The sequence below is a fragment of the Centropristis striata genome, chromosome 1 (genome assembly GCF_030273125.1).
Source record: "Centropristis striata isolate RG_2023a ecotype Rhode Island chromosome 1, C.striata_1.0, whole genome shotgun sequence".
NCBI lineage: Eukaryota > Metazoa > Chordata > Actinopteri > Perciformes > Serranidae > Centropristis > Centropristis striata.
In genome coordinates this window covers 37064858-37169304 of record NC_081517.1, presented here as the reverse complement: position 1 = coordinate 37169304, position 104447 = coordinate 37064858, and the positions used below count along the sequence as shown (strand labels likewise).

Sequence of the window (104447 nt, the reverse complement as noted above, 5' to 3'; positions counted from 1 at the left end):
AAGGTAGAGGGAATGAGGGAGAAAAACAAGAGGCAGGAGAGGCTGGAGTTAAGAGGGGAAAAACAAAACAACAGGGAAAAAAAGATGAGATCGAGAAAGAAAGGAAGACTTTTTTTGCTATGATTTTATGTTATAATGCATTGTGCAGGTATAGGCTGATTGCATGGCGTGCATACATGTTTAATGACAGAGTATGTCAGAGAGCCAGAGCGCTTTGCGTGCCTGCAAATGTTTCCACAGCTCCAAAGTGCAGCTGTGCACACCTAAAAAAGAAAAAAAGGGGAAAAAAGAACTCATAAAAACCGCCTGACCGTCAATTTTCTGGTCCTCTGGATGGACTTGTTACGCATGGAAAATCCTCATTTTTCAAAATTGCTTTTCTTTGTCAACACCCTGCTGTCTATCAAACTTTCATAAAGTTCTGCTGTCTGCATCTGAATGAGTGCCCCCTTTCATTAAGGCTGGAGTGCATCTAGCTAGCATTCCTTGCATGCAGAGGAGGGGTACAGCCGAGTGCCAGGGGTCCCCTGGTAATGACTCATGGCAAAGATCCCTATCCACTCCCACTTGCAAACAGGACGCTTCCCTGGGTCATGCAGAGAGAGCGAGGGAGTGGGGGTGGGTGTGTTGTATGGGAGAAAGAGCAAAAGAGTGGAGGGAGGGGGACTTGGAGAAAAATGCTGCAAAAACAAAAACCTTTAACATTTACGCACACTCTGCATCGAAGAGAGGAAGGAACTGGAAGTGGGTCACTGTGTCTCAGGACTCCAGAAAAAAAAAGAGAAAGAAAATAGAGAGTGGGGGAGAAGGGAAAACTGAGAGAGAGAGAGAAAGAGAGAGAGTCAGTGGTGGACGCAGGCCAGCGAGCAATTCACTGGATTGAAATGTGCAGCAGCAAATCTGCAAGGAGGGGAGAAGAAGGAGGGTTAACTTAGACACCAGATTACTTGAGAAATGTTGTACTGTGAGTCAGAAAGACAGAAAATAACAAATTAGTGGTGTTTGCAAAAGCGTTGCTCCTCACAGGCACGCTTTCATCTTGTGTCACCAAAAGCAGGTGTGACACAGAAAAGTGAAAGCCTCAAAAGCTGTTTTGAAATTTAGCACAAAGGGGGCATGTTTCAATTTCAGTCAGTCCCTTTTTATAGATACCATATTGTCAGTTTCTCACTAGTCTTTTTTCTCAACAGATACCATAGAGACATAACAGGCTGCAAAACAAAACAAAAAAGTGCATGTTTTTCTCTTTGTGCAGTGTGTGTGTTATCCATCGAAATATGGCTGTGGCAGTAAGACTTGAATCAGTCTTTGAAACAGTGTCATTGAACTCAAACAAGACATGCAGATGGGGAAACAGACACATTGCAGACGTGCACTGGGACCAAGCTTTCCTGCTTGTGCTGGAGTTGATATTGCTGACTGGCCTGCAGCACTCAGTGGTGGAACTGCAGCTCGGTGCACTTGTTGTCCTGCTCAGGCTTCTCTGTTCCTCTCTGGGCTCTGATGGTCCTCTGGGTTCCTCTTGTTTTGCAGCCAAAGCCTTGTGTCAGCACCAAACATTAAAGAAAGACATCAAGGTGCTGTAGAGGGACTGGAATCAACAATAGAGTAAAGGGACTGACTGTACTGATACGGAGGCCCTTTAAAAAAACAGGATTTTCCCTCTCTGTTTTTCATGTGCTTCTTTCAATTCCCTTCCCTCCATTCTTTACTCCTCTTCAAACCAATGCTGTCCAAACCTTTAGTTGTTCTAACCACAGTTTTGTCTCTGTCTCTTTGTTTAACTATGGATAATTCATTCAGAAGGGGTAGAAGCTTTGAATGTGATCCCAATTGTGGGTTTCATCTTCTTTCTCTTTGATATATTCTGTTTTTCCAGCGCTCATCATTGTAAAACCACTGTTGTTTGTGTCACTGCTGTGTGCATATTTAAGCAAGCGCATCAGAAATAGACTGAAGGGGTGGCTTACAGAAGCAGCACATGTCCTACGCATCGACTTTACCTCCCATTTATTTCATCAGGGAGTCACAAACGTTACCGCTCTCTGTTTTTGCATGTGCATATGTTGCTTCCAAACAACCACATGCACATTTTTATCTCTTATTGTTCGTTGTGGTTATTATTTTCTCCTAACTTATTTTTGTTTTTACGTGTTTGGAAAATTACACAAGCTTACTTAAAGATGTACATGGCTCAGTAGTTAATCCTTTCTAACCTGCAAGTAAACAAAAATATCAGAACTTAAATCCCTGGATCATAATGTACACCATTTTGTTTGTGTTCTTCGGTCATGAAGCTTTGAGTTTCAGGCAGGAGCGTGAGGTAACCTGATGCAAGTCTTCTCATATGATGTTTTGGTCGTTTCACTCAACAGCATGATAATCATGTTTGATAGCATGCGCATGTGTGTGTGTCTGTGTGTGAGTGCATATGTGCGTGCGTGTGTCAAGGTCTCCAGTACCCTCATTAAGTTAACTACGGATGACTTGCCAGGACTTGTCATGAACCTCTGTTTGGCCTGTGGTCCCAGACTGTGTGTGTGTGTGTGTGTGTGTGTGTGTATGTGTGTGTGTGTGCAGAGGGGGGCGGGATCTGTCAGTTTAATCCGCTGTCAAAGAGGAAAGTAGGGGTGCAAAACAGCCTGTCAGTCATGTGTGCTTTCACTCTGAGTGGAAACCAGTGTTTGTCTCAATACATTATATTTGCATGAAATGTTTTTAATCGGACACAAAAGTTTCATACAAAAGAAAAAAAGAAAAATAGACAGGGGAAAAATAAATAAATAAAATAAAATGTTGAACATGAGGCAGTATCTGTGCCCAAACAGCAGATCTTCACTACAAACTCATTATTTAGCAGATTCAGGGTGTGCTGTCTCTCCAAAAGATAGTGACTCATATGAATACAACCGCTGCATCTCTGTGGAACCAAATACCGCACACTGATTGGCCACACATCAGCAAAAATACGTTTCCTTTTAAATATCGCATGATGTCTGCTCACATGAGGTGGGATGACGATGATGCATCAAAAAGTAGAAGGGCGTGTAAGCACCGAACCCTGCTGTGTCTGTGTATTTACATATACTGTATATATGGCATTGTATTGTGTTTTTTCCTTTTGTTTGGTTTGAATGTGGCTGGCGTAGGGCTGTACCACAGCACATAATGACAAATGTTTGCAGGCGGATTAGGCATGTGATCCTTCGACAAACATCAGAGAAATAGTTTTGTGTATCTGTCTCCTTGTAGTTCTGTTTGACAGCTGTAGTATATTAGCACTGGGGACAGCTGATTTACAATGCTGATGATAACACACTGCAGTCGTACTTCAAACAAAGAGGCCAGAGACACTGATCCAGTGACTCGGCCTGACTTAACCAGTGACAGCTGGTGGAGGATCTTCCAGGGGGCATATGAAGGCCTTGTGCTGAATGTCAGGTATCATTAGCAGGTACTTGATTGATGGGACAAGTGATGACGAGGTGTCTAAGTATGCTTGTAGGGGCAGATGACAAGTTTCAAAGCACCTGAACACTTGGTTTCAAATGTTGAGTGTTTCTTCATAACATTGAATATTAAAGCAATGATCAAATATAAAGTTAAACGGAAATAAAGGCTAAGTATTCAAAAATGCTGCTAACCAGCTTTATCAGGACTGTGTGGGTGTAGTTAAATCAGAGTTGATTGACAGTGACAACACCCTGGCAACACAGGCAACAAACCCAAACACTCCCTATTTGTATATGATGCCCTGAAATTGATTGTTAATATATCTTGTAACCAGTGGTGGAATGTAACTAAGTACATTTACTCAAGTACTTAAAAAGACGTTAAAAAGACAATCATGCAACGTTTACTGATACTGCTCATTACTATTTCTTGTATTAAAAAGTGGATCAGAAAAATAGGTTTTTAGGGCCTTTAAAGGGGAAATGTCAATTTTCCACATGATGTTATTTTTTTGCGGTAAAAATAATAGAGGGCAGTAGTTCACAAATTAAAAATGATACCACTGACTTTTGGTTTTACATGGAACACAAATATTAATCTCCTTGCTACAGTATTGCTACTTTAGGCACAAGTGGTATTACAAGTTTAGACGGGCCGGTGCTAGCGTGCTCATTTCGGTAGATATTTCTGCAATACAATAGATGTCTTTGGCATAATGTCAGAATTGTTAATAATGTAATTGAATGCCATTTTTTAAATGTTTTACACTATAAAATGCTGGTCATATCGTACATATTGTACCTTTTAAACAATGTATTCAGTATGGAAAAACAAGAATAGGAGATGTTGAAATCGATTTTGTTGACATGTAGATTCTTGGTTTGTTGAGCTTATCGAGTTTTTATCTTAAGATCTCTGGTTAGGCATTTGGTTAAGGAGCCTGTGGCTTTGCATATTTTTGAGTATCAAGTCAATACATTTCAAATCAGGGCCTTGTAAAGGACCTAGGGGGAAGCAACATTAAGAGAATAGGAGATAACTTGCTTGCATAAAGACTCAGATATTAGGTTTCTGACACAAACATGCTATCAAAGGCTCTCCCAGGGAAAGAGACAAACATAAATGGCTATAATTTAACATGCAGGTAAGCAAAAAGCTCCTCACTGCTTTGGAAAATGGCTGGTAATAATGCAAAGTATATGGAATTTTTCGCACCCCTTCAGGGACCCATCGTGCACTGTGCTGTCATTTACAGTGGCATTTTTAAATGTCACATGTCCACGAGGCACAGGATGTGACTTGACAATGTGGTAAGTGCAGGCAGATGCATGTTGTTTTTTGCAGCACCAGACCACTTTGCATTTCCTGGCATTAGCAAATTATTAAGCTTTGGTGGTTGGTTGATTTGTGGACTTTCTGTTGGGCATTTAGAGAGAAAGGGAAGTTTAAAGTTGCATGACTTGTGCTTTTTCCCTATCAGCTCTCCAGAGTGACATCATTCTGAAGACGTATGACTGTCATTTGAGTTTCAAAAAAACACAGAAACAATGTAGCCACAGGACACATTCCTTTCAGTCTTAAAGGGGCTTTATTTTTGACAACTGTGTCAGAGTCCGTAGTATGACCTCTTGAGTTTGGGCCCAGGCTGCACCTAATCTCTCACAAAACAACCTGTGTTTTGTCATTCCCCCATGCTGTCATACAGCATCCATTGTGTGTGCTGTGGAAGATGTGACTGGCAGCTGTATATATGACAGTGGCGCATCAACAGTGGTTTTAAGCGCATACAGTCTGTTGGTTGTGCAAGAGAGATTTTATCAGAAGAGGGAACAAAGAGGGAACACATTAGGATCTGTTGTGTTGTGGACATACATTTTTTATTATCTACAAACTGATAAAGAATATTAATTGTGCATCAGTGATACAGCGGTTAGCACTGTTGTCTCACAGATAGAGGGTCGCTGTTTGCATGTTCCATCACGGTGTTCTCCCACAGCCCAAAGACATGCAGGTTAGGTTATTTGGTGACTCTAAATCCCCAGAAATATTGAAGAACTCTTTATTTTTGATTTGACTTTATTTGTGAGCGGAGAATCCAAAAATGGGGTAAATTCTTGAGAAACTGAATTCATTTGGGGCTGGATTTAACAACAGAACATCAAAATATCTGTTTACAAACTCTCACACAACTCATGCAGTATAGTCCAATCCAGTCATATTTACTCAGTTGCTGTTGTATGTTTCTGTAAACCGCAAACACGTTGAATCCTGGGGTTTCTGATCCACAGAAACTTTGAATCTCAAGATTTCTGCAGCTCTGCACATCCTAACGCACTGGGTTGCAATTTTATAACACATGCTTAATGTTATCAATTAAAACGAAAACTCTCCTAACTTTGCTTATGTTTAGACAACAAAGATTAAAAGGAAAAAAAATCAAGGCTAGGGTTAAAAAACGTCTTTGCATATTAAGATACAAAAAAAACGACATTATGGAGATTACATACAGCGTGACTATTTGACACATCCAACCTAACCTCCTCCTTCTGTGGACTTTTACGATCATTATACTACATTACCAGTCCGCTGCTTCAGCTAAAGGGTGTAGAAAACGTTTCATATCAGCGTATCTGTAGTTTGCAGACATGGATAATACCAACATGGTGCCAAACACATGCATTTTTGCCTAAATCTTACTATTAAAAACCCTCTGCTGCTCCAGGACAAGCAATAATGGAGAAAAGTTAATAAAAAAAAGTCTCTTCAAGGTTGCCAGGTAACATGGGGTAAGTAACTCATATACAAATGGGCTATATTTAATTTATAATATTTGTATTTCTCTATTTTTGTACGAGACCAAGCACACCAGAGTCAAATTCCTAGTATATGCACACGTACCTGGCCAATAAAGATTATTCTGATTCTGATTAGGTGTGAAGTATTCCTTTAAACAGTTCTCCAAATAGTTACTTGTTTTTAATTTAACTTGTGAATTTTAATATAGGTAGAGGCCCTGTATCAGACCTTTTGGGTTTCTTGCAGCTACCTTGCACCTTTCTTTTGTTGTTATTTTTTAAATCTTTTGTCTTATTATTGTGCAAAATAAAAAACTTCAAATAATTTGTTTGAATAAAAACAATGTATTTGTGAAACTGTGGGAAAAATAAACTTGCTCAAAGAAACATGCTTTATGTATCATCTTATGTCTTTTATGTATTGTGGCTGTGTAGCTGTTGCTGTGTTACTTCCCTGCTGTGGATAGACATGAGTGATGACTCTGATGTAAGATAAGAGAGGGAGAGAGAGAAAGAGCGACACGGAGACGTGCTGCAGGGCCACGTCTCACACAGATGCCAGTTTGCAAATTGTGTAACCTCCTGTACATATTCCCTGGGCTGCAGAGAAGGCATAAAGTAATTAGCAGGAGTAATTACTGAATAAATCTCATGTCTAAGCTCACCATGGAAAGGAAAACAAAACACAAATCCAGTTTCATTTTAAGTTTCCTCTTATTGATTGCTGAGAATTTGTGTGCTCTTCTCTTGTACTGACAAGTGTTCCTGTTTTTCAAACTGTTTGTCATGTCTCATTTTTCCATGTTAGCTTCTGACAGGCCTTGTGTGATAAAAAAAAGTCTCATATGTCTGTAGCTGTTCTGAACAAAATAGTTCTTGATTTAAAGATTGCTTGCAAAACACTGTTTTTCTTTTTATACCACAGCATGGGGAATGTGTATTTATTTTTACTAAAATTAAAACATAACTTCCCTCACCCATTAGCAGTTATTATGGGTTTGTTGTTAGAGTGTGTGTGTGTGTGTGTGTGTGTGTGTGTGTGTGTGTGTGTGTGTGTGTGTGTCTAAATGCATGTAGAGTTGCTGTGACAGGTTAGAGGAAGTGTGTTTAGTCACATTGCGTCATTATGTGGGTGAGCAAACAAGTTGACCAATCATCTTCTCTTTAATGTGTCGGAAAGTTACAGTAAATCAGGGTACAGTTGGGTTTGTTTTAAGCTTAGGGATCCAAGGTTTTCAGCGTTAATCTCTTATTTCTAACAAGACAAGATACAGATATATTTTATTACGGTATTGTTATACAACTGTAATCAAAATTTAATTTTAAAAGATGTTTAGATCTTGTTCCAGTGTCAGCTTTTTAGGTATCTTGCTCCAGTTTGAGTCCTTCACTTAAAGTTTCAGTTTTCAATAATGACTCTTTATAAATTCCTGTCTAAATGTGGCTTAATTACGTGGGAAGGAACATGTTGTGGTTTCCAACCAATTAACACCGGTTGCTGGTTTAACACAATACCTCTAAGGGGCTAACACACCCTGTTAATTAGTGCTCCTTTTAATCTAGATATTACAGTAAGTTTACACTTAAATGCACAACCAATACTGATGAACAAGAGCTTAAACTTTCAACCACAGGTATTAAATGTGGGGGAAACAATAGGTGGGGCAGTGGAAATATACTTTAGAGTTTCCTTGTTCCCTGTTTGTGCCAGTAGAGAGAGACAGAGGTAGACAGGCAATGATGGATGAATGAGTAGATCAAGATAAAGATAAATAAGTCTCAAATAAAGTGCAGTTTAATTCTTATGTATTTACCTGTAACATTACAACTGTCAGTGCTTGCTCAGGAGCTGCAGTCTTATTTTTCAACTTCAGATCATGTATTTGACCTCAGAGCCTGAATGCAGAAAAAAAAGACTCAAAAAGAAAAAGCCTGTAGTCTGCTGCCCTCTAGTGACTAACAGGCACACACTGTCATTGATGAGCCTGGATTTGGTAGATTTTTATTGTGATGTGGCTCACAACATGACAGGCAACATTGTGATATGGGACAACCGATCATAATATGGGACAACTGATCATCTTTTTCCACTACATGCCACTAAAAGAAAACAAATAGATTTACTGTTTTTACTTTTATTCGGTATAATGGAATCTAAAACTATAACAATGTATGTACACATGAAGCCCCTTTAGAATGGACAAAGCAGGACCAAAAAAAGTAGCGTAAGATCAGCAACAGGGCATCTGTATTATTTGGTCAGGATTTAATTTGTATTTTTTTAATGGTTCTGTAACTGATAGAAACAATAAAAGCATCACACAAAACAGAAGGCACATGTTCCACATTTTTGTGAAAATATCTGTGATACATGCTCTCCTGTAGTGTTGACTTTTTGGGAACATACTGTTGGCGTACTGCAGGCCAATAAAAAGGCAAAAAAGACAGACAGAGGCGCTTTTTAAGTTAACTGTTTGAGGCAACCAAGAAGTGACCTTAAAAAACTGTGGAGTCCCAAGGACTGACCTGAACAAAGTAAACCTTGATACATTTGCTAAGCAACTACAGCACCCTGAATAGTTTGTGCACATTTGGGTCCTGGTGGTAGGGAGTCCATGTTAAAATGATAAGTCAACAAGAAAATATAAAAGACTTGTTAAGTGGTGCAGGATCACCCTTTTGGGACTTTTAGTTTAGTTTAGTTTTTTTTTTAGTTTAGCTTTTTTATTTCGAACATGTGCGAGTAACACAACAAAGTGAACTGAAAAACAAACAAATCCAATGAGAATAATCAAAACAACAATAGCAATAGTCAAAACAAAAGCTATATTGTGAACAGAACATGTCCGAAAAGGAGTAGGATGAAGCATATGCTTATTTAAACCTACCCCTTCTCCACTATTCAATTAACATTTTCCCCCTAAACATACGTAAATAAATAGATTAAATAAACAAATACAAAATAATTTATGAAAACACCCGATTGTTAAAGCACTTCTTCCTCCCTGTAAGGTAAAGAATCACAGCTACATAAACATTAGCTTAGTTAAGTAGCACGTATGTTAATTGTTAGCCAAATTGGTTGCTAGTTAGCTAGCTAGTCAGTACCGAGAAGGACCAAGGTTAAAGTCTTTCTGACAAGCTAGCACTATTATGCTAACGTTAGGCAGAATGATTTGCTTAACGAGATGGAAAGAATGTTTTGAGGCAGTCACATCACCAAGTTCAAATCCTTCATTGCTTTTGTCAAAAGTATTTTAGCGCAATCCTTCAGCCAGGTGTCTCTATTAGCATGACTGTTAGCTTTCAATTTGTATTATTTTTTTTAACGTTAAAGTTGTTTTGCTAAGTTACAGAACTCAATACTAGCTAGCAGCTAGTATAATCTTAAAGTATTTTTTATACTGTAAAATTTATTGCACAAGCAATATGTAATTAATAATTCATACCGTTTTTGGAAATAACAAAAATAAGTCCGAAGAGCTAACGCTAGGAAGTATCTTAACTAGCTAACGCTAAGTTACGTCTATGTAAGTTAGTTACATCTATTTTAAAAAAAATTATGTTGAGGTGGCCAGTGGTATCTAGGCTACTACTTGTGTATTTCAGAGGAAATTGTACTTTATGCTAAAAATAAATGAAAAGAGCTTAATTGAGGCTGGGTCAAGCTATTTATTTTAATGGGCATATTATGCAGTGATATAATGGTTGGTATATAGGCGTAATTAGTCCAATGGTAATTCAAATGCACCATTTCCTAAATATAATAAGTTATTCTAACTTTGATAATTATGCAACTTGTTCACTAATTCCTTATGCAGGTTTTCCTTGCAATGAAGCAACATTAGTTACTGCGCCATTTTCGTTAATTAACAGATCTAACCTAAGTAACATTATTTTTTTCCAACCATGAACATACAGTTCCATTTTAAATACCTAATATTAACATTTCAAGAGTATATTGCAGGCAAGGTCAAACAAGAGCAAAACTGTTTATTAAGTTAGCCTTTGTGTGCATGTATTGTTAAATATGATTTTCCTGGTTCACTTTAATTACAACAGACACACAGGTGTTGTGGTTTAATGCTCAGCAGCAGTTAATAAAGCAACAGTGTGTGAATAAAGCCCTGTTGAGGCAGCCTCTGTGCGGCTGTTGCTGGGAGCTCCGGCCAATCAAAGCCGCAGCGCTTCCATACAAGTACTTTGGGGGCTGGAGAAGCATGACATCATGCACAGCTCCGACCCTCTCTGCGAGCACAAAGAGTAAAACATCTTAATTTTACTACTGCATACAACAGTCGACGACAGAGCCGCCTGCGCTGTGCTACTCCGCGGTCCCATCCTTAAAATACACCGGGAATCCGGCACTGGTACTCCGGCGTGCGCAGCGGAGTCTGGGAGGGGCATCCGTCCGTCCGTCCGTCCGGGCAATGGCGGATGGGGAGGCCACCGTGTCTGTGGAGTGGGACAGCGGTGATGGGGGCTTAGCAGAATAACATCCCACTTCTGCATTTACATTTTCTCTGTTTAGCTTGGTATACAGCTCTCGCCATGGATCCAGAGAAAACGTTGACATTCTGCCTCGGGCTGAAGGCTGAGGAGGTAACGCACTGCACAGTTTTCCTTTGATACAAACACTGCTGCCAACAGCTGGGCTTCAGTTATTCTGCAGAGCAACATGCTTCCCTAGGTCTGTGTTGTTGTTGACAAACAGTGGCCTCAACTTGTTCTGTGCACATCTGTCTATTGTATTTCTTCTTCTTGAGTTGTGTCGTCTTTTGACATATTTCTCGAGGACTAAAGGTGCATTTATTGCACCACTGCAGCAAATGTTTTGTGTCCAGTAAAGTCAGTCAGGTATGGTTTCTATTTAATTTTGATGGTAATTGGAAATGTGTTCGTCTGTGATGCTGTAGTCGATGCAAAACATTTGATAACAAGTTTCAGAACCATAGGCCCTCTAATGCATGACAATATGTCCACAATATTATAAGAATATTTGACAAATATATGAAAAACTACTGTAAGGCCACTTAACTCAAATTTTAAATTGTGAGGGCTACGACAGACATACAGTTAACTTTCTGTAAAATACAAAAGGATCTCATAACATATGAGATATCGTGGATTTAAGTAATAGTTTGTAACTTGTTGACTTGTGTTGCTGCTGAAACTGCAGTTACATTTACACAAGTTGATTTCTTGTTTCAAGCAAGTAGCTGACAAATCTGCCATAATGCACCAAGAATTTAACACTAATTTATGCAGGCATGATTAAAGGAGCTTTAACTGCCAAACCCTTATAGCCAAATAAATCTAATGTATAGCTGCTTGTCCAGCAGAAGAACACCATACTGCTGATTCAGGACACTGCCGCCTCAACACTGACAATGTGTGTCCTTGTTTCAAGGCTGTTGCTGTTGTTTGAAAGCTTGTATAGCTTTATTTATAATATCCCAATGAACACGGCATTGACCTGCATGTATATGAAAGTACTCAAAGAGACATCTATGTTCAGCATGAAATTGTGACATAACATCGACCACAACCCCCTGGTATTGAAAGGTTAAACTCTTATATGGTTTCAGATCAAATGGCCAAGATCAAAATAAGTACAGTATTGGCAATGAAAGTCAGAGAATGAGATTTTTTTCCCCCACAAGTAAAATTAATTTTGTTCTGAGAGTGTGTCAAGGTTTTGGCAGCAGAATTTTATTCTGGTGAAGAACTTGGTTGTTATGTCTTCAGATAAGGATGAGCTTTCTGTCTCTTTATGTCCTCGACTTTTTACAGGCTTCAGTGGACCAAAAGGTGTTTGTCTTTGTTGAGTACCGTCTTACAACAATTTGCCTAAATTGTTCTAACCTCACCTGAACCACATCTTTTGTATTTTTGTAACAGTTGTTTTGATTTAGTGTCCTCGGTTAAAATCTTGACTATATTAAATGGTGGCATGTTGTTGTTGTTTTTTTGCAAGCTCTCACTTTACTGTTGCTAAGAGAAATACCAGCTGAGAGTTTATGGTTTTTTGTCGTTTTACAGAATTTGTAATATTATCTAAAATCATGCAGCCTTTAACAGTCTGCCTCGACTCTATGCTCCCTTCACTCGTGGTTTTGGGGATGTCAGCAGGATGTCAGGGTGCAGAGAACGGCTCAGTCAGACACACACAAACTGTCATGTTGTTCATAGGTTTCATGTTATATAGGATCGAGTTAGTGTGTGTGCGTGTGGATGCTTTGGAGTAGGGGTGTGCCATATTGTATCGTTCACAATAATATCGGTATATTCTTTTAATGGTTAAAAAAATGCATATCATGAAATTGGCAACGTTCCTACTTCTTGATGTAGTGGTTAAAGTTGTTTTAATCACAAAAAGCTACTTACTCCCTGTCGCTAAACACATGCAGCTTTCAAAATAAGAGCACAGTGTGTTAAGAGAATCCACCAAAGAATTTACAAGAAGACTGTCAAAATAAGACATTAACTAAATTAAATAAAACATACAAGAACCTTTATTCTCCTTTACAAAATTTCATTAAAATATGCCCCCGGAACCCCGAAATGGTTATTTTTATTATTTGCTCATATTCAAGAGTAAAGAGTACATTTTTTGCTATTTGGCAACTGTTGAGATTTGCACTTCAAACTACATTTTATTTTTTATTATTTATACAGACTAAAAAACAAATAATCATATTTTCTATATCTTTTTAAGTATTTCCCAATATCGTCAAGAATATTGTTATCGCAAAAATAGCCTGAAATATCGTGATATTCTTTTAGGGCCATATCGCCGAGCCCTACTTTGGAGAAACCAAGGACCCTTGGGTGGAAATTATTTGTGGCTAATCTGTGGTCTCTGGGTGGGGTGAATGATCACTTTACACACATGTGTGCCGTGTGGTGGGCTCACCACAGGAACTCTGCTCCCTCTTGAAACCCTCTTGACTCTGACTTTCACAACACTATATTAGCCTATTTATGAACTAGCTGAGGTCATATTTGGCAGTATGACTTTTCATTGGGGTTTGTTGTGGCACAACATTTAGTGGTATACACATATCAGATATGAACACACAGTTTGCAGGATATCTAATTTAACTATATTAGTTGGCGCAAAGTAGATGAAAAACAGCAAACATTAAATCATCTTGAAACCTTAAACAAACAGTTTATTGTCAGAAGAGAAGTCACTAATGAACCAGGACTTCTGAAGAACTTTTTTGGTATCCACCAAAAAGTGTCTCAGTGTATTAAAAATGAACAAGTACCAAACCTGGTATGATTGCTCAGATAATTACTCTACTTATTCTGTGATGAAATAGTTTCTGATTTATATCATCATTTTGCCAGTTTAAGAATATTTGATGAAGGCAAAGTTCTTGTCTGTCCTGTGCAATGGTGTTTGAGCATTTATTCCTCTTTTATTAAATTAATTAATGAATTCAATCATTTTGTTAGGGGAAAAAAACATGTTTATAGCCTTGAAGTAAGATAGAAGAAGTTTCAGTGTTGGTACTTAAACCCCAAAAAGTGTTGTTTCAACACTAGTATTGAAAAATGTACCCAGCTATAATAGAACTGCCTATGAAGATCATGTTCATGGCCACATATCACCGCCAGAAACCAGATAACTTTTTGGCAGAAAACTCTTAATTAGTTTTTCTCACACTCCTTCTGTGTGCCCTGGGTTAGACCCCAAAAGTGTCATGTTATGTTGTGTTAATAAATCTGTGGATGTATCAGATAAAAAGCCAATGCTATGCAACGTTGTATCTGACATATTAGAGTGAATATGACTGCCCGTCGGCTTACTAACTCCTACAGCCTGAGGGCAGCCTGTGGAATTGGCTGGTTGTCGAATTTTGGCTAATTGTAATTTCATACTTTGTAAATAGACACTAGTTGTAATTCTGAACCTGTAAATAGCTGCGTGTGCTCTGGCACGTATACAGGTACACACACATGCACACCGCAGCCAGCATTGTTCCCTGTGCTGACTACATAACCAGCAGCCAGTTGTTAACAAAAGAGGTCTCATTTACATGGCTGCAGCCCCCAGTGTCTCCACATTGTTTTTGACAGTGGCCTCACATCCAGCAGCTCGCACACAGGCATATTTTCCTTTTACTCACAGTGGGCCTGAATGACATTTACAGAGGCGTGAGTGACACATAGAATTTTTTATATCTGCACCCTAACAGAATTGCATTTGGACAGCGTAAATGCACATGTGGTATTTATTTCCACTGCAGATAATATTTGGACTCAAACCCTTGTGTGATCACTTACTCATGGTGATTATCCGCTTACACCCATCCTCATATAGGTAGGTCAGCCTGTGTGAAAACTAATATTCTTTTAAAATAACCAGAACAGTAACATGTGGTACTGATTTAGTGTTAAATGCTTTGTCGATCAAAACTAATAATTTCTGAAATTAAACCATCAACAAATTAATCAAGCAAAATGCCAACCATTTGCTGGTTCCAGCTTCTCAAATGTTGTGATTTTCTGTTTTTCTTGCATAATATATCTGGGTTTTAACAAAGCAAGCAATCTGCACAGGTCACCTTGGACTTGCTTTTTCTCGATTTTCTGACAAAAAAAATCATTTTAACTTAATCCAGAACAGTTTTAGAGGTGCCCCTTTTGCAAAAAAACAAACAAAGGGAGAGTGTCTGGGAATCGGTGCCTTCTGCCTGCTATCTCGACCCACAGAGGAGAAATAGGTTTTGTCAAAAAGCCATTGACCTTCTCAGGTCCTTGAAGAGCCAGGAGTGTAGGGTAACCAACGTCGTCAGACTGGAAACTACCTTTAGTGGCCTTTTAGTCGTGCTAGATAGCGAGAAAGACAGCATGCAGCATCATTTATTTTAAAGCATGTGCCTTTGCCATTTATAACATGCAGTGCTGATCCTTTGTTTGTTCTTCTCATTTACATCGTATCATTTCTGCTCCTTCTTACCCATTGTCCCTCTCTGTGTCTTTCACCAGATGACCATGTCCCTGCAGGGGCTGGATGAGACTGAAGCTGCTACGGTAAGGTGCTTGACCTTCAACCATAACTAAACATTTCACACCACTGATGATGACAATAAATAACATTGTCCACATGAGTAAAAAAAAAAAAAAAAAACTCCAAGCGTAACCAAGCACGGTTGCTATGGCAATGCATAATTATTTGTTAGCACTTCTCAGTCTCATGTGTGGTAACTATGTACATAACAGATTTAGCAACCTCTTCTTGCTGCATTATTATTGTGGTTTATGGTGTCTGAGCTCATCGAGACTGTTCTACCGGAGCATTGAAATTTGCCGCTTTTTAACGATGTGTCATTTAATATTTAATGTCTAGGTTTAGTTCTTCATTTGCTTCTGTCCTTTGCACTGACTTGCTAATGATTAAGATGTGACTGTCAAATTCACAGACGTCCTTCCATTTCTCATTTTAGGTGGCTGTTTCTCAGAAGGAGGCTGACATGCGCACAGTTAATAAGGTGTGAGATTTTTTAAATTTGGCATTTAGCTTCCAACTAACATACTGTCATCTCAGGAAATAGAACTATTTTCGTGTGATGTAATGTCATTTTAAAGGGGTCACTTGTAGCGAAGAATCCATAAAGGATTACGACACACCAGGTAGCCCACAACTTTACTGTTTTGGTACAGTGTTGAAAGCCACTGCAGGCAGCTTTATGCAGCAAATGTGCCACTGCACCCTAACTGCACATCTGCAAACCAGACAGACAATGTTAGTGTCTAGCTGGTGAACCTATTGGAGCATTTCATGTGTCTACATGAAACTGCTCACAACAAGGTCTGTGGATTATCTTGATTAACCCAGGCGTCAATCTCCGTGTCTAAGCATGGAGGCCAACCAGGAAGTGCCTAAAGCTGCATTCTATGAAAAATTCCAGTAGGGTGTGCTAAGTTTGGCTGGAAAAAAATTCTGTCCATTCATTTCAGTGCAAAATTAGAAAACTTTACACTTGGTTAATTACCTCAGACATTTTTTTAGGACAACATTATGGTCTCAATCGCTAGTAAAAAATCTTCAAGACGATTTGATGTAAATAGTTCTAATAAGGGCCCCATTTAGAAGAAAATAGAAGATAAAGAATTGTATGATTTGGGGCGTGGCTACCTTTGATTGACAGGTCCCTAACAAGGCGAGCCGTCATCAGGAGAGAAGCAATGCGTATCCACGGCAACGTGTCAATAAAGTTATATATAACGTTATATAGATTTTAAAAAGGACGTTTACCAGTTTGGTCTCATAACTTTGACACTTTCACTGTATTTTCACTTAATGACAGTTTATTTGAACGTTTTGATCATTAAAAATGGCTTGTTCAGTGTTTGGTTGGACTAACAGACACTCCAAGGAGTCGCTATTCATTTTTCTGAGGTCAGTAACATACATTATGTTTTTGTTTTTTGCTAGCCAAAAGTAATATCCCAGTTAATGCTCCAATTAATGCTAACATGAATTAGCAGCGGCTTCTCTCAGTCGGGTTGCCGGTGTAGAGAGGCGTAGTCAGTGTCGTCAGATCCCTCGCGCTCCTCCACAGTCCAAATATGGTCTGCTCCCCCTATCGGAAACAAGCTGGCGACGCAAGATGGCGATGAGTGTAACGCTGAACTCGAGGCTTCCAACGGGCAGTCCACAAACCAATGGGTGACGTCACGGTGACTACGTCCATTATTTATATACAGTCTATGGATTAACCGGGTCAGGATTTCTGGAAAGAGGCATCGCTGTTGAGTTTTTCAAATGTATTTTTTTGGGCGCTTTGAGCACCACAAGCCAAGTGCCATCTGGTCCCATTATATTCGAGAGAAGGTAGACACATGGCAACTGTAATTCTTACACACATGCAGTACAGTTTGCCGTCTGTCAAAGGGATTACAATAAGAGATAAGAAGAGAGAGTATACAAAACAAGACAAGACAATCATAAACATATAGTGCGATAACAAACATGAAGTGCAGTAATAATAAATGTAAGAAAATATGTAAATACAAGTAGTGTTAACATAAATCCAGGCAGTGTTGATAAATGTAAGCAAACGTAATCTGATGCAATTAACAGTAAACAACAGTAGCACACAACTGTAGCTCTGCAGCAACATTATTTTCACTGTGGTGATATGCAATGCCATGTTTTGTCCACTAGGTGGTGAAGCATCACGGTGGTTCTGGTAGCCAGCCTGTTGTCAGTCCCAAGTACTGTCCTGGGGTCAACAACAATCCAGGTTATCTGTGTGAGACAGGCCACTGCTGCGGGGAGACAGGCTGCTGTACCTACTATTATGAACTCTGGTGTGAGTCAACTGACTGACTTCTTCTCCATTGTGTTTCTGGAGACAAAGACACATTTTCAGTTTTAGCTTGTGTTTATCTTTGGCATTGACAGTAGTGCATGTTGCAACATTTATATATTGATCGTTTTTTGGGATTTACTTTCTCCCTGCACACTACCTTTCATTGTTGTTATTATATCATTTATTTAATTGAAATGCAAACTAAAATACTGCCATGGTCAAAGATTTTAAAGAGACACGAGGAGGCACCAAACAACAGTTTTAGGCTGCATGTTATAATGCTAGTTAAATCTGATCGTTACATGTTACATAATTTATGTTTTTCTTGGTCAGATAACAAGAATTTATAAGATTGGACAAGTTAGGTACTTGGTTACTTTGACATTAAATGTGCTGTCCTTTACTCCTTCAACTGTAGAAATCACTGCATTTATGAGCTATCATTGATTGTGCCAGCCAGAAGACTTTTCACTTTTCAAAATAAGATAAAATAAGACAGGATAAGAAAGAACTTTATTAATCCCGAAGGAAATTCAGGTTCCAGATTACTCCAAAGTTACAAAAACAATCACAATATAGGATAATTTATGAAAAACAATTAACTAAATAGGTAACAATATATAATAAAATTATATAGAAATAAAAATGTGTCTAAGGAGTAAAGTGAGTAGAGTGCAGATCACATGGCAGAATGTAATATACAGATATATTGCACATGATAATGAACATAATATAGTCCGTGGTGTTGAAAATTGTATTGCACATGATGTTGATATTAGTCAGTCCAATATGCTTTCCTCCCTGCAGAAAAATATACATACCTATAGTATATTATTTACTAAACTGAACTACCTACCTTAAAATTGTTGTCTGACATGACTACATGTATCCTGAGTAGATCTGAGATGTAATTTTATACAACAGAAGAAACTTTCATGAAGATGAAAATTAGGTTCCTGTAGGATTCATTTCCTGTCCTCTGCAGGGTTCTGGCTGCTGTGGACGATGCTGATCCTCTTCAGCTGTTTCTGTGCTTACCGCCACCGCCGGGCCAAGCTGAGGATCCAGCAGCAGCAGAGACAGAGAGAGATCAATCTGATCGCCTATAACGGAGCCTGCAACTACCCTTCCTCAATGCTGGACCTCAGTAGGTTTATTTATGTTGTTTAATTTAACACATATTTTTGATTGTGTACATCTGCCGTCATGGGAACAGCGGTGTCAACATTTTTAAAATCATGCTTGTGTCTTGAAGACAATTTTAAAACAGTGTGTTTTATCTTGAAATTGATTTTTCAGGATTTTCTGTGTACTGATTTCCTGAGTGTGCTACTTTATGAGGAAACTGAGAATGTAAACACAGCTACATTTAAATTGTTGTTGTTTTATTTGAATCCTCTTCAGTTGTTTTCTCAGCAACAACTAGTCCTTTTATGGTTCATTTGAAGAAAAAAAAGAAGAAAAGTATAAGCCACAATACACATATTATTAATAATATGCTCAGTGTAATTATCCTCACTCATTAAGTCAGTACTACACCATGAACAATAAAATAACTGCAACAGAAACTAGAAGGGCACTGCTAGAGTTCAGACCTCTGCTAAGATAACATGTCTTATCTCGCAGTGTTAACGAAAAGTCAAAAATAATTTGGATATTCTCCCCATGACAAAATTGAACAGGTTCTTTCCATGCTTGCCCAATTTTTATGAAAATTGTCCCCGAAGGTTTTCAATAATCCTTCTTAAAACAACATCCAATTATGCAAAGAAAAGTTAGTTAGAGGCTGTTCATACCTAGCCTGGCTAACACCAGACTAATCTCAAATGAGATCTAGTCAGGAAACCAGCCATTCATTTCTCCGTAGAGTATCAGTTATACCAGATGACGTATGTAGAGCAACAGAAATGGATGTTTGTTGTGTGTGTGTCTGTGAGAGTGTTGCTTGCTGCTTTGCTTCTCCAATTCTCGCTTTCTGCAAGATTATTTATTTTCACGCTTTATTCCCTCTCATGTCATTCAGCCACACACATCCACTGATTTTATGGGCAATGAACAAGCTGCTGCGGGTCTCTCGGCGGCTCCGCTGTCCCCCGGCTCGTAGCGAGATCACCGGCGTTACGGTAGTGGGGCTATTAGCCGCTAGCGGCCGGGGGACAGCGGAGCCGCTGAGAGACCTTTCGCCTTTCAACTTTCGCTCTAAACTATTTAAAACACCATCTACAGCTAAAGAGAGTTTCGCGTCTGCAGCAGCCATGTTGGATCCGTAAGAAAACTACAAGCTTCCAAGTGCCGAGTAGTACGCGTCATCGTCTTGCCGTCCCTCCCTGCTTTGTGATTGGATCCCTAAAACAGGGCTAAGAAACCTCCCTGGTTGCCAGACTGGATGGAGGTTCGAAATGAAATTCGAGCGTGCAAGGCAGTATGGGTATCCCCAGGCTAGTTCATACCTGGTGTTAATATGCGTCCTGGGTGATCTGGTCACAAGTGGACAGTTCTAAGTACGTTTGCTCACAGCTAGCATTTGAAAGCACCTTCACATGCACCCTGGGTGACCATTTGTGATCAGATCTCACTCCCCCGCTGTATATGCAAATAAACACGGTGTAAAGCGTGTTTGATTCAATGGAATTGTACATAATATATTTCTTTTGTCCTAGGTTTTCTGGCTTCCTTCAAGTTGCCCTCCTATGAGGAAGTGGCGGCTCAGCCCAGCACCCCTCCTCCGCCTTACAGCTCCGTCTTTGCCCTGCAGGGAGGCGCCATGGGAGGCCCTAGCTCCTCTTACCCCCATCATCACCACCACCGTCACCCCTGCCCTCCCTATCTGGGCCCAGGTCCCAGTGGCCTCACATCCTCCCAAAGCTCTGACAACTACACCAGCTGCTCCTGCGAGTCGTGCTCCCTCACCTCTCCCTCCAGCACCTCCTTCTCTGTCCAGGTGACAGATGAGACGTACGACAGTAGCCACATGTCCACACCCAGTGAAGCAGGGGGCGACTGTTCCGTCATGTCAAGGATCGGAGCCAACTTCACGCCAACTTCTTCGCCGACACCTCCATCACAAGTTCCACCTGATGTTATACCCGCGGCCACTCCAGATGTCATTCCCGTACAGAGACGCTCCTCTAATGTCAGTGAAAGAGTCTCGCCTTCAGCTCCCCCACTCTCTCTTCCTTTACATTCTCGTCCCCCACACCCTTCTCGCCTACCACTTTCGCCTCTCATTCTGTTATCTTCCCTCCCTTCTGGTCAAGTTCATCCTCTTGTCTTCTCGGACCCACTCGGAGCTGTGACCATTCAGAGAGAGAAAAAAGAAGAAGCTCCGCCCTGTGGTCCAACCTCCAGGCCCGCTCTGTCTCCCCCTAAACAGGCTCTCTTCTCATCAAATGTGGCTGTTTTCACACATTGCAACAACAAAGAGGAGCAAAAACGAGAGAAAGAAGAGGAGGAAGAGGAAGAAGAAGATGACGAGGAGGATCATTTCCGGCATCGGCGGCTAACGGGGGATTCGGGCATCGAGGTGTGTCGCTGCCATGTGAAGAGAGAGGAACAGGAGGACGAAGAACTGCAGAAGGGGCATTTTGGGAAAGGAGGAAAAGAGGATGTGAAAGAAGAGGAGAGGTCAGACGTGCTGCATGACAGCGTGGACTGCTCCCTCCGTGCGAAGGACGCTGTTCACTCACCACTCCTGGATGACTGCTCCGAACAGCGCGGCCTCGTCTCTTCCTCCTCCAGCATCATCCAGAAGAACGGCGAGCCCATCATCACTATGGAGTCCTCGTAAGCTGACGGCCTGTGAGATCAAACAAGGTGAAAAAGCGAGATGTTTATGTTTGATAGCATCTTCATAGATAAAGACTAGTAGGTGAAAAGTTGAATCACTGAAGAAAAGTCTTGCAGGTCTTAATTTAATGGGTGGGGACAGGATGAGTAATGGATCCTCTTTGTTTTCTCTGTATTCAAATAAGAAGCGAAGAAGAGAAGCCGACACCTGAAAGTCCTATTTTGTAGTTAATTTATTTATGGCTTGAAAGAAGGCTTGTCTTTTCCTCTAAAGTGATGAAAATGCTAATTAATCGCTCTTTCTCTGGCTCCACTTTCCTACATGCTAACCAAATCCATTTTTACCAGTGGCTCTGTGTCAACATCTCTACATCTCTCCACCGTTTAGTCTTCATCTCTCTCTTCTCTGCATGATGCAGCATTTCTAAAATAGCATTTTAGCACCTCGAAAGGAAAGCCCTTACAGTCAGTGGTTCCCAACCTGAGGGTCAGGACCCACCCCCCAAAATGGGTCACAGATGATGATGATGATGATGATGATGATGATGATGATGATGAACAATTTTAAGAAAGAAAAAATGCATAGTTCTGCTATAGAAATGTATAAGAAAACGCCTGTTTTAATCTTTTTGTTATATATTTGAAAATGTGGATAGTTTCAACTTCTCAAATTTAGTTAAATAAAAAAATCTAATATGCGAAAATCAATCCTTAGTAGACCTGCTCACAACGTCTTTTAATGGGTCACACAACAAAATGGTTGGGAACCGCTGCCTGATAAACCCCATTACTCAAAATCCTCCCAGCAGCAATTAATAAGACTGTTTATTATTAACTCATATCTTTTTTAGTATATATATATATGTATACTGTATGTGTGTGTATACACACACACACACACACACACACACACACACACACATATACATATATATATATATATATATATATATATATATGTATATACACACACACACATATACATATATACATATATATATATATATATATATATATACACATACACACACACACACACACACACACACACATATGTACACACATAAATATATGTATATGTGTGAGTATATGAAGTAAAATCTCTGAACAGTTTATTTTCAAAAGAGCAGCTCTAACTGTGTGGATCATATTATATAATCTTAATTTACTGGATTCTATCTTTTGAAGAGGTTCACACCCATTGAACATATGGTTCCTGTGACCTTTTTGTTGTAGGGTGAGTTTTTACTTTCACCAGCCTACTTCTCTCTGTTTTAAAGGAAATAATGAGAGAAGGCAACTTTTATGACTGGTTCAAGAAGTGTGTGTTTTTATACATTGTGTCTTATGTCGCTCCCCAAAGGAAAAGGGATGCGAAAGTTAATTATAATGTGTGGGTGGCAAAGCTTTACAATGGTGTTATGATTCTACATTGTTGTTTCAGACTGTTACATGATTATACTGTATAATGAACTGACTGTTTGACTTGGATTTAATGTGTTTGAACATGTTCCTGGTGGGTCGTTGCCATTTTTTTGCAAGACAATGTAAATCTGATTCCTCCATGGACAGACTGTTGAGTTTTAACAAGGCAGAAACTTTAAGCCTACTCTCATCACTGATAATGAATGTAAAAGGTTATGCATCGCAACAAAAGGATACACTTAAAATTGTTTACGTAAGAACTTTTATATCGAATGAAGCTTGACTGAAAACCTCTGGAATAGTGTCTGAAACTACACAGAGGGTTTTGAGAAGACACTTTGAAATGAAGTGCCCATTGTGATGTCTGTAATCAGTCAAGTATTGCTTGTGAGATATCAAAGGTTACAGTGTATAACTTGAGGGTTTAAAGTCAGAGTAAGCCTCTTTTATTGTTGCTGTGGCTAAACATGTGGCCACTTCCGAGGGTTGGACTGCTTTCCTCTAACTGTGTCCCGGTCGATCCTGCTTTTGTACGTAAAATCATTCGTCCAGTTGTACAGTGTCTGTCAGAAGAGACTAGATTGATAGTTTTGATTGATTGACTGTGCAGGATTAAGTCAAGTAAGTCAATCCTTGTCTCAGCAGTGGGAATAGCACAGGTTTCATTTTTGTCATTCATCCTCAGTACAAAATGAACTGAAACATAGAACAAGATTTAGGAAGTGAGAATGGGTCTCATTCACAAACAGTGCACACAAAAAAATCTGTGCTTAAATCAAAGTTTTATGCACTAATTACAGGATACATCAATATTTTATTACCTGAATTTGTTTGTACTAAATTTAGAACTAGGCACAAATGAGGTTACCCTGACGGTTTTTAAAAATGTAAACACATGTGAACTGAATGCATAGCTTATCAAAACTGCATTAATTCAAAAACTTTAATTGACAACAATATTCAAAAACGTTAATTCACTAATGCCTTGGCCAAATGTGTCAAATGAATGTGAAATTGGTGTCCTTTCAACCTCGTCAGTTATTGTCATAATTAAAATATTCAGCTATTTAAAACGGCTTACAATGAATTATATGAAAATATCCATATTTAGATGCACCAGGAAATTGTGCTTATGTAGCCATTGTTAACCAACTGGTTAATTGGTAGCCTATAAACAGGCATGCAGGCTGAATAAATTATTCCAATTTACCTCCAAGCAGGTCTTAAGATGGCATATCTAGCCCTTGCTGGAAGATATTGCAGCCCAAGCTAACTTTTTTACTTTTAGGGTCACACTTTTCTCTTACAACAACTTCTCTTTTCCTACATACATATTTCTTTATATAGAGAAATGGAAGCGTGGCAGGATGCTGATTGCAAATAGCTGTCCTGTTAATTTAGATTTTGATCCACTAACATAAGCACAGACGTATGAACAAAATTGTCCAGTGCGCATGCGTCATGAACATGATGGAAGTTTTTGTGCGCAAAGTAAGAACACCTCTACACACATATTAGTGAAAGAGGCCCAGTGTCTCCAATCACATATTTGTATGTTTGTCTTGCTGTAGTTATTATGAGACAATTGTCTCTGTTGTTTATTGAGAGGCCACTTTGTTGTGTCCTTGGCTCAGTGCAAAGCCAATTTCATTGTCTAACGCCTGAAGGCAAAGCTTTCAACTCATTTATAGTTCTGTGGACGGAAAATGTTGCCTCAGTTCAGCTCAACAATACTGTAATTTGTCACGGACAAATTGTTTGTGAAAAGGGGCTTCAAGCAGTTGCTGCTTTGTTATCAGATCATCTCTGTTCTTAGGTCTTTAGCAGTGACTCACAGGTGTGTCTCTAAGGTGGCCGATGGAGACTGTTCACCCTCTGAAACATAGCAACATAACAGCATTCTGGCTGCTGTACATTTTTTGGGTAAAGACTAGACAATTGTTGTTTTCTCATTAGTTCTAGCTAATGTATGTTTATCAAAGTATATATGGTGCCTCGATGGAAACAGACGTTCTGTTTGGCATTCTATAGTTTACTGCTGCTATGCGAGTGTGTGTGTGTTTTCTGTAAATTGTGTATAGACATACATCAAGTGGGCAGACATTTTCTAGCAGTGCTTAGCAGTCTCTTTATAAAATATACACAGTACGCGGTACATGTGAGACTTGCAAAAATAGTATTTAGCAATAGAATTCACACTTTTTTCCTTATCTAGTTAATGCTGGTTGAAGGAAATGAACAGTTGTGAAAAAGACATTTACCTCTTTATAACTGATCCGTGAGCTGTGCTGGGCAGAAGCCCATGATTGTACACAACACTGCATTTTAAATGCCTTTGGCTTAAGGTTTCTCCCAAGTGCAAACTCAGATTATCTGGTTTACCTTCACCCCAGTTTGTGCCTCTCATGTGTTGTCATAACATTTGGGTGACAGAGCTAAGCATCCATGTTTCTGAAAAATATCTCTTCTGAATGTTTCTTGCAAGGTGAATTGGAAAGAAAGCCCCTGAAATATTCTGGTATGCAAAGATTAGAATGGATGTTTTATTGATGAGTTTAATTTTACTAACCCTGTCTCACAAAAGGGGAGGCAGTGTTGCTTATTTAACAATTTATTTACATTATTCCTGTATTATACAGTACATGTTTTGTCAGTGATGTATGCATTTTAATGTAGACATTAAGGTCTACGAAATCTACTTGTGAAAATGTATTTATAGAATTTTTGTAGTGTTGTATGAAAATGTGTATACAGCATTCTGGATCTGGTCTTTATGATTTTTATAGGCTATTTTAAGTTGAGGGTGGGGTTCAAGAAGAAGTTCAACTAACCCCTTGACTTCACAAACAAAGCTGCAAATTGATTCAACTTAAAAAGATGGCCACACAAACACAAACTCAAACAAAAAGGACATTTGTGAAGGCAAAGTATCCCGGCATCTTTGAGCCAGACGGACAAATATTCTGCAAAGCCTGAACAACGTACACCTCAAAAAGTGACACATCAAGTTCACTAGTTCAAGTAGCACATCACAACCACAGGGCTGGACAAGGACCGGAGCTCGAACTGTGTTGGGTTACTCTAATAATGTTTTCCTTCTTTTATATCCCTTTTTTTTTTTTATCATTGAGCTGTCGTACAGTATAACCAGATATAATCTTAATTACTCAAAATACAAAATGATGTTAACATGGCAATCATATTTTCAGTTACAACAACGAAAAGCTAATGAAAAGCTTTCTGAATATTTGCCCTTTGTGATTCTAAATGTGTTGTATTAAGGTATTTATTTTCCATACAGATGTTTATCTCTGTGACTCGAATATAATCGGAACACCCGAGAGGCACAAACGGGGGGCTATTTTGACCCCAGCTCTGATTTTACGTGAAAGCCAAACTGAGCTGAGTTGAGTTTGTGTAGAACTAGTTGGATTTATTTTGCCTTGTCAGCAGCTAGTATGTACAGACAAAATGCCCAAACTCTACCCTCATTACCACTGAAGGCCAAGGCCTGATATAAGACTGTTACCTCGCTGAGTTTTGACTGCAAAGGACTGTTTACTTCTCCTTATCAAGATAGTATTTACTCTATATTTGTACTGACTTTATTTTGTAATGCCGAGAATTGAAGAATCGAAATAAAATACAGAGCCCACATTGGTACGACTAAACTGGTTTGCCAGAAAAAACAAAAGCAAAATATCAAACCCTGTTGATTCAGGATAACTCCAGACTGTTCCTCTCCCGGGAAACAAAGCATTCTCCTTTTACTCCTGCGACTATGAGACAGCGGGATTTCTAGAAGTATCTATATGTGATTGTGTGTGGAATAGTTCAGATTAATATTGCTACACATTGTGGTGTTCTTTAAGGGTATCCTTGTGCAATTCTACCTGCAGCTCTTCAGTGTGTTGTACGCATGTGTGAGAGAGTTATCGTCGGCCGTGTTGTTGTGCTGTTAAATCATTGTTGCTTATTATGAGGCCAAAGTTGATTGTCGTTGGTATTTGTTAACATGATATTTGTCGATATAAATATCCAAACATGTTTATGTCATCATGAATATCAAGTTGATTTTTTGTATCTTGGTGTATAGCATAGCAGAGATTTCTGATGCGTACTCTGATGTAAAATCCAAACAATGAGATGCTCTTACATTTTTAGATATATTTGTTTGGTTACACATATCCTGGTGCTTTTTTTTCTCCAGAAGGTGGGATTGTATTTACTTTTCTTCCATTTGAAGTTTTTTTTCATTGATGCTCATTGGGAATTCTACGTTGTTGGACACGGACATCTGCGCTACTTTAGTCAACAGAAACTGTGGATTTTGTGTCAAAATAAATGCTAACAAGTGCTACCAAATACATGTCTGTACTTTTTTTTAATGCTGTATTGATGGAATGATTTAATAGCGCATAAAAAAAGAACATTAACAAAATAATATAAATGATAACAGAATATGCAAGCAAGGCGAGAAGCTGAAAAGGCTTAACATGGGTCTCCTCCAGGTTTGATTTAAGTATTCTAATAAAATAAACAAATCTATCTAGATATGTATAAAATAAAGATTTTTATACAAATAATTCAAATAATCAGATCAGTAATACTGCAGTCTGAAAATACTGTTACAAGTAAAAGTCCTGTATTTAAAATGTTACTTGATATTACAAAAGTATAGAAATATCATTAACAAAGACTATCAAGTAGTATCACGTACAGTAAAAGTAGGCTACTCATTGTGCAGAATGGTTCCGTTAAGTGTGTTACGATTATAAACTAGAAAATTTCCTCTGGGGAAATTCTGAAAGGGCCACGGGGGCTACTGCCGGTGTGTGTACACTATGATGAGATTCTTCAAAGATTTCAAACAATTAATACTAGTAATGTTATGATGGTCAGATGGTCATTCAGAAACACACTGGTGTCATCAGCAAATAAAATAGCAGTTTGGGAGCCAAGGCTATGCTTATCTTAATTAGGGCCCGAGCAGCCAACAACCTGTGAGGTCCCTATTGTATTTCGAATGATTTTTTTTTTTTTCTTCCCAAATGATTGCATTTTTCACTGCCTGAACATACCCCAAAACTCATGAAACTTTAAATATAAGTCACACCTGGCGAAAAATGTTATAATCTATTGTCATCCTGAATTTCCACCACTAGGTGGCGCTATAATAAAGGAAAGTGCGTTTTGGCTAATAACTCCCACATACTTTATCGCACATTCAAAAACCTTATATCCACGCGTTCACTGAGTTGTGGTGAATCTCGTGATATAGGCCAGGCAATTTCATCGTTTTGCACCAAACTTTGCACACATCATCTATGGAACCTCATAACAAAAAGTTATTTAAATAATTTTGATAACCCAAAGAATACTCAAGTTATTAAATAACAACTTCCTGCAGGTGGTGCTATTTTAAACACAAAACACGAAGTGTTGCATATCTCCACATTGGTGTGTCTGAATGACATGAAACTCAAGATCCTACTTCCCCATGAGCCCCTGAGGCTCTGTGCAAAATTTTGGCCGATGACCACTAGGTGGCGCTCTTTAAATTGAAGTATTTTATATCTCCAAATCGGTTGGTCGGATTAACACCAAACTTGGTATACTTATTGTCAATGCCCTCCTGAGGATAACCCTTGAAGATTTTATTGATCGGCCCCTAGGTGGCGCTCTGGTGGCAGTCTAATTTAATATTTGGCACTGTGCCCAGACCATAAGACTTAAGGCAATGAAATTCATTATCATTATCATGTTTTTTATCTTTTTATCTATGTTATTTACTTCATGCTGCAAACAAAATCTACCTCTGGGTACAAATAGAGTCCTCATACACACACACAAAAGAGGCACATATCACACATCATTCAACTTAAGACAGTGGGAGTTAAGAAATGGCAAGTTAAATAAAAAATTAAAAAATTAAATTAAAAATTATTAAAAGTTCTTAGAGGTCCAGACTATACTTAATATTGCTGTGGCTGTAAAAAAACGTAGATAAAGGTTAAAATGTATATATAGAAATAGCAAAAACATACATAAAAGCAACAATAAATAAACACCTGTGCAAAGCATAGCAGGGACAAAACTGTTTTTGTGTCTTTTTCTTCTACACCTAGGGGTTGTAAACCTACGCCCAGAGGGGAGGAGCTGAAACTCTGTGTGCAATGGATGGGAACTGTCATTTAAAATTGAACCAGTAATGCGCTGTAATTGTTTTGTGTACAAGGTCTCCACGTTGAGCTGTGGCTCACCAATCAGTCTGCTAGACCACTTTACTATTTGGTTGACTGAGTTTTTATTTTTCAATGAGAGGTTGCCGTCGGGGTGTGTGCGTTACAGGGGCCAGTCTATACCACCCCTATGAATTTCATTGCCTTAAGTGTTATAGTGTGGCCACGGTACCAAAATTGAAATTAGACTGCCACCACAGTGCCACCTAGGGGCCAATCAATAAAAATTTAAAGGGTCATCCTCAGGAGGGCATTGACAATAGTTGTACCAAGTTTTGTATAATAATGCACAAACTATCCCTTTAATCCTCATACAGTTTCTGAAGGAGGACTCTTAACTGATATGTATAAGTTAGAAGAGGCAGGTAGCAATGGTGGAAAGTAACTATGTAATTTACTCAAGTACTGGACTTAAAGTAAAATTTTGAGGTACTTTTATGTACATTTTATGTAACTTTATACTTCTACTCCACTACATTTTGAGACATATATTGTACTTAAAAGTTTATTAGGTAGTTAAAATGAGCGGAGTGGAGTCATTTCACAGTGTGGTATTAGTACTTTTACTGAAGTAAAGGATCTGAACACTTCTTCCACCAGTCTTTTTTACTTCTTTACTTTTTTTTAAACTTTTTTTTTCTTTATTTAATTTTTCAATTTTTTAATTTTTTATAATTTTTTCTGTGGGTTTCTACGCATGCGCATTGTCCAGAAAAGCCGCGCATGCGCAGAAGCGAAAACAGCCGCGCATGCGCAAAAGCGAAAACGCAGAAAAAAATATTATAAATAAAAAAATAAAAATAAAAAAATAAAACAAACAATAATAATACCACACTGTGAAATGACTCCACTCCGCTCATTTTAACTACCTAATAAACTTTTAAGTGGTTTAATTTATAAAAATGGGTAATCATTTTAAATGTATCATGTTTTAAATTTTAAATCTTGACCTGAAAAGTAACTAAAGCTGTCAGCTAAATGTAGAGGAATAAAAAGTACAATATATGTCTCAAAATGTAGTGGAGTAGAAGTATAAAATTACATAAAATGTACATAAAAGTACCTCGAAATTGTACTTTAAGTCCAGTACTTGAGTAAATGTACATAGTTACTTTCCACCATTGCTACCTGCCTCTTCTAACTTATACATATCAGTTAAGAGTCCTCCTTCAGAAACTGTATGAGGATTAAAGGGATAGTTTGTGCATTATTATACAAAACTTGGTAAAATTATTGTCAATGCCCTCCTGAGGATAACCCTTTAAGGTTTTATTGATCGGCCCCTAGGTGGCACTGTGGTGGCAGTCTAATTTCATATTTGGTACCGTGGCCACACTATAACACTTAAGGCAATGAAATTCATAGGGGTGGTATAGACTGGCCCCTGTAACGCACACACCCCGACGGCAGCATGCCCCGACACGCGTGTACTGCGAGGGCCCGTTCAGTACTGCTTGCAGTCCTAGTCATGTATGTAATTAAGGAAAGTAAGAGGGCCAAGGATTGACTCTTGTGGGACAACAGACAAGATGTTTGCTTAATGTAGTGGCCCATAGTGGCACTACAGTGAGAACCGCTAAAAAGTATTTTACATGCCCAAATTCAATTTTGACAGTTTCCAAAGGTTAATACAAATTATTATTCCATCTCAAACAAAAATATACTTTCCTCAAACACATACTAAAGCTCTTACAAATTACATAACATTTGTTCGATTGAAAAACTATATACTTCTTCTGGGCATTTCACAAACCAATGAAACATACACAGGTGCCCTGTTTCACTCATTACCTCTAAACCTACATGTATAATGAGCGCTCTTCACCATGTGGTGGGAGGTTAAAGCACATGAAATACAAACAAACAAACAAATGGCTCTTACAATTAATAAGAAGAGCACTTCTGATTTGAAACATATTATGTTATCGATAAGTTATTTAGCCATATGTGATGAGTAGGATTTCTGTGAGATCCATAATGTTGCTCACACATCTTTTGTAGTTGCCCTGGGTACAAGCAATATTCTGCTTTGAAATACAGCAAATGCACCAACTTATTTCAGCAGGGAATGAGCTAAAAACACCCACTCATGAGTAGCTGTCACGGTGACTCAGGATGAATCATCAGGCTGCACTCACACTGAAAGCTTCATCTATTCAGGAGTAAACCACACACACACACACACACACACACACATAAAAGAGTTTGAAATGTGTGATGGTGTGTTGCCCGACAGCTCTGTATCAGCGATGACAAACACAACATGCAGTACGAGAACATCTGCAGTCTTTTGTTGTCATACATGCTTGTAATATATCAACCACTACCATATGCCATGACAAGACCCGTCTGTTCGCATTGTTCCTTTCACTCTGATGAGATAAGCAGACGAGTCCCAGACTTTAATATTATAAACAAGGCTGGATTAACAACCAGGCAAAGCTGTCCACTGCCCTGGTCCCCCAAACTACTGAGGGGACACAAAAGCTCCAGAATTAAATTGATGTCATTACATAATTTTGCGGCATGCCTTGCAGGTCCCTGTGTAAAATGTATTTTTATTATTTCAGTCCTAAGTTTACATGTGGCATATTCCTAAATTAATAAATGTTTAAACAAAACAATCTGGAAAAAAGTGTAAAAACATGAATAGTGCCCCGACCTCTACTTGAGTGTCATAAGTAAGTTTAAGTCGGAAAATAGTTGGTTACTGAATGCAACGGGTCATCACCAAACTTACCTGCACGTTTTCAGCGCCATCTGGTGGTGTGAATTTGTATAACAAAAATACTTCAATATGGATCATATGGTTTTTGTACAGTAGAGTACACTTTTTTGTACAGTAAATTACACTTTAATACTTTATTTAAAAAAAAAAAAAAAATTGTTTTTATTTTAAAAATGTTCAAAGCATTAACTTTTATTTATTTAAGGTGACTTTTATTTAAAAAGGGGAAGTAATACAAACGTAAGTAAATAAAGAAGCAAATTAAAACAGAAATAAAAATGAGGTCATATTTGATCAATTCATTCATGGTTGAATTTATTTATTTATTTTAATTTTTGGGAAATTTTGTTGGTATATTTGTTTATTTATCGAGTCATATACCGGTATTTATTTATTTATTTAGTTTTGAGTTGGCAGTTCTCATCCACCCAATTAATATTATTATTAATAATAATAATAATAATAATAATTATTATTATTATGTATTTTAATTTTAAAAAATATAGTGATAAGAATGTACAATCAGTCATTCCAGTTTATTTAACAACAAAAATGAAAAAATGAATAGCTACAATAGAAATTGCTAGATAACAATTATATTTAAAAACATTAAATAAATAATTAATTTTTATTAATTTAAATAACATTTAGTATTAATTTAAAGCAATTTAAAAAATGGGTTTGAATTAAGAAATTAAATTTTTTTGAACAAGGAAAGGCCCCTCCTTTTTTCAGTCACCAACGGTCACCAACAATACATAAACTGTCATCATGGGGGATCTTTTTATATAGTGCATTTGTGCATTCTATACATTACGGCCGAGGTGTTTTTCCTGCTATGTGATTGGTCAGACCAGACCAGCACCCACCCCCTCAACTGACCACTCCTCATCCGCGTTTTGTTCACGTGACGCCTCTCGGCTCGCTCTTGCAAAGTTAAAAACAGACTTTGTTTATCTTGCAGCTTGTTTGCTGAAATGCTCTCCGACTAGTTAACCTACTTTCCCCCCCTCTGCGTTGTTATTTTACTCTTCTCAGCCGTAGACGCCGAGAAGAGTGCGAACCCCCTTTTTATTTCTCTCCTTGATTCTGTAGCATTTCCTCTCTTTTTTTGTAATTTCATTTCATTATTTTTTTTGTGTATTTTTGCAGCAGATACCGTGCAGCAAGATAAAAAAAAGACTCAGGACTCCAGTTTTTTCCCCTCCAGCACGTGCCATTTGTCAAAAGACACTACATTTGTCCTGCAGACGTTTGGATTGCTGCTTTTTTGGGGGGGATTTCGTGCAGCTGAAGCTCGACAGGAGGAGCTCACCGTGAGGATTTTTTAATCGAGCATTTGGAGAGCGCCATGGCGACCGAAGTGGATACGTGGTCCTCCGCTCCGAAAGCCGAAGGTGAGTGAATCAATTCGGCGTCGCTTTGTGCAGCGTGTGTCGGTGCAAAGTGTCAGGGAGCAGCGGCGGGGCCTGGTGGCGTGCTGCCCCTGATCCATTGTCCCTGCATGGGATGGGCTGCAGCGCCAGCCATACTTCACCATGTGCTCCGTTGAAACCAGCCGCACGCACACTCTTATACACACACACACACACACACACACACACACACACACACACATACACAGAGAGCGAGCACTGGTGCAACAATCATTACACTCTGGCGCAGCTTTGCACTTCACACGCTGTAACAAGAACTGAAGTCCATTAGCATTTTGGGCTGTTTTAGTTGCTTTGTTACAGTGCTTGTTGTTGGAGTGCGTTTACATTTAACCCTTTAGCGTTTCTGATTGGACGAGGCCACAATTCTCACTTCCGCTTTGACAAGTCGTTGTTTGCACACACTGGTGCAGCTTCTGAGCGCATTTAGGCTTTTCTTTGCTGCCCACTTATTGTCGGGGGGTACATGCATGAGTCAGTTTGAGCTGTTTTGGTTCCTGATTTTTTTCTCCCCTGTGTTGATCGTGCAAGATGCTATGCTTCCTCAATCACCTACTAGTGTTGTGTGTCAAGTCAACACTTCTTTGTGCAGCCTCTCGGTTCTAACCTTTATTTACACCCACACGCTCTACATGTAACGTTACATGGTAATTTCCTGCGTCAAATGATGTATTTTAATAAGCAAATGCTTGCGGAACACGACGGCGATCAGTTTCGTCGTCAAGAAAAACAAAAACAGGAAGCATATTTTGATTAACATCGTATAATTCGGGCAGCACTGGTGTTGAACTTATCATTTCTCTATCAAACACGCGTCCTTTATTCGCAAAGTAATGGTCGCAATCACTGCACAGTGGCTTTTTTTTCTTTGAATGATATTTGAGCTAATGGTACACTGGGTTCCCTGCTTTCCTCGCTCAGCTTGGCGATGACGTCGACATGTATAGCCTACTATAAGAGCCAATAGGAGAGCCTTACATAATCTTTCCGTTGCTGTGTATTTAAAGGTTGCATAAGTGGTAGGGATGTCTTGTTAGCACTGTTGTAATCTATCAAAACAGATTTCACACGTGTGAGTGGCATCTCACCTCAAGCATTGATACCTTGATTTGTGTAGTACCCCCCCAAAACACACACACACACACACACACACACACACACACACACACACACACACACACAACTGATTCCCCTTATCTTACACCAAAATCAGTGCATGTGAGACACAACATGCTTTGTTATGGCAGTCAGTGTGTGTAAAAGCAGCCGGTGCTTCAGTGCACAGATGGGCTTTTCTGCATGGACTTCACAGCCCCTTTTCTCAAGGAAGGTCAGCCACGCTTCATTGAACAGACTCTGTTGATGAGGTGGTCACACACACACACACACACACACACACACACACACACACACACACACTGTCAAAGAATCTATTGTCTGTGCTGGGAGGAAAAAAACTGAAAACAACTCCTTGATACATTGTGGGTCAAGCTGGAGACGTACAATGTATGGGAAATATGTAAAACTCACGTGGTAGAGAATGCAGGGTTCATGTGGGAGCTTGAAATCCTTGGAACCATTTGAATGTTACTATGGTGTTTTCAAGGTTTGAGCTTCTTGGATTGGAAGTCTACTTAGAAACAGGTGACACATTTTGAAATATGAATGCAATTTGTTCTGCAGATGCTGTCAGAATTTAAAAAACATTTAAAAGATAAATGTCTGTAAAAAATCAAACTAGTTTCTCTAGTCACTAGAAGCAAATCTCGGGGAAAAAGCACCCTTATTTTAACTGAATAAATGACAAAAATCAGAAATTAGGGCTGAAAATTGGACAATATTCATTTTTTATCGCCAGACTAAGCGACTTGTCAGTCGATGCTTCTCCACATACAGTCTGTTTGCAGGTCAGCACTGTGAGAACGGCCCTATAGCTGCAGATGTAATGCCTGAGTAGAGCCTCACCTGTGAGAGCATTTACATAACTCCTTGTGTAAATATGTGCATTTAAAGCCTCATGGAAGATGTCAAGCCAGATCTCTGCTGCTGAGTGCACAGTATGTGTTGCTCTGGTCCTGTGTTCTTTTGGAAACCTCCTCCTCCCCCCACATACATTCATAACAGCATGTTTGCACACACCAACTGTTGCTGCATAAGGAACTCCAGTTTGAAAACTGGGCAAAGCACTGGTGCGAAGTAGTGCTTTGCTGTCATTGGAAGCGATTGGCTGATAATGGAAATGAAAACGTTATCATATTATACCTCTTAACCGTTTATCTTGGCAGCTCTAATCTTTTGTATGCACCTCCCTGTTGCCTTAATCTGTGTTGTTGCTCTGCAGCTGTTGCAGAGGGTGACTCGAGAAGCACAGTCAGCAAAACAACTAATGAATTCATTTGTTCACTTTTCTCTAACTGCGTTAATTTAACAAGAGACATAACCGTTTCAGAAGTGGCAAGTTTTATTTGTGCAGTGTGTGTGGCCGGCTCCAGAGCTTCCGTTGTTACTGTTGTATATTTAACCATGAATCACACACACAAGTTTAGGTGCGTTCAAAACATGTTTTTAAGTGAAATTCGGCCCGAGTCTCCTTTCATTAAATGAAATGACGGTTAAATCCCCCAGACGTCCACACCCTTCTTTTCTCCAATAGATAATCACCACAGGACCACATGCAGGCCGGCTGTTTGCCACTGTCCACCATATCATTGTGCAGATGCTTGTTTGAGATCACACGTTTTTTTCTGCAAAGGCTTTTCTGTGTGTGTGGGTTGACAGAGAAATCTTTTGTACTACATGTTTTAAAGCTGACCTTTTATTTAACCAGGATGTTAAATTGGGATTCAGAATTGTTTCCATTTTGAGAGTCTGGACAACAGTGACGATACTGTTGTATTTAACAGACTTAAACATAGACTTAAACCCAGAAAGGAGGAGGAGAGGAGTCATGAATAGAAGGAAATGTATAAAGATGTTGCAAACTAATTATGAATCTGTTTGCATGTGGATATTAAATCACCCACTGCTGCCTTCTAATTATAAACGATTTACACAGAAGTGTCATAAAAAGTTAATACAGTGCATGGGTGTCTTTGATTTGTTATTTATTTCTTAAGATGTACAGGCATTTCTAAAGCTTGGCTCATCTCACAGAATTATAACTGGAGTTAAATCAAAGAACTTTGTTATTGAGTCAGTAGACGTTCATAAAACAAATCTGTGTCATCTGCATGAGAAGGCGATGCTGTCTTTAAAGATTCCCTCCAGAGATGTTAGAAGACATGTTAACATCATCTGCTTTGAATAATACTTTGTGTCTGATATGGTTCTTCCACAAAAAAAAGTTTGACTAAATATTTAAAACTATAGACCTTAATAAAAGAAGTGAATGTAGCCACCCTGATGTCACCCGTTTGTTTATGGACGACTGTTTCGAAGCCTTGAGTTTGGCATTCTGGCCGTGGCCATATTGGTGTTTCGGAGCCAGAAGTGACCATAATTTGTACAAGAGGATGGAGCTGGGGATGTTGCACCGGTCACCAGCCCAGTAGGAACCGGTGCCAGCATAGCAAACACTAAGTTACTAGCTAGCAGTAGCTAGCATGTTTGGTAAGTGAAGTGCATCCTTACTTCAACTGTGATATTTATTGGGATTTCAGCAAGCGAAAAACGGGAAAGATGAGCGTCTGACTCCATAGTCTTTGATTCAACCAAAGCTGAAGAAAACTTTTTTAGGCTAACTTTTATGTACTGAAAACACACTGTAAAAAGTCAAAGTTCTGAGACATTAACACTGACAACAAGCAAAAACAAAATGGCACCAATTTAAATTACTTTGCTGGGGTTATAACTTGTCAATCATAAGGATGAGATTGAGACCATAAACTCTTTATGAAAAAAAAATAACCTTCTTCTTACCGAAACAAACATTTTCCTAAACTTCTATACAATCTGATTTATTTTTGCACCCAGTGGAGTCGCCTCCTGCTGGCCATTAGAAAGAACGCAGGTTTAATTCACTTCCACAGAGGTCTCTGTTTGGTGAACTTGCAAACATAATTTTAAAACCCAGAGTGTTTGAAAAGAAATCTTCCTCATTTGGAAAGTGTGCCTGCTGGACACAGTTGATGTCACAATTCCTGCTTGTATCCACACGTCTCATACTTCCTTTAAATATGGGCACCCCCTTCAGCATATAAATGTAGAAACAGAACTTTAGTGTCAAACTGCACATGAATCATCCTGCACATTCAAGTACAGCAGGTTTTTGAGTGAACTGTCCCAATTCTTGAAGAAACTGTAATTTGATGCTTTTCACCATTATTCTTGAAACCTGCATGCAAATAAAGCCTAAAAATAACTATAAAATCCTGTTGCATTTGACAGATTCTCTTAAAAAATTACAGTAGTGCATATTTAGAGTTACATTTACAGTTGTGAAATCAAGGATTGCCCCGCAGAAGGAATGCACTTCACTGACCCTCTCATTCATAAACCCTGCTACTGTATGGAGACCTGAAACTAAACACCTAAACGCTGCTGTTAGGGCTTGCTGGCTGTGGAAAGCTTCCACGCAGCATGTAGGTCAGAGGTCCTCTGCTGGCCTGCATCTGGCTGTGTGCTTAAGAAATGGTTAAAATATGGGGGCGGTTTTGGAAACCATCATGACAGCGTTGTGTGGTTCTGTATTCATTTTGTTGTGTTCTGGTAGGCGTGTGGGGTTCAAGACAGCAGAGCGAGTTTGTTGCTGCAGCTGTATGAGACGATGACACACAGACGCTGAAGATTAAACCTGAAGACAAAACTCCTTCAGCAGTTGAAGTTTGCGTTACAGAGGCCCATGACCTCTGCAGAGTTTAAAATCTTAGTTAGCTCGGCTGCTTTTTGATCTGCTTGTTTTGCAACTCTCTTCTTGGCAAACTGCTCTGACTTTTTCCTGCCTTCTCATTTTTCTGCTCTTTTCCAATTGGCCAGTCGTGCGTTTGGCTTGCCGCCATTGGTTAGTTTCTAATTTACTGAGCTGGCAGGCTCTGTGGCCTACATGAGGGAAGGAGAGGGAACAGGAGGAGGAGATGACACATGGTCGGCTGTTTACGGATTTTGAAGGCCAAGGGCGTGGTGCTGCTCTTACTGCAACAGGTTCAATCAGGGAGGTGTCCTGCTTTAAGCAAAGGTGTTTCCTTTTATATTTGTTATTCGCTGAAACATCTGAGATGTTTTGAATACCTTTTTTATAAAGTGCGTTGCAAGTTGATTGTTTTTCCCCCGCACAAGAAGGATGATAATTACCCCAGTTGTAACTGTTTGGCACTTTCTGCAGTGCACACTCTGTAGCTTCTTTTCAGATTGTTAGTTTTGTCTGTGGCTTGGACATTTCCCCCTCTCCCCCTCCCTCTGTGCCTTTTCTAAATGTCCTGTAATCTATAGGGCCGTAACTCCACAAAATGCCATTTGGGCCCTGGCTTATGGTCTGTAAGTATTCATTACACCCTCAGACATTCCTCCTCCTGCTTTCCTTCTCTCCTACGGCCTTGTCATGTGACCAGACATGGATCCAACCATGCCATATGTAGTCAGGTCCATTCTAGCTGCTGTGGACAGATCGCGAGAAGACGGGGGGGAAAAAAGTGGTGTCAGCATTTCTGCAGCATGTGTTCCCCTTGCTCCTCCCATTCCTGCAGGAACACTTGTCCCACTTGTTGTTGTTGTCTTCACACCTGCAAGAAGCAACCTAGGCACATGCGTTGTTGCTATATACAGTAGTTTCCTTACACCCACTGTAGAGTAGTAAAGTAGTTGCTTGACACTAAATGTCAGACATAAATGTTACGCCTGCTGATAGGACTGGTAAGTGACGCAAGACTGTGTGTGTGAATTTGTGCTAATCTTGTGTCATGTTTTATGTTTTGTGACCTTTGGTTTGATGTGCAAACATGGTCCTGACATACGGAGAGAGCATTGTTTTCATGCCCTGAGCTGGTGTGTCTGTGGTGTTAAGGTGTTCTTGCAGTTTTTTGAATGCACCCACTATAGTGCTTTGCAGTGCAGATAAATCTAACAAACAGTTCATGTTAATGTGTCACTGTTTTTATTGCTCATATTTCTTCATGTGCAGCAACAATATGCAGAGCATTAACTTGCGTCACCAGAATGGCATTAATGTGTTGGCAGACTATTTACCTTGTTTGGTTTGCTGCCAGCCTCAGTTTTTGTCTCAGAGCTGCACCACAAGATTATGGCACATGTCTGAAATCAATGCCCCCAATGTAGATACAATTGAAATGTTATCAAGATTTTTTGTAATCCATGGTTTGGACACAAGAACAAACTATGTCCAACAGAGATTCACATGTTCTGGCTAAATATTTCATTGGTATTCTATTTTTTTTGTGGTTTACATTCTTAATTATGTTTTTCTTTCTTGAAAATCATGTTACCCAAGTAAAGATACAGACTTCTTGGACACCTGAACAGTATTTTGTTACGTTGTACTGACTGAACATCTTCCACTTTTGGTCAGAAAGCTTTTCCATAAGAGTTTGGAAATTGGCTGCAGGGATTTGCTTTTTATTTTGAATTATAGATGCACTTTGGCCCCCAAGTAATCTAACTAGCGCTACCATTCAATGGTAATTTGGCATAATCCTCCACAGCTGCACCCTCTTATTCAAATATGGTCCAAAAAAATGGTCACTTCTGGCTCCAATAAACCAAGGTGTCAATGGCCAAAGCGCCAAACTTAAGACTTCAAATCTGTCCTCTATAAGACAAAGGGTGACGTCATGGTGGCGATCCACTTTGTATACTCAATGGTGCCCACATACCTTTTCCCATATAGTAAACTAAATGGCTGTCTATTGACTGTCCACTTGTTTACAGGGACTTGCACAAGTTTTTGTGGCAGTATAATGACAAACCATGTAATTAATATCCACCAACTGTTCTTTTTCTCTCTCCGCAGGGGTGTTCTCTTTCGACGAGAACCTGGCAGAGGCTAACCATCCCTACAGCGTCGACGATGACTTGCTCAATGAGGCGGAGGTGAACGGTAACTGGACGCCCCAAGAGAAAGCGCTCCACGAGGCGCGACTCAAAGCCAAAGCCAAGCGACGCCTGCGCAAGTCCTCGTCCCGCAACTCCACCAGCGAGTCTTTCTCCGAGTCAGGAGAACTGTCAGGAAGCGACCCAAACAGTCCAAAGGGCAAAGTCAACACCAATGACCGCAAATCCAGGACGGGAAAAGGCAGAGGCCTTCCAAAGAAAGGTACATTTGAGCTTATGCTGGTGAATGCAGCTTTCTTTTTTGGAAACCGCTGCAGCCTTTTTACAGTAACACAGAGGAGGGTACAGCCACAGGCGCTGTTTCTGGAAAAGAAAATTTTCTATAACCCAAGAAAGCATTTTTCAGGATCACTTAACACATGGGCTTTCTTTATTTTTTTGATGACCAGCTAACAACAATGAACAAACAGAGTTTTGGTCAAAAAAGCTGACTGGTTATAACTTCAACCACCATAATGACAATGGGGAAAAAGCACTGGTAGAAACACTGATTGGCTTATTTCTAAACTTTATACATGAAGATGTAACTATTATCTCTTATGAACTGATTTTTAACAGTTGCATTCTGCACCAGTTGTTTGTGTTTTTTTCACATAATCACAACCAACAACAAAGGCGACCATGCCTTAATGGTTTGTCTGCTGGTTTCTCCAGGTGGGGCTGGTGGTAAAGGAGTCTGGGGTGCTGCTGGGATGGTTTATGAAGTTGAGGAGCCCGATCTGAGGGACCCTAACTACGATGAGGCAGCTCAGGTGAGCAAGCACAGCAGACATTCTGTATAATGTACATTCTCTGAGAGAGTTGGGACTCAAATAAAATCCTTGGTTTACTCGTGGTCTGTACCGAAAACACGATTTATTCAGGCCCTGTCTCCCGACGAGAGGTCGGTGTCTAATGTCAGTCTGCATACATGTGTAGAACAACACGTGTTTCTGCTATAGATTGGGCTGTGACAAGAGATGGAAAATGACAAAGATCAGGACAGGAAGTGGACCACAATGACATCTTCAAACTAGTGGTCTAACCCTTATGATTTATTCAGTTGCCAGTGCATATATTTTCATAGAATAAGACCGCAGAACAGCCAGTTACGTACAGGTGCATCTAAATAAGAATTAATTAGAATATCATAGAAAAGTTTATTTATGTCAATAATTCAATTCAAAAAGTGGAAATAACACATTATATAAATTAGGGATGCACCGATTGCGAAATTCTGGGCAGATACGATACCGATGTTTAAAATGCCAATTTGGCCGATGCCGATGTTTGTTGTTTTTCTTTATTTTGTTTTGTTGTTATCTATTCCCCCTTTTGTGCCAGGGAAACAACTAAATATTGTATTATAAAAATATAACTGAACTGCCTTTCAGCCCTTCATCACACTATCTTTGAATGAGCACACATTCTATAATCCAAATTTATGAAACAACCTTTAATATTCTTTGACATGACAAATATTTGTGAAAATAACTGTTAAAAATGCCTCTTTAGCCTGCTATACAACTACCTACTCCATAATAAGAAAGTACTTACAGTACTAAGTTACATAGTTACACAAAAAAATATTTTTTGTGTAACAAAAATTAAATAAAGCCAAATGTAAAGGCGATTGGAAAATATATAAAAATAAATTCTGAATAAATACAAACGTAACATAACACGTGTTTTCATTATGCACAAATGTAGAGTAGGCTGGACATGTACACTTGGTTTTGTCTGTTTTTCAAATGGGCAATCATATTTGATGTGTTCCTGGTTGTATTACCTCTCGAAATGTCACAGGAACAGGTCTTACGAATTGCATATCACTGATCTTTCCCGAGATCCTGAGATGTTGATCCTTTTTTTTCTAATATTTTAATTGTCTGAGCGTCAGCAGTCTGCAGACACTGACACACACTGAGCTGTTTCTGCGGTTGATGAAAGAGCATCACCAGCAGAGGTTGTTTTATCACAGTTGTTGTTGCTGTGACCTGGTGTGTGGGGCAGGTTTTTGTTCTAAAGAGGCCCACTGATCAAAGCTGAAACCTTTTATTTCCTGTGTCAAACAAACATGCTGATGTTGAAGGGCTGCTGCTGCTGCTGCTGTTGAAACACAGTGAATATAAAAGAGGCTTCGCTCTGTGAACAAGATAATGAGTGTCCACACTCCAACAACAAGCACATCCACTCTGCATCTTTAACCCTTTATCAGGCAAAGAACTATATTTGGTAACTTCAGGTAATATTTTGAGAAAAAAGTTGCAAATTTACTAGATTTAAGTGGCAAATCTACAAGAAAAAAAGTTGCAGATTTAAGAGATTTAAAGTGGCAAATCTGCGTGAAAAAAGTCTCAGATTTACGAGAAAAAAGAGGGGGGGGAAAGCAACTTTTTTTCTCCCGTATTCACCACTTTAACCCTTAATAGGGCACTCATTGAAATACTTGCAAATTCCAAATTTCAACCCTAGAGAATATTGGAGGATATTACATACTGCCAGAATGTGTAAAAAAAAAAAAACATACGGAAATAATATTTTGAGAAAAAAGCAAGAACAAATGCACAGATTTATGAGATTTAAAGTGGTGAATCTGCGAGAAAAAAGTTGCTTTTTTTCCCACTTTTTTCTCATAAATCTGCGACTTTTGTGGCGCAGATTTGCCACTTTAAATCTCTTAAATCTGCAACTTTTTTTCTTGTAGATTTGCCACTTTAATCTAGTAAATTTGCAACTTTTTTTTTTCGAAATATTACCTGAAGTTACCAAATATAGTTCTTCGCCTGAAAAAGGGTTAATGAATCATGCATAGATCTGTTGTGATAAGTTGTATTATGTTGGATGCCATACGATTAAACATTTATCATAAATTATACTGGGTTGTTAATCCACATGATTTGGCTGAAGCCCATTTAAAACACACCTGCTCAAATGATTGCTTCATCCAGGTGGCTCCGTCCCATCATAATCAAGATTATTTTAATCTTTAACCCTGTTATCAAGCAAATGCTCCATGTGATGCCGGACGTGTTTGTTTGTCTCCGGTTATGGTCACGCTGACTGAATGCAGAGTGGGAAGGGAGCTTATGTCAGTTAAAAAAAAAAAGAAAAGTTGATAACAGTTTTGGGAACGGCTCAGGGGGGAAAAAAACTCCACTGGGATTTGGCCTTGGATGTTGTAGTGTGGTTGAAAGATGTCAGTGTGTTAAAAGGGAACTGGGACTGAGTGGTGCAAAGAAATCGATGGGACATGTGCAGACGGTGACCTTTGAACCAGACTGAGGGGATCACCTGATAAAGGATTTCTGCATGGAACAGGTCATGCTGTACGTGGGAAAATGTAACAATAATGTCTGCAGCCATGTAATGGGAACTAAAATGTGCTGGAGAAGGCTCCCTTTCTCCCGCTGTACTACCCATAACTTTGCTTAAATCATATCATCCGTCTCCATGTTGACACAAGAAATGTTGAGTACAGGTTAGGTCTTTTGTCTGCACTTCGCCATAAATTATTGTTTTGGTTCTCACATCACCTTCTGCAGTCGACAGTCACTTAATGCAACAAGAGCAGAAAACAGGAAAGTGAATCAGCGTTTTGGACTTTTGGCTACAATCCTTCATACTGATATTTGTTTTCCTGTTATATAAACTCAGGCTTATGAGAACAGGTCAAGACAGATGAGTAATTATATTTGTGCTCTAGGATAATAAAATTGGAGCCAGCTTTTCTCTTAAAAGCCCAAATCATTGTTTTCCTATTGTTATAGTTTGGGTGGGTTTTTTAAATGGCAATTTTTGCTGAGATTATTGTTGTACAATGCTTTCTTTTTTCCAGGTTAAGAAAAAAACTCAAGTTGGTTTTTGACACTTATTAGTGCATGTGTTGAGACAAAAGAGAGAAGTTTATGTTATATTATCAGAGATTAATAGAACCGTGACAGAAAATGGCCATTTTCAAAGAAATCTCAGTAATAATCTCAAATCATCAGGCCACGTTTTAAGTTTTCTAACTTGGTTTACAAATTATTTAAAAACCTTAACAGTGTAAATTTTAGGTTTCTGTTCTTTTGGTAACTGACACAGGGTTCCTATGGATGCTGGAAATCCTTGAAAACACTAGAATTTTATTGTAGGGTTTGAAATTAGGTCATATATGATGCCAAGTCCACTTACAAACAAGTGACATATTTCGATACTTGAGACTGTCTTTTTCTTTTCTGTTTTCTTTTAATTTTTTATTTATTTCACCCTTTTATAAAAGGCTGTCATGAAATATAACTTTGGTCGTTTATAGCACAATAACAGCTGTAAGGTGCTGGAAAAGCTTAGAAATAATGTTGGAAACCTGTAGCTTCTCTCCTATAATTATAGTTTGTACGACCTTATTATTATTATTTCCAGCCCATTTAATCTTTAGAAGGATTATTATTTTATGAATGCTTCGTATTGTTCTCCAGGTTAAGAAAAACACCACTTGAAAAGTCAGTTGGACTGGTTTCTTGGCATTCACTGGAACAAGCGTTGAGGCCAAAGACCTTTTTCTCAACAAAGACGGGGAAGCATAACACCGACATTTTCAGAGAAATCAGTGATATTCATCTAATATTATGCATTTCAAGTTTTCAGATTGCACATAAATTGAAAACTATAATAGGGTTCATTTATAGTTTTTTTTTTTTTTTTTTTTTTTTTTTTTTTTTTTAAATACCTGACCGCTCGTAATAATAAAATGTGCGTCCACTTTGTTGTGCATATTTGTTTTTGACCGCTAATGCGTTTGCTCTTGCACAGGGGGACACAGTTTATGCAACAGTCGTGCCAGAGGTAGATGAGAAGGAACTGGAGAAAATGGTCAACCCAATTGTACAGGAGTACTTTGAACATGGAGACACAAAAGAGGTCCAGGTAAAGTGTTTCAAACGAATGAATTCCTCTTCCTTTCATACTGTGCTTGCTGACCAGGAATGAGTGCGTTTAGAGAGTAAATTGATGGACGGATGAACTAAGTATTGGAGAGCTTGTATGCACAGATCCTTAGATCACTAACAGTTTGCAATTGTTTAATGTGCACCGACTTGGAATTGATCAGTTTAATCCACAACCATCTTCTGTCCTCTTTCCTGTCAGATGTTGCTGAAGGGGCTCAACCTGGGTCCACATAAGTACGAGTTCTCCTCCCTGGCCGTGTCCCTGTCCCTGGAAGGCAAGGCCAGCCACAGAGAGCTCACCTCCCGCCTGCTGTCTGATCTGTCGGGCAAGATGCTGTCACAAAGCGAGATGGCCCGCGCCTTCGACAAGATCCTCAAAGAACTGCCGGACCTCATACTGGACACACCGGAGGCTCCACAGGTAGACTTCTACAATTTCTCATATTGCTGTACTCATTGGACTACAGAGAATATGTCATGTGGAGATGCATTCTGATATATTTGTTTCTCTCTAATGTACCTCAGATGTTGGGCCAGTTTGTAGCCAGAGCCATAGCGGACCATGTCCTTCCCATGTCTTTCCTGGACTGTTACAAGGGAAAAGTGGACTGTGACCATGCCAGGTGAGCAACGACTGAAACTCTGATATAGTGGCTTCTTTAAAAAACAACCTTATATAATGGAAGGTGGTCATGAGGTTCTTCCGGACACCTGAAATTTCATTTTTCATTTTATTAATTCTTCTTTTCGAACCCAAAAAAACCCAAACAACATAGACTACAACAGCGTAGGCTAGATGCATATACATATGCATACACATACTCACATAGACACCATTAAACAGATGTACATAAACATATAAACATTTACACACATACAGTATATAAAGCCCTATACATAAACATGCATCTTCCCCGTTTAAGTAATAAGATAGAAATAAGAACCAGTTAACTTAATATTCACTAAGCATCTCCTTATATCATTTTGGTTAGAAAAAAAAGGGAGTAGGCTGAAGTATAAAATACTTATCTAGGCCTATCCCCTGATACTCAACACTTCAAAAATAAGAAATTGTATCTCTATATATAGCCACTTAATGTCAAATAAATATGTATTATTATTATTATTATTATTATTACAGCTAAATTTAGCACTACGCACTCAAATAAGTGTTGGAGAAACTGTGGCCCACACATTGGCAATCAGACCCACATACTATGGCTATGCCCAAAACTGAAAGCATTCTCGAAGGAAGTGTTTGAAACAGTTTATAAAGTATTTGGTGGAAATATTACTATGGATCCAATGGTGGCCCTACTAGGTCTATTACCTAAAGGCATTGAAGGAAGAGCCAAAACATTTCTCTTGCAGATATTACTAGCAACAGCAATTAAATGCATTACAGTAAGGTGGTTGAAGCCTGACCCCCCAACATATAGTATGTGGTCTGAAAAAATAAAGGAAATATATCAAATGGAACAAATAACATACTCCTTAAGACTTCAAAAACATATATTCACTTAAAGGTGGAGCCCTGCTATGGGCATACTTATATAATTTCATTTCTTTTATTCCATTTTAATTTATATTTTTCTTTGTCATTATAGTCTCTGTATTTTTTGATGTACCATAAGTGTTACCATGTGTATGAAACAGCAGATATGTTGAATATGATTCTGTACACGATTGTGAATGAAACTTAAATAAAAACTTTAAAGTTTAAAAACAAAACAAAAACAACCTTATATGTAACAGATTTTCTGGGTTAATTTTACAGCAAGATAAGCAAAAAGTTGATTAAAGACAAAACCCAAACGTTCCTCCTTCCTGTAGTGAGAAAATCTTCTACCTTTCACTTTTTTTTATCAGATTATGTTAAAATAAAATAAACCATCTATGTTGTGGTGTTATCTCTGTAATTTTTGACCTTCATACTAAATTCCATAAATCACTCTTACCTGCTACACTTGATGCACATTTTATATGGTCCATTTCTGTGCCAAAATATAATCTTGTGGTGGTGTTTTTTCTTCTCCAGAGTGGCTTTAGACCGTGCCGAAGTGCTGCTGACCATGAAGAGAGAGATGGTTCGTCTAGATAATGTGTGGGGCGTGGGTGGAGGCCTGAGACCTGTCAAACATCTCGTCAAAGAGGTAAACATTTTTTAAAAATGACTAGAATGGCACTCGAAGAATGCAGACCTCCAGTGAGGTGAACGAGCATTCATGTGCTCCTTGGATGGTCCAGTTTCCCCTGAATTGGGAAGTCATTGGTGTGATGATGAGCTTTAAGTCGTTATGTGATAACAACATGGACGCTATAAAGAAGAAGTGTTTTATTTAATTGCCTCGAGCTTCAATAGCTGTTTCCAGTATTTGTTTGATAACTAAGAGCAACGGATCAGGTGAGCCACTGAATATGTAACGAAACCTTTTGCAGTCTGGGTCTCATTTTCCTTATTATTCTAACTAGGGATGGGCGTTTGGAAGGAACCCGCCAACTCTATTATCTATAGCGTTAACGATCAATTCATTGATTAATCGTTATGTTTTTATACATAATCCAGCATGTATAAAAAGATGCATACATGGGCAAAGTAAAATATATATATACAGTACTATGCAAGCCTGTTTTGATAACGGACGATTTTATTTTGAAAGGTCGAAAAGAGACTTCCTGTCGATGGTTAAACTAACTCACGTGAGGTGATACTGTAAAGATAATGTCAAGGAGTTCAATGTTTTATGTTTTAGCCCCCAAAGAGGCATGAGGTTAGTTTTCACAGTAATCTAGCATATTTAAGTAGGTTTTGTGTTAAAATAAGTTTTGGATAAAATGATACTCAGTAATTCATGCTGGCAAGGTCTGATATAGTAAGCTAGTTTTGCGCAAATGAATACTCTTGTATTTCTGTGTGTTTTATAATTGTTATTGCAACTTTCAATTTGCAAACTGTAACTTTATCCAACTTAATTCTCAGCTCATTGGCTTATTCACATACTACCGCAGAACAGAACGCTCGGCCGTGTTTCAGCTCAGTGCGTACTGATACACAGTCATAGATAAAATTAAAAAATTACACAGATCGATTAAAAATTCTTAATGCCCATTAATCGATCATCGATTAATTATTCCCTCCTTAATTTGTTTCCAAACTGTGATACCGGCTCCAACATGTACCTGGTGCTTCCTTGGCTCATGCTACATTCTTCCACCAAGTTTCATGAAAATGGGGCCAATAGTTTTTCCCCTAACGCTGACAAACAAACCGAGCTGATAACACGACCTCTTTGGTGGACGTCTGTTTCTCGTTTTCATAATAAATTCAAAATGAATGAATAAATGTCGCCTAATGTCCGAGTGTTTATATTGACAAGCTCTGCTTCTTTACTGCCATAGGTAAACAGAAGGCAGAAATGCATGCTGGGTAGACAGCCACAGGCCAACCCTCTGCTATGTTGCTGTGTCAGCAGAATACTTTTCTCCCCTGGGAAGTAGGAATTGCAAAAACAAGGGCACAGGAGGGGCTGAAACACACCCGAGCCTTTTAACTGAACAGACTCGACACACGCACACACGCATCGTTCATGCACACAGCAGCTGTAACCCCATGGGCCGTCAGCTTTTGTCTTTGTTTACAATTATTGTCCCATGATCTGGAATTTCTGGAATTATTCATGCTAATGTGGGTGTGGAAGGTGTGGGAGTGCACTTCTTGTTAATTGTAAGTTATGCAACACTTTTTTTGATCCGCCGCATGTTTAGAAATGAGAGAGCGGTCTGACAGTGTGTTCTCATTCATTCAGCACTGTATGAGCCTCAGAGCTGCAGGCTGTCCAGTCTTGATTTCCTGGCTGGTTGTGTGCAGCCTCAGGGGGGGAGCACAGTGGGCTGCAGGAGGCACAAGGCCTCTTTCACTCGCTGCTCTCACTTTCTTTCCGGTTCACTCTATTGTTTTGCTCTCGGAGTACTCGCAGCCTCTTCCATTACTACGTCCTCTCCTCCGTCTCTGCCCTGCCTGTCTAAATGACGTCCCCTCATGTTGTTTTTCTCTCCAGATGCTCAGATGACCACACATTCCCCCAGCTCAGTGAATTAGACCCAGTGTTGACTCACAACTGCCGGTGTAGCTTCGAGGATTTTTGAACTTGTTGCATCAATTGCACTCCGCTCAAATCTAAAGTGGTATGACTAATTGTTCCATAAATAGTTTTGATGCAAACGGGTTGATGTGTTCGCAGCTCAGCAGCGGAGTGACATAACCGAGCGGCACGAACAAATGAAGCGGTGTCTAAAAGATTCAGCCCCAAACAGGAAGAAATGTTGTTTTATTTTATTTCAGATGAGTTTACATTGTCAGGTGCACCAGACGTGTGTGCCAAATTTTATTTCCCAAGGAATTCAGGTTATTGCTGAAGTAAAGCCTCCTCTTTACAGTGGCTTGATGAAATACTTTGAAGAAGCCGGTACTTTTAGGTGTTATTGAGTTGTCTTTTCCACTCCGTCTGTATTCAGCCTGGGAATACAAACACATTGTTAAGGTTTTAATTATTATTATTTTTTACAGATGTTCAGGATTTGTACAATGTCTTGAAAGTGTGCAAACCATTAACAACATGCCTGAATTTGAATATACTCCATGAAAAATACTTGATTTTCAGAAAGTACTATAACAGTTGTGTAAACTTTATTTTTTCCAAATGCATTTATATCAACAATTAAGATTAGATGATGAAGCCTTTGAGATTCTTGAAATATCTTAAAAAGCTCTACAAACCCTGATTTTTGTAAATTTAAACTATCCAGAGGGTGTTGGACTAAATAAAGGGTTGTCCTACATAAAGGCTGGCAAATAAAAATTTCCACAGTCATCAATAGTCATGCCTCAATTACCATCCCGTCTCTCTTTCCATTAAAGGGAAAATCAGCAACAAAGATTTGTCTGTTTGTCCCTACAAAAAACAAACGAATCAGAAGAACATTTATCGTTGGACACAACAGCCCCCTCCAGTCACAATTGTTACGAGTCATGCTTCATTCCAGCTGTGTTTGATGCAGTTTGCACACAGAAAATGGCAACAACAACAACAGAGGCCAAAAAATGTGTTTCTGTGTGTTCCAGATGAACCTCCTGCTGAAGGAGTACCTAACATCAGGAGATGTGTCGGAGGCGGAGCACTGTCTGCGAGACCTGGAGGTCCCGCACTTCCACCATGAGCTCGTCTATGAGGTAGAATGAAAACCTTATTTTCTTACACGTAACACACCTTTCCACACATTCACCAAGAAAACAAACAAAAGCACACAGATTCAAAACAGTTAGGCCGCGTTCAGACTGCAGGCGAATCTGATTCAAATCAGATTCCTACTCAAATCCGATTTTTAGGGCTGACTGTCCACACTGTTTTTAGCAATTGTCCAAATCGGATATGGCTCTGTTCAGACTAGGCCACATTATTGACTGATCTGACAGGTTGCTATAGTAACGGCGTCAGAGCGTCTGACGTCGTAACGGCGTCGTGTGCCGCGTAGAGTGACGTCACGGACAGTCAAAACCCATCTGAGTGTTTGGAGGTTCAGACTGAGACGCATCTGTCCAAATGCGATCTGAAAGTACCTCCCGAAGGTGGTTTCGATCCGTTTGCAAAAATCGGATTTCATGTGATTTGTGACTGTTCAGACTTCAAAAGAGCCATCCAGTTCCAATCTGGATGGGCTAAAAATCTGATTTTGGCTGGCAGTCTGAACGCGGCCTTAAAACCGTGACATGCAGAGGCACAAATCAAACATAACAGTGTAAACAACATATGAAACAAACATGTTGTGCTTAAAATTAAGGCATGACTCACTTTACTTGAGTACTTCCATCCATTTTCTGGAACTTTATACTTCCAATTTCTACATTTACTGTATCTGACAGCTTTACAGATTATAGTATTTTTATTCACTTCCTGTCCAGGGAAACCATGCATCTCCACATGTAGTAATTTTTTATTATTTGTGATGGATGAAGCGTTCCTTTTATGTGTTAAAAATATCCTACTTATTAACTAAATAAACAATTTAATAACTTTTGTATCAGCTGGAACATTTCTCGTCACAAAGCTAAAAGTAGATCTTTTTCCTGACAGTGTTTACAGTGATACGACAAACACTTGTAGAATATGATTCACTGCTGTAAATAAAACTACCCAACAGTGTATAGAGTTCAAATGAGCAAAACCATAAACATCTTTAGCAGCAAAATGCATCACACACATTAATGTAGCAGTAAAAATGAGTCCAAAACAATGACAAGAAGCATGTTACTGCACTATGAATGTGTTTATTGATACTCTAGGTACATGTTAAATTCATTCACTTTGAATGCAGGGCTTTTGCTTGTCGTGGAGTATGTTCACAGTGTGATATTAATACTTTTACTTCAGTAAAGAGTCTGAATTCTTCTGACATTACTGGATAAACATAAAAGTCAAGTATAAGTCCTTTTTGCAGTGATAATGTCAAACATGTCAGATGTCATTTTTGATGTCAGATTTCTCCGTGTTCTCTTATGACAATAAAATGAAATCCAATCAGCACCGTATTGCAGCAGAAAACTGCTTAGTGACAGTCGTTTCCGTTCTCTGCCAAGGACAGCGTGTGTCTGGCAGAGGCGTTCTCTCGTTTGCACTACATGTATTAACAGAGCGCAGTACAAATCAATCAATCCAAAATGGGGAGGTGTTGTATAACATGAAACCGTCTATCCTCCTTATTAATGCACTCTGTGATTGTTGTGTTCAGGGTGTAGCTAAATTAACGTATCTGCAGTAGTTGTTATTTAAATATAGACAGTGAACTTTCCTCTGAGTGACATCTCCTTTTGTAAATATCAATAGGTGATAATGTGACTAAATGTCCGGATGTGGTTTTTATTTGTTTGGCCTCAGTTGTGTTCACAGTGTGCTGTTGTGAAGCCTTGTGTTATTTGTTCTACACAGGCAGCACATTGAGAAAGAATTTAATTTGTCTAATCAGATTTTTATCATCAAATAGCCACAAATTAAAATGCATTTATTTTATATAATATGCACAGTTGCGAGAAAAAGTATGTGAACCCTTTGAAAAGACATAGTTTTCTGCATTAATTTGTCATCAAATGTGATCTGATCTGCATCTAAGTCCCAAGTATAGACAAACACAACGTGCTTAACCTAATACCACAAACAGTTATATTTAAATAATATTTCATGTCTTTATTGAAAATATCGATGAGACATTCATAATGCTGGTAGAAAAAGTAAGTAATGCAGAAAACTAGGTCAGTTAATCTACAGAGTCTGGTGTAGGCTCAGAAATTCACATGCAGTATTAAATATGACTGCAAAAAATATATGAAAATAAATACAAATTAATCTTAGTATTATTGACTTATAATGATCCATTAAGATTGGCAACATCAATAAACAATATATGTTGAGGTTGTAGTTTGCAGGGATATTAGAAACAGCTCTCAATATAATGCAGTTCAGTGTAGCACCACCACAAACTATCACCTCAATGCTAAACATGTAATTGAAGTAACGCTTCCAATACAGTGTGAAAAAAACAACTTGAAAAGTGCTGGAATTTGACTTGACAAATGTTGTCAAGTGGCAAACACTGCCCCTGTGTGGTAAAAGTTGTGTATTGCACATCATTTGATTTAACATTATTAGGTGATGGACATTGTCACACTCACACATTCTGTTAAATTTTTATAGGGCACTCCTGGAAATTTAAAATGTCAACCATGAAGTGTTATTGGAGGATATTACAAGACTTTTTGCAAAATGTTTCATTTTTATATTGCAAATCAAGGTAAATTGAGTCATTATTTTTATATCTATTATAGTCTCATTCCCACAGCAACCCTAAATAGACAATAACACATCATTTGCATCCATCACCACTTTATCTTTTACCTTTAAACTATTTATTATCTTTTATAGACTACTTATTACATATGCGTAATGTCTGAATGTCTTTTTTAAAGCACCTTATATATGAGATGCACACGTAAATTTAGTTATATACTTTTTTAATACAATGACAATAAAGGAAGGCTCGAATCTTGTATGATTTACTGATTGGTCAGATGCCACAATGTCACTATCTGTGATGTAGAAATCCATGTGTCTCAAGACTGAAGTTACCAAATATGGTTCTTTGCCTGATAAAGAGTTAAATCTTCTTGTTCTCAGGTTGTAGTGATGGTGCTGGAGTCCAAAGGAGACACTGCCAGTCATATGATGATAAAGCTGCTGCAGTCCTTCTGGAAAACAGGCCTCATCACTGTGGATCAGATGAACAGGGTCAGCGCCGCTTCATGCTCTAGCTTTTAGCCTAATTTAAGTTAGTTTTATTTGTCTCCCAATTGATTTTTGCTTTTAACAAATTGTGTCTTCTCCGTGATATTTTTAACACAGGGTTTCCAGCGCGTCTATGACGAGCTCCCAGAAATCAGCCTTGATGTGCCGCATGCCCACTCTATCATGGAGAGCTTTGTGGACCTGTGTTTCCAGGAGGGAGTCATCACCAAACAGCTGAGGGATGCCTGTCCTTTCAGGTGACTTTTGCTTTTATTCAGCACTTGACAATGTTTTCCTTTGTTTATGTCTCATAATTAAATCAGTCTTAATGGCTGATGTTATTTTATATTTTTTCTTATTGCCAACAAATCCCATGAAAAGATCAAAACGAACAATGTGTCTGTGTGTACTTCAGTTAATCCTGACTCATCTACCCTGTCTGTGGTGCTCAGTCACCAAGGCACCTTGTTCCTGCTTGATATGTAAAGCAAATCTGTATATTTAAATCTCCTCTATAAATGAGTCACACATATTTGGATGAATTTTCCAGAAAGGCTTCGTTAAAAACAAACGTGCAGTGTGCAATTCAGTTATTTGACGACCTGGGAATGAGAATAATATACCGCAACTTTTAAAATAAACTACTGTGCTCATGTTAATAGTATTGAACAATATGTAATCTAGTTAAATGATGCGGCTCACTGATGTTAGTGATAATGACCGGTGAGGTGTCCATTATCAGAAATGAATGGACAATGAGGAGGCCAGAAGGGTCGTCTCCGCAGAAGCCATTCATTCCTAATTATGGACACCTGACAGATGGTGATATGCTATGTGTACGGTGGCTTCTGGGGCTCACGCCCCAACTATTTTGTCTAAAGCCCTGAATCTTATTTTTTTTATCCTTGAACTTGTTTTTTTTTTTTTGAAGAAGAAGAAGAAGAATTGACAAAAATACACCATCTATCACAGACAGAAAGTATAAAAACAGGCATTACTGTCTGATTTTCAGCTTTCTAAAGGTCTGTATTTTTTGGTGAAAGCTGTAAAGTGATTTTGATGAAATATTACAATCTGAAACTTCAGAGCACTACAGGATGATTTTTCCCCCCAAACAATATACAGATTTTATCACCAAAAATAAAGCACTACAGGCTGATTATTTCCCCTAAACAATATATACAGCTTTTCACCAAAAATAAAGCACTACAGGTTTATTTTCCTCCCTTTTCCCCAAACAATATACAGATTTTTAGGCATTCTATTATCTCAAATAGCTTGAAAAATAGTGAATGTAGTTGTCGTAAATAGGAGAAAATCTCCCATTATAGCATGCTCCCAGACACCCCCTGCTCTGGGATAAGCCCTGTGCGTTTTCAGCGTCTGGCTGTCTGAAGCAGTGAGGTGCGTAGCTAATAGGATGTGAGACAAAGTAGCAGCCAGCTCCGAGGGCCAGGGTATTCTTACAGCTTGTGTGTAACGGTCTCCATCCTGTGGTGTTCAGAGGATGAGACGCCGAAGGATGACACACACTCAGTGTTGTAAATAACTGCAATAAATAGTAAATGGTGGTTTTGACTGTGTCCTTGTTGCTATGGTTACTACTGGCCAGAGGATTAATTTAGCACGGTGACCAGACGGTGCACACCTACTAAGTAGTTCCAGTTAAACTGTCATGGTGCAGGGTGTTAATTAGACACCCTGCAGCCAATCACAACTGAGTATTTTTGGTCAACAATAGAGCTCTATGGCACAGAGGAATAATATCAGGCAAAACAGACGATGCTTGGTATTGGGATCAAAACACTTTTTGTTTTATTATTTTTCAGTGGATTTGTTGACTGTAAGAAAAATATTAAATATAACCAGCCTTAAGCGTTCTATTATTGTAAACCATATTAGAGCCTGACCATTATGGGATTTATTTTTTTAGACCATTGCAGATGCTGATTTTAGAGGGGGGGAAATGAATCTATAACCGATATGGTCGTATATATAGTATATAGTATATAGTATAGTATAGTAGATATAGTAATTTTTTTGAGTTGGAATTAATATAGACCTTTTTTATGTGGATTGGGCACTGATTTTTCACCACTCTGCAAATGTGCCCAGAGAGCTACTTTGTCAAACATAAAACTTTATTAGATAATATTTAACATTATTGTACATCATACAAACTATGTTTTCTAACTGAGAAAAAAAAGAAAAAAAAGAGGAGTAGCTGAAACTGAACAGCAATGATGTTAATTTAGTCAATGCTGCAGCAAACACATTTTTTGAATAACGCAAAGAAATGTTTTGCAGCATCATAAATTGTGTAAAAAGAAAAAGGTTTTCATAACGGCACAAATCAGACAGCATAAACTGATACTCATAGGCCAATATCGACCGATAATATCTGTGAACTGATTTATCTGTCACACACTAACATGTCTCTAACTCTTTCCTCCACCAGAGGACGGAAGCGTTTTGTCAGCGAAGGAGATGGAGGAGCGATCAAGAACTAATCCACAAGACGAAGAACAGCAGGAAGAGGAGGAAGAGGAGGAGGAGGAGGAGGGGTGTCTACAGGTTCTTGCACCCTGTTCCCGCTGCAGTATGTTTTCCCCTGAAACCGGGCATGCTGGCAGTCTAAAGTTTCCTTGTTCCTCTCCTGATAGTGTTGTCATTACACAAACAAGCATTGACGTTCGGTGAAAGTAGACTGAAGAGTCGTCCAGGCGTTCAGTTCCATTCATCTTGTTAATCACTGTTTTTGACATTTTTTGTAAGAAAATTCTTTAATTTTGGGGTTGATGCTTCCCTTTCGCCTCAGTCTTTGTACCTGTTTCTCAAGAATAATTTGAGTCAGAGCTGCGGACAGAAAGGTGGACAGGCTCAGGATTGTGGGAGATGAATTTGGGTGTTTTGTCTCTTGCTTTGCTTAAACCTGTTGCCATGTCTCCAGTTTTTTTTTTTTTTTTTCATGTAAAGCGCTTTAAATGAAAAGCACTTAAAAGACAGAGCATACTGTACAGTCAGTGAGCACTTAGTGATTTTGCTCTACAACAAGAATCTAAACCTTATATTTTCTGCCGCAAATTATTTGAAAATATTCCAAGGACAACATGCTTTGTACCTTCTAGTTCAAGTGGTTCTATTGATCCTTTATGAGCAGCGTTTATTTTTTTTTATTTGCATCTTTGGTCTCGGAAGCCAAATGTTCACTTTCTAAAGCAGAGCAGTCAAGGCAAGAAGTGTTTGGGCACTGGTTGGGTGGTTGTTTCAACTTTGCATTGGGGCAAATATACTTTGGAAGCCCTTATCTTAAAAAAGAAAAAAAAAAAAAGAAGTAAAATAAAAAATAAACCAGAAATATTTTGAGCACTCTGGCTGCTTGCAATTAATGAATCTATAGCTCAGATGGTCAGAAATTGATTGTGGACAGGCCACATTACATTACGAAGCCAAACCTTCTGCAGAGAGCAGAAATAATCTGGAAGTTGTCTTCAAATGTATTTACCTGTCTCATATGTCTGTAAAATGGCAACACCAGCTTTTCTTCAAAGACTATGTTAAGCATATTCACATATGCATATTTTTTTTCTGCCACAGTTTGTAACAGTTTCATGTTGACGAAAGAGAAATATGTCCCTAAGAAATATATTTCAGTCATTAAAAAAAATAACATAATAAAGTTTCTGTATTTCTTTTTTCTTGGTCATGCCAGCAGTATTGATTAAAGAGTGAGCAGGATTGAGAGGTTGGGCAGGTGTAGTGGAGATGTACATCAATCACATTTGTTGTTCAGTCATCAGTTGTGATCCTTAATGTATATTTCAACCTTGTCTTTCACTTGTACCTGTATCTCCTGTCAGTGTGTCTCATCTCCCATCTTTCTCTGTCACTAATGGTCAGAACAGGTGTGAAAATGTTAATTTAAGCCTGAAGCAGTTTGAGGCCAAAGCTCTCTTGACTCTTGACCCCATTTATGGTACATCTAAGATACCTGGCTATGTGTCATAGCACAGCTTTATAATGCTTACAGTGTAAATAAGTGGTTGAGGGAAATTATGTTAAATGGTTGATATTCACAGGATGCGCTCATTCATGCATGCAGCTGTCCACTGTCAAATAGAGGCTATAATGTTTGTTTTGTATTCCTACAATCATCTTTGTACTATTGATTTATTTTTGGATCAGCAAACTGTTTAAAACACACTCCCTGACACAAGTACATCATTTTATATATTTCAATAAAATTACATATTTCCCTCTACAATGTCATATTTGTATGTTTTTATGTCTTCTTGCACAATTGGGCAGTATTTTTTTTATTTAATTTAATTACATATATACTTCTGACAAGTTTATGTAGCAAACAAAATGTACAGGTACAAACAGTATACAACAATACAGCAGAGATGAGAGTATAAATATAAAAAAATAATGGTGGAAAATAAAACTATGGAATCAAGACAAATATTCAAAATAAATAGAAGTTGTCATTAATAATGATGCAAAACTGTTTCAATAAATAAGGTAGGACAAAAGAATAATATAAAATATATGGTGTAGTATAGTGTAGGGTAAATGTTTGTTTTGTATTCCTAAAATCATCTTTGTTCGATTGGTTTATTTTTAGATCAGCAAACTGTTCAAAACACACTCCCCTACACAAGTACATACTACAATGTCATTTTTTTGCACAAGTCAGTAGTATTTTTCTATTTATTTGTATTGTAATTATAGTATTTATATATGCATATTTATATTATATTTAGTCATAATGTATATTATATATATGCATAAAATATTTATGAAAAATGTTTTCATTTACTTTTTACGCAACTTTATTTAAAATGTTATTTAATAAAGAAAATTTTACATCACGTCAGGCACAAACAAGTACAGGAGGGAACTATATAATAACAACATGAGAATAATTATATAAAACTAATGAAAATCGTACACATCATTGTACTCTATATGCCACGGCTGAAATGCCATCTTTGTATGTTCGCAGGCAGCCTCACTGGTTACTTTTTATCTATAAATGTATTCTTGGGCTGCTTCTCTATTACCTGTGTGCAATGTGCATACATGTGTCGAAACCAAACTCAACATGGTCTACGCTCACAAAATATTGTACAGATGCTGGTGCCAAGAGTGAGAACTGAATTAGGTAAGAAAGCTTTTAGTTACGCCGCCACTTTATCATGGAACAATCTGCAAAAAGATTTGAAATTGTCTGAGTTGATCACAATTGGTGAATTTAAATCGATTCTAAAGGATAAAGAAATAATTTCCCTTAGTCAGTGTGACTGCTCCTTACAAGTCTCTACTTGAGGCTCTTTCATTGATGTTGTGATGGCTGTATTTGTATTTAATTGTTTATGTTAATTGTGTTTTAAATGTTTAACTTGTCACTTTTTATGCTGCCTTCTTGACCAGGTCTCTCTTGTAAAAGAGATTTTTTTAATATCATCAAGACTTCTTTTTACCTGGTTAAATAAAGGATATATATATTACTGTAATGTATTCTATATTTTGCCAGATTATGGTGATTCTGGGGTCGTGATGATGGGGCCCTTGAATATTGTTGCCCGGGGTACAGCAAAGTGTAAATCTGGCCCTGTAAGTGATGACATCACACTCGGAGCGGAGTACACGTCAGTGGGAAGTGGTAACCAGGAAGTGGCTAGTAAGCTAGCAACGGATAATGAGCAGCTGAGACACTGGTATTTTGACAGGTTGGTAACCTTTTCCTCAATGAACATTAAGCTAGAACTGCTAACTGGCTCCATCTTTTATCAGCTGCTGACTAATTAAAGCCGCGTTATAGTGCAGCAGTCGGTCGGTTTCGCTATAACTAACGTTAGCACTACTAGCGAGCGGCGTGCAGCCTGAAGGCAACGTTGCATTGCCGGGGCGTAGTGGCGAGAGCTGGATGTGTGCGGAGTAAAACAGGTGTCGGTGAATGCTGCTTCAACTGGGGACGCTTTAAATAGTAGCTAGGTTTAATTATAAAATCATGGGCGCCGCAGTAACACATTATCCGCCGTTGTATACTATGCAAGCTTAACGGTAACCTAACAGTTAGCTAAACCGCTTATTTCAGCCTGAAATGACGTGAATTTAACGTACGATACTAGGTTCTTCCGCAAGACTCACATTATGAATGATTAGGGCGATTTTTATCTCACATTTTATCATAATAACAGCCATATTCTGTACTGAATATACTCTAGTGGTGATAGTGTTTTCGGCTGCTTTGGTTGATGAAAAACTGCACTTCTTTAAGGCGATACAACCAAAAGTATTTGACTCAATTTACATTTTAACCAAGGGTTAATGTCCTAAAACTGCCCCTGTTCTCTCCAAAAACACACTCCCAAAAGTACAAATCGTCACACTGTTAAAATAATCGCCTTAGTCATTTTTTGTCAAAATTGTTGTTTTTTTGCCTAAATCTCCTCATGACGCCGGCCACCTATGGTAAAATCGCCTACATCCTCAGTTGATCAGATCATGTGATTTTACCCCTTTAAGATAATGGCCTATGTCAAGTGTGTGACTTAAGCGGATTTATTATGCCTAAGTCAAAATAAAATGCGACTTAGGCAATTTATCGAACATGCCTTTGTGACTTAAGCAAGATATGGTAACACTTTATAAGAGTGACATGAGCGTGTCATAAACATGACATGGGATGTGTCATGAACATTAATGACACTTTGAAGTAACATTAATGCTCATGATACTTGTCATGTCATGTTTCTGACAGGCTTGTGTGACTCTTATGTAGACACCTTCAAAATAAAGTGTTACCATATCTTGCTTAAGTCACAAAGGCATGTTCAAAAATTGCCTAAGTCATTTATTTCTCTTAAGTTACATAATTTACACACAGTGTTATTACTTTGCCAATAGCCATCCTTTGTTACATCCTTTTTGAGTGAAATGATCAATAAATGTCATATGTTACACTTTTGGTGAAGTTTTTTGTGTTTCCTGCAAAACTTGAAAAAATGAGTTAGGCGATTATTTTAACAGGGTGACGATATGTTTCATGTTGGAATTCATTTGTGGTGTGGAAGAAGATAAAATGGAGCTTTTTTAATTTTTAAGGAAAGTATTGTGTTGGGTTGCTCCAAAAATACAATAAATACAGTAGAATAAGAATAACACAACACCAGATAAGTGAATAAAAATAGGTTTACAAATATACAGTGTCCTAGTAGTAACTAAAGATGTCACATAAGAAGTAATATTGCACATGGTAGTGAACACCCTATAGCACATAATGTTATACATGACATCAAACATAATAGTGCACATGATGGTGAATGTGGCATTGTCCAAATATTACAAAATTGATCAAATGTAAAATAAAAATGATCCTGATACATCAGTCTTCCTTCCTGCAGGAGGGAGAGGAGTTATACAGTTTGAACAAGGCCTGGCTTCTACCTAATTTATACTTAATCACCAATAAAGCTAAGGACATTTCTTTCAAAACCATAAATTCTATCCTCCTAAACACAAAAAACACATTGTCAAATGTAGTTTCTGTTATGGATGTCCAGAAACTGAGAGTTGTCTTACTTTGGGTGAATGTGTTGTTTGATCTCCTGGAAAATAATAATCAGAAAAACACTCAGTAATAAAACATAGACATTCACAGGTAAGAAACTCAAGTTAAGACAATACATTCTGCAATTCAGGCAGAGCTTTACCCTTTCAACAGCCTTGAAAATGTGAGATGTCTTTATTGGAAGACATAAAGGACAAAAATAGGCTACATAATGTTAGCTCAACTCCAATGCAACAGTACTGACACAAATTCTACCTATGTTTGATTGTATTATTTTGGGAGGTGTTTCTTCTATTTTGGCCACCCTATTTATCGGAGATGGGAAAATGATATATTAAGATATACTCTCAGTATATTTTATTACAACATAACAGCACCACACAAACTGCAGGCTCTCTAAACCAGTTAAATCAAAAATATTTTCTTCCCTCCTCTTGTCTCCAGCTTCAGAAGGGCAGGATGGGCAGGCAGAGGAAGAGGGTGGTGACTGGTGAAGCTGCTCCCCCTCCAAGGAAAGATGAGAAGCCCCCTGCATTTCACCGTAAAGAGAAGAAAAAGAAAGTTGATATCGGCAAAGTCTTCATCAACATCTCCATTGGCCTTTGCATATTCAGCCTGATCTGGTTCTTTTACGCCCTCTACATGCGATCCAGCCTGGCAAAACGGGTGGTGACCCCGCACCCATCACCTTCTGTCCTGGATGCCAACAGCAGCAGTGCCAAGGTCTCTGCAGAGAGGTTCTGGGGCTCATACAGGCCTCAGGTCTACTTTGGCATGAAGACCAGGAGTCCTAGGTCAATTGTGACAGGTAGGCAGACAGACTTTCAGAGTAGGGATTCAACAATACCCATACTCCAATTAGAAATTGGGCCAATACAAACATTGTGGCATATCTATTCATTTCAGTTCTATGTTACTGTACCATATGCATTATACACTGGGATTTTAACTCCTGTTTAAGGTTTGACTATTTTTGGGTCAAACCTTGACCCAAATATGAGGCATTTGAATTTTGAGCTTACACTTCTTAGTAATTTTTTATTTTTAGGAAAGTAATGTTTAGGTTGAACCAAGTGTTGCCTTACACATGAAATATTAATCCCAGTCACTTCCATACAGTAAGGCAAACTGCTTAGTATTAAATGTATTGGTTTGATCCTCAGTATATAAACATTACAAAAAAATGTACAGTTTTCGGACAGTTTTCTGTTTTGCAGATGCTATCTGTATTATAGCATATACTGCAGTCTGTTTTGAGTTGGATTTTCTCCTTTAATATTTAATTGTTTGCTTTCAAAAAATAATTGCTTCGTTGCATTAATCAAATCTCCAATGTTTAATTGCACTAGATCAGGGAAACAAGCCCAGGCACTTGTCAAATTCAAGTAAATTTTGGCCACAGTTCCTAAGACTGTTTACCCTGTCAGCCAATTTGGACGACCAATATTGTTTATTAGTTGATAGCACAAAGTGCACTACATTTTCCAATATTGAGTAACAGTTAATTAAGCACTGCTGTTCTCAAAATCCAGTTGGCCAGTAACCGGGTGCATGTAGCCAGCAAGTTTTGGGACTTACCTTTTTTGTGAAACAGTTTACGAGTTACTTTCATTTATATAAAAATATAAATGTACATTTATATATGTGTGCATATTTGTGATGTACAATACAATGAAATAACTTTCATTGTATCTTTCCAGGTTTGATGTGGATGCGACAGTTTTCTGACATGGATGTTAACCTGAGGCACACTTGTGAGCAAGGGGATCGCTTACAAGGCTACAGCTGGATGATGCACGATGGGCTCACCTTTGGCGTCCAGGAAATCCGAGACAACGATTTCACTCTAACCACAGAGTTTGTCAAGAGGATGGGAGGGGGTCACGGAGGAGACTGGACCTGGAGGATTACTGCCAAACAGCACGTGAGTACTGGCAGTTTATTCACCCTTATAAGTAGATTTCCCCTCATGTGACCTGCTCTGACTTTTCTATTTTCACTTTTGATAATTGTTGGCTTTTTTGTCTCAACTCTGCAGAGCTCGGCCCCTCAAGCACCAGTCATCTCCTTGATGATTTATGCAGCAGCAGACACCCAGGGCTCACTGGAGGCTCACGTTGAAGACCGAAACCGCCTTGCATCCATCACTGGTTTCTCAGAGGAGCTTGGAAACTTTAAGATCACCTTCCGGAAGCCAGTAACCGGGGAGTTATCAAGTGCTAAATATGCAAGGTAAGTGCATGAATGTAGGAGTGAATGGTAAAGTCAGTGGCAGTCCCAAATAGAGTGATCATGGACAAGGTAGCTGGAGGGAACGTACTGTAGAATGATTGCTCATTTAATCAGGGTTAAAGCAATGCAGGAAATTGACAATAAGGAATTGCCTGCAACAGTTCAGTTATCAATCTGTGAGGGTAGGAAAAGCCATTTGTAAAAATATCTCCACAGGAAGGTGGTAAGGCATCAGACAAAGCTCTGAAAAAAACATTTAAAGTGTGATGATCCAACAAATCTTGCATACAAGAAAAAACACTACTTGAATGACACTGAAATCTGCTGGATCCCTCTAGACTCTCAGCATCAGTTGTGTGGTCTTTTGATTATACTCAATACTAATGTCATGTTGTACTATCGTGTGACCCCCTATAGGGGTAAAAAGAAAGTCCAACCACTAGATGGCAGCAAAAGCAGGATTTTCAGTCTGTGTTTCCACAAGTTGTTAATTCAGAAACACACTGGAGGAATTAGATTTCCTTAATTCTGAAAGTTTTCTACACGTCCTGCTATACATTATAGCAGGATATATATATTATATAACGTTTTGAAAAGCCAAAGACAGGCAGACCCTTTCCATAAGGGCTCTTGTCTTCTTCTCAAACGGCACAGCTGTTGTTTAATTACTGAAGGTGTTTATCCACCTTCAGAAAGGACTGCCGTTTCAGTATTTTTTGTACTGAGTGGATCAGGACTCTCTGCTAGCAACGCCCACAGGGAGCACCAATATTTCACACTTTCATCAGGGCCAGAGAAGACCAGCATAGCAAAATAAAAAGGTACAGTATGCACTGATAGAAATGATGAGAATTGTTTGAAGTATAATTTATTGTAGGAAGACGGATGATGACGTGCAAGTGGGAGCTTCAAGTTTGATTTTTGCTGCAACTGCTTGGTCACTTAAGCCTCTGAGTCAGTAGTACAATATGAGACCCTGAGGACTCTCAGGTTATGACACAGTGAGCTAAGTCTTCACAAACATAGCTAGTGCAGTTTAGATCACTTGTATGTCATGACTGACCAGGGCTCTAACTTTTCTTTATGTCTGACATTGAAAATACAATACAATTTAAACCATTCTGAAATAAATGCTGGCCTTCCCAGCTATAAAATGAATACAATTTCCAGACTGTGTGGCATAAATAAACAAACCATCATGGAGTTCATTAATCAGCAGTTTTTTATTATAATATCTGTAAACTTTGTGTTACAATTTTTGGCTTGTATGCGCTTGTGTGTGCATGTGTGTGTCTGCTAAATGACATGTAATGTAATGTAATGTAATGTAATGTGTGTGCACGTGGGAAAGCCACGCTCCAAAGAGACAAATACAGAGAGTGAGACAGAGAGCATTGTTGCAGTTTGTCCATCTTTGTCTTTGTTTTTCTGCAAATAATAGAGTGTAAAATTCCACCATCACTTGGGGACCTATTGTAACTGCATGACAGCTGTAATATGTCCACTGCTTTCATGTCACTGTTGTGATTCATCTTGCTGGGGCTTGCACACTCTTGAATTGTGTACTCTCAGGCAATTCTATAGTTTATCAGAGTTTAATTTTCTGTGTTAATTGTGGTTGTATTTTTTTTAGATTTGTTCTACCTTCCGTTCAGCAAACAATCTCAAATTTATTTTTTGTTATCTCTGATCTTTTCTTTGTCTCTGGAATAGCAGGATAATCTTAAATTAAAGCCCTGGTCTGACTATAATCTATTTTAAAGTTTCTGTGACTGCTTTAATTTAATAGACTTTGAAACATACGGCAGATAACAAAAGTCTCTTGTCTTTTCAGCTACAACTATCTTCAGACTGTCTCTCCTGGCTTGGAGAAGCTGAATGACATTGTGAAGCAAAGTCTGAACCGCAGGTTTGTCTACAGCCCTCCTTCTGGTGAGAAGAGGCATTACATAGCTGTAGACACCTACAAGCCCCCCCACCACCAGAGCCAACAGAAACCTGCTGAGACAAGGAAAGAGAGTGACTTTGTGGTTCATCAGGTGACCGTCCAGATGCCGTTCCAGATTGAAGTTCTGTTTGAGTCTGGCAGCTTCCACAGCCGTCCCAACCAACTTGTGGGCTCAACCATGACTCAGGAGCTGGAAAGGAGGAAAGCTGAGTTTGACTCAAAGTTTGAGAAGACTTTTGGGCTTGAGAGCAAAGGTTTTAGCCAGGCACATATTAAGTTTGGCAAAGCAGCGCTCAGCAACATGTTGGGTGGAATGGGCTACTTTTATGGTCAGTCAGTGGTACAGTCGGTGTACAATGAATACCCGCTCCTGTATCCTGAAGGCGCTTTATTCACTGCCGTACCATCACGCTCTTTCTTTCCCAGAGGATTCCTCTGGGATGAGGGCTTCCACCAGCTGCTGCTGAGCAAGTGGGATCCCCAGGTGACCAGGGAGGCTATTGCCCACTGGATAGACCTGATGAATATGGAGGGCTGGATCCCCCGCGAGCAAATCCTGGGAGACGAGGCTCGCAGTAAAGTCCCAGCTGAGTTTGTAGTTCAGCGTAACGAGAACGCAAACCCACCTACTCTTTTCTTAGCTCTTCAGGAACTAATCGAACAGCTCGCTTCAAATCCTGAGAAGTCTTCATCTAAACCAACCTTGCCATTCCTGCGACGGCTCTTCCCTCGACTGAAAACCTGGTTTGAATGGTACAACACCACACAGTCAGGGCCCCTACCAAACTCCTACCGCTGGCGTGGACGTGACAAGGACACTAATCTTTTCCTCAATCCCAAGACCTTGACCTCCGGGCTGGACGACTACCCTCGGGCCTCACACCCCTCAGCAGATGAGCGCCATGTAGATCTACACTGCTGGATGACCTTGTCCTCGGGCATCATGGCGAGTATAGCCCGGCTTCTAGACGAGCCCCATCAGGAATATGAACTCACCCACCAGGTGCTCAGTGACAACAACCTGCTCAATGAGCTCCACTGGTCAGATCAACTTCGTGCTTTCAGTGACTTTGGCAACCACACCCAGGCTGTGTCCTTGCAGCAGGAGAAGGTGTACGTCCCTCCTGGACAGCCTCGTCATCAGTTCCCTGTGGCACGCCTTGTACGCTCAGTCCGCCGGGCCCCCAAGCTGCAGTATGTTAATGCTTTTGGTTATGTTAGCTTGTTCCCTTTTTTACTGCACATTCTTACACCGGATTCACCCAAACTAGAACATATCTTGCGTGACATGAGAGACTCCAATAAGCTTTGGACGCCCTACGGCCTGCGTTCAATCTCTAAGGCCGATCCGATGTATATGAAGAGAAACACTGAGCACGATGCCCCCTACTGGAGGGGACCGATATGGATTAACATCAACTACTTGGCAGTCAGAGCCCTGCACCATTACAGCAACGCAGAAGGGCCATATCAGGAGAAGGCAGCTGCTCTTTATGAGGAACTCAGGACTAACATCATCAATAATGTTTATAGACAGTATGTTGAAACAGGGTATATCTGGGAACAGTACAATGACGGCACTGGCAGGGGCCAAGGAAGCCACCCGTTCACCGGCTGGTCCGCCCTGACAGTATTAATGATGGCTGAACAGTATTGATACTATAGATTTCATCTCATGTTTTCTAAGATATTGGCCTTCATTTAACTGGACGTGATTAAAACAGCAACAAGGTCAGGCGATAAGATACAGCAATAGGTCTTGTCTGGTTTATAAAACTAAATTTAAAAGAGCTGAAGAATTCTGATTTTCCAGCTGAAAAATAGGCATTTATGATCACACTTCCACATTTAACCTTTAATTAAAATAACAGGTTTCACACAGGTATTCTCTGAAGGGCAATTTCAAGCAAGTGTTAAGTGCAGCTACCCTGTCTTTGCTGTATGTGGAGCCAAGCACTCGTGCTGGTCTAGTGCTTCAGTTATAGGAAGCACTTAATAACCTCACAGCTTCAGACGACCACAACTTCATTGCTTCACGCTGAAATTTTTTAATATGGAAAATCAAGATGGGTGATTACAGTATTTTTAGTATTTAATATGTTGGAGATGGCTGATCCAGATCTGTGGATATATAAGAATTGTTTCTATTTTGGGGAAAATAAATGCATAAGGGGCAAGTTTCACATTCACTTACTTAACAAATGAGGGCCATTATTTTTATTGTGCCATTTCTCTTGAATCATATGTCTTCAGTTCTCTGTCTTAATGATTGGTCATTTTGATATTTAATTGTTAATTACAGTCTTTCACTCAGAAGTTATGTACAGTGTTACGCAGCATTTCTTAAATCACTGCTTCTAAAAGCAGCCATATTTTGTACACACATCCTGTGGTTTGACTGGCAGGGAATACAACATTGACTGTGACATTGGTTTTGTTTTGTTTAAACAATAAATGGTTTAAATATATATATTTTGTAATGATGTTCTTTTTTGGTAATGTTGGTGTGTTATCTCAATGGATTGACAAATTATTTAGTGAATCTAATCAGGCTGTCCTCCTGACCAAAGAAATTCTTAGTCGACTGACACTCATACGATTTTGTCAACTAATTAATTAGTTGATTTAATCATCAGATCTGTAATATGTGTTTCTCCACAAAGAATCATGCAAAAGCACAATTTAATTTTTTTAAGTGTCATTCCTCATGGACCCATAAAACAAAAACACTATTAGACTAAAGAAATCTAAGTCGACTAAGACCAAAATGATCGATTAGCCAACTAATCGACTAAGAGGGAGCATCTGTTGAATAGAAGCCTATTGCTGCAATCTCTGCTTGAAATGCAATAGACAAAAAATGACCTTCTACTTGACTTTTCCTCAATTTATAATTTCAGCGTGGTTGTTGAGGCTCAGACCCTTGCACAGACCTTCACACAGTGTGCTTGTAATTGGTGAATATTCTGTTCCTACTCATGAGTTGCTGTGGATGAAAATATCAGTGGACTCACAATTGATAAATACTTGTCCTTTATCAACTGAAATGTGCAGCAGCTGTGACGAGATCTGGATTTTTAAATTCAATCTTGCAACTGAAAAAATAGAGTGAACAACCTATGTGGATTAAAAAAAAAAACAAGTATTAATACAACTGGTTGCTCTGTTACAGTACATACATGTACCGTAAAGGCATCAGTCATGGCAGGTTTTTTAATGTGTGCACATTTTACATCATATCATCACTGTATAATAATGGATTAGTCAAGTTCCACCATGTTTCCTATTTCTTGTCTTTTTCAAATCATTCTAATACTCCCAAAATGCCTAGGGGTGCATATTCTCATAACTACTGTTCAGCTTTAATTGATATATTTGCTTGCAATATTACCAAGTAGCTACAATTTGCACCTGCCTCCAGTTCTAAATATTGATGTAAATGCTCCCTTTTTTGCATGAAATGTACAGTATTGATTGTAGAGGATCTTTTTATTCAGTCAGTAACTCCTCACATGTTCAGTACAGATGTCAGCAATCTTCTGTCAGTCAGAGCAGACAGCAGCTTTAACATGCTGTGACCTTAAGTACAGCAGTCCTGTCCTCTTTCCTTTGTCAGATGGCACATTTCAAGGCCTCTAGCTGACGTCAATCTGCTTTTTTACATCGTTTCCATGGAGCGCAGTTGCTGTGAGGGCTTGGTGCTTAATTAGCTAAAACCAAAAGGCATGAAGAGTATATATTTTCTTTTCACTCCTTGATATGTGCTGGTATACATTCACACACAGGGGCATACGGTGGATATGTTCTTATTAGTACTTTGACACCAAATATAAAAAACCCAGGTACTGGGAGCAGTGATTCGGGCTCTTAGTCTGTGTGTATGATCACTGGGTTTCCAACCTCGACTTTTATGAATCCTTTGAATGGGTCATGTTCAGTTGTATAGTTGAAGGCTTAGCATGGTGCATTAAGGTTGCATGGCTAAAAATAGTGCCTCTAGCAGTTAGCAGAACAGCAGATAGGCTGTGAAGCCACAGATCGGTAGCTTCAACACATTTATTAGAAGCTACAGTATGTTCCTCAGTTTTTCTCTTCATGAGTTAGGGTAGATACTGTAGATTAAATGCAACACAAATAAACACTGTATCTGTGTGCATTTTGGAAAAGGTTTCAAATCTTTCTTTTAGCTTGTTTTTTTTCAACACTGTGAAACACTCAGTTGACTGAACTGGTGCATGTTTTGATAAAAAAAAAACTAGCGTGTGATGTGTCAATGTGCAATGATTGCCTTCGGGCTCAGTCGTGGGAGACACAACCTCATCATTTGACCCTTTGACCTGTTAACGCAAAGCACGGTATCTAGGGATTTGGACACAGATGAGCCATATCCTCTGCCTTTTCGCTGATTCTCTCAGAGGAAATGGATTCCACATCCCCTTAACGCAACGACAGTCGAAAATGCATTTATTTCTTTGAAGAGTGCGGACAATCTGTGTGACTAAAGCACTCACTGCGCAATCCATCCCCCTCACCCAAGACCCTTTTTTCACAGTGAGATGGGATAATAGCCAAACAGCATCAGAGCTAACTAATGTGACTGCATAATAAACAGATGAGTCAGGGAGTATTCATTTGCATATCATCCCAACCTTATCAGAGCTTCTATATAGTGAATATTCTGTGATTGCCTACTACCAATGAATTGGCTGCTGTCTGCAGTGAACATGGAGAGAATGCAGTGTCCAAATGGCCGCTGCTCGGTGTTGAAATAGAATATTTTTATGATGGAAATCATTATACATCTGCAGAGTAATTATAAAGTTGTCTAATAGTTGCTGGAAATACCCCCCACCCCCCCACCCCCCTGTAGCACTGACTGTTGAATTGAATGTAATTACTGGGAACTTATGCTAGAGGGAGCTAATTAATAAGGCATTTGTGAGTGGAAAAGAGAGTTTTTGAATGCAGCTTAGCTATCATTTTACTTACAATGGAGAGCTGCTTTGAATTAAAGCAGTATAAGTGGATAATTATGCTAATGGCTCAATTTGGATTTAAGATATGGTGGCAGGCTGTATTTCTAGGTGATCACTGCTCCTGCTTTACAGCGGCTCTCACACAGGTTTTCTGTGCGTCTGTGGGTTTACATGTTCATCTCATCTCACTGGAGATATCAGATGTTTTGTCCTGAGGCCACAGTATAATGTGTGTTTACTCTTCTGACACAACTTTCTTTTGCCTCCCATACAAATAAACAAGACCTTTGGGCTGTGAACTTTTGCACACTCTGACGTATGCATTTATCAATTTTCTGTCTTTGTGTAACCCTCAATGCTTGTGGCTATGAAGTGTTTCATGTGTAAATTCTTATTAGCTGACTGCATATTAATGTTGTCTGGGAACTCCTGCTTTGACATCATTGCCCTCCCAGGACAGTGTAACAGTGTGTGTTCTCCCTGACATAAAAAAACAAGCCCTCCATCCTCTATTTATTTTACTGGCCATCAGCATTATCATCCACACTGGCCTAATTGCTGTTTATACCTCCTGTCTTTCTATCAAATACCCTCCAGGATCCAGCATCTCCAGCTCTCTGTACCCTGACTTTGCCCCCCAGAAGCCTGCTGTTGAGCACCAAACTTGCCTCAGCCAACATAGGTCTATGTATGTTATGTAAGGCCCACTATAAATAGGTTCACCCGGGATCTTTTGTCTTTACCTGATTCGCTCTTAGCCCAACAGTTTTTATTTCTGGAGAGAGCTGTGGAAGCTAGTGCAATGTAGAGCTGGCCGTTTCCATAGTTACTTTTGTTAGCTGCAAGCTCTTAACATTCTTCATCTGTTTCCTCACATGTCTGCTGTTAGCTATTTGTTTGAATCAGTTTGCATCGCATGTCCCCTTAATGACTGCATGTGCATTGATAAAGCAGTGTTAAAAAAACAAAACACTTCCAATTATTAGCATTAATATCTTTTCATACATGTTGTGGTGTCAATGGATAGGGGGAAAGAGCAACAAATAGAAATCAGCGTGGGTGCAGATGAGTCAGAGACTAGAATATGTAGACGTTAACTTGTGTTGGTCAAAAGTACATGCAATTAGTCCCATGTTATGTGATAAAGATTTTATTTAGTGATGTTATTGAGCTTCAGTCCAGTGGGATTGTTGTTGCATGTAGTAGTGCACATAACCTAGATTTTTAACATTTGGCACCTGATATAACATACTATCAGTTATTGGGGGTGAAGGCATTATTTAGTTTAAACCACGCATTTGAAAATATGAAAATTCAGTGCTCTGTTTCACAGATTTCTCTTGAAAATGTCCAAGTAGTTAGATAACAGCAGGTACAGTAGCTGGATCAGGCCCAAGAATTTGACTGTCAGAGTGCTGCAAGCATGGATCCAGCAGAGAAGAGGGCAAGGTGGGAGCCAGGCGAGTGCAATGTGTGTGGAGGAGTCTGGGGGCATGGTTAAAGAAACACTGGGGCATTCCGCAATCACGATTGGAGAGCTGAATATGATTCTCACCCATCCCTGTTGTAGAACCAAAGAGTACAGGCGGCTGGGGACCAAAGTGGGCGAGTGCGAAAGTATTTTTGGATTGCACGGGAAACCTGCCACACCAACAGCAGCAGCAGCATCGGGGCCTGGTACCGGGCTTCCCTAACCCACTCCCACTCTCAGAGGAAGAGCAGGAGAGAGATGTTCCTTCAAAAGAAGAACCACGCTTCCGCTGTTTTTATTTTTCTTATTTGTGCTATTTTTCTTTCAATTGCCCAGTGTTTGAATGATGATGTAGTATATATAACTATGCAGAGCCCAACATGACAGAGAGAGAGAGAGAGAGAGGCAGAGAAATAACGAACTTGGCAGCTGAGGCGAGTATCTTGTATTTATAGAAAGTCGTGTTTCCGGCAGAGGTTTCTGTGGTTTTAGCACTCCCAATCCATTTTTGCGGTGTCTTACAGGCCCTATTGTATCCAGGTTTAGATTGAAGATGTTCCCTCATCTAGCGCCTTGGGGGGAGATTTGACTGTGAGACATGTCAGAATGTGATTTGGGGGAGGTAGATGGATTTCTCCGGCTCTTGTGCAACCCTGGCTTTCTAAGGAAAAATCTGCTTTGCATCCACAAACTTAAAACGGCATTAGTCAAAAGTACAACACAGCACTTGAGGCTGAATATAGATGTGTGTACTGTATGATCTTCATGCATTTCATTACTATATGCTTGCTGCCAAGCTGTAGCCTACCTTGCTTGTTGTTTTTTTTAAATCACAGGATTTATTACATTTGTTTTGTAGATCCAGTACAGTATTTCCTGCATAACCTCTCCAGATCATGGTAGGTTTGAAGTGCTTTTTTATTTTCAAACAGAAAATGGCAGCCTCTGCATCTCAGTGGATTTCCTGGTATGGATAAGGTTCTTCTATTATTTACTCTCAAACAGTGTGGGTTGCATAGTTGGTTGACAAAATGCCAAGGCATTGAGACTTTGAGGAGCTACTGTACATCAAGTGAGATGTAATTCATTTTGAAGAAACAGTTCTAGATTCTAAATGATTGTTGTTGTTTTTTTTATTCTGTCGAGTAGTAATTTGGAAGTGACACCAGCAGACTTAAGTTGTTATGATCTTAAGACAAAGGTTAGTCTGTGTTTAAAAGGTCTGACAAAATAGAAAACAGTGGAGCTGCATTGATCACTAAATTTAGACTCCCCATTGCAAATCCATATATCAACAGTAAACTGGCAACTGATTTTCAATAAAGTGAAACTCTTCCTCTTATCTGATTAGGCTAACACCAGAATCACAGAACAAAAGCAATAATGATAACAAAAATAATGACAAATGCGTGAATTTGCTGGCATTACTGCTGAGTGGTCTGGCTTAGGTTAAACTGAGTTAAACGTCTATACTGTAAACAAATTGTTGTAAATTAACAAATTTTTGTAAATTAACAGTAAAATACTGGCAGCAGGGTTGCCAGCATTCTACTGTTAATTTTACAGTTCCTCTACTGTTATCTACTTTACAGTATGTTACTGTGATAAAACCACATACTGAGTTACAGTAAAATCCTGCATTTCATTGATTTTTACAGTAGACTAAAACACAGTATAGTGCTGAAGCTACTTGCAATATTGTTGCAGTATACAATGCAGTCATTTTTTTTAAATAGAGTCTTTTACTGTCTGAAAGCCAATTACTATGAATTGAAAATTAAGCGCTGTCTTCACTGTAACCTCAGTAATTTTAATATACCATATACAAGTATACATATATAAGTAAAATACAGCCATTAAAAATGTGTACAAGAAGAGACTTAGAAAATATCATATATATATATATATATTATGGGAAACGGTAAGCTACCTACAAATTATGCCCAGAATGCATTGTTTTCTACAGTATAATACAATTTTCATGAAAAACAGTATGCTACTGTCTCAATTTGGCTGTTTTCTTACAGCAATTTGTTACAGTGTAAATGTTAATGGACAGAACTCAAATGAGATGTTATATGATCCATTGAGGTGCCTTTAGACTTTGTCAGTAGCTTGAAGCTGCAGTTTTGTAAAATCAACAACATGCTGCAGCATATTTTGTCATTACATGTGTATGGGCTTTGTTTGCTTTTATTTTTTAAATGTTGTTTTGTGGTTTGCTTCAGAAAAGCTCAATACAGCAACTGAGTTTGTCTGTATTATTGATTAGCCTAGTGTCGTCAGCATAGCAGCTCCTTTTATTATTATAGAAGTAATGAACACTGAGGAATAAGATGAAAAATCAAAATAAGAAAATATAGCACAGACATTGCTGTCCGCCCTATCCTTCATCTTGCAGGCGATGATCTCAGAGGGCAGTCACTCCTCACTGCCTCTTCAACTCTATCAGGCACCCACCTGCAAGCAAAACTCCCACACCCTGTCCAGGAGTGAACCTGAAAATAACACGGCCAAGGGGTTACATATGCAGTATAAAGAAAAGTCTTTATCCCTCCCTGGGGCACAAAGCCTTCACTTCAGTTCTGAAAGTAATATTAGGCATCACACACACACAATCAATAGAGCTGGAGTAATGTAATCTACACTTTAATCAAAAGAGACTGAAATGTATTTTGTTTGACAGTTTAAATGCAAGTCAGAGTGGGTCTGTAATTCTCATGACATTGATTTTTGTAAGCATGTAGTGACATGCTAGACAGGTATTTTTAGCCATGTTAGTGGTGTGGTTGTAAGGATGGCTATGTTGTCCTATTGCTGAATTCCTATGGGGTGCTGGCAAATTATCTGTGCATGTGATTGAAAGTATGCTGCTGAGTGCAGTGCATGGTTCCAATTTGATATATACAGTGGTAATATGGATGGATGAATGGATGGATGGATTGCCATGACATTTTTTGCAGACATTTATGATGCCCGATGATGGATCCTTATAACTTTCCCTTTTCCGCCAAATTAGCTGTGGTTGTTGAAATTATTCTGTTGGGGATTTTTGGAAGATTGGTGCTATCTAGCAAACAAGTTAGTTTCCACTGGTTTTGAGTGGAACTATTGTAAGTAAGGGTTAAAAATAAGGGACTTAAACTCATACATAAGTATGAGTTTTCTTCTGGTGACACCAGCAGGTCATTTTTTGTCACTTATCCTTTGAAATATTTTAAATTATGTATGGGATGGATAGATGCAAATTTTTATACAGACATGGTTCCCAGAGAATAGATCCTAATGACTTCATTGGGGTACAACACATGTGCAATGTAACTGAAGCTGTGATTTTGGTAAGTTACAACATGGGATGTGTGAAATAGAGGGTTGGTTTCTGCTCAGGTGCTCATTGGCTGTGCTCAGCCAGACAGAACCAAGGTGCTCTATGAGTACTCTATGAGTTCGCCAGTTATTGTAACTTCAGCAGTTACAGACAAGATTTTTTTTTTTTTTTTTTTGTGGGCATTTGTAGCTTTTTTATTGGCAGTACAGAGAGTGAAAGGGGGAGACAGAGGGGAAGACATGCGGGAAAGGGCTCCCAGCCGGATTCAAACCCGGGCCGCCCGCTCACGAGGGCAATGCCCCTGTGGTGTGCGCTCTACCAGGTGTGCCACCGGGAACGCCCCTACAGACAAGATTTTATTGCTTTTAGACAAGATGGCTTCTCCTGTTTTTACCCTCTGTGGCGCAAGGTCCTAATTTGTTGTTTACCTGCCAAACTGAGGACATTCCCACCTGCCTCAGCTGTAAATTGTGTTTAATGCTAATTAGCAAACGTTAGCATGCTAACACACTAAACTAAGATGGTCAATATGGTCAACATAACATAAACATGTTAACATTGTCATTATGAGCATGTTAGCTTGCGGATATTTGCATTTAGTTCAAAGGCCAGCCCCCTAGTGCCATTTGTATGTGTGTAGACTATTGTTTTGTCTTGTTAAAATAAGATTTGTCTGCATATGTGCAGGTCATATGTAAGTTCTCATCATGATTCTAGTATCATTCGGCAAATAAGATAACTAAGTGATTGAGTAATATGATAGACAGATAAATGAATGGTTTTATATATAGATACATACATAGATAAACTGATTTAATTTGTTTCCTTATGTGGACAGACAAATTGACACATTTGCTAAATTAAAAAAGACATACTGCACGTTGAGCCTTTTTCAGGTCAGCACTATATTAAAGCATTCCACTTGTGCTTTACTGAAGTGAGCCACTCAATAGAGGTGCCAAAATATCCTTTCATTAAAGCAATGTTTCATCTTCTTTCCTTAGCCAGTACTTTGAACCCCTTTTGAAGTCAATATCCTTGTTAAAACACGGAGGCAACTTTGTATTGCTCCACATTCTTTTTCTTAGCCTACCACACCATTCCCTGAGAAACACAAGCATTTTGTGTCTCAGATGTAAAAGGAATAAAACAAAGGCTTTCATTTAACTTTCACAGGTATGGAGTTACCCCTGCGCTATAATGTCAGTAAGTGCTAACATTACATAAATCCATTACTTAGTCCCTGTGCTGTGGCATTTTCTGGAGGAGAGAGGTTAGCCACACTGCAGTTATCATAACAGCATCCCGTGATCTGAACTCTGTGTGATCAGATTGGTTTTAATAGACTCTGGATTACTTGGAGGCAGTTCCTCAAAGCTAAACATCTCTGGGCCTAGAATTAGAGTGCACATCTGAGGTGAAAACGATTTGTTCAGGAGAATGTCACTGCTGCAATGAAAGAGCTTATATGCTATTATCATACACTACCTTAAAAAGATGACAGGGCAGCGACTCAGAGATCCTTTGATACATTTTCCACTTCTCCTTCAGCATTGAAGGAGATAACATTAAATTTGAGTAGTCTAGTATAAGCAGGCTGTGTATTATGTCTAATAGCCTCTTTGCTTTTGTGCTGCAGTAGTCACAATAGGTTTTATTCCATATAGCCCACAAGCTTTCTTATCTTCAGTTAATCTTGTCCATAACAAATCTCACTCAGATACTATTCAAATGGCCTGAGCGCTGAGCTCACAGGAACCTTTTCAGTACAGTGAATATAGTGATTTTCCATAGCTATTGTTCATTTAGCCATTTCAAGGTTTCAAGTATTCTTGCTTGCGTACACACATATGCATAAACACATATATATATTTATAGACATATAGACATTAATGTTATTAATACACATTTAAAAATATCTAAAATTAAAATTCACCGCCTCTTAAATCATCTCTGTAGTACTGACGGCAGATGGTTGGCCTTGTGGAGTTTCAGTTCATCTGGTTTCCTTTTCACTATATCCAATAGTGTAATTGTTCTTTTTTTCTCCATGCTACTGTACAGTCATGGTTAAAGACTTTTTCTTCCCCTAACAACACTCATATTTTGAGTGTTATTTATGTGACAAAAATAGAACATTTACAGTTAATTTAAGTTAATGATTATTTTGACCGATAGCATTTTTCCCCTGGAAATTTTCTGTAGATATTGTGGTAGTATTGTCATTGTGTATTCTTTTAGACATGAGATTGGTGAACTGGAGATTAGATATTGCGACAGCCCTAGTGTGTGTGTGTGTGTGTGTGTGTGTGTAGCAGTAATGCCACCCTATGCAACACAGCACCTGTCAGTGTTTTATTATTAGATTATGAAATTTCATACACAAACCGTGCAGTGATTATTGGTGTAGTTGGTCATGGTGGAGTTAATTTTAACAACCTTATGCAGGTTTCTGACTTTTTTAATACAAATGCTGGATATTATCCGTTCTGTGTGTAAAATCTCAATGAAAAAAACGAATGATTCAAGCTGTTTGTTTGCATTGTGGAGTAAATGGTACATTGCCCTATAAATGTAGTGTTATTCAAGTATTAAGTTACAAAAAAAGTGGTCAAAGTAAAATATTTATTTTTAAGAGCAAGGGAATAAACACCTTGATATAGCTACGAATGCAATATCATTGTTTCCTATATTGTGCCTGGGTGGATTTGATGACATTCACATGAACACAGACTCACAGGAACGACTAAATGTAAAGGGAAAACTAAAGTGTTTGTGTGCTGCCGGTTCATGTGTGATTACATGGCTGAATGCTGCTGTAGAGTCGCTGTCCATGGTCCTGAACCTCCAACCGGTGCCAGAGGTCTGCTGCAGACTGCAACGTCCTCTGAAAGAGTATTGACTTTTTGTAATAGGAAGTGTGACCACAGAGTTCACCCGGCAACAGATGCGAAACTGAAAAAAAAAATGCTTTGGGGGTTGAAATGTCATGTGAACAGTTGGGTTCAACCACTGAACACCTCAGGGGTGTTATCGACTCCCTTCAATGCTTTTAAAGGCCAAGGGTTCGTTTAGACTGGGCTTTGCAGTTATTCGCCCTGGCAGTGTAAGCGACCACAATTTGCAGCGACCACAAGAGAGGGAGAGAATTTGTGAAAGTAAATCAAAGCGGTGGACTGCCAGGAAGAGTTGTTCAGTTCAACTGCTAAAAAACATGTAGGCCACGCAGTCTGGCCCAGATATGAGGCGGATAGAGAGGGAGGTGTCAGAGGAGAAATTAGTTAAACTGGACTGCAGACTTCTTCTTGTATTTGTCTTTTAAAGGAATTAATTAATTAATTAGTGTTTACTTCAAAGACAACCTCACAATTAGGAAAATATCTTAATATCTGTTCAGGTTCTTACCATTTCGCCTTCATTTTTGTATTTATCATCTTTTAGTGTGCTGCTCTTACACTTTTTGTCTTTTAGTAGATTTACATTATCTTCACATGAGTTTCCACATGTCCTTGAATCACACAGATCAACAATGTCTGCTGTCAGGTCTACAAAGAGCAGGCAATCTCAGCTGTCAGGCAAATAATAAAACTCTTATTCAACTGCTGTTACAGCTCTGATGATAATCTTTCACGGGTTGCTTGAGTTTGTGGAGTTTAAACTTGAACTGGACCTTGGACGCCAGTGTTGCCTTCAAAAAACATTGGCCTTATAGCTAATGATTTCATACTGTACTCTGAGATATATCTATATTTCTGGCATCTTTATTTAGTAGCCTTATTGTGTTTTATGATATTTTATCTGTGTTCCCTTATTAATTCCTTTATGACATAAAAAGGAAGACCTCAATATCTCTGTACAATGTGTGATAGAATGAGTATAGCGCTGATTCATAGCTTATAATGAGTTATATAACATTATATTTCATTTTCATAGTTTAAACGTATAGTTTGAGTGTGGAGCAAGCTTGTTGCAAATTTGTTTTGTAAACTGTTTCCCCCAAATAAGGTTTATTTGACCTATATGTATACAGAGTATCACATCCTCCAATAAGTATATCCGTGAATATAATAATAATATGATAAAATTGACTTAGTTTCCAACTTACACTTTTAAAATAATTAATTTCTGATTGCCTTATTTTCATTCAGCACTGTGAGACTCCCTTAGAGGACATCTGCCACGTTACTCGTTACGTTACCTTCCCATTACACCCGCTGAACTGGCGGCTGCATGCCTTATTACCTCCAAACTGAAATATATCACTCCTGTGAGTGATTAAGCCAGCCAGGTGTCCACTTTTCTACCATTTCTTACCTCTCATACGGTCAAAAGTAATTCGGCGGGTGGTGGAGAAACCTACGCCGTTTAAGATACTTCCACCCCTGGTTGATAATCTGAGAAGTGGAGCGGGACACCAAGAGAAACCAGAATGTCTTTACTTTAATATGCTTTTAATTTAAATGATAAATCGCTTCAGTGGAAAGAAATACCATCATTATTACAGCGTTTCGCCACCCAGCACTGGTCGCCACTTGTTGCAACGTCAGACTCCATCTCTCCAGTCCGGGAGGAGGGAGGATTAGAGGAGGGGGGACTCCGTCACATCCTCTGTCCATGTATGGGCATGAAGTTTACACGCAGCGGGGAATCCTCTCACTGGAGCTGATGAATGGGGAGGAGGGCCGAGGGAGCTGCCAAAGTGTATATAAGGAGAGAGAGGGGAAGTCGCTGATGTGAAATCCACAGCAAGCAAATACCTACCGAGGAGCTGAGACGGAAAGGAATACCTTTAATTGCTTTTTACACCTTTTGACACAGACCACTTTGGATCATTTGTTGAAAACCAGCAAAAGGGGGGTTGAAAGAAAACAATCATCTGCATAATTTGCTTTACATTTTCCCCCTTTTACCTTTTTCCCTGGGAGTGACGGACTTCTAAGTGCATCAGTATGTTGAACAATATGGATTTGAATGCGAAAGATTCTTTTTACCCTCAGTTTGAGAATTGCAACAGTTCTTCTCTGGGAATGGAAAACAGCGTGCGGAAAGATAACCAGGAGGTGTATGTCGATGCAGAGCGGGGGGTACCTGCCCAGTTTGGCCACGGTGAGTTCGCATCTTTGCACAGTCGATAAATGTGCATGCAAGATAATTTTAAATGTGTTTAATATGAGTGCCACAGGGAAGAGATAACTCTCTCCGCGCTGTCGTGTAGCCCATGTTAAGGCATCCTATCAAGCCATTTCGGTGCCAAAATACGCATGAATGTTTATGTAACGCTGATTTTTCCTCAGCGATTCATTTCTTAAATATAAACCACTCGCGATGACAAAGTTTTCTCTCTTGCTAATTCAACAGAAGGAACCCCTGCAACCCTCAAAACCGAAGCCTCCAACTCGGAATTTGCTTTTAACCCCTGCGAGTGCCCAAAAGACACCTACACCCCCTCATCGCTCGCCTACTCTGGCAGTTTCTATGTTGAGGCATCTCAGGGAGCGCCGTGCAGCACCGAAACACTTCTCAATATGATCACTGAGATCGTGGGTATATCCACACTGCCACTTTCAGAAGTGCAACACAGCGGCAACAGCCGGGGAACTTATCCATCGCCTGCGCCGATGGACAGCAGCAATGGCAATTTTGGAGACCCCGGCGTCAAAAGGCAATCCTACACCTGCTCCGGACCTACTCCCCCTGTGTACTCTCCAGACCAGACGTGCCCGAGGTACTCCGATGATCAGGCCGGCAGCCAGGCCCAAGACCCGTCCACTTCCCAGCTGAGCTTCGGCTCCTCCCGAGCGCCAAACCAGAAGAAGGATGAACCAAAGTCAGAGGCTGCTTCTTTCCCTGTCGTGGTCAAGAATGAGTTTGAAAGCAGCTGCTACGAGTGGGGGACATTTAATAAATCTGGCTGTTTGGAGACGACTTTCCAGACTGAAACCTTCCCAATGTCGAGCGATTTCCCCCCTGACCAGCAAATGGATGTTAAGGAACTTTTAGATACATTTCCCCCAATTTGTCCCAACCCAGAGATGGAGTTTAAAGTGGAGGGAGGTATCAAACAGGAACCGTGTTTCTCTGACACCTGTTCTCAGAGCTACTCCAGCCCCCTGTACAATAATTACCTCCCACCCCCTCCGATGGGCCTCTCCTCCAACCTGAAACCCTTCCCCGAGCCTCCACAGCCATCTAATCAGTGTGATTCCTTATACACATCACCAGCTTTACCGAGCACCATAGACTCCATCCTGTACTCTTCCTTGTTGCCAGATTCTTTCGCCCAAAGTTACACCACCCGTGCGACGAAACCTCCCAGGGCCAGGAAGAGCCCGGCCGCCTCTCACGGCCCAGCCAAAGAGAAACCCTTCACCTGCCCCATGGAGAGCTGCGACCGGCGCTTCTCTCGCTCGGACGAGCTCAACCGGCACATCCGCATCCACACGGGCCACAAACCTTTCCAGTGCCGCATCTGTTTGCGCAGTTTCAGCCGTAGCGATCACCTTACCACCCACACCAGGACTCACACCGGGGAGAAGCCGTTCTCCTGCGACGTCTGCGGCAAACGGTTCGCCCGGAGCGACGAGAGGAAACGGCACGGACGAGTACACCTGAAACAGAAGGAGAAAATGGAAATAAAGCCACAGGTGACCACCGGCGCATGGACTTTCACTCTTCCCGAGGGAATTTGAAGACAAGGCTATGTGTACACACATTCTATATTAGGATCTTTCCGTCTTGGAAGATAAGCCAGCTAACTACAAGTTGATGTCTGAGTTGGTTTGACTGGCAGGCCAATGCCTGGCAAAAGAGGTTTTGCAAATATTGCAGTTTTTTTTGAGGAGTAGAAAGGAATAGAGAGGTCTGCTTCGGCCTTAATGCCTGCTGCTGATGCTGCTGACTTTATGCAAAAACATGCATAAGTTGTAAAAGTCGGTAAACAGATCAACAGTGACTTGTTGCTGTTACTGTCAGAGCCAAACCTCTCTGCTGCGGCATTGCATGACTGCTGTTCAGCACCTCTTCATCTGGACAGCTCCAACCTCCATTGCCTCTGAGCCTGGATGGATTGCACTTACAGATTATTAATATCTCCATTTAAAATTCTTATTTTCTGCTTTTAGCATTCTTAGAGCAATGGTTTGGACTATGTTTCTTAAAATGCATGTTTATGTCAGTGTTTTTTTTCCTTTAAGCGGAATATCAACCACTGTCAAGGTACTCCTTCACTCCACAGTGAGGGTTATTGACATGAATGTAGGCTAACATATTTATGGCTTTGACCATAAAGCTGTCCATCTTTGATCAAATTTAGTGTTTGTTTAACTTCTTATCATTTGGCCGTCAGTGTTTTTTGTCATTGGTCTTTGTGTTGTGTTACAATTGTTTGGATTATTACAATTGTGAAAGATATATCATAAATGGGAAATAAATATATTTGTATTACTGTACTTCTTTGTATTTTTATAGCTAACTGTATATTTTACATTTATCACATTTGAGCGTCATTTATCAAGGTGAAATGTATTCTAAATCATTAATAATGTCTTGGTTATCGAGGGCTATTGTTTAGTAACATAATATTTTAAATGTTACAATTTGATATCAGAAACATTTTCGCACTTCATCCCATTGTTGGTATGATAAGAGTTATTTCATTGAACTGCTGATCTAGATTTAAAAAGGACCAGTATGTAGTACACTAATTGTGGTACGGCTTTTCAACAAAAAATATTTTACAATATGTACAGAAGTATGTTTAATCAAGCTAGAAATGACTAGCAAATCATATAAACATTGCTTTTGAGTAATCAGGTAGCACACATTGCTGCGAGTTTCTGTGGACTTTACCTTGGACTTTACCATGAAGGGTTTTGACTCCTGGTATCTTTTTGCTGGAGATACTGTATGCTGAAATGTTCACTTTAGCAAAAAAAAAAAAAAAAAAAAAAAAAAAAAAGGAATAAAAAAAGAACAATGTTGAAAGTTTGGTGAAACTTTCACCAACAGGGTACTGCAAAAAAGTAATTTAACTCGCCTTAAGTTATATTAACTGTTGAAGTAAAGATTTTGTATATACACAGTTTCTACAATACTTTAAATTAATATTGATGTTGTTATTTTTATGAAAAGTTTATGAACAAAATAAACATTTTCTGGAAGCAGCAAGTTTCTTGTGCATGCTTTAGAATGATCAAAATGACTATTTTCCCTTTTTTCATTTCGCCCAATCTGTTCCATACAACACTGAGACCCCCCATCAGAGCATTCAGATGAGTGTATCTCTTCCCAAAATACACATTACTGTATAACAGTCCACGTGTGGCACCACACTGCAGCCCTAACATTAGACATCACAGCTTTGACCCGTGACTCACAAGGCTTTTGACTCAAACACATTAAAGTGAATACCCTATTACTCAGTGCCGCGATTCTAAATCCCCTCGCCTTCAAAGATCACTTTTCTCATGTTCTAAATGTGGAGATGAATGCCGTGGTCGCTGTGGTAATCTCTACAGGAAACTTGTTAAACAGGAAATTTTCTTGCCATGTCAATGAGATGATCTGATGCTCTCAGTTCATTCATCCCTTTGTTCATTCACTCATCCATTTTTGCAATAAAAGGATATTAATTTCCACTCAATTGCTGAACACGATTATGGTCTATTATCATGAATTTTTTCTCTCTCAAAAGATGGTGGTACTGAAGTCTCCTCTTGTCAAAACTGCCTGTGCATTCTTCTAAATGCAGTTAAAGGTCTTTGTGCCCTCAAACCTCTCCACTTGAATTAAAACAGTGGTACAAACCATTGATTTTCTCTGTGATAGTGAGGGCATTTTTTTAAATCAACAAATTTTGGTAACACTTTCTATGAAGCCCATGTCTGTAATGTGTTATAATCTGTTTATAGCACTGTGGAATTATAGTTATAAGCACTCCTAAATAATCATAATTCTTTATAACAATCACAAGACATCATAAAGCATTTTACCTTATAATTTCTGGTAACTCACTGGCATTGTTTTTGCAAGCACGTCTGTAATGCATTATAAACCTGACAATAATGCATTATAGCGTTAGGATATAAGAAACTCCCTACCCTAACACTAAAAAGATTATACTGTATCACAACTATAACTTGGATTCCAAAAAAGTTGGGTCCCTTTGTAAAATGTAAATTAAAACAATGCCTCAAAACCAGACTTTAGGGTATATATTTACCCGTTTGAAAAAAAAAATGTCTTTGTACCGTTTTCAGTTGTATATATATTAGAAAAATATTTTACTGTATCTATATCGTAGACAACGTCCCAACTTTTCCTGAATCAGGGTTGTATGAGAATAATAATCCACTATGATTCTTGCAAAAAATATAATATTGACCTTATGTGTCATTATGCAATGCATTTTAATGTTATGCTTATTGCTATGAAGCATTATGCTTATACGTTCTATAATAAGATTATAATGCATTATAAGTGTGTTTAAAGTGCATTATAGACATTGGCTGCATAGAAAGTGTTACCCAAAATTAGTTTGTTAACAGACTCAGGTTTTTGGGGGAGAGGGCGGGTGCGTCTATACTTAAAACGGTATTTCAAGATGCTTTGTGCATCTTTGCAGGATGCCATGATCTTACAATCTGTCATTGCAGACCATGCAGGCATGTTTAACCAGGGACTCCGCTGTGGTACGTAGGACATGCATGTGCCTGTGACGCAGTCGGCTGGCAGAACACTACTCTGCTTGCCCACGGCAGTGCGTAAGTGCCTGCGTTGTCTGTAGCTGACAAACATACTGTACCAGTGTGAAAATGCAAGCTGCCACATGGAGCACTGTGAATAGTATGTACCCATCCTCTCCTGTCCATCACTCATCATCACTTACAATAGCACACAGCCCAACCAGCATCAGCACGCACTCCCTTATCCATGTTGTTTTAGTGGCAAACATTGTCCGGTGATGGATAGTTGAGGCTTTGAATTGCAGCAATGTGCAGTCACAGTGACCATTATCCAGACACTTGAAGACTGAAGAGTTATTGAACTCTGGCCAGTGATGGAATTTCTGCATTTGTGCATTTGGAAGCTCAAATTCACATTTGCATACTGTAAATGGTCCTTGATATATCTACAGCATGTGCATGCGCTTTCAGCTGCGTTGTCTTTATCGAATACGTTTACCATGTCATAAACCTGAATGCTCTGATACAGACTAAAGACATAAATCAGTTCTTTTCCACTGACTGACATTTATGTTTTTTTTTACTCCTGTAGATATGCGTAATTGCTCAAGCCATTAAGTAATTGTGCAGTGAGGGCACATGACCACCACTGAGAAGCATGATTTCCTCAGAACACGGACCTCTGCTGTGAATGGTAGCACATCAAGTCCATTAAATCCTTGCCAGGATATTACTAATGCAAACATGTTAACATTAGGACTGTTGCACTGGTTTATCCAAGGTTAGTGTCTGTCTGTGTGTGACTGACATATTCCATATGCAAGCAGGGAGAAAAACACGAACAGATGTGATTTCACTTCTTCATTGTCTCATCCAATTAATCGCTTAATGTAGGATTGCTTCTGGATAAGTCAATGGGACTATTTATCTGCTGTACCAAATGAGTACTTTGGCTCAGGATTAAATAGAAAAATCCTTAAAAATGACAGTAAAGGATTAGATAGGCCCAAATTCTGAGGATAAGTGTCATCACAGAATGATATGTACTAACATGTTCATTACTTGTAAGCTTTCTCTTTCCTCTGATTGGCACACGAAGGTTTGTTTTTTCTACGTAATCTATTTTTTAATTTTTTGCATCATACACAAGCAAATGAATGACCTCCAGCAGATCTATATCCCTGTATTGCATGCTGTTGCCATATGGCAGCAGATAATTTACCTTAATTTTTCTAAAGGGATGTTATTTAAAATCCATGTTTTACTGTTTAGTTGTGATTTGTATGACAAGTAATTGATACACGAAATCCTGTTTGCAGAATGTCATGATAAAAGGGCTCCCAAAGTTGACAACTGTTCTACATTTAGGCAAAATTTCTTGTTGATGTGATACATTCTGTTTAAAATGGTCAAATTAATTTATTGCGAAATGGCAGCTAGATGCGATTATGGACTAGTATTATTATGAGACTAGGTGACTAGTATTTTTTTTCTGGATTATAAAATTCCCCATCTGGAAATCAGAAGGAATTGTTATATCCCACCCAAATGATATGTTATATGTCTAGTCAAAAAGCCAAGTGGCTTCCTGCTTCTGTATTGATAACCAGATGAAATTGGATTAGAATGGACCACGTAATATACATAAAAAATTTTAACAGGTTAAAAAACATTGCGATGAGGAGTATTATTCAATTAAATTAAATATAAAAAAACAAGTCTGCATTGTTGCCATATGGGAACAATTTGCCTACTGCTACTTTAAAGTATTTTCATTCAAGCAATTTTATCTAATAAAAACCCCATGAAACATTTGTCATATATATATATATATATAAAGATATAGTTCATGCAATAGAGAGATCTTATATAGGCTGATAACTGCAGCACATCCTCCACAATGTCAAGCTCATCCATGTGTGCTGCCATTAAATATCTGAAGTCTATCTTAAGAGGGACAAGTACAGCCCCAGTCGTCTCTGAAGAGCACAGCATCCCTTTTATCCATGCTTGAACTCCAAACAATTCTCCCTCTACAACAATAATCCAATAATGACTTTCAGAATGTATAAAAATGGATTTATTTGCTTATATGAAGGATTGGAGGCAGTCTTAGTGGTTCAAGCTTCAGGTATCAGGTCACCTCAAGTACCTATTAATAATCACAGTCCTACTTGAGACGGTCTATATGGCCACGCGGTCTCATTCGCTCGTGGATTGATCTATTGTGGGGTAATCACCACATAATTTTATGCGCACCTTTAAAATGTACACCAGGGCACGTCATGGTCCTTGGGGTGGGCTCAGTAATCAAGGTGCATAATCGCATGGAGGTAATGGCAATCAGGCTTAGCAGATTAATTCCTCGGATCATACATCAGCCCGTTGGTCCTGTATCTGATCATGAAGAAGGGTGTAGGTGGTCTGGAGAGTGCAGGTGATTAAAAAGAAGAGAACCATTGCAGCGAGAAGGAGCTCGTTATGCAAACATTTTAAAGTGCCTAATTCTTTCCATTGTTCTGGCTCCCAAATTCTTCATTTGTATTACTGATCAGGCGAAAGACTGAGGAGAGAACTTTTTCTTTGTTCCTTCATGAACTACATGTCAGCTCCAGGGTCAAGGAGTCCAGTCTACTACTTTTGTCCTGGGCACGACATCTCTATGGTAACTACCTCAAGGGACTTGCAGTGTCTGCTGCATCTAAAGTGAATGGAAAGTGGTGAACATACCCCAGCTAGCTGAATGACTTCATAGCAATTCTGTTACTCTGGAAAATTTACAGCTGCCCTTGGAACATTCCAGGTTTAGACCCTGACAATACTGCAGCAGCACTGTGGTAAAGCTATGTGTATACTGAGACAGTCTCCAGTAATCTGGACATTTCACTTCATAAAAACAGCTTTATAACATTAAAAAAAAGGTGCTGTAATCAGTAATTTTATATGATATGTTGCAAATCAATGTCTACGGGTAATGTGACATGAGACGCTTGTAGTGATTGCGGCGAGCAATTTTAGTGAAATAGGGTGAAATTTGAGTTGAGCGTGGAGTGATATTGAGCGGAGCAGTCTGAAACAGCTTTGAGCAGGGGAGCTGAGTGAACGTACAACTCCTTGATCAAGAGAGACAGAAATTCTCCCTGCTCCACTCTGTTCACATGCTTAGATATTTACCTCAAGAGCTGGTGGAGACCAAAAACAGAGCTAAAAGAAGCTATTGGACTATAAATATTGGATTTACATCCATCAGGTAGCCAGAAAAACTATTTGCTAACAATTTCGCCAATATCAACCTTGAAAGGTTATAATATGTGTTCACAGTTTGCTTTTCGGCACTGTAAAAATAAGTCTGTTTTTGAGAATTTTTATTTTATTTTTCAACAAAGACAATCTGCTTATGTTCTTGTAACAACATAAACCTGATTAGCTTTTCTTCCCATACCTAATGAATTAATATTTTTTATTCAAGTGTCAAAGGTGCCCAGCCCACACTGGCTTATAAGACACTAGACTGTGGGTAATCGGAATGATAACATCTGCAGCCAGACCATTCTCCAGCACTGACACAGCACTGTGGAGATAGGGCTGGCTATGTGGAAAACAAAGAGAAAGCAAGTCAACACATGACACTGTATATGTGTCAAAACACATTACTGGGTATGTCAGATGAATCTAACAACTTAAACATATCACATTCTGATATGTTGAGAGTAAATATACTGTACGTTATCTACATTTATATGTCGAATCAAAGAGACTGGGATGTCTGACAGACATTTTCATCTCAAAGATTATGATAAAAAGAACAGTAGAATATAAAATGCATCTTTAACTCATCTAGATCACACAGGTGTCACTTTCCGTCCTCCTCTGGGACTGAATGGAAGCATCCAGCTTTCACAGCCAAAGGCATAATGCCAGATCTACCTGAGCAGAAATAGACCTCTGAGCTCTGACATATTGCTCAGGATGATAAGTGTGCTTAATCGCATAAGAAGTCCGCATTCTAGGTTTGCTTAGTAGTTCTTCTGACCATTTGAAAAAAATAATTTTCAAATAGCAGAGACTCAAAATGCTACAACTTATTTTACTGTGGCTCAGGATAGTTAGACGACTGTGAACAGCGGCTTGTAGTGACAACAGGATGAAATGTTAACCATTAACATGATCAGCTGGTGGCAGAGTACTACAGCTTCCTCTAGCAGTGAATGATCAGTCAAATCAGTCATTATATATGTCAGAGGCGATGTGTAGTATCCCACCTACACAGTCTTCACTTAGATGTTTAATCAGTTAAACGTGTTAACAATGAAATGACCAGCACAGATATATATATGTCTGTGGAGAAAGCTTCAGGTGCATACATATATTCAACTACCATGAGAGGAGCACAGCTGGATGCATCCTGGATTGACAGTAATGACTCTGAAGGAAGTTTGTGCATGTGGGGTAAAGAACTATTACTTGTTGCAAATATGTAGAAAACAGCTGTCACATTAGCATGCATCCATCTTGCGAAGTCTCTAAAAAAATGTGTAAAATCTACTCATCTATATAACAACACCATATACACACAACCTGTTAACCCCTCTTCCCAGAAAATAAATTACTGTATGACCATGTGTCCAGTAGAGCTGTGAGTGATTACTTTAGTGCTTTGACATTTGCAACAGCAGTAATGAGGCATGTCTGTGACAGCTGTGTCACTAGCAGCAGCCTATGTCTCGGCTGTTCAGTTCAACGCTGGGAAGGAGGCATACTGTGGCCAAACACTGGCACTCTCTCTAGATAATGATGGCTCACCCATAGAGAAGCAGAGAAGATGTGTCGAAGTCTGAGGAAACTGTGCGCATGTGTGTTTTCACTGAGAGAAAGAAGTGAGGCCGATTGAGAGTGTATGTGAAGTGTATTAGTATGTGTGTGTGTGTGCATGTCTGTCATTGCCAAGATGGAATCAGAGACTGTGAGAGGAGGCTGGGCTGGGACATAAAGACTAGTAGTATAAAAATGAGTGGGCTGAACATGCTCAGCTCATACAGTGCACCCTCCCGTCAAGCAGGGCGACGATTTGCATGTGCACACCAGCCTCGACGCCAACTACAGTATGTATTCTGCATCTAAATTAACCATCAAAATCAAGCACCGCTCTTTGGAGCTCCATGAAATGTATGCAAAATGTAGCTACTTCAGCGTTAGCGGCTTGCTTACTCTGCCGCAACAGTTGTTTTAATGCCCACTGAATTCTGATAGTTTGTGAATTGGAGCCATTAGTAAAGAATAACAGAGAACACAGAGCCTCATTATTTTCTTGTCAGGTTCACGAGTGACTTAAATCATACAGATGGAAACAGACATTGGTTGTTTATAAGGTTTGAAATCTTTTGTGCTATTTTGTTTTATTCTATTCAGTTATTCTATTATTGTATTCGGTTCTATTCTCTTGTGTTCTGTTTGTCTATGTTGTATTATTTTCTATAATTTTTCTTTCTGTTCTATTCTGTTGTGTGCTGTTCATTTTTTTTTTAAATTTAATGTTCCTTCCTATTATGTTCTGTTCTGTTCTGTCCTCTTCCTATCTCATTATATTCAGTTCTGTTCTATTCTATTTTATTCTCAGTTATTTTATTCTATTCTATTTTTTGTTACAGTATTTCCCAATATTTTCTATTATATTCTGTTCTGTTCTGTTCCTGCCTCATTCTATTCTGTTCTATTCCATCTCGTTTTATTCTGTTCTGTTCTGTTCTGTTCTGTTCTGTTCTATTCTGTTCTATTCTATTCTATTCTATTATATTATATTCTATATCTTTCTATTCTATTATTTTATGTGATGTTGTGTTCTTGTCTATTCTGTTCTGTCATATTCCTGTCTCGTTCTATTCGGTTTTATTATTTTCTATTCTATTTTATTCTATATTCTTATTTTCTATTCTATTATTTTATCTTATAGTCTATTCTGTTCTGTTCCTGCCCTGTGTTGTTCTATGCTATACTGTCCTGTGATCCTCCTGCCATGTTCTATAATATTCTATTATTTGAGTTTGACTCAACTAAATTTAGCAGTAGATGTATAAAGGTTATAAGATGTACGAAGTATAAAGTATTAAGGGAAGTCTATCACATGACCTACAGGATGACATGTCTATTTATTTATTCTTTATTCAGCAGCTGTGGCTTTACTTATACAATCATGTCATATAGAGTTGGAAATTTCCAGTCACAACAAGTTACAACAGCTTCCATCAGTGGGTGGAAAGGTCAAATCGTTTACTTAAGTAGAAGAACCAATTCCAAAATGCATAAAATTACACCACACATTAAATACAGTTAATGTGTAGCAAGTGATTCATTTTTTTTATTTTTATTTCAGGCTGTTGGTACCTCAGAGCTCAGATGACTTTGGAAAAATAAACACGGACTTAGAAGGACTCACTTACAGTGAAGACACATTAGGAAGAGATCTCTTAATGACCAAGATCAGGATTGGATGATTGAATGATTACAGAAAGCAAAAGCTGATTTATATATATATATATATATATATATATATACATACATATATATATATATATATATATATATATATACTGTTGTTTTAAGACAGACTGGAAAAATGTGATCCTATTCCGTAAGTTTTAAACATTAGTGTATACATTATGCTGACATTTAGTATAAAGCAACACAAAGTAGCAATACTCAGGTAAGTACAAGTACCTCTGAGTTAGTTCTACGTAACAGTACATTATGGGTAAATGCACTTTTAGTTACTTTACAAAGTGGTTTTTGTGGGGGTCAGTAACAATATCCTGTACGACTGGTGAACACATATTTAAAAAAAAGTACTCTACTTCAGTCAGGCTTACTTGCAGTGATAGGAAGTTACTAAGTACGTTCTGTCAAGTACTGTACTTAAGTACCGCTTTTGAGGTACTAATGCTTTACCTGAGTATTTTCCATTTTCTGCTACTCCATACTTCTATTCTCTAATATGTTTATTTGGCAGCCAGAAATCAAACTGTATACTCAGTAGTTACAATTTCCTGCAAGTCGTCCAGCTAATGCATTTGCAAAAGTGTTTCGCATGCACGCTTAAAATTTTGAATGCAGGAGTTCTACATTGTTGTGTTACTACTCTCACATAAGTATAGGCTCCAGATACAAGTACTTATTCCCCCACTGCCTGATTGTACCTGCTGCTTTACCCCCCTCTGGTTAGCAGCACAGCAAAGCTATGACACAGTCCCCTCCCCTTACTGTTCCCCTCAGTAGTGCATAATGGCCAGCTCTGCTCCCCCAGTGGCTTTTAGCTTGTGATGGACTGTCACTTTCACGGTGGGGGGAGCGCACCAAAAGTGACGTCTCTCCCTGTCTGAGTGTATAGGAGCCATGCTGGGGTCACACAGGGGTGTATACGGTACAGTATGTTTCCCAAGCCTAAAAGCCTTGGCTGTATATCAGACAGAAGCTGTCTCTGATCTCAAACCTGTAGAGAGTTGGAAACCTAAAGAGACGCGTTTTGTCCCCCTCCTGTGAGTCTTGGTTCTTTAAATGGGCGCTTTCATATGTATGAGTCAGATCAGCAGTACACATTTAAAAATCAAAACACTTTCTGCTCTCTGCAGGGCCCAAAGTCTCTTGTCTTGTGCTGTAAGCAATCACCATGTGAATTAAAAATGTGAGTTAGGTTGTATATTTTGTAATTGCTTTTGTAGAGACTATGTTAAGGCCAGTTAAAGCTGGAAATGGAGATACAGAGGGACTTGAAAGTGTGATTTATGCTGTAGAACACAAGACAAGCACATTTAGCACACATACAATCTCACAATGCGCCGATTGTGAAATTTTGGGCTGACACTGATGCATATATCAACATTTTTGTTGTTTATTTTATCATAATTTATTACCCCTTTTGTGCCAACAAAATTAGGAAATCTTTGTTATAAAAAAAACCCTGAACTGTTGTAAAAGACTGACCGCAAATAACAAATTGTGCAAAAAAATCAAGTGCAAAATTGATGCGACACATCAAATAAATAACTGCCACTGCCATCGCTCGATGTCATGGCAATCAACAAGGTGATTATTAGCTGATGCAGATTTTTCGGGCATTCATGCTATAATGGTGTATTCTTGAATTTCACAATCCTCCAATCCAGGCATTACAGCCTAAATGCATACCTTTTTCTCAAGTCATTTAATTTGATTGCCAATAAATTAATCTTGCATCAAGTTTCCTGCAAAGGCAATTCATACAGACATTAATTCTACATTCCGCTTTGAAAAAATTAGCAGCACAAATGCTTAGTGAGGAAGCAGAAGAGAGGGAAAAAAAAGAGAGTCTGCCCTGTTGTTGTTAGTCATCAGTGATCCTGTCACTCAATGCTGTGGCGGCATAGGGTCTGCTTCCTGTTAACAAGATATGTTTACAGCATCAGCATTGGGCTCCCACCGTCTGTGTATTTGTGCATTTATACTCCTTGTCACTCGTCAGGATTGATGCATCAACATGTCCGTTAACTATTAACTAATCAGGAACTGCCATCTTTGGGGAGACAAATAGTGACAGGGCCCCCAGTCCTCCTCAGTACTCAGTGGCTGAGGCAGGCCTTCCTTTGTTATGGAGCCAAAATGGTGCCCAGTGGCAGGATGCTGTGTCTAACCATTAACTAGATTCTTGGCACTCTGGCTTACTACTGAGGTGACAAATCCCAGTGCCCCCCAGAACTCAGGCTGGAGAAATATTAACCCCATCTCAGCTGGGGCTCTTCCTCTATCGTCCTGCGGATAAATGAAGAGATGCTGATCCTTCCATCACCATCAGCTTCTCCATCCTCCTACTCATCCGCTCTCTGTGTTTGTGTCTCTTCTGGCACCACTGACAGTGGCGTCTTGTGAAGGAGGAAGAGATTGATATGATGAGAGGTAGATGTGCTGCTTCCTGCCTCTGGACGAGAAAAAAAGATAATTTATGGACTCATCACTTTGTGCTCGTGAAAACAGTGTTCTTTTTTTCTAGCAAAGAATAACCCTTTAAAGAAATTATCATTATGAACGAATACAGAAGTATGATTGAAGTTGAACAATCACTTAAACAGTCGCAGAGCTGGTACAATCAAGGACTTTAATTTATGTAGCAGATTCTCCTCATTTGCGATCTCCTACAGCACCTGTGCTGTGCACAGTCATTTTTAATGTGACCGTGCTTCTGTTCATATGGCCCATTCACTCTGCCCTTGAATACTGTGGGTCTCCCTGTGTTTAACACCTCTGAAATATTTCCTCCCTCCTTCCACGAGAAGTTAAAAGGGTGACAGATTTAGCTGTTGCCTCCATCATTAAATCCTGTACCCCTTCATAAAGTCAGCAGACCTCCACGGTGTCTCGGTCCCGCGCCGTAATGGCCGCTCATGGTCCAAATGGACTGAAGAGCTTTCATGCGTCCTGAGCAGTCTACTCCTCTCATTACAGCCCATAGTGGTCGCACATCAAACAGCCTCATTATTTTACATCGAGGAAGGAAGTGCAAATGTGTGACGAGTTGAAGCTACAAAGTGACTACCAGTTCAAATAAAATCTGCACTTTGTGGTTATGCTATGCAAGCAGAGATTGAAATGTTTCTCCAGACTGGTGACATGGGGATTTAAGTCACTTGTATCACTCTTATTTATATAGAATTTGGTGGAAATTATGTGAAATCACCTCTAATATTTTAGCTTCTCCAGCAATAAAACTGCAGAAATCTGCTTTTTGCATGCTGAGCAATCATAGTATATTAAACCCTGTATATTGTGATTATAAGGAATTAACATTCAGCATCAGCACCTCTGAATATCCTCGATCATAAATGGCTCCTCACAATCTGATCATTAAAGTGCAGCAAAAATGTTTTGATATCCCCGAGACCATCATATCAGCTCTCAGCTGAATTATGCCTATTTATAGTTTTAAAGCATTTTACATCATTTACATAAAAAGCCTCTATTACAAGACTAATTTAATATTAGCTGACAACAATTTGACAAGACAAGATCAAAGGTTAAGCTAACACACAATGGCTGTTAACTCTATTAACATGGAAATGAATGCAACAACTCAATAGCCTGTTGTCATACCTACAGTGAACAGCCTAAATAAGTTGCAGTGAAAAATCACAAGGGCCGTACTTGATAAGACATACTCGTGTTACTATGGCAACATCCATGGCTCAAGCAAAGAATGCAGAGATCTGGATAATCGTTGTCATTGTGATACATGGGGTTTTGCTATAAGGCCTGTGTATTACTATATTGGGACATTAATGCGTCTGCAGTCAGCAAGATCAGTTTCCATTCAGAAATCTTTTCAACAATGGCTATACATACACTGGGCTGCCTGCAACACAAAAGCCTCTGTCCATCATTGTAGCTGCATTTACACTGCTTCCTGTATAGCTATAAGTTGTACATCACAATAAGTGAATAATATTGTGGCAGTTTACACAAGTGAACAGTCATTTTTAAATGTTTCCTGTTGCATGTGCAGCATTTGTTTGGTCTCCTGCAGAAATTATTTTAGTCACTTGAATGTAAGGTGATCAAAATGCATGGAGAATTGCAGTTATTTTGATATGCATTATTATATAGAGCATTTTTGCAGCAGTGTCAGCATGCAAAGAGGGATCACTGTGCAAATAAATCACATTTTAAACTTTTTTAATATGCTCATGTCTTGTTGTGTATTGCATTATAATTTGACAAATAAATTCAAACATTCAGCCAATAAAAGAAAAAAAACATTTATTTCCAGTTTTTATATTTTAGTGAAAATGAAAGCTTGCACTGTCTGCAACACTTGATAAGGTGTTAAAACGTGTTGGCTTTTCAAAATGAAGTCACTATAATAAAGGCTTTTTAATTATTTCTCTCCTAATTTGATAATTTATTTAAGTGCCGTCCTGCTTGCACAATTTAACAACCGTTGGATCAATCCACACTATTTAAAATGTTAATACATACATTTGTATGATATAAGAATATAATTCCTCATTAGCTGCAGTTGTAGATGTAACATTTCTGCAGAATACGGATAAATCTGTTAAGCGTTATCTAATATTCATAGCAGTGCTGTTTGCTGTTACTTGGCTATTTCTTGTGGTGCTTTCCAAATGTTTTTAATGTATTTATTTGGCCTCTAAATCCAGAGTTTCCGCGCACAATCGTTTTCATAGCTGGACTGCTCGATGGTGAACTGTACACTTACAGTTGAGTTGCATTGTTGTGCAGTGAGTGTGAAAATGATTTCCAAGCTGTTAGCCTGCAGTTTCATCACATTTTAGACCTTTAATGAGTATAATTGGCACTTGAGGTGATATATTGATACTGGCTGAACTCCCACAGGCTTGTATGTTGTTCTATTGTGTTACTCTGAGTGTTAACAGACGGCAAAAGCCCATTTGACTTCACTGATGTTGCAAGAATTCCTCATCCTTTGAGGACGCCAGACTGGCTGTCTTGTCGCATTGAGTGAGGTCTCTGATCAGTGAGTATATTGCTTTGTGATATTTCTCTTCAATGTTTACAGCAGACTTGATTGCAAACAGGTCCCACATACATATAACACTGTGCAGCTTATCATTCCTGAACATCTGTATGTCTGATTTTAGAAATAAGAAAAAAAGATAATCATCCACCAAGACACAATATCTGCACAAACAATTGAAGACATGTCCAATATTTTATTTAATCTTTTTCTGATGATTAAAAAGTACTGTGATATTTCTCTCACTAACTGTTATAATTTGTATCAGTGAATCCTTGCATATTACTGGTGCCCCCTGCTGTTCAAAGCTTTAACTGATTTTTCTTTTCTTTTTTTTGTTGACATAATGTTGCTCTAATGCAGCCATGGCTTATTGATGTGTTTATGGGTGGATAATTAAGTCAACATGACCTATTGAATTATATTGATGTAAAGGTCAGATAGACAGCCCCATTTATTTTGAGAATATTATAATAACTACTTTAACAGGGTAAATATTGTCCCAAAACTTTAAAAAGAATTTAACCTGTGATCACCACAGTTGCTTTTCATGTTTGTCCCATTTATTAATTTGACATCATTTAAAATAATTATGTTAAATAACTTTAATGTAGTAATAATAATGATAATAATAATAATAATCCTAATAATCATAAGACACATCGCCTGTATCCTTTCAGTCTTCTTCACCCTTTTTAAAAAAACAAAACAATCCTTCGCAGCCAAAATAAAATAAACTCTGGGCAAAACGTTTTCATTGTACAAAAATGTCAGACATGTGTTGTGGTTGCTAAGCAAACAGTGACTAATAATATCTACATGGAAGAGGTTTGCATTAGTGCAGCAAGCCAAAGCACAGCATGTCTCAGTCTCTACCAATCTAAAAACAATGAAGGTTCACCACACTGTAATTACCAAACAATGAGTTTGTCAGTCACTTCTCATAAATATGAATAAGGAGGGATGGATAAAGGTGTTCGGTCTAAATTTGCCACGGTTTTTGACGTGAGAACGAGAAAACGGCCTAGCATCATATTCATCCTATCAAAATCTCCTGAGGGAGAGAGTTTTTAAGCTTTTGTGTGTCAGTCTTTCCCTGTCATGACTGGATGAGAGCGGCATGTAGAGGGCGTAGAGGGGTAGAGATTGATGTAACAGGTTTTGGTTTTTTTTTTTATTACTTTTTTTAATTATGAAAGGGGTTATATTTCTTTTTTAGAAACAGCCTGAAGGTGTCAGCTGTTAACTGTAAAGTGCAGGGAAATCTCAAGGATATAGCAAACATTATGGCTATACAGAACAGAAAGATACGCCTGGGATCATGCTATCGTCTAGTTGATTTAAATATTAATGGCATATATGAAAAGCACCACTTACACTGCTGCATATTCGTCACTTAGCATCTATGGAGGGTGCTCTTAATGCCACCAAAGCACGCTTGATCACAACCAGTGTTCTACATTTACATTTCAAATTAACAATATTAAAGGTTAATTTGTCGTCAGAAAATCATCAATTAGTCTTTATTTAGTCATGGAATCAGTCTCCACCTCGTTAGATTGTGTGTCTGGCTCCTTGCTGTTTAATGTATATATATGATGATTGTAGAGCAGCTTAGAGACAGTGGTAGGCCCAACATAAGGTAGAATAAATCCCCTCTGGCTGCTTAAAAAATTACTAAAACGCACAGCTGAATGGGTTCATGCTGTTATCAGATATTGGTTTGATAACAGCAGGTGTACTCAAAAAACAAAACACTGTTTAACAAGCCTTGCATGCTTAATCATTGATGAATTAAATTATATTAAAATTATTATTATTATTATGTGCAGTATTAACCTTGCATGTTGCGAAGGTCTGCACTCTCTGACTACCATTCTACCATTGATAGAATCAGTGCAGTTTAACTAGATTTGCTGTCTTTCTAACACAGACTTGTTTCTCCATGTTGTTGATGGGGTTTAATTCGGGCTGTTCTAAAACCTTATTATAGACTGATTTAGCCTTTCTTTCAAGACATTTAATGTGCATTTGAGTTCACTGGCCTGTTGGAAAATCCAGCTGCATCAAAGTCCCAACCTTCTGGCTGATGATTTCTGGTTTTCCTGAAAAAGAATTTGGAGGTAATTACCCTTTTACATTATATAAAACACTGCCACCATCATGCTTGTCAGTAGATGTGCTGTTCTTGGCATCAATGGCCTCACCTTGTCTTCCCCAGGCTTTTGGTGGTTTTTGATTGACTCTTGACCATCCAGAATGACGTTCTCTCTGGTGGTGAAAGATTGTGTTTTCAGGTTCTTTCTGATCAAGGCTATGAATAGAGCTGAGCGATATATCGATTTATATAAAAAATATATTGATATTTTAAAAAAAATGTGATATGAAATTAGACCATATCACATATAACAATATAGTTCAAATTTGCACTGTGATCTTTGCTCCAGGCAAGCTGTGGCTTTTAGTTAAGATATTTTTTTATCTAAATGTGCTCTTTATGGAGCTTTGATTTTTTTTTAAAAGGTACTCCTGTTGTTGTACAGTATTTTTGCTCACTTAAATAAACGGTTTCAATAAAACTACTTGTGACATGTCATATTTAGCTTTGACTTTGACTGAACATTTGGTCTCACTTTGCAATAAAAATATCGGAATATATATCATATATCGATATTCAGCCTAAATATATATTGGGATATGACTTTATACACACAGTTGTTTGCACAGTAGGCTGTTCGAAATGAACAGTGACTTCCCTGACTTGTGCAAGTCAATTATCAGCTTCTTTAGATCTGTGCTGAGCTCCTTAGTCTTTAACATCAAAGTTTTTGTGGCTGAGTCTAATGAGTGTATCAGATGAACCCTATTTATATGGTCTCAGAGAAGTCACTAGCTGTAGTCAATTAATCACTTGCAAGAAGTTAAATGGCCATGCCACTATGGATGGATTATTGCCCAAGAGCCCAACGTGTCATGGACAAAAAAATCTACAAAGAGAGGAAAAAAACTACAAAGAGACACAAAATAATCACACACATAAATACTGCAAAGAGACACAAAACCCAAAAAGATGCATAAAACAACATAGAGACTCAAAAAAGCAACAACCACAAAAGAGATACCTTACTTCTATGTAAGAGAGCTGTTTTGCATGTCTGTCTCAGAATCTGCCCATGCATGCCACAAGCAAATCTGATTAACACAACTTTCTACAGTACATCACTAAAATTCATATTTCAAGTTGCTGCAGTGAATGTTTGACCCAGTGGATTTGGTCATGTTATCAGATGACGCATTATAAATTCATTAATTAATAAAAAGCTTATGAATGTCTTTTGAAAAAAGGAAATATGAGGAAAAATGATGGAAACTTAAGGCTGCCATGACATTACAAGCTGTATATAAACTTTTGCCCACAACTGTATATTACTGAAGATTTTCAAAATGTCAAAGTTTTAGTTCTACAGGAACAACAAAACAACATCAGATTTGTGTGTGTGTGTGTGTGTGTGTGTGTGTGTGTTTCCTGTGCATACACGTTGACATTTAAAAAGAATAATTTTAGAGCAAAACATTCCCATTCTATAACGTTGGCCTGCTGCTCACCACAATACTTTAGTACAGTGTTTACCACAGTGAGAAAAGCTTTAAAATGAATGCTCGCTGGCCATAGAGAACACTCTGTATCTTTGATCCTCCTGAGAGTTTTACAGAGGAAATTAGTGAGGAAAATGTTGACATTTGGCATGAATAATTTGTCAGGTGCAGGAGTGTGATGAATTATGGACCATTTGACACCTTAATGTTCTGTGTACTGAAGACAAAAGGGGTTAGACTTCTTAATTGCAATTTCAAAATTAAGGCAAGATTTATACGTTTCAGACATCAATGTGGAACAAGGAGGAAAAAGTCTTAATTTATTGAACGAATTCTAGCAGCTCATTGGGATCCTGATGTTAAACTGTCCAACTATGAAAAATAGGCTTGCTGTCTGTTGCTACAGGTGACTTGTATTTCATTGTATTTATTTTAGAATTTATGTTAAAAACTGAAATTCTGTCACACAATAGTTATTTTTTACTCATTCTAGTTCATGACATGACTGATGGTAGCTTTGAATTTGTTCTGTATGATGTTTTTGTGTCTCCGACAGCAAAATTGATGTCAGTTTATATTCTGAAACAAAAAAAATGCTTTCTAACAAACAGTTGTGTGTTTAAACGTCAGTGCTAAATAAACCTAAATAAATCAGATTTCTCTCAATAGATGGAGAGTTGCAAGGTAAAATTAATGATATATATGCACTCCATACTATTTCAATGCATCACATGTAACGAGAACATTATGTAGACAGTGTGGGAAGTGTTAACTAATGTATTTCAGTTGTTAAATTCTGGTTTGTCCAGTCACAGTATTTTAAAATCTGCATATGCATCTTTACATACTGCATATGTACTTCCTGCCTTTGACCAGTAAGTGGTGCTTGAGCTCCTAAATGGGATTTCTGGCAGTCCTGCAACTCTCTGCAATCTCTCTCTCTCTCTCTCTCTCTCTCTCTCTCTCTCTCTCTCTCTCTCTTTCTCTTTCTCTCTCTCTCGCTCTCTCTCTCAGTGTCTCTCTCTCTCTCTCTCTCTCTCAGTCTCTCTCTCTCTCTCTCTCCCTCTCTCTTTAATAGAATAAAATCAAACCTTACACTGTGCGTTCACTCTCTTGTGAGAGCTAAAAATGTTACCATTTAAAGAGGAATATTTAGTGTCCTTCACCCTGATGTAACATAATTTTAGACATCATAAAAATAACTAACAGCAGTTGAGGCACAAGGGCTTCCTTCATTTCAACACACTCTTTTAGAAAGCTATTATTAGAGAGTGTTTTTACACTCCTGCCCCGATTTGCTCCTTAAATAGATATGATCCAAGTGGACCAATTAACATCACATGTAATTTTGTGTTTGATAACAGTAAGAGAGTAAAAGAGACTCATTACATGAGCTTAGCTGTAGCTTGTTGTTTCATCATATGAGTATGTACTTGGCTGGTTCACACCAATGACCCCACCACCTCTCCTACATAGGAGCAAAGACAAACAGACTTTATAGGTGTTTAGCATCTTTTCGTTGTTGTTTTGTGACTCTAACTGTTTTTTTGTGTGTCTTTGTAGTCAATTTGTATTACTTGTGGTTGTTTTGCTCCTTTTTATTATCACTGTAAGTTTTGTCTTTATAGTTGTTTTAGTCTTTGTGTAGCCTTCCTGTGTCTGTTTGTAGTCTTTGTACATTACTTTTAAGTGTCCATGTCTTCACTATGTTTTTTGTAATCATGTTGTGTCATTGTGAATCTCTTTGTGGGTTTTTTTTAACACCTCTTATTAGTTATTTTGGTATTTGTTTAGTCTTTTTGTGTCTGTAGTTGTTTTATGTTTCTGCTTTGTCATTTTTAGTCTCTTTTTGGTTGCTCCGTGTCTCTTTTAGTGACATTTTGTTGGTGAAAGCCAGGTGGGCTCCTGACACTTTGGGCCCCTGGGCCAGTGCCCTGTAGACCTCTTCAGTAATCCATCCATACCTGTAGGAAAACTACCCATCCTGCATTAAGGTTTTGTTTACTGGGAGGTTGGTGACTATATGCCAATCCTCCATGTAGCGTCACTTTACTGACACCAAGACTTGGAAGAGGAGAAAAATCCAAAGATTAAATTTGCATCATATGGCAACATAAGAATTCAATTTTAAGAGATATGTGTTATAAAGTGGATGACAAAAACAAATGAAAGTTGCTGTAAATACACATCTATTTTTAATCACTGGTACAGAAAATATCCCCAGGCGGTGGTGCATGGGACCAAAACATCAGCTGAAGAATGAAGGATTGGGAGAAGATTTGTAGTCGTGTAATCTTGTTTCTATTTTCTTCTCTTTTCTGTCACCACAAAGCAACTTAATGTATGATTAGTTACAAGAGTTATGACTCCCACACTAGCACGCTACACACACAGTGTTCTCTTGATTTCAAGGAAACACATAGAGAAACAAGTGTTGTGTTGGTCTTATGACCACAACTAGTAAATATTGATAGAGAAGTGACTATAAAATTGATCTACAAGAAAAGTTATTATTCTGTTGTAGATGCTGGCCCTCTAGTGGCCATAGTAAATATGAAGGAGGCCAAGGTGTCAGTGAGAAGACTCTATCTGGAATTTTGCAGGCTACATGACAAACTTTATTGTGTATTCAAAAGTCTAACTTAACATATTTTATCGCATGGCATTCCCCCTGACATAATGTTTGGTCCTTTTCCCTGAACCTAGTAGCTTTAGCTAACGAAACTGCAACCGTTTCGAAGGCGTCATGTACGTAATAGGTGTGTCCTGTAGTACTGTGTACCTGCAGGTAGAACAACTTGAGCATAAAAGCAAAGAGGGAATTGAGGATAAAGAGTATAAAGAACAACAAAGTCCATTTAAGAAGGATGGGAAGGGATGGTGGACGGGTCAAACAAACACAGGACCTTCATCCAGGAGAACCAGTTTTTGTCTCCCTTGTGAAACAAATAGTCATTTTTAGCACTTGAATTGAGATAATGTAACATCCAGGTGTCCCACTTTATGTCACCAATTAACTACCTCACTTCTTCATTAGTTGAACTTTTGCCCTGCCATGTACTTTTCCCCCTTACCTTAAGGAAGCAGTTTTGTTGCTTAAACCTAAACTGTTGCACAGTGTAAACCACACAAAACTGTGACCATTGCAGGATTTTTTTCAACTTTTATTAAACATTTTCAAATAACAAACAGCTATTATCATTGTTAAACATATCCAACAATGACTCCAAGCATATTTAAATAAAGAGGGGAACCCCCCCCCCCACAAAATAAATAAGATAAAATACCAACAAATAACAACAAAAAGTAAATAATAATAAAGTAATACAATAAAATATGTGAAATAAAATGTACAAAAATAAATCAAATTAAGCTTAAGTGATTTTAATCAATATCTAATGCAGTTAGATAGTTACGTAATAACACTTTACGTTACATTTTAGGTATGAGGACATGTTCTCTTGCCACCAGTAAGAGCGCTTATATAGAAAATGGATTGTAAATGGACCTGCACTTATATAGCACTTTTCCAGTCGATTTGCGACCACTCAAAGCGCTTTACACTACAGACTGCGCTCATTCACCCTTTCACAAACACATTCATACTGGTGGCAGAGCTTACCCTAAACGGTGCCACCTGCCACCATTGGGAATTCATTCAGACACCGATGAACGCAGCATCGGGAGCAATTTGGGGTTCAGTATCTTGCTCAAGGATACTTCGACATGTAGGCTGCCATAGTCAGGGATCGAACCACCAACCCTTCGGTTGGGGGGCAACCCGCTCTACCAACTGAGCCACAGCCGCCTGAAAATAATTTGATTGTGTATTAGAGGGTTAAAAGGAAAGACTATGTGGTTTTTAGTTAGTCCTTTAGTGGTGCTAAGTGCCAAACAGATCTGCAAGTACCCAAAAAGAAACTGACAAACGGAGCACATGAGGGTTTTACTGACAACAAAAACAGAATTAAATTAGATTCACTAAGGTAACTTGCAGGACTATTGTACTGGTGCTCATCTTAATGCAAGACTTTTGAAAGACAAATAACACATTCATCTACTTACAAACTTAAAGGTTATTTCACAAGCTATAAAACATACCTTGCTAAATTCACTTCACTCCGGGGTTTTGCTGTAACATCCTTACTTGGTTTGCTATGATCAGGGAGCGTGTGCTAATGTAAGGGACAATTAGTTGACTAGAAGAGGCTTCTTGTGCACTATGTTTTATTCTTTATAGTCACCACATGATTATCACATGTGGCCACAGCAGCCACAGTTTTATAGTCTTGTTTTAGATCAACATACTTCAACAAACAGACAGTAATCAAACTGCACTAGGATTGAAATAAGTTTCCTTAAAACCCTTTCAATTTGGTTGTGGACCACCAGGAACAAAAACAGCCAGGGGTGGGGGTTCAGAGATCGCATGACTCCTTGTGTCCCCCTTTGTATCAAGACCGGCTGAGGAACATATTGTTTGGATGATTGACAAGATGCTAAACAGAATAAAGCTATGACACATGGATGATATTTCACCCCCCTCTCTACTTAATATCGATTGACTCACAAAGCAAAGCAGCAGCTGGCAGAACCAAATTGTTTCAATGAATGC

General features: G+C 38.7%; 4 protein-coding genes across 5 annotated transcripts; all 4 read left to right on the top strand.

Annotated features, from left to right (window-relative positions):
- Positions 1-10491: 10491 nt before the first annotated feature.
- Positions 10492-22268, top strand: si:ch73-290k24.6 (proline-, glutamic acid- and leucine-rich protein 1). 2 transcript variants are annotated; one of them, XM_059352992.1, is made up of 7 exons: positions 10813-10850; positions 14507-14580; positions 15249-15293; positions 15707-15751; positions 17431-17578; positions 18564-18725; positions 20239-22268. In XM_059352992.1, the coding sequence occupies exons 3-7, from the start codon at positions 15249-15251 to the stop codon at positions 21363-21365; spliced, it is 1527 nt and encodes a 508-aa protein (XP_059208975.1). In that variant the 5' UTR covers positions 10813-10850; positions 14507-14580; the 3' UTR covers positions 21366-22268. The 2 variants fall into 2 exon arrangements, with proteins under 2 accessions (XP_059208452.1, XP_059208975.1); XM_059352469.1 differs by lacking the exon at positions 14507-14580 and having other exon boundaries at positions 10492-10850.
- Positions 22269-32701: 10433 nt separating this feature from the next.
- pdcd4a (programmed cell death 4a) lies at positions 32702-57764 on the top strand. Its single transcript, XM_059341117.1, has 11 exons — positions 32702-33156; positions 40157-40459; positions 40912-41009; positions 45031-45144; positions 45367-45588; positions 45693-45790; positions 47206-47320; positions 50290-50397; positions 53393-53503; positions 53618-53757; positions 55959-57764. The coding sequence occupies exons 1-11, from the start codon at positions 33111-33113 to the stop codon at positions 56008-56010; spliced, it is 1407 nt and encodes a 468-aa protein (XP_059197100.1). The 5' UTR covers positions 32702-33110; the 3' UTR covers positions 56011-57764.
- Positions 57765-59163: 1399 nt separating this feature from the next.
- On the top strand, positions 59164-67727 carry mogs (mannosyl-oligosaccharide glucosidase). The gene is made up of 5 exons (XM_059341105.1): positions 59164-59235; positions 61524-61887; positions 62780-63003; positions 63118-63311; positions 65146-67727. The coding sequence occupies exons 2-5, from the start codon at positions 61539-61541 to the stop codon at positions 66914-66916; spliced, it is 2538 nt and encodes an 845-aa protein (XP_059197088.1). The 5' UTR covers positions 59164-59235; positions 61524-61538; the 3' UTR covers positions 66917-67727.
- A 12055-nt stretch (positions 67728-79782) lies between these two features.
- On the top strand, positions 79783-83666 carry LOC131960242 (early growth response protein 1-B). Its single transcript, XM_059325451.1, has 2 exons — positions 79783-80140; positions 80393-83666. Exons 1-2 carry the CDS (start codon positions 79984-79986, stop codon positions 81721-81723), a joined length of 1488 nt encoding a protein of 495 aa, XP_059181434.1. The 5' UTR covers positions 79783-79983; the 3' UTR covers positions 81724-83666.
- The last annotated feature ends 20781 nt before the right edge of the window (positions 83667-104447 follow it).

Excerpts from the sequence above, each read along its gene's own strand:
- si:ch73-290k24.6 (XM_059352469.1), top strand. The coding sequence starts at position 10,800 with ATGGATCCAGAGAAAACGTTGACATTCTGCCTCGGGCTGAAGGCTGAG. Across the intron at positions 10,851-15,248 it reads TCGGGCTGAAGGCTGAGGAG|ATGACCATGTCCCTGCAGGG; the intron begins GTAACGCACTGC and ends GTCTTTCACCAG. Across the intron at positions 17,579-18,563 it reads CTACTATTATGAACTCTGGT|GGTTCTGGCTGCTGTGGACG; the intron begins GTGAGTCAACTG and ends TGTCCTCTGCAG.
- pdcd4a (XM_059341117.1), top strand. The coding sequence starts at position 33,111 with ATGGCGACCGAAGTGGATACGTGGTCCTCCGCTCCGAAAGCCGAAG. Across the intron at positions 41,010-45,030 it reads ACTACGATGAGGCAGCTCAG|GGGGACACAGTTTATGCAAC; the intron begins GTGAGCAAGCAC and ends GCTCTTGCACAG. Across the intron at positions 47,321-50,289 it reads TCAAACATCTCGTCAAAGAG|ATGAACCTCCTGCTGAAGGA; the intron begins GTAAACATTTTT and ends TGTGTGTTCCAG.
- mogs (XM_059341105.1), top strand. The coding sequence starts at position 61,539 with ATGGGCAGGCAGAGGAAGAGGGTGGTGACTGGTGAAGCTGCTCCCCCT. Across the intron at positions 63,004-63,117 it reads GGATTACTGCCAAACAGCAC|AGCTCGGCCCCTCAAGCACC; the intron begins GTGAGTACTGGC and ends TCAACTCTGCAG. Across the intron at positions 63,312-65,145 it reads TCAAGTGCTAAATATGCAAG|CTACAACTATCTTCAGACTG; the intron begins GTAAGTGCATGA and ends TTGTCTTTTCAG.
- LOC131960242 (XM_059325451.1), top strand. The coding sequence starts at position 79,984 with ATGTTGAACAATATGGATTTGAATGCGAAAGATTCTTTTTACCCTCAG. Across the intron at positions 80,141-80,392 it reads ACCTGCCCAGTTTGGCCACG|AAGGAACCCCTGCAACCCTC; the intron begins GTGAGTTCGCAT and ends CTAATTCAACAG.